The sequence below is a fragment of the Aquarana catesbeiana genome, linkage group LG01 (assembly GCF_042186555.1).
Source record: "Aquarana catesbeiana isolate 2022-GZ linkage group LG01, ASM4218655v1, whole genome shotgun sequence".
Lineage (NCBI taxonomy): Eukaryota > Metazoa > Chordata > Amphibia > Anura > Ranidae > Aquarana > Aquarana catesbeiana.
Window position 1 is genome coordinate 942,168,242 of NC_133324.1, and position 144,179 is coordinate 942,312,420.

Below are 144,179 nucleotides of genomic sequence, written 5' to 3' on the forward strand. Positions count from 1 at the left end.
TAGTTCAGAACTCGGTGGCATACAACATGTACGATGGGACTATAAAGAGGGCAGTAGCCAATAACTTTTGTCTTGTAATTTATTCAGAGCATGTGTGGCACTTTGCCTGTTGGAATTGTCTACACACGATCGGAATTTAAACGATCGGATTTTGTTGTCGGAAAATTTTAGATCCTGCTCTCAAACTTTGTGTGTCGGAAATTCTGACAGAAAAAGTCCGATGGAGCCCACACACGATCGGATTTTCCAACAACAAGATCCGATCGCACATTTTCCATCGGAAAGTCCGACTGTGTGTACAGGGCATTAGGTTGAAGCTTCCAACAAACAAACAAGAGCTGTATACTTTCCTAGGGTTACTTAATTTTTACCATTCTTTTCTGCCTGACAAAGCCACTATTGCTGAACCCCTGCATCGTTTACTAGATAAAGATGTTCCATGGAAGTGGACTGACGTTCATTCTACAGCTTTCAATGCTACAATAAGCTGTTATCTTCTGACAGTGTACTTGATTTACAAAAAACACTCACTCTTATGCCGCGTACACACGACCAGACTTTCCAGTAGACTAGGTCCGACGGCCTTCCCGACGGACTTCCGATGGACTTTCCGAACAAACAGACCTGCCCACACATGATTGGACTTCCAGTAGAATAGGACCGACTGTCTTCCCGACGGACTTTCGGCGGACTTCCGACGGACTTTCTGAATTAACGGACTTGCCCACACGCGGACAAAAGTCCGTTCATTTTGAACCTGACTCAGGTACAACGGGACTTGAAAAGGAAGTCAATCTTGATGCTTTTATCGGCGAGATTGACACCTTGTGAGCCTTGTCGCGGGAGCCAGGCCCTTAGGTCTGGTATGGATTTTAAGGGGAACCCTTTACGCCAAAAAAACGGTGTGGGGGTTCCCCCAAAATCCATACCAGACCCTTATCCGAGCACGCAGCCCGGCCGGTCAGGAAAGGGGGTGGGGACGAGCAAGCGCCCCCCCTCCTGAAATGTACCAGGCCGCATGCCCTCAACATGGGGGGTGGGTGCTTTGGGGAAGGGGGCGCCCTGCGGCCACCTCACCCCAAAGCACCTTGTCCCCATGTTGATGAGGACAAGGGCCTTTTCCCGACAACCCTGGTCGTTGGTTGTCGGGGTCTGCCTGCGGGGGGCTTATCGGAATCCGGGAGCCCCCTTTAATAAGGGGGCCCCCAGATCCTGGCCCCCCACCCTATGTGAATTAGTATGGGGTACATCGTACCCCTACCCATTCACATCGTACCCCTACCCATTCACCTGGGGAAAAAAAGTGTCAATAAAAAAACACACTAGACAGGTTTTTAAAGAAATTAGTTAGGCAGCTCCGGTGGTCTTCCTCCAACTTTGGGGTTCTTCTTCCGACTTCAGGGGTCTCTTCCTACTTCTCTGCTCTCTCCAGCCTCTTCTCCCGCTCTCCGGCCTCTTCTCCCGGTGTTCGGTTCTTCTCCCGATCTCCAGCCTCTTCTCCCGGTGTCCGATTCTTCTCCTGCTCTCCGGTTCTTCTGCTGGGCTCCTCCGCTATCTTCTGCTCTTTTGCCGCTCTCTTGCTAGCGGTGGCCTGGTCTTCTCCGTCATCTTGTTCCCTCTTCTCTTCTTCCGATGTTGAGACGGCGCTCTCTCCCGCTGTAATGCCGTGTGAGCGGTGCGCACCGACTTATATAGGCATGGGGCGTGGTCACCGGGTGATGTCACCCGGTGACCCCGCCCCTTATGACGGCACAGTCCCAGCATGCCCCGGGACTGTGACATCATAAGGGGTGGGGTCAACGGGGTCAAGTCGGTCCGCACCGCTCACATGGCATTACAGCGGGAGAGAGCGTTGTGTCAGCATCGGAAGAAGAGAAGAGGGAACAAGACAACGGAGAAGACCGGGCCACAGCTAGCAAGAGAGAATAAGATAGCGGAGGGGCCCGGCAGAAGAACCAGAGAGAGGGAGAAGAACTGGACACCGGGAGAAGAGGCCAGAGAGCAGGAGAAGAACCGGACACCGGGAGAAGAAGCCAGAGAGCGGGAGAAGAGGCTGGAGAGAGCGGAGAAGTCGGAAGAGACCCCCAAAGTCGGAAGAAGACCCCCAGGGGCTGCCTAATAAATTACTTTAAAAACCTGTCTAGTGTGTTTTTTTTTATTGACACTTTTTTCCCCAGGTAAATGGGTAGGGGTACGATGTACCCCATACTCATTCACATAGGGTGGGGGGCCGGGATCTGGTGGCCCCCTTATTAAAGGGGGCTCCCGGATTCCGATAAGCCCCCCGCCCGCAGACCCCGACAACCAACGGCCAGGGTTGTCAGGAAGAGGCCCTTGTCCTCATCAACATGGAGACAGGGTGCTTTGGTGTGGGGGGTCCGCAGGGTGCCCCCCTTCCCCAAAGAACCTACTCCCCATGTTGAGGGCATGCAGCCTGGTACGGTTCAGGGGGGAGGTGCCCGCTCGTCCCCACCCCCTTTCCTGACTGGCCAGGCTGCATGTTCGGATAAGGTATGGATTTTGGGGGGACCCCCATGCCGTTTTTTCGGCGTAGGGGGGTTCCCCATGAAATCCATACCAGACCTAAGGGACAGGTCGCCTTTCACGCTCGCTGCAATAGTAAAATGTGTTTTTCCTATTGCAGCGAGCGCGAGATGTATCGCTCTGGAAACACTCTCGTGGGCAAGTGCTGTAGCTGGTCCGTCGGTCCAGCATACAGACGAGCGGATTTCCGATAGGGACTGGCTCTGGCAGAGTTCCGGTGGGAAGATTTGAAACATGTTTCAAATCTAAAGTCCATCTAACTTTCGACTGAAAATGTCCGTCGGAAGTCCGATGAAGCCCACACATGGTCGGATTGTCAGACAGATTCGTTCCGTCGGACCTTTTCTGTTGAAAAGTCTGACCTTGTGTATGTGGCAGTAGCTGGGATGCTTCTCCATATGGCATTTTAGCTGTATTGAGTCATGTTTTGGAAACTGGTGTTGAGGCTCCTATTGCATTCTTTTCAAGGACCTTGTCTATGACAGAGGAATTATGCCTAAATTGACAAGGAGGCTTTAGCTATTGTGTCTGGGGTAAAAAAGTTTCATGACTATTTGTATAGGCGTAGGTTTACCATTGTAACAGACCATAAGCCATAAGTTCAAACCATTTTTAGTGCACCAACATGAATTGTCTGCCTAAAAAGGTTGCATATCATGGAGAAACAGAGTGGTAATTCCAAAGGCAGGAAAAGCTAAAGTACTGCATGCTCTCCAGGAAGGACATCCTGGAATAGTCCGCATGAAAGCATTGGCCAGAAGTTATGTTTGGTGGCCTAAAATGGATGAAGTTATTGAGAAGTGGTGTCAGGATCACTTTTGTGTTGGACCTATGCCCAGTCTGATGGTCCTGTGCCAGATGTCCAGCTTGTTATTGAGGGTCTGGGGGGCCCTCTTTAGAGGGGGGTAATGTCAGGATAACTTTTGTGCTCCTGCTACTCATGCCAGCATCCGGGTGTGGGCTGTTGCATTCTCCCTGTTTGTGTCCACCTACAAGGTGATTGATATGGTCAGTCACCTGTTATAAGCAAACCGAACACTCTATCCCTTGCTTGTGATAGAGACAGTATGCCTGCATTGTTCCTGTTCAAGACTCCTGTTTGTCTGCCCTGCTTTGCTAGTCTGGATTTCCCTGTGTATGACCTGGATCGGATATTGGACTATTCCCTGAGCTCAGCCTGCCTTTTTACCTGGACTGTCATAGAACCACGTTATCTGTCTGCTAACTGCAAGTAGTCTGCCTGTTTGCTCTGTTTGCATCTGCCCTGACATGGTGGCCAGGCACTATAGCATTGTGTATAAATCCTGGTGGCAACCAAGAAATGGTAGGATTGTTTGCCTTAAGGGAAAGGGGGCTGCTATAGGTGAAGCACACAGTAGCTAGCTATAGTATCTGACCACCTGCATTGGGGTAGAAGTGACATTTGTGACAAGTGGGTACAGAAATGTGTACCATGTCAATCCACCCATCATGCTCCACCTAATGCCTCAGTACATCCCTGGGAAGTGACTAGATCACCTTGATTACGGTTGCATATAGATTTTGCGGAGCCTTTTCAAGGACAGATGGTTTTTTTTAGTTGTCGATTCCATCTCAAAATGGCTGAAAGTTGTATCAATTACAATCCCCACCTCAGCCACTGTAATAAGAATTTGAAGAAGGCTGTTTGCTACTTATGGGTTTCCAGAAACAATCGTGTCTGATAATGGAACGTAATCTACCTCCTCACGTTTCAAAAGCTTTATGGCAAGCAATCTTATTCGACATGTTACGATTGCACCATTTCACCCGTCATCAAATGGTCAAGCTGAACGAATGGTTCAGACCACCAAAGACTCATTGAAGAGAATTGTTCAAGGAGATTGGAATCAGAGACTTGCAAATTTCCTTCTGCAACAACATGTGACACCATGCTCAAGCACTGGTTGCAGCCCAGCAGAGCTCCTAATGAACCGTTGTCTAAAAAATTGATTTTTTTTTTTTTTTTTTTATGTGGACATCCCACATAGTTATTATTATGGTGCTCTGTGTCCCGTGATGTATGATAAAGAAAAATGGATTTTTAAAACAGCTTACCTGTAAAATCCTTTTCTTTGAGTACATCACGGGACACAGATCACCATAATAATGACTATGTGGGTTATACGCTTACCTTCAGGTGATTGGACACTGGCAACCAATAGTAAGACGGTTCCTCACATATAACCCCTCCTATACAGGAAGTGCCTCAGTTTTGTAGTAAGCAATGACGATCCCCAAAAAAAAAGAGGGGAGGGAACTCTGTGTCCCATGATGTACTCAAAGAAAAGTATTTTACAGGTAAGCTGTTTTAAAAATCCGTTTTTCTTTATCATACATCACGGGACACAGAGCACCATAATAATAACTATGTGGGATGTCCTAAAGCAATGCAACTGAGGGGGGGGAACACATTATCCCTAAGCCCGACGGGCCTAAGATTATAAAGCAGCCTGCAACACGCTGTGGCCAAAGACAGTCTCATTTTGAAATCTCACATCCACATGGTAAAACCTGGTGAACGTATGAGCTGAAGACCAAACGGCTGCTTTGCAAACCTGAGCCATAGACACCTTCTGGCGTACTGCCTATGATGCACTAACCCCTCTAGTGGAGTGTGCTCTCAAATCCCGGGGTGGAACCCTGCACTTTAATCCATACGCCTGGACAATAGTCTGGCGAATCCACCTGGATATAGATGAACTTGTTGCCGGCTGTCCTTTTTTGGGACCCTCAGGCAAGACAAAAAAAACAGTCAGTTTTCCGAAAAGGAGCTAACATTTCCAAGTAAACCTTTATCGCTCTCGCCACATCCAGTGAGTAAAGTGACTTTTCCTCCCTAGTTTTAGGGTTTGGAAAAAAGGAAGGTAAAATGTTATCCTGATTCAGATGAAATTTGGACACTACCTTCGGTAAAAAATCCGGACAAGGGCGCATGACCACCCTGTCCTGATGAAGAACCATAAAAGGTTCCTTGCAAGAAAGGGCAGCCAATTCTGACACCCTTCTAGCCGATGTTATAGCCACTAGGAAAACTAATTTCCTGGTCAATAGGACAAACGGAATATGCCTAATAGGTTCAAAGGGCTGACTCTGTAAGGCTGAAAGTACCATGGACATAAAGGCGGTTTAAACGGTGGCATCAGGTGCGTTACTCCTTTAACAAAGGTCCGCACCAAAGAATGGGATGCAATTGGCCTCTGGAAGAAAACAGATAAGGCCAAAATCTGTCCCTTAATTGTCCCTAAAGCGAGCTGCAAGTCTACTCCTGTTTGGAGAAAGGCGAGGACTCTTCCAATCGTATACTTATGAGGGTTCCACTTCCTTTTCTCACACCAAGAAATGTATGACTTCCATACTCTGTAATAGATAGCTCTAGAAACTGATTTTCTAGCATTTATCAAAGTGGACAAGACCGAACCCATAATACCACGGTCTTTTAATATTCTGGTCTCAATAGCCAGGCCATCAAATTCAGTGACCATAAAGAAGGGTGGAATATGGGCCCTTGAGACAACAGGTCTGGGCGACAAGGGAGAACCAATGGTTCCCCTACTGCCAATTTCACAATTTCTGAGTACCATGATCTCCTGGGCCACGCTGGGGCCGCTAAGATCATCGGCTTCCGTTCCTCCCGTATTCTGCATAGTAAGTGCCGCAGAATCTGGATTGGATGAAAGGCATAAATCAGAGAATACTGATCCCAAGGAACCACTAATGCGTCTATCCCGACAGCCAGCGGATCCTTGGTCCTGGATACAAACCTGCCCAGTTTGGTATTGAATCTGGATGCCAACAGATCCACATCTGGGGTCTCCCAGTATTGGCAGATCTGTAGAAACACCTCGGGATGCAGAGACCATTCCCCCTGGTAACAATTTCTGGCGACTCAGGAAGTCCGCCTGCCAATTGTCCACCCTCGGGATAAACACTGCCGACAGAAAAGGCACGTGTTTTTCTGCCCAGGATAGAATATGATCTACCTCTCCTTGGGCTGCCCGACTCCTGGTACCTCCCTCATGGTTGATATATGCCACAACTGTGGAGTTGTCAGACTGGACTCTGACAGGAAGCCCCTGCAACCTGGACGTCCAGAATCGCAGGGCCAGACGTGCTGCCCGAATCTCCAATAGGTTGATGGGCAGAGTCCTCTCTGTCTGGGACCATACTCCCTGAACAGATGCTTCCTCTAGGACTGCTCCCCAGCCAAGAAGACTGGCATCCGTGGTTACCACCTTCCAGGCTACAGGTGGGAAAGACTTCCCCCTTTTCAAGTTGCTGGTTCTTAACCACCAAGAGAGGTTCCATAGAACCTGTGGAGATAGAACCATAGGTTGATTCAGGGTTCAAACTGACTTGTCCCAGGCTTTTAGAATACTGTTCTGGAACACTCTGGAGTGGAACTGTGCATATGGCACTGCCCTGAAAGATGACACCATTTTGCCCAGTAATCTCATGCACAGCCGAACAGAAGGAGCTGGTTCTTTTATCACCTTCTGTACCAGTTCCACTATAGAGGTGACCCTTAGGGGAGGAAGGAACACCTTTTCTTGGATGGTGTCCAGGACTAGACCCAAATACATCAAGGCTTGTGTCGGGCAAAGAGTTGATTTGTCCAGATTTAGTACCCAACCTAGGTGTTGCAAGACGCTCACTGTAGTTGACACATTTAGAATTAGTGCAGGGCGAGAGCATTCCCTTAGCAGTAGATCGTCCAGATGTCCTATTATGGACACTCCTTGAAATCTTAGGGAATCCAACACTGGGGCTAGAACCTTTGTGAAGACCCTGGGGGCCGTGGTTAGACCGAAAGGTAACGCCACAAACTGGAAATGACTGCCCTCTACCGCAAAGCATAAAAACCTTTGATGTGGCCCGAAGATCGGTACATGAAGGTACGCATCCTTGATATCTATGGATGCTAAAAAGTCTCCCTTTCTCAGGGACCTTATGACCGAGCGAAACGACTCCATACGGAAGGAGAGGACGTCTACAAAGAAGTTCAGAGCCTTGAGGTCCAAAATGGGCCTTACTTCCCCATTTGGCTTCGGCACAGTAAACAGGTTTGAGTAAAACCCCTTGAATCTTTCTTCGTGCGGGACCTTTATGATTACACCTTGCATCAGCAGATGGTGTAAAGCTAAAAATAACTTCTTTTTCCTGGATCCACCGGGACCCTTGAATGTAGAAAACGGTTCGGGGGAACCTCCCGGAACTCTATTCTGTAACTGTTCTTTACAGTGGAAAAGACTCATCTGTCTTGAACCAGTTCCTCCCAGGCCTCCCCAAACAGCCGAAGCCCACCTGTGAAGGCAGGGGCGCCCCTTCACAAGGTAGACTTGGAACTGGGCTTGGGTGGCTTTTGGGCCCAGGGTTTTTTCTGACCCTGTGGTCTTTTAAACCCAGACGGCTGAGGCCGTCAATACCGCTTAGGAGAAGAGGCACCAGGCCCTGGGGGATTAGGAATTTTATAAGAGGGCTGCTTCCCCTTTTTTTCATAGGAAGCAAAGCGCTCTTACCTCCTGGGATCTTTTGGATGTATTTATCCAGATCATCACCAAACAGGCGCTCTCCATGAAAAAGAAAAGCAGCCAGTAACCTTTTACATGGCGTCTCAGCAGACCAGTTCTTTAGCCACAATACTCGGCGCATATGAACTGATAACAACGCAAAATGAGACATCTGTTGAATTGAGTCTTTTAAAGCGTTAACCGCAAAACATAAGGCATGAGGGATCTCTGATAGCTCTTCAGCAGATTCCCCCTGGCAAGGTATGCTCTTTACTACCTTCTTAAAGCGATCTTTTAGGGATTGACATATCCCAATAGCCGCAATAGCCGGTTGAACTGCTGCACTGGCAACTGAAAAGGAAGCCTTTAATAAGGACTCTAGCTTTTTATCAGCCGGATCCTTGAAAACCTGGGCGTTATCCACTGGACATGTTACATTTTTATTCACAGAAGATATGGCAGCGTCCACCAAGGGTGTGCTCCATTTCTTCCTAAACTTTTCCTCCATAGGGTATAACACTGAAAACCTTTTGGGAGGTAAGTATATCCGGTCAGGATGTTCCCAGTCCGCATAAGTTACCTGCTCCAATAATGGATGCAAGGGAAATGCTTGGGAAATTTGCTTATGTCGCAAAGATCCCAGGGTAGAACAAGAGAGTGCAGACTCCTGAACCGGAGGTAACTTAAACCCAATTCGTACCATCTCCATTAGAGATTGGATAAACATTCTTTGGGAATGGGAGGCTGACATAGGCTCTTCAGAGCCAGAATCCTCATCTGAGGAATCCTCAGCCTCCCCCAGGTCCTTTAAGGCCCATTCCTCCGGATCCTCTGCCCACTCTGGTTCCAAGTCACCTGGGCTCATCTGGCTATAGGAGTCCTGGGGCTCTAGTGACTCACCACTTGGCCCAGGCTCAGGGGAGGGAGATCTATTACGCTTCCTTCCCCCCTGTGTTACAGAAGCAATCATGCCAGTTATCTTGCCTTCCAGGCCTGCTAGGGCAGATGCCAAATCATCCTTAGTAACATAAGCCGAGGCAGGTGCATCAGTATTGGCTACTATGCCTGACAAGTGCAGTGGCTCAGCCAGGTCAGAAGCCGCAGGTCCTTCAGTAGAGACTGAGGCCGCATCAGCATGGGGTTGGTCTCCTGCTATTTGTGGAGGGACCTTTAGCCCTGGGCTTGCCTTGGTCCCTGTTGCTCGTTTTCTGGAAGACATTGCTTACATACGAGAACACCAAGGAGTACTCCCCACAACTACCCCAGACCTTAACCTGTCGCCGCTGTCCAAGACCGTCTGACTCACGTGCCCACATTCGTTCCGCGCACGCCAGGTGCTCCATGCTATATACACTAGCATGGAATCGTACACGCGCCTCGGCGGCCCCCGCCGCCGTACGGCTCATGTGCCGACCTGACGTACACGGCGCCGTGACGTGGACAGTGACGCGCGGCGCGCGTGCACGCTTGCCTGTAACTTTTTTTTTTAAAAAGCGCGCCAATCGGCCTCCCCGGACAACGGATCAAAGCCCACTGTGGCAGCTTAATAAAACAGGAGAATACATATATATATATATATATATATATACATATAATGAAGCCCCAATGGAGAGTACTCACCATCCCAAGCAGCAGGGCCTGTCTTGCCAGGCCCAATCTTCCCCCATCACGGCGGGTAGCGCCTCTAAGGACCTTCAGGGACCAGGTCCCCCATACATTGGGGTCCACACACCTGGACCTGTAAAGCACCGTTTGTGGTTTCCTTAGGCAAAGTTGACCAGGAATACCAACTTTAACAAGGGTCCAGCGCCTAAAAAGGACACATTACAAGCAATACCTCATTCTTGAACTGAGGTTCGGGTACCATCCACTTTAGCTTTAGTAAGCCATCCGAATGGATCCGATTATAATGTCCTCAGTGGGACATTTCTTTGAAGAAACTGAAGAGCTTCAACAGCCATGACCATCACCTTCAAGACACTGGCGAAAAAACTGAGGCACTTCCTGTATAGGAGGGGTTATATGGGAGGAACCGTCTTACTATTGGTTGCCAGTGTCCAATCACCTGAAGGTAAGCGTATAACCCACATAGTCATTATTAAGGTGCTCTGTGTCCCGTGATGTATGATAAAGAAAACATGTTTGGATCGTTTACACTCTGATCTGACATCAGAGTTACAAAAAAGCAAGAATTGCATTTTAAAAAGGATACTTATGTTTCTGTGATAGTGTTTGAGCCTGGCAGTGCTGTCTATGTCAAAAACTATGCTTCTGGGCCTCGTTGGATACCGGCAAAGGTGCTTGTGGCTACAGGACGAAGGCACGTTTCTCAGATCTGAGAAAGAAATGGTGAAATTGTACCTGCTGCTGGTTCTAGTGGTACTGGGATTCCAGTGATGCCATATCATGGTGAACCATTGGTTGATACAGGTGCTATTACTCCAGGAAATGTTGTTGCAGAGCCAATTTCTCTCAGTCCCTCTGACACAGCACAAGAAGAATTGCACCCAACTGAGAGTCCCAGGGAACTGTCTCAAACAGTGGTCCTTAGGCGTCCAAGGAGAAATATTCACCCTCCCAGTTATCTCAAAGACTTTGAGGTCTAGGGGGAAGGAGTGTTATGTATTAGTGTGCTATACTACTCTCCAGCCAATAGGGGGAAGCATTGTAAATATTATTCTAGTAGAGCTATGTATTTTAGAGCATCTTTGTGTAGCAATAATTCACGGTGGAGCTGCTGGTTTAAGCGGGCCTGTTACCTTCACTCTGCTTCCCTCTGTTTCACCGGCACCGGGTCTAGGGTTCCGTTGAGTTTACCTCTGGATGACACACGCACCAACACGGGAGTACGTTTTCAAAGCTTTATTAAACACTTGACTTAGGAAATAGCAGGAAAGAGGCGGAAAGGAAACTGCAGAAGAAACTCAAACATCTTCTTGTAGGGTTCTTTTGACAAATGTCCTGGTAGAATTCAGATATTGTATGGAATGCGCTCCCCTCATGGGACACACTCCTTGCTCACCTGGATAGGCCTCTCTCACTAGCCTAGCAGCCAGTACGCAGCACGAATCAAAGTCTCTGCCACAGACTTGCTTGGGAACAAACCCGTACGATCCTCTGCCACAGGATGTACCAGATTTTCTGTAATGAATGTCAGTCACAGTGCCTGAACCTTTAAGCCAACCCGGCAACACTATGCTGTATAGTTACTTTTGGATACGTCCTCCAACCGAGTCACCAGGCCCCTCTCTAGACCAGCATGCTGCGTGATCCCTCCAAGACGGGTCCTCCCCAGGATCTCCTCGGTTGTCCAGCTTCGTCACACAGGACCGACAGCTCAGGACCATTCCTCGGCTGCGGTGGTAGACCTCAGACAAGCCTCTGGACCCACCCCTGCGCCGCAGTATCGCGGGCCTCCGGAACGGAGGACCATGAGGTAGCTCCTTAATGCATACCTGTCAGCCAGGAGGGCCAGCAGGTGGCTGTAAAACGGACCCCAAAAAATGACATCTGTCCCATAAATACCCTCGCCCAGAATGCAGCTCGGAGGACCACCACCGAGTTGTCTCCGGGACAGAAGAGCATCCGTACGCTTCAACACGTTGCCTTTCCAACACTAACCAGTGACAACAGCGACACCCACTGGTCAGCACGGAAACACACACAACGTCAGCCAAGCTGGAACAGAGGCAAACTTAACCTTCCTAACGAACAAGTTACTAAATTTACCTAACATGCGGTAGATTGCAAATCTACCAGCGCTACATTTGGTTTCTGTATATCTGTGTTGGGTAAAGTAAAAGAGTATTGTGAATGCCTGTCCATATCGATAGTAAAAATAAATTTTAAAATACACAAAACACACCCACACTCAAGCCACACCCACATCTCTCTCTTCTCTTTCTCTCTAACTCCCTCTTTATCTCTCTACCTCTTTCTCCTTTTATCTCCCTCTTTCTATATCTCACACTCTCTCTCTTTTTCTCTCTCTTCTTGTCTGTACCTCTCTATTTCTATCTTCCCCTCACCTTTTTCTCTCTCCCTCTATCTCTCTATCTCATCCCTTTTTCTATCTCTCATATTCTTTTCCTCTTTTACTCTGTATCTCTTTCTCTAGTTCTGTCTCCCTCTCTCTCTCTGTTTCAGTAGAAGATGAGATGTAAATGAAGCCGGCAGTGACAGTAGTGGAGTTGTAGTGGCAAGGGAGATTAATGAGTAAACATTGGTATCTGATCCTGGTGGATACTGACAGTAGTGGCTACTGTAGAGTGCAGCGCCCAGCAGATGAGCCATGCTGTGTGACCCCAGGGGTTAGGCTAGGCCTTGGGGTTGTCCCTTAGCTCAGGCACAGCAGAGTCTTTCCCCTGCCACATAGCATAGTCCCAAATTAGGCAGAGAAAGAAAAGGGCTCCCTCCTCATCATTGGACCCCTCATCTGTGGAGGAGCTGAGCCAGGGGCGGACTGACCATTGAGCCACTCCGGCACTGCCCGAGGGCCCTGGGCCACTAGGGAGCCCCATCAGGGTTGCCAGCCTCAGTAAAACCAGGGACAGTATGTATAAATCTGTGCTTTTTTTACATCTGTCTGTGTATACTGTTTGTACATGTATGTGTATACTGTGTGATTGTATACTGTGTGTGTGTATACTGTGTGGCCGCATAATCTCTGATTGCCTGGGGGCCCCATAATCTTCTATTGCCCGGAGGCCCCATGAGTTATCAGTCCGCCCCTGAGCTGAGCTGTGAATCTCGAGTGTGTACACAGCCAGGGCTGTGTTTTGGCCTAGGCCGACTAGGCCTAGGCCTAGAGCGGCACTTTGTGGGGGGCAGCAAAAAAAGCCACCCCGCCACATGAGAGAAAGCCCCCCCACCGCCTTCCCAATTCCCGTCTCCTGCGGCCTCTTCCCACACACAGCCGGCTTGCTGTAGCGACGCAGCTGTGTATGGGCACCGATGTGTATGGGCATGCTTGGCAGAGGGTGGGGGGGCATGCAACTCATGCCCCCCACCCTCTGCCAAGCACGCCCATACACAGTGGTGCAGCTACAGCAAGGCGGCCGCGGGAGCCGGGAATTGGTAAGATGGGTGGGGGGGCTTTCTCTCATGAGGGGGGCGGCGTGTGACTCACGCCCCCATAAGCCTTATGCTCCACTTACCCACCTCGGCATTGCTTTCCTTGAATCTTCTCCTCGGCACCGGGGCTGGATCTGGCTGTGACGTCAGGAGCAGGAGGAGAGAGAGAGAGGAGTACGATGGAAACCCCCAGGACAGCAGGTAAAAGTATTGAATAAATTATATCAGTGTTATGGGCACAGTGGCGGCATTTGATGGGCACAGTGTTGGTATTTGATGGGCACAGTGGTGGCATTTGATGGAACAATGGCTATATTTGATGGGCACAGTGGCTGCGTTTGATGGCACAGTGGTTGCGTTTGATGGGCACAGTGGCTACAATAGATGGGGCACAGCGGCTGCGTTTCATGGGGCACAGTGGCTGCGTTTGATGGGGCACAGATCACCCCTGCGTCCCTGTCCATGGCTCACCCCTGCGTCCCTGTCCATGGCTCACCCCTGCGTCCCTGTCCACGGCTCACCCCTTCATCCCTGTCCACTGCTCACCTCTGCGTCCCTGTCCATGGCTCACCTCTGCGTCCCTGTCCACGGCTCACCTCTGCATCCTAGTCCACAGCTCACCTCTGCGTCCCAGTCCACAACTCTACTCTGCGTCCCAGTCCACAGCTCTACTATGCGTCCCAGTCCCAACTCAACTCTGCATCCCAGTCCACAGCTCAACTCTTCCTCCCTGTCCACGGCTGACTTCTGCATCCCTTTCTACAGGTCACCTTTGCATCCCCATTCACAGTTCACTTTCAACTCCCCTGTCCACAGCTCAGCTCTGGGTCCCTGTCCACAGCTGACTTCTGCATCCCTTTCCACAAGTCACCTTTGCATCCCCTGTCCACAGCTCATCTTGGCATTCCTGTCCATAGCTTACCTCTGTTTCCCTGTCCACAGCCCACATCTGTGTCCCAGTCTACAGTTCTACTCTGTGTCCTTGTCTGCAGCTCATCTCTGCAATCCTGTCCACAGCTCGCCTCTGCGTCCTAATCCACAGCTCACCTCTACGTCCCAGTACACGGTTCAACACTGCATCCCTGTCCACAGCTGACTTCTGCATCTCTTTCCATAGGTCACCTTTGCATCCCCTGTCCACAGCTCACTTTCATCTTCCCTGTCCACAGCTCACTCTGCGTCCCAGTCCACAGCTCAACTATGCGTCCCAGTCAACAGTTCAATTATGGGTCGCAGTCCACAGCTCACCCCTGCGTCCCAGTCCACAGCTCACCCCTGCGTCCCTGTCCACAGCTCACCTCTGCGTCCCAATCCACAGCTCACCTCTGCGTCCCAGTCCACAGCTCAACTCTGAATTCCTGTCCACAGTTCACCTCTACGTCCCAGTCTACAGTTCAACACTGCACCCCTGTCCACAGATGACTTCTGCATCTCTTTCCAAAGGTCTCCTTTGCATCCCCTGTGCACAGCTCACTTTCACCTTCCCTGTCCACAGCTCACCTCTGCATCCCAGTCCAAAGCTCAACTCTGCCTTCCAATCCACAGCTCAACTCTGCGTCCCATTCTACAGCTTAACTCTGCGTCCCAGTCCACAGCTCAACTCTGCGCCCCAGTCCACAGCTCAACTCTGCGTCTGTCACGTACCTTACAGCGGAGCCTGAAATAATGAGGGTGGTCTCTTGCACGGTTCCGGTCCAAGCACCCCTGGTGGTGGGTACAGGGAGTGCGAGGGCAACGAAAGGGTGCAGGTGCCTGCAGGCAGGAGGCTGGAACTTGGAGATACAGGAACCTCTGCTGAGGAGATGTGGAAACTGATCACCAACTTGTTCAGCGGGAGCCAGATCAGGATCAACTGCAGAATCAGGAACAGGCAGGAGTCGGCAACAGGCTGGCAGCGGGGTACCAAGTCAAAAGGCAAAACCGTAGTCAGAAACAGGCAGACGTTGGGAACAGACAGGCAGCAGGGTACAGAATCAGGAGGCAGAGCCGTAATCATAAGTTCAAGCCAAGGTCAGTATTGCAGGTAGAGGCAGGTTCAGCAGGCAGGGGAGATCCAAGAGAATGGTCAGAAGATAGCCGGGTTTTCAGGAACAAGGTAAATCAGGCAGAGTAACAACAGGAACACAGGAACAAGCTGAAGACAATCCAGCACTGATGCTAGGCAGACTCTCTGTTTATATAGGGTGCTGTGTGCCAGGATTTGCGTCCCTGTCCACAGCTCACCTCTTCATCCCAATCCACAGCTCAACTCTGTGTTCCAGTCCACAGGTCAACTGTGCGTCCCAGTCCACAACTCAACTCTGCGTCCCAGTCCACAGCTCACCTCTGCATCCCAGTCCACAGCTCACCTCTGCGTCCCAGTCCACAGCTCACCTCTGCGTCCCAGTCCACAGCTCACCTCTGCGTCCCAGTCCACAGCTCACCTCTGCGTCCCAGTCCACAGCTCACCTCTGCGTCCCAGTCCACAGCTCACCTCTGCGTCCCAGTCCACAGCTCAACTCTGCATCCCATTCCACAGCTCAACTCTGCGTATCAGTCCACAGCTCACTTTCACCGCCCCTGTTCATAGTCACCTTTTCATCCCTGTCCACAGCTCACCTCTGTGTCCCAGTCCACAGCTCAACTCTGCGTACTAGTACACAGCTCTCACTTTTGCAACCCCTCTTCCTTTACATCTATCACCTCTACACCTAGCTCTCACCCACCCATAACTGTCACCTCTGCACCTAGAATCATCCTAATACACAGCTGTCACTTTTGCACCCAGCCCCCGACCGTCTACAGTTTAGAGGCAGCTGAGACACCAAACATCATAAAATCATAACATTTTATTAATACAACTTTGTTAAAACAACAGGCATATAACACATCTGCCAAAGGTTAAAAAACAATGCGCATAAACAGTCATACGATCACAGTAATGATCCAATAAAGCACGATGCTTCCAAGCAATGAGTGATTTAGCAAATCCCTTGTATTCTGTGTATCGACACACTTCACTTTCGCTTCCTCGGGACACACAGCAAAAGAGCACAAGGTTCACTATGTAAATACAAGAACATAAATTACGAACATAGAAATACATCATGCACCTAATTTTTATTTTAAATATATATCTAACACAGCATTCACCTTGCCCAAAAATGCAGAACATATGATAGGAACAACACCTCAGGTGTGGTGCCGGGGCATCCAAAGGGGTCTTGCTCTTATCCTATGTTCTGCATTTGCTCTGCCTCTCTCACATAGCAGCAGTGTGCAAGGTAACATGGCCAACAGGTGGCATTGGCTCCCGGGGCACATGTTCTGGGTGCCGACACTTGCAGGTCCCCTACCCTGTATCTCAGCGGATCTCTGCAGTGAGGTTCATTGGCAAGATGAAGGAGCGTTAAGAGCACTTAGAACCGCACAACATCTTTAGCAACCTAAAGGGCGCCACTGAGATCCGGTGCAGTAAACAACGGAAAAAAAAAATTGTCTGAAAATATTGCAGAAAATCATGCAGTAATCTGTTGAGTCCAATTTACAAATGATACAGGAACTAAAAAAAGTTGTTATATTTAACACCATCCTTTTGGTGGCGGTAACCAGTGTGGTACCAGAAAGAGGGGCTGATTCAACCCACCGAGAGCCTAATTCAACCCACACAAGACCCACAGAAAGGGGCCTGATTCCACCCACAGAAAGGGGTGCAATACTACCCTCAGAGAGGGGTCTAATTCCACCCACAGAGGACCCACAGAAAGTTAAAACTATTCCACCAGCAGTGTACACAAAAAATCGTGGCATTATACATCCTGAGTATACAAGTATATATTTATTTTTATTAAATCAAAAAGGTATGACGTGCTGTGCAAATTAAATGCAAACATCGGCTGAAATTTAGCATCAAGAACTTAAAAAAAAAAAAAAAATATATATATATATATATATATATATATATATATATATATATATATATATATACATACACATATACACATACATACATACACAGTGGGGACGGAAAGTATTCAGACCCCCTTAAATTTTTCACTCTTTGTTATATTGCAGCCATTTGCTAAAATCATTTAAGTTAATTTTTTTTCCTCATTAATGGACACACAGCACCCCATATTGACAGAAAAACACAGAATTGTTGACAGTTTTGCAGATTTATTAAAAAAGAAAAACTGAAATATCACATGGTCCTAAGTATTCAGACCCTTTGCTGTGACACTCATATTTAATTCGGGTGCTGTCCATTTCTTCTGATCATCTGTCATGAACAGGTGTGACCAGATTGTGTGGACTGCAAAGAGGAAACCAAAACGCATGTAAGGTGAATAAGAATAATGTTTATTTAAGATAAGTGATATAAATAAGTAAACACCCCAAATACAAATAGTGCTCAACCAACCAACAGAAACCCACAGCCAACAGATAATATATACAGCCAAAGGGAAGTACCAAAATCAAACATGTTAGCCAGGCCAGGGTCATACACAGGGGATCAGAAACTGAAAAGGGCAGGATAGGAGAGGGGGATAATGGATGGGATCAGGCTTACATGGGAACTGGAACACAGGAGGGACAGGATCAGGATGGGATCGGGTACAGGTTCAGGTGCAGGTTCAGATACAGGATACAGGTAACAGGTACAGGTCAGGGCGCAAGGAAGTAGGATACCAAGGCAAACATGTGATGGCTTGCCGGGTATTTATGGGACTGCCAGTGATTGTCCTCATGTAACACCTAAGCACAGGGAGTGTTGTCTGCTCCATACTGCCAGGATCCATCCACTGGTGGACGTCAGTACTGCGGCCCAATGATGACATAACACCAGCAGGGAAAGACTCTCCTGACAGTTCCAAACTGCCAGGAAAACCTGCTGGTGGACCTCAGTACTGCACGCAAAATGATAGATCTTACCAGCGGATGGACCCTTTCCTGATAGTACCCCCCCTTAAAGGAGCGGCCTCCGGATGCTCAAACTAGTTTTAATTGTCCATAGTTTATGGCATTGAGCAGAACGGTGGAAGAGAGTACTTCAGGCTGGTCATCAGGCACATCTGGGCAGACAGCGGGCACATCTGGACAGACAGTGGGCACCTCCGGGCAGACAGCTGGGCAGCGGGCTCCCTACTGGCAAGCTGTGTAACAGGCACTGACTCAGAAAGCAGAGTAACGGGCATCGGTTTTACAGACGGGGGGCACCAATATTAAGACAACAGGCGGGAAGGCAGGCACCAAGACATCAGGCTGGAAGGCGGCCACCGAGACATCAGGCTGGAAGGCAGGCACAGAGACATCAGGTTGGAAGGCAGGCACCGAGACATCAGGTTGGAAGGCAGGCACCGAGACATCAGGCTGGAAGGCAGGCACCGAGACATCAGGCTGGAAGGCAGGCACCGAGAAATCAGGCTGAAAGGTAAGCTTCAAGACATCAGACTTGAAGGCAGGCACCACAACAGGCTGGAAGGCAGGCACCGAGACATCAGACTGGAAAGCGGGCACATCAGACAGGAAGGCGGGCACATCAGACTGGAAGGTGGGCACATCAGACTGGAAGGTGGGCACATCAGACTGGAAGGCAGGCACATCAGACTGGAAGGCGGGCACATCAGACTGGAAGGCGGGCACATCAAACTGGAAGGCAGGCACATCAAACTGGAAGGCAGGCACATAAGACTGGAAGGCAGGCACATCAGACTGGACAGCGGGCAACATATAGGGGAAACAGCAATACCAATTCTGTCGGCGGGAGAAATAGAGGAGATGGATAAAGAATTTTCTGTAGTTGAATTGCAAAATGCAATGGATTCACTAGTACCGGGCAAAAGCCCAGGTCCAGACAGTTTTACCCTGCGTTTCTATGGGGCACTTAAGGAATTGTCGATTCCTGATATGAATAGGACCTCCAATTCGGTTTCTGCCTCACGACCCTTTGCCCCACAAGGAATAGAAGCACATATCTTGGTCATTCCAAAGACAGATGTAGCAATGACCCCCGAAGGAGCTGCTGATATTTGATTGGGCCTGTACTCTGCTATTCCACCCCCAATAAATTGGCTCAACCCACTTGACACAGCTGTGGAACAGTTTTAATGTGAAACTAAATAATAAAAAACAATCCTACAATAACAATGTACCAATGGTGTACCTTTACCTGGGTATCCGTTTCTCCACCTGTAGGATAATGGATAACACTTCACACCAATGGATAACACTTCACACCAATTGCAATTAACCAGAATGTGATTCACAATTTGTTAACAATATAAAACTTCATTGGGTGACCCTTGCATGTGTGTCTCCAAGTGAGACTAGTGTTCAGAGTGACAAAGCATTGACACTGGGCACCTTCCCACTTCCAGCATGCTGTAACAAAACACAGTAACGCAGAATTATAAACAAAGCACAATATAGTTGCTAAGGAGCTCCCCCTGCTTTATGATGCAGTCCTTTGTCACTGTGACTGAACACAAGGCCTTGCAATAGAACTTGTAGTCTTTGATCTTCTGTCTTCTGCTAGCTATTATAATGCAGTAATTGTAATCCAAAGGTTTAATAAGCAAAGCAATCGTGTAGAATGGTGATTGAAACTGTTCTTGCTGTATAACACACTTGTAACTGCCTCTGATACTGATGTCTCTGAACAACACAGTATTGGCATCTCAATGAAGTGTAGACTGGAGACCTGCTTGAATTCAATCTATTTGAGTGAGGCCCCTCTGCGGAACTATAGGGTTAGCAATACTGCGGTATGAGTCTAAGTGTGTAAGGTGCGTTAAAGAACGTTGGGCAAGAGAGGCAAGAGACAATACATTGAAGACTTTAACACTGGTAGAATACGTCCAGAGGCGCCCCATTCCATCCTGTCTATAGGCTATAGATGCCGAGAAGGCATTCGACAGGGTGGGATGGTGTTTCTTTGAGGAGACCCTAAAGCAGTGGGGAATAGGTCCTCTACTTCTGGAGAAAATAAAGGCCTTGTATCATAACCCAACAGCTAGAATACGTACAAATGGAGCCCTATCGGATCCGGTGACAATATCAAATGGAACCCAACAGGGCTGTCCCCTATCCTCTTTGTTGTACGTATTAGTAATGGAACATCTGACCACAGCTAATAAAGGTCAGGAAATAGAATACAAAATGTCAGTATATGCAGACGACTTGCTATCGTATATAACTAATCCAGTAGTGACTATACCAAACCTTGTCCAAACCTTATCCAGGAATTTTACCGTTTTGGAATATTGAGTAATTTTAAAGTAAATTATGAGAAATAAGAAGCAGTGAATATTACATTATTGGCCCCATTTCCTTGGGCCACTGTTTGAGTACATTGGAAATGCCTACCTCGGAAACGTTCAGACTTTCGCAAATACGACACTTTCTCCACTCACTTTGTACTGACAAGGCGAACACTCCTAAGGCCATGATGTATGAGCTATGGTGTTCTTCGTCAGCCCCCCACAAAGGTGGGATATCCATTATCTATGCGTCCCTGGCAGATAGGATGGACACCCGGCATACGCTCGATCCTGGGAATCGGACCTGGACATTCAGTGGGATCCTGCTAAATGGTTCCAAGCCTTTAGCAGATCATCTAAAGGTATCTTAAATATGGCCTTGATTGAGGCTAATATTAAAGTCTTTACTAAATGGTACTATGTCCCAGCCAGGCTCTCCAGGATATTCCCAGACTCCTCTCCCCTCTGCTACAGAGGTTGCGGTCATCTGGTGGATATGCCCCCGCATACGGAGTTACTGGAATAAATTCTTTCATATTCTAAGGAGAGTATCTGGGACAGAGGTACCACAGGACCCCACATACATTCTACTGAATTGCAAAATACACAACACCCCTAAAAATACACAAGAACTTATCTTCTTTATGTGTTTGGGAGCCAAAGTTACTCTAGCGAAAGCCTGGAAAACTCCTTCGGTATCCATCTCGGCCACCAAACGGAAGATTTCTTGGATAATGTCACAGGAACAAATAGTGGCTAAACTGCGTGACACGGTCCCACGCTTTGAAGGGATTTGGGAACCTTGGGCTAGGTATGTCGGTGTCTCACTTTAGTTCAGCGAGACTACCACCTCTTTCCATATACCCCACCTCCCCCCCCCCGTCCTCATCTAGCTTCCTCTCTCCTCCTCATCTTTCTTCTCTCCTTTTTCTTTTTATTTTCTATCCTCATCTTCCTTCCGCTTGCTAACAGCTAATAACGGTTTTACCAGGCCAAAACATACACATTTGTTATCTTAGTTTGTCCTAAACTATTCATTTGGCGTCCCAGCCTGGGTGGCGGCCAGTTACTTTCAGGTATCTATCCTGGACAATGTGACTGTCGGCTCCGTCCGGGGGGTTGCTTCGCCTGGGTATCTTCTCGGCGTGAGCGCCTCCCCGGGGGAGCTGGCAGGAGATAGGGAGGCACCTCCTCTGGGAGGAACCCTGAAGCTCTCGCACTCCACAGTGTGCTCCCATTGGGGTGGAGTGATGATCTCGGGGGGCCTTCCTGGGAGGAGTTCCCAGATTAAAATTCTTCTCAGGTTGTCCGTCCTCCTTGTGGGAATTATCAATTTATTGATACATCAGTAAACATACCAGGAATTTTGTTCTACCTTGGTTACATCATCCGTATAAGTGATATGTTATCCCTTCAATGTATTTACCTCTTTTGGCTGCCTTAGTCATTGAGGAGTATTATATTGTATGTTTTGTTCATATTACATTTCCATTGCAAAATTTCAATAAAAACATTGAACGAGAATATTACATTATCAAATAAGACTTTAGACCTTCTCCAAAGAAATTTTTCTTTTAAATGGCAAAAGGTAGCCAATAAATATCTAGGAACACACATTTCTAGAGACTTAACTAAACTTCAAGAACTTAATTATCTTCCGATAATACAAAATATAATAAAGATGCTTCAAAAGTATGACAGAACATTTTTTTTTCCTGGATGGGAAGGATTAATATTGTAAAAATGGACATATTGCCAAAGGTGTTATATATATTTCAGACAATTCCAACATTCTTTTCAACAAATCTATTAGATCAATTGCGTAAAGCTGTAGGGAGATTCATATGGTCACATAAATCACCTCGAATTAGAAGAGATATACTTATTAGAGCAAAGAAAAATGGAGGCTTGGCTTTCCCAAGTTTTGCAATATATCTACGTTCTGTATTTATGTCCAGGATAGTGGATTAGTTCCATAACGCAAAATGTAAGCAATGGGTGAAATTGGAGGAAGATGCCACAGCCATGAAATTGAAATCATTATCATGGATAACCAGGGATTTCCGATCTCCTAAGAGAGAAATGCAATCTTTGGTATCCTCAACACTGAAAGTGAGAGAGAGGAGAGAGACCTGGTCTACCCAGATGGGGCCAATGACACCTTTATTTTGCAATCCTGAATTTCCACCAGCAATGGAAGCTTTGACCTTCTTAAAATGGCACACACACGAGGATGTGAGGGTGGTCCAGTCCTTGGCGGAGAACAGATTCCCTCCGTTGGATTCTTTAGGCCCAGAATGTAGGACCAATTGGATGCAATATCAACAACTTCAAACAAAGATTGAATATATGACAAAAAAAACTTTAATAGATAGACCATTAACAGAATTCAAGCAACTACTACTACAAGAGCAAAGACCAACTCTCGTCTTATCCATAATTAGGGATGAGCCGAACACCCCCCGGTTCGGTTCGCACCAGAACCCGCGAACGGACCGAAAGTTCGCACGAACGTTAGAACCCCATTGACGTCTATGGGACTCGAACGTTCGAAATCAAAAGTGCTCATTTTAAAGGCTAATTTGCATGGTATTGTCCTAAAAAGGGTTTGGGGACCCGGGTCCTACCCCAGGGGACATGTATCAATGCAAAAAAAACTTTTAAAAACCGGACGTTTTTTCGGGAGCAGTGATTTTAATGATGCTTAAAGTAAAAAAAAAAAAAGTGAAATATTCCTTTAAATATCGTACCTGGGGGGTGTCTATAGTATGCCTGTAAAGTGACGTGTGTTTCCCATGTTTAGAACAGTCCCTGCACCGAATGTCATTTTTAAAGGAAAAAATCTCATTCAAAACTGCTTGCGGGTTTAATGTCATGTCGGGTCATGGCAATATGGATGAAAATCAGTGAGACAAACGGCATGGGTACCCCCCAGTCCATTACCAGGCCCTTTGGGTCTTGTATGGATATTAAGGGGAACCCCGCACCCAAATTAAAATAAGGAAAGGTGTGGGGCCACCAGGCCCTATATACTCTGAACAGCAGTATACAGGCGGTGCAAACAAGACAGGGACTGTAGGTTTGTTGTTAAGTAGAATCTGTTTGTAATTTTGAACATTTTTAACGTGTTTAGCTCCAGCCAAAAAATCTTTTCTAAGCTTTTTGGAAAACATAGGGAAGGGTTATCACCCCTGTGACATTTGTTTTGCTGTCTTTCCTCCTCTTCAGAAGATTTCACCTCACTTTTTTGTCCCAATGAAAAATGTTTTTTGAAAATTTGGGTTTTTTTGTGGAACAAGGATTGGAAAGCATCAGTGGAAAGGAGAAATTGTTTTCCCATATTAACTCTTACAGGAGAGAATTTCCCTTCCTAGGGGTAGATTTCATCTCACTTCCTGTTGTCTCCTTCCGTTTGCAAGTAGGAGTCGTTTGTAAGTTAGATGTTTGAAAGTAGGGTCCTGCCCTATATACTCAGCAGAAATTTGGGCCTTAGGTGTTGCTGTGGCCACAACACTGTAAGCCCTCACAGGGCCCTGCTGTGAAATATTAGATCAAGAATTGTAATTACATGCCCCTGTTGAACAGGAGCTGAAAAATTAGGCCTTAGGCACTGGTGCTGGTGCCACAACACTGCAACCCCTCACAGACACTCTAGTTGGAACGCAGGAACGAGCCCTGCTGCAAAGTATTGCTTCAAAAATTGTAATTACACGCCCCTGTTAGACAGGGGCAGAAAAATTGGGCCTTAGGCACTGGTGCTGGTGCCACAACACTGCAGCCCCTCACAGACACTCTAGTTGGAACGCAGGAACGAGCCCTGCTGCAAAGTATTGCATCAAAAATTGTAATTACACGCCCCTGTTAGACAGGGGCAGAAAAATTGGGCCTTAGGCACTGGTGCTGGTGCCACAACACTGCAACCCCTCACAGACACTCTAGTTGGAACGCAGGAACGAGCCCTGCTGCAAAGTATTGCATCAAAAATTGTAATTACACGCCCCTGTTAGACAGGGGCAGAAAAATTGGGCCTTAGGCACTGGTGCTGGTGCCACAACACTGCAACCCCTCACAGACACTCTAGTTGGAATGCAGGAACGAGCCCTGCTGCAAAGTATTACATCAAAAATTGTAATTACACGCCCCTGTTAAACAGGGGCTGAAAAATTGTGCCTTAGGCACTGGTGGTGGCGCCCAGAACCAAAAATGTTCTTACAAGCTATCAGCGTGATGATTGAGGAGGAAGAGGATAATTACTCAGGGATAGTCACTCAGCATCAGCATAGGCAGTCTTTGAAGGGATCTGAGATTTCAAAAAAAATTATTCGGTTACATCAGCATCAGGTGCTTGGTAGCTGGTGGTGATCCAAGACTCATTCATTTTTATGAAGGTCAGCCGATCGACCGAGTCGGTGGACAGACGCACCCTGTGATCGGTTACCACGCCTCCAGCAGCACTGAATGTGCGTTCCGAAAGAACGCTGGATGCAGGACAGGCCAGTAGCTCAATTGCATACTGTGCAAGCTCTGGCCAGTGATCCATCCTCAAGACCCAGTAACCCAGAGGATTTTCGGTGGGAAAGGTGTCCAAGTCTGATCTTGCCCCTAGGTATTCCTGCACCATGTAAAACAGACGCTGGCGATGGTTGCTGGAACCGATCATACCTTGGGGCTGCGGACCAAAAAATTGTCTGAACGCATCGGTCAGACGGCCACCTTCTCCACCGCTCCTTCTTTGACTGACCGAAGCCTCAGCAACACGTTGTCCAGAAACAGGAGTTTGTAACCTCCCAGTCTCTGGGAACGCGTTGCACAGACCTTTCTGCAAGGCCTCCCGAAGATGTTTCATCCTCTGCTCCCTCTGCGATGGCAAGATAAGGTCCGCAACCTTACCCTTGTAACGTGGATCAAGGAGGGTTGCCAGCCAGTATTGGTCCTTCTCCTTGATACCACGAATACGAGGATCCTTACGCAGGCTTTGCAGGATCAGGGAGGCCATGCAGCGTAGGTTTGCTGAGGCATTCGGTCCGGAGTCCTCTGGGTCACTAAGAACGACATGGTCCGCAGCCACCTCCTCCCAGCCACGTACAAGTCCATGTGTTTCTTGGGACTGATCCCTTAAAGACTGCTGCTGATGCTGAGTGCCAGGCTCCACCTCCATACTGACACAATCTTCCTCCTCCTCCTCCTCCTCTTCCTCCTCGTCCTCTTCCTGTGTGATCGGCGGGCACGCAGGAACACTGTCTGGATAAAGGGGGCCTTGAGAGCTAAGGAAGTCCTCCTCTTCCTGCCTCTGTTCTGCCTCAAGTGCCCTGTCCATTATTCCACGCAGCGTGTGCTCCAACAGGTGGACAAGGGGGACAGTGTCACTGATGCATGCACTGTCACTGCTCACCATCCTCGTGGCCTCCTCGAATGGTGACAGGACAGTGCATGCATCCCTGATCATGCCCCACTGGCGTGGGGAAAAAAAACCAAGCTCCCCTGACCCTGTCCTGGTGCCATAGTCGCACAGGTACTCATTGATGGCCCTCTGCTGCGTGTGCAGCCGCTGCAGCATGGCCAACGTTGAGTTCCACCTGGTGGGCATGTCACAGATTAGGCGGTTCTTGGGCAGGTTAAACTCCTTTTGGAGGTCCGTCAGCCGAGCACTGGCATTATATGACCGGCGGAAATGCACACAGACTTTCCTGGCCTGCCTCAGGACATCCTGTAAGCCCGGGTACCTGCCCAAGAACCGCTGCACCACCAAGTTAAGGACGTGAGCCAAACAGGGCACATGGGTCATTTGTCCCTGTCGGAGGGCAGAGAGGAGGTTGGTGCCATTGTCGCAAACCACCATTCCTGCCTTAAGTTGGCGTGGCGTCAACCACCTCTGAACCTGCCCCTGCAGAGCTGACAGAACCTCTGCCCCAGTGTGGCTCCTGTCCCCCAAGCACACCAGCTCAAGCACCGTCAATGTGCTGCCCTTAGGCTGGCCCCTGGAGGGCATCCTGCCTCGTTGGTGATGTGCTGCCGCCTCCTCCTCCTCCTCCTCCTCCTCCTCCTCTCTCCTATCAGGCACCCACGTTGAGTCAGTGACCTCATCATCCCCTCCCTCCTCATCACTGGAGCAAACCTGGCAGTATGCTGCAGCAGGGGGAGCATGACTGCCACATTGCTGTCCTTCTTGGGCACCCCCTCTGTCCGTGCTCATGTTACTGCCTTCATCGAGCTCAGTATCGTCATCAGAGCCTTCCAAACGCTGGGCATCCTCCTGGAGCATGTACCCAACACTGTGGTCAAACAGTTCGAGGGAATCCTCATGAGGACATGGTGGAGCTAGGGAAGGAGTCACTGATGACATTGAGCTGAGGGAAGAGGCCGCTGCTTTGCCAGACAAAGCACCCTGGGCATGGGTGAGAGAGGATGAGGAGGATGAGGACGGCTTGGTCATCCACTCGACCAAGTCTTCCGCATGTTGCGGCTCAACACGGCCAGCTGCCGAAAAAAAGGCCAAGCGTGTCCCATGGCCACGTGCTGATGAGGATGCACCGTCTCCACGACCAGCACTAGACACAGAGCCTGCTTGCCCTCTCTTATTGGCTTGTGACTGTCTGCCTCTCCTTCTTGGCCTTCCAGACATACTAATGGCCTGTAGCTGCACTAAGCTGGGATAGAACACCTGTAATTTTCTTCAGGTAGCTTTATATACTGTAACCAGACAAGCCTGCCTGTCAGTAGGAAGATAACAGGAACGGATCTAGCTGAACACTGTGAGCAGGACGCACTGTACTAAATGTAAATAGTCTAGCTGCCTGACCGTGGTACTAATAGGATCAAATAGAACACCTGTAATTTTCTTCAGGTAGCTTTATATACTGTAACCAGACAAGCCTGCCTGTCAGTAGGAAGATAACAGGAACGGATCTAGCTGAACACTGTGAGCAGGACGCACTGCACTAAATGTAAATAGTCTAGAAGATAACAGGAACGGATCTAGCTGAACACTGTGAGCAGGACGCACTGCACTAAATGTAAATAGTCTAGAAGATAACAGGAACGGATCTAGCTGAACACTGTGAGCAGGACGCACTGCACTAAATGTAAATAGTCTAGAAGATAACAGGAACGGATCTAGCTGAACACTGTGAGCAGGACGCACTGCACTAAATGTAAATAGCAGGAACGGATCTAGCTGAACACTGTGAGCAGGACGCACTGCACTAAATGTAAATAGTCTAGAAGATAACAGGAACGGATCTAGCTGAACACTGTGAGCAGGACGCACTGCACTAAATGTAAATAGCAGGAACGGCTCTAGCTGAACACTGTGAGCAGGACGCACTGCACTAAATGTAAATAGCAGGAACGGATCTAGCTGAACACTGTGAGCAGGACGCACTGCACTAAATGTAAATAGCAGGAACGGATCTAGCTGAACACTGTGAGCAGGACGCACTGCACTAAATGTAAATAGCAGGAACGGATCTAGCTGAACACTGTGAGCAGGACGCACTGCACTGAATGTAAATAACAGGAACGGATCTAGCTGAACACTGTGAGCAGGACGCACTGCACTAAATGTAAATAGCAGGAACGGATCTAGCTGAACACTGTGAGCAGGACGCACTGCACTAAATGTAAATAGCAGGAACGGATCTAGCTGAACACTGTGAGCAGGACGCACTGCACTAAATGTAAATTGCAGGAACGGATCTAGCTGAACACTGTGAGCAGGACGCACTGCACTAAATGTAAATAGTCTAGAAGATAACAGGAACGGATCTAGCTGAACAATGTGAGCAGGACGCACTGCACTAAATGTAAATAGCAGGAACGGATCTAGCTGAACACTGTGAGCAGGACGCACTGCATTAAATGTAAATAGTCTAGATAGAAGATAACAGGAACGGATCTAGCTAAACTGAATACAGTGTATATATATATATGCAACACCTGGGATGCATATATATACACAATACACTGTAAGTGCAGCTAACTGACTGACTGTTCTGCCTAATCTATCTAACTCAAATCAAATGACACTGTGTCTCTCTCTCTCTCTCTCTCTCTCTCTCTCTCTATCTCTCAGCACACCGGAACACACACTACACAGGGCCGCCGTGCAGGCGGCCTTATATAGTGTGGGGTGTGTACTAAATCCCCTGAGCCATAATTGGCCAAAGCCACCCTGGCTTTGGCCAATTACAGCTCTCTCTACTGACGGCGCTGTGATTGGCCAAGCATGCGGGTCATAGTGCATGCTTGGCCAATCATCAGCCAGCAATGCACTGCGATGCCGCAGTGAATTATGGGCCGTGACGCGCCACGCGAATTTAGCGCGAACGGCCCATATCGTTCGCAATTCGGCGAACGGGCGAACAGCTGATGTTCGAGTCGAACATGGGTTCGACTCGAACACGAAGCTCATCCCTATCCATAATATATAAATATTCGCTCCCAAAAAATAAAGAGCAAGAGTCAACATATTTAACTAGGTGGTTAGAAGAGCTGGAGATGACCATCCCTAGACTAAAATGGGAAAGATTGTTTCTAATAACACATAAATTATCTTTATCAAGTAGACATTAGGAAAGGAATTATAAAATCTTAGCAAGTAGATATGCATAAAATTAATAAGGAAAATGAAAGAGGTATGTTGGAGATGTCAAAATGCAAGAGGTACAATGTCACACATATGGTACTGCCCGAGGGTTCTGTTATTTTGGTCAAAAATTTACAATATATATCAGAAAATTACAGGATTAATGCACAACCAGATGTGTTAGTCTCCGTATTGTCAGTAATTCCAGGCTCCATAAAATCTATAAAAAAATTATAATTTAAGACACATGCTAACAGCAGAACGCACAGTTATAGCTCGAAATTGGAGGAAGGCGGTAGATCCCACAATCGGGGAATGGGTGTGTGAGATGAGCTAGATGCAGTCCCTGGTGCTGATGATAATGACAGAAGAAGGTCTAAGGGAACAAACCTTAAAGATATGGCAACAATGGGAGGAGTTCAGAACCTCTGCAACTCTATCAAATTATATTTAGAGCAACAATACAGGGTCTTCCTGTTTCCCTTCCCCTCCCTGTTCCCTTTCCATTCTATCCCCCCCCCTCCCTTTTTCTTTGGGTTTTCTACCTTTTTTTGGGGGGGGGGGTAGTAGCGGGTAAGGTTTGTTTGAGTTAATGTTCGTCATTTATGAACAAGTTTGGATAAAAATAATTGTAGGACTTTGGATTGCTATATTAATTGGGAAAACAAAAGATGCAAGCATGGACCTATATAATGGATAGAGAATTACGAATCAATTGTATGGTTGTACTTATAATACATCCAAGTAATTATTATTTTTTTTTTTATTTGTGTACATGTTGTGTAAAATGAAAAATGTATAAAATAAAGATTGTGTATATAAAAAAAAAAAAAAAAAAAAAAAGGTTGAAAGCCCCACCTGGCCGAATGAGGCAGTTTATCCAAAGGATGGATTGAACCGCTTACAGGTTACAGAAAGTCCTGAATAAGAAAAAGGAGGAAGCTCAATGGGCATGGGCTGGACTGGCATGATTGATGCAGTGGCCGACTGGGCCGCATTGCCAGGCATAGCAACTGTCTGAATCACATCACCAGGTGTAGTGACTGTCTGAATTGCATCACCAATTTGATTTAAGTTAGATAGATTAGGCAGGACAGTCAGTCAGTTAGCTGCACTTACAGTGTATTGTGTATATATATGCATCCCAGGTGTTGTATGTATGTATGTGTGTATATATATATATATATATATATATATATATATATATATATATATACACACACACACACACACACTGTATTCAGTTTAGCTAGATCCGTTCCTGTTCTTAACTTCCTACTGACAGACAGGCAGGTGTTGTTACAGTATTTACAGCTACCTGAAGAAAATTGCTGGTGTTCTTCTGTTCCTATTAGTACCAAAGTCAGGCAGCTACAGTATTTACAGTGCACAGTGTTCAGCTAAAGCTACAAGTTAGTGTAGTGCGACCTCTGCACAGTGTTCAGCTAAAGCTACAAGTTTGTGTAGTGCGACCTCTGCACAGTGTTCAGCTAAAGTTACAAGTTAGTGTAGTGCGACCTCTGCACAGTGTTCAGCTAAAGCTACAAGTTAGTGTAGTGCAACCTCTACACAGTGTTCAGCTAAAGCTACAAGTTAGTGTAGTGCGACCTCTGCACAGTGTTCAGCTAAAGCTACAAGCTAGTGTAATGCGATCTCTGCACAGTGCTCAGCTAAAGCTACCTGTAGAAGATTGGTGATGTTCTCATACTAATAATACTACAGGCAGGCAGTTGATTTTGCTAGCTGCAGTATCAGTATATAGTGCAGCTACATCTCACTGCAGGCCATTAGTATGTCTGGAAGGCCAATAAGGAGAGGCACACAGTCACAAGCCAATAAAAGAGAGCAAACAGGCTCTGTGTCTAGAGGCAACAGTGCTGGTCGTGGACACGGTGCATCCTCATCAGCACGTGGCCGTGGGAAATGCTTGGCCTTTTTTTCGGCAGATGGCCATGTTGAGCACATGCAGAAGACTTGGTCGAGTGGATGACCAAGCCGTCCTCATCCTCCTCATCCTCTCTCACCCATGCTCAGGGTACTTTGTCTGGCAAAGCAGCTGCCAACCCGGCCTCTTCCCTTGGCTCAATGGAATCAGTCACTCCTTCCCTAGCCCCACCATGTCCTCCTGAGTAGTTGCCCGAACTGTTTGACCACAGTGTTGGGTACATGCTCCAGGAGGATGCCCAGCGGTTTGAAGGCTCCGATGATGGTACTCAGCTAGAGGAAGGCAGTAACGTGAGCCCAGACAGAGGCGGTGCCCAAGAAGGACAGCAATCTGGCAGTCATGTTGTCCCTGCTGCAGCATACTGCCAGGTTTGCTCCAGTGATGAGGAGGGAGGGGATGATGAGGTCACTGACTCCACGTGGGTGCCTGATAGGAGAGAGGAGGAGGAGGAGGCACATCACCAATGAGGCAGGATGCCCTCCAGGGGCCAGCTTAAGGGCAGCACACTGACTGCATCACACCGCAAAGCTCCGCATGTGCAGGGCACTGCTGTCTCTGCGCGTTATTCCAAAAGTTCTTTGGTGTGGGCCTTTTTTGAGACGAGAGCATCAGATCACACCGCTGCTATTTGCAACATATGTCTCAAGCGTATCTCGCATGGCCAAAACATCTCCCGCTTGGGCACCACATGTTTGACCAGACATATGTTGACCTGCCATGCAGTTTGTTGGCAAGCGTACCTAAAAGACCCACACCAAAGAACAAAGAGGACCTCTCCTTGCTCCTCATCAGCTGAGATCTCCAACCCACTATACCTTCAGTCCTCTCTGTGACCTACAATGAGAGGAATGAAGGTGTAAAATTAGGTGTGTCACAGCCAAGTACTTGTGGGCAATCTCCTATCGGTACACCGACGTCAGATTGTACCAGGCAATCGTCCCTGCCCCAGCTGCTGCACTGCTGAAAAAAGTTCACTCCCAGCCATCCACATGCCCAGCGGTTGAATGCTAGCTTGGCAAAATTGCTAGCACTTCAACTGCTACCTTTTCAGTTGGTAGACTCTGCCCCCTTCCGTGAGTTTGTGGAATGTGCGGCTCCTCAGTGGCAGGTACCCAAACGCCACTTTTTCTCACAGTGATTCCGGCTCTCTACCGGCATGTGGAAGGCAATGTCCATGCCTCGCTGGACAGGGCTGTCAGCGATAAGGTGCATATTACTGCTGACTCATGGTCCAGCAGGCATGGACGTTACCGAAGTTTCACTGCGCATTGGGTGACTCTGCTGGCACAGGGGAAGGATGCAGGACAAGGTGCAGTAGTGTTGGAGGTTGTTCCGCCACCACGTCTCCAAAATGCTACCACTGGTGATTCTGACACACCTCTCTCCTCCACCCCCTCCTCTTCTTCTTCCTCCATGGCCTCTTCCTGTGCTTTGTTCTCAGAACCAGCGGTGCTCCGTAGGCATTCATGGGGCTACGCAACTACGCAGGCCAAAAGATGCCATGCGGTGCTTAAGCTGGTGTGCTTGGGGGACAGGAGCCACACAGGGGCAGAGGTTCTGTCAGCTCTGCAGGGGCAGGTTCAGAGGTGGTTGATGTCACGCCAACTTAAGGCAGGAATGGTGGTTTGCGACAATGGCACCAACCTCCTCTCCGCCCTCCGACGAGGACAAATGACCCATGTGCCCTGTTTGGCTCATGTACTTAACTTGGTGGTGCAGCGGTTCTTGGGCAGGTACCCGGGCTTACAGGATGTCCTGAGCCAGGCCAGGAAAGTCTGTGTGCATTTCCGCCATATAATGCCAGTGCTCGGCTGGCTGACTCCAAATGGAATTTAGCCTGCCCAAGAACCGCCTAATCTGTGACATGCCCACCAGGTGGAACTCAACCTTGGCCATGGTGCAGCAGCTGCACACGCAGCAGAGGGCCATCAATGAGTACCTGTGCGACTATGGCACCAGGACAGGGTCAGGGGAGCTTGTTTTTTTTCCCCCACGCCAGTGGGCCATGATCAGGGATGCATGCACTGTCCTGTCACCATTTGAGGAGGCTACGAGGATGGTGAGCAGTGACAGTGCATGCATCAGTGACACTGTCCCCCTTGTCCACCTGTTGGAGCACACGCTGCGTGGAATAATGGACAGGGCACTTGATGCAGAACAGAGGCAGGAAGAGGAGGACTTCCTTACCTCTCAAGGCCCCCTTTATCCAGACAGTGTTCCTGCGTGCCCGCCGATCACACAGGAAGAGGATGAGGAAGAGGAGGATTGGGTCAGCATGGAGGTGGAGCCTGGCACTCAGCATCAGCAGTAGTCTTTAAGGGATCATTTACAGTCCCAAGAAACCCATGGACTTTTACATGGCTGGGAGGAGGTGGCTGCGGATCATGTCGTCCTTAGTGACCCAGAGGACTCCGGACCGAATGCCTCAGCAAACCTACGCTGCATGGCCTCCCTAATCCTGCAAAGCCTGCGGAAGGATCCTCGTATTCGTGGTATCAAGGAGAGGGATCAATACTGGCTGGCAACCCTCCTTGATCCATGATCCAGGTCTGTGCAACGCGTTCCCAGAGACTGGGAGGTTACAAACTCCTGTTCCTGGACAACGTGTTGCTGAGGCTTCAGTCAGTCAAAGAAGGAGCAGTGGAGAAGGTAGCCGTCTGACCGATGCGTTCAGACAACTTTTTAGTCCGCAGCCCCAAGGTATGATCGGTTCCAGCAATCATTGCCCGCGTCTGTTTTACATGGTGCAGGAATACCTAGGGGCAAGATCAGACTTGGACACCTTTCCCACCAAAAATCCTCTGGGTTACTGGGTCTTGAGGATGGATCACTGGCCAGAGCTTGCACAGTATGCAATTGAGCTACTGGCCTGTCCTGCATCCAGCGTTCTTCCGGAACACTCATTCAGTGCTGCTGGAGGTTTTGTAACCGATCACAAGGTGCGCCTGTCCACCAACTCGGTCGATCGACTGACCTTCATAAAAATTAATCAGTCTTGGATCACCACCAGCTACCAAGCGCCTGATGCTGATGTCAGATCCCTTCAAGACTGCCTATGCTGATGCTGAGTGACTATCCTCTTCCTCCTCAATGATCATGCTGATAGTTTGTAAGAATATTTTTGGTTCTGGGCGCCACCACCAGTGGCTAAGGCCCAATTTTTCAGCCCCTATTTAACAGGGGCGTGCAATTAAAATTTTTGATGCAATATTTTGCAAGGAGGGTTAGTTGCTGCACTCAACTAGAGTATTTTTGAGGGGTTGCAGTGTTGTGGCACCAGCACCAGTGCCTAAGGCCCAATTTTTTAACCCCCTGTTTAACAGGGGCATGTAATTACAATTTTTGATGCAATATTTTACAGGAGGGCTCATTCCTGCACTCCAACTAGAGTATCTGAGTATCTGTGAGGGGTTGCAGTGTTGTGGCACCAGTGCCTAAGGACCAATTTTTCTGCCCCTGTTCAACAGGGACATGTAATTACAATTCTTGATCTAATATCTCACAGCAGGGCCCGTTTCTGCGCCCACCAAGAGTAACTGTGAGGACTAACAGTGTTGTGGCACCAGCACCACCAAATGCCCAATTTTTATGCCCCTGTTCAACAGGTGCATGTAATTACAATTCTTGATCTAATATTTCACAGCAGGGCCTGTTCCAGCTCCCAAAAATAGTATCTGTGAGGACTTACAGTGTTGTGGCACTAGAACCACCACCACCAAAAGCCCAATTTTTCTGACCCTGTTCAACAGGGGCATGTAATTACAATTCTTGATTTAATATTTCACAGCAGAGCCCATTCCTGCGCCCACCAAGAGTAACTGTGAGGGCTTACGGTGTTGTGGCAACACCAACACCTAAGGCCGCAATTTCTGCAGAGTATATAGGGCAGGCCCCTACTTTCAAACATTCAACTTACAAACGACTGCTACTTGCAAACAGAAGGAGACAACAGGTGAGATTAAATCTACCCCTAGGAAGGGAAATTCTCTCGTGTAAGAGTTAATATGGGAAAAACGTGTCTCCTTTCCAGTGATGCTTTATCACCAATCCTTGTTTCACAAAAAACCCCAAATTGTCAAAAAACATTTGTCATTGGGACAGAAAGTGAGGTAAAATCTTCTGAAGAGGTGCACAGACAGCAAAACAAATGTCACAGGGGTGATAACCCTTCCCTATGTTTTCCAAAAAGCTTAAAAATAGATTTTTTTGGCTGGAACTACACTTTAAAAATGTACCAGTTCAAAATGACAAACAGATTCTACTTAACAACAAATCTACAGTCCCTGTCTTGTTCGCACACCCTGTATACTGCTGTTCAGAGGGCCTGGGGCCCCACACATTTCCTTTTTTTAATTTGGGTGCGGGGTTCCCCTTTTATACCCATACAAGACCCAAAGGGCCTGGTAATGAACTGGGGGGGGGGTAACCATGCCATTTGTCTCACTGATTTTCATCCATATTACTGGGACCGGACATTACATTAAAGCGGTAAGCAGTTTTAAATGACTTTTATTCCTTTAACCACTTCAGCCCCGGAAGGATTTACCCCCTTCCTGACCAGAGCATTTTTTACAATTTGGCACTGTGTCGCTTTAACTGCTAATTGCACAGTCATGCAATGCTGTACCCAAACGAAATTTGCGTCCTTTTCCTACCACAAATAGAGCTTTCTTTTGATGGTATTTGATCACCTCTGCCATTTTTATTTTTTGCGCTATAAACGGAAAAAGACCGAAAATTTTGAAAAAAAATTATATTTTCTACTTTTTGTTATAAAAAAAATCCAATACACTCAATTTTAGTCATACATTTAGGCCAAAATGTATTCGGCCACATGTCTTTGGTAAAAAAAATGTCAATAAGTGTATATTTATTGGTTTGCGCAAAAGTTATAGCGCCTACAAACTAGGGTACATTTTCTGGAATTTACACAGCCTTTAATTTATGACTGCCTATGTCATTTCTTGAGGTGCTAAAATGGCAGGGCAGTACAAACTCCCCCAAATGACCCCATTTTGGAAAGAAGACACCCCAAGGAAGTTGCTGAGAGGCATGTTGAGCCCATTGAATATTCATTTTTTTTGTCCCAAGTGATTGAATAATGATAAAAAAAAAGGGGGCGCATGCGCGGCAGCGTCCAAGATGGCCGCCGGCTGCTGACGCTCCGCTCCACCACAGCCCTTCTATAGCCTCAGCAGCTGACAGAGCCCCCCGTTCAGCAACACACTGACCCCATCCTGTGGGGGATACACCAGAGACCTTCCCGATGTCAGTGGGTCACGCTAGAAGGAACCTGACAGGCCTGATGACGGCAGCGGTGGGCCCGGTCAGCTATGCCAAGATGGCGGCCGCCCCATGAGGCCCTCACATAGCAGAGTCAGAGAAGGACTCCATCGCCGATCAGGACCTGACCCCAGCTCCATCTCCAGGTACTGTACACCATCTACAGCCCCAGATCGCATCGCCATCCTCCCTGTTATCCAGAATGAACTCAGGGCTCCCATCCACCCCCATGATGGATCCTCACACAGGATTACTGCTTTCTGTTAGTTAAGCACAGGAGGCAGCACCCATTCCCACAGACTTTCCCTTTATGATGGAAGCCTTTGCACACATGTTATCCAAAAGTTTGGCACAGAATGCAGCGCAGATAACGTCTTCTAGTCAGAGAAGGACTCCATTGCCGATCAGGACCTGACCCCAGCTCCATCTCCAGGTACTGTACACCATCTACAGCCCCAGATCGCATCGCCATCCTCCACGGAATCCCTGTTATCCAGAATGAACTCAGGGGTCCCATCCACCCCCATGATGGAGCCTCACACAGGATTACTGCTTTCTGTTAGTGAAGCACAGGAGGCAGCACCCATTCCCACAGACTTTCCCTTTATGATGGAAGCCTTTGCACACGTTATCCAAAAGTTTGGCACAGAATGCAGCGCAGATAACATCTTCTATCCATGCTGACCTGCAACAGATTGGAATGAGAATTGACGTTATTGAGAAAAAAGCCGATCAGGCAGGGGCTCGGATCAACCAAAACTCTGCAAGGCTACAAGAGGTTCAGGATCAGCTTGAAACCGCCTGGGCAAAAATAGACGACCTTGAAAATAGGTCCAGACGCTACAACTTCAGGGTCTGTGGGCTCCCAGAATCTGTGAAAGAGGTGCATACAGCTATCAAAACCCTTGTAAAAGACCTTATCCCTGGGATTGCAGAACACCGCCTTGAACTGGTGAACTGGACAGGGCTCACAGAGCTCTACAACCTCCCCGCTCTGATGGCCTACCTCGGGACATAATAGTGAAACCCCACTATTTCACCGTCAAGGAAGAGGTAATGAAGAAAGCCAGGTACGCAGACAACCTAACGCTGATGGGACATAAAATCCAGATCTTTGCGGATTTATCCCCTATACGGTGCAGAAAAGAAGGGCCCTAAAACCTCTACTTCAATTGTTGCTGGACAGGGAAATTGCTTATAGGTGGTCCTTCCCACTGAGACTGAACTTCTCTTTCAAAAATAGAAATTACACTTTCTCCACTTTTGCAGAAGGGGAACGTCTCCTACAGCAGCTGGGCCTGATCCCACTGGAGCCATCGTCCACGCAAGCAGGCAGAGGGACATCATCGTCTTCCACGAAAAGACCTCCACCAGCTAGCCCGCTGCAACCCTCCTGGCTGAAACAGAACACAAAACGATCTAAAGAAAATCTTCCTCCATGACTTCCATCCTCTGTCTACTGATCGGTGTACCGATCGGTGCTGTTCACACTTAGCTCTACGGAGCAGGGACTAGTCCCCCTTTTTCACGGATGTTTCAAACACAGACGGGTTTGATACCTTTTCTCCTTTTTATTATATTTGCCCACAAGTTTCTTTTTGTCACCGGCAATGTTTTTGACTTCAGGACTGTGTCTTTCCCCTTAGTCAGGGGGGACAGTCCCAGAGTAACGTTAATGTCCAGGACAGTTCTACATGGGTTACGCTGGGCTGAGATACCTTCTTTATCATACGGTCAACCGGCCATCAGGGCCGGGTGTCACGGAGGGATCTCTGGTTCTAGAAAAAGTTTCCTGTTAGACTTTGTTTTTTTGTAATTCTTATATTATTAGTGTATTAGTCTTACACTTGTTCCTTTTTACATTTTGTTTTTCTTATTTTTTTGGCTTTAAGACGCTCTGTCATATGTTCATCATAGACTAGAGGGTAGTCTTCAGTTAGCGATGTATGAGGTGTTGGGGCTGTAGTGAACTCAGTGCGCCTCCCTTAGGGACCAGGTTTTTTTTAGGAGAACCTGGTCTCTCCTTGGTGTCCCCTTTTTACAGTTCACCAGTCCACTTTTTGGTTGGGGTTGAGGTGGCTCACCACTTCTTCCTCTGGGGTCAGGTGGGGTCAGGGGACCCCATTGTGGTTGTTTTTTTTTTACGTTCTCTTTCAGCAAATGTTCATATATAATTCAGGTATGGCACACATGCTTCATGGTTTAACCTGCCTCTCCATCTTCATTCCTCTCTTCATCTCTTTCTCCCCCCCCTCCTATCTCCTCTCTCACATCTTACTACAGGCTCTCTCGGACCTCAGGAGGTATCCGGATATCAAATCCCAGGCTCGACCGAATTGACATCACACCGAATTGGGTCTTAGGGTGATCTCGCCCAGCGACTCAAAGGTAAGAAGTGGAATTTGGGGTTGCTTAACCCTCCCCTGGACCATGGCTAATACAAACAATTCTCCCTCACCCCTCAAAATTATCTCACACAACACACAGGGGATGAACTCTCCTATCAAGTGCAGAAAACTTTTTCAATCATACCACTCAATGCACTCAGACATCTTACTTTTACAAGAGACACATTTTCCAGCCACCTTTACTCCCAAATTTCTACACCAACACTACCCCCAATTCTTCTTGGCATCAGCTCAAAATAAAACCAAGGGAGTAGCAGTATGTTTCGCCAAACACATTAATCTGTCACAGCTGGAGGTTTTAATTGATCCGCTAGGCCGTTTCTTGGTGGTGTCAGGACATGTAGATGGCGACATTTTTACGTTTGTTTCTTACTATGCACCTAACAAGGGACAAAAAAACTTTCTTTCATTCTATGTTAAATACAATACATCCGCACCTAAAGGGGTCGGAGATTATGGGTGGAGACTCAAATACCGCCTTTGACTTTGCTTTGGACAAGTCGGCGACAGGGAAACCAAAACCAAAAAGGCTCTCTAAGCAAAGTACCAAAATTGCTAATCTGCTCCACGAGGAAGGGTTGATTGATGTGTGGAGGGAAACCAACCCACACAATAAAGACTATACCCATTTATCAGCCCCCCATAACTCATTTGCCAGGATAGACCACATCTTCACCAGGTCACATACCATCCCACTTATCTTAAGCTCGAAAATTATAGACTCGTCACTATCTGACCACTTGATGGTCACTGTGACGACCCGGAGACCGGGAGGACCTAGAGGACCTCCCCGTTGGCGCTTACAAGAATCCCTGCTAAATGATACGATACAGTGCTCAATTCTAGATGCATCCATTAAAGAATATTTCCGATTAAATCAAACGAGCGTTGTTTCCCCCTTAACGGTATGGGCAGCCCACAAATCAGTTATTAGGGTACATATCATCCAGATAACCTCGAAACTCAAAGCAGAACATAAAGCGGACATACGGAAACTAACGGCAGAATACCGTAAGGTAGCTCAGACACACAAGACTCACCCCACTCACGAGACGCTGAAAGACCTGGACAGATCTATAGCTCTCCTTAACCTTGCCCTGACGACCGCAGCTGAAAAATATTTAAGGTGGACAGGGGCTAAATTTTACTCCCAAACTGACAAGATGGGATCCAGACTGGCTGCAAAGCTCAGCCCTAAACAACGTTCCTTTGCTTTTCCCAAAATTAAGACCTCCTCCGGGGACTTAACCCAGAACCCAATTAAGATAATGGAAGAATTCTCCCTTTTCTACTCGAAGCTATACAATCCTAAACCCCCCCCCCAATCAGACAACGGACCGCTTCCTAGACAATATCCCATTACCTTCTCTAACGAAAGACCATAGGGAGCTCCTGGAGAGCCCTTTCACTACATCAGAGATACTAGACACAATTAATTCCCTGAAAAATGGCTCGGCCCCTGGTCCGGATGGCTTCTCTACAGGCTAATACAAGAAATTTGGTCCAAGTTTGGCCCCTCATATGGCCAAGTTTTTCAACTCTCTCAGGGATGGAGCCCTCCTGGGTTCTGATCTCAATTCTGCTTACATCTCAGTGATTCCAAAACCGGATAAAGACCCTAGCGAGTTAGGTAATTATAGACCTATTTCTCTTATAAACAATTATATTAAAATAATTATTGCAGGCTATATCCACGGGGATCAGATGGGCTTCATCCCTGGGAGACAGGGTCCGGACCAGATTTGCAGAACAATAGATATTGTTTCTATACTTAAATCAAGGTGGGACGGGAGCTCCCCTCAAACAGGTTTCCTCCTTTCCATAGATTTACACAAGGCCTTTGATTCAGTAGAATGGTCCTACCTCACTACGATATTACAGAAATGGGACTTTGGCCCGTACTTCCTGAATCTGATTAAAGCCCTTTACTCGTCCCCTTCAGCCCAGGTTCGTCTCATGGGTAGATACTCAGAAACATTCAGGATAGGGAGGAGCACCAGACAGGGTTGCCCTCTCTCCCCTCTCCTCTTCTCGATTGCGATTGAAACATTAGCAGTGGCAGTTAGAACTAACCCAGACGTTAAGGGAGTACGGTGCGGAGGACAGGAGCACAAATGTGCACTCTATGAAGATGACCTCCTCTTATATGTGACTTCCCCCCTAACATCTACCCCCATCATTTACAAAATCTTACGCAATTTTAGTGTAGTGTCAGGCCTACAGGTAAACATGTCCAAATCAATAGCGCTAAACATAACAGTTCCCCCAGACCTACTAACTCAAATTTCCAACAACTTTGAATTTACTTGGGCCAGATCCGAAATCCCCTATCTAGGTATTAAAATCACCCCAGAAATAGATAGTCTCTTTAAAGCCAACTTCCCACCTATATTTCAAAGATGTAAGAGTGACCTGGAGAGATGGTCAAGATGTGGTCTATCCTGGCTGGGTAGGGTCAACGCTGTGAAAATGACCCTGCTCCCCCGGGTTTTGTATTTATGCCGTTCCCTACCAATCCCGATAAGGAAACAAGTCCTTAGCAAATTTCAATCGGAGATCACCCGATTTGTGTGGGGGCATAAGGGATATAGATGTCCTTCTAAGACTCTTTACCGGCTGAAATCTCAGGGGGGATTGGGTCTGCCCGATCTGTGGGAATATTACCAGATATCCCAAATATCGGTAGTCTTTTCAAAAAGACAGAAGCCGGAATGGCTTGCGATGGAGAGATGCGCCATTCCGAGGAACACCATTGACTATCTCCTCTTGTGTAATCCGAAACATAGGCCTGCCATTATGTCTCCTACCCTCTCCCATACAATGGCCCTGTGCTCTAGACTTCTTTCTCACCATAACCTGACCTCCCCAATGAAACCATCTGCCCACTTATTTCACAATGTCGACTTTTCACCTGGACTAGCTATCAAAGATTTCCAATGGTGGACTGACAAAGGCTTATACAGAATTGGTCACTTCCTCTCCACTAATGGTCTGATCAAATGATCCTATTGCAGGAAAAAACTATATTTGCCGGATTCCAAGGTATTCAGATTCTCACAAATCTCACACTTCCTTACTTTAATTTGGTCCCACCAAAAAGATCTTCCTTCGATAACCCCTTATGAAAACTGGTGTGTAAACACAGAGGTCCAGAGGGGGGGGTGATCTCCTTGATTTATTCTGCTCTAATGTCACTCACAGACAAACCAACCTACGCTCGAGCCTGGGAGGAAGAAATGGACATCTCTTGGCCCACACAGGCATGGTATACCTCTTTTAATAGAGCATATAATGGAATCCTAAATGTTTCGCTTATTGAGGCCAGTGTGAAGGTAATGATGCAATGGTACTATGTCCCCGCTAGATTAGCAATTATCTTCCCAGGGGCTTCCCCCCTATATTACAGGGGTTGCGAGTTGGAAGGCACAATGTTGCACACTTGGTGGTCCTGTCCACGCATTCGATCATTCTGGCAGAAAGTTTTTAGAACTGTCAGCAAAATCACAAAAGTCTCGATAGCTCCTGACCCACAAGTAGCTCTTCTAAACAGTAATATCGTAGCTCTTCCTAGACTTTCTCAGGCACTAGTCTACTTCATCCTTTTAGGAGCCAAAGTAACAGTAGCCAAAGCCTGGAAAAAACCTGGTGTATCCTATCTAGGGTTCAAGAGAAAAGTCTCTTGGATCATGGCCCAAGAACAAATTGTGGCAAAACTCAATGATAAAGTGGATAAATGTTACAGTATTTGGGAACCTTGGGCCATCTACTGCAACATTCCCCTAATTCCGGGAGTAGTGCAGTATACTGAGGGATCTGGTCCCCCCCCCTTTTCTTTCATGGGGCACTCTAGCCCCCCTCCTCACCTCCTCATTGTTGTGTGCCGGTAACTCAGGTAATGTGTCAGAAGCTTTGAGAACAATTCCCATTTGATCTGTGGGGTGGGAGATGCCTTGACCTCACTATGGGCAAGATCTTCACACACATCTTGTCGTGTGGGGGGCTGAAGGCTCTCCTCAGCCCCACCGGTTGGTGGGTCCAGGCTCCAATGGAGTGGCGGGTCGGGTGATCTCTTGTGAGCGCCACACACTTCCACAGTAAGCACCCAAAGGGGTGGGGTGCGTGGGGTCCTGAGGGGTGCTCGATCGAACCCGGCCTTGACATTATATTTTTTAAACAAGTTTTGTTGTTTCTTGGACTCTTATCTCTACCCTACTCTACTCTACTGGTACTCAGATATCATTTCAAAAAAGCTTATAACATAAGTTAAACCATTATATAATCTTCTTATTGTGCTCATGTGACTTGTTTTTTATTTTTCTAAGGATGTAGCTTCGATGTGCCATCCTGTCATTGTCTTTTGATACTATGTATTAATGTCAAAAAGTTCAATAAAACTTTTTGAAATCGGAAAAAAAAAAAAAAATTTACAAAAAGTTGTCACTAAATGATATATTGCTCACACAGGCCATGGGCATATGTGGAATTGCACCCCAAAATACATTCAGCTGCTTTTCCTGAGTATGTGGATACCACATGTGTGGGACTTTTTGGGAGCCTAGCCACGTAGGGGGCCCGAAAACCAATCACTGCCTTCAGGATTTCTAAGGGCGTAAATTTTTGATTTCACTCCTCACTACCTATCACAGTTTTGAAGGCCATAAAATGCCCAGATGGCACAAAACCCCCCCAAATGACCCCATTTTGGAAAGTAGACACCCCAAGCTATTTGCTGAGAGGCATGTTGAGTCCATGGAATATTTTATATTTTGACACAAGTTGCGGGAAAGTAACAATTTTTTTTTTTTGCACAAAGTTATCACTAAATGATATATTGCTCAAACTGGCCGTGGGCATATTTGGAATTGCACCCCAAAATACATTTAGCTGCTTCTCCTGAGTATGGGGATACCACATGTGTGGGACTTTTTGGGAGCCTAGCCGCGTACGGGGCCCTGAAAACCAATCACCGCCTTCAGGATTTCTAAGGGCGTATATTTTTGATTTCACTCTTCACTGCCTATCACAGTTTCTGGGGCCATGGAATGCCCAGATGGCACACACCCCCCCAAATGACCCCATTTTGGAAAGTAGACACCCCAAGCTATTTGCTGACAGGCATGGTGAGTATTTTGCAGCTCTCATTTGTTTTTGAAAATGAAGAAAGACAAGAAAAATATTTTTTTTTCTTTTTTCAATTTTCAAAACTTTGTGACAAAAAGTGAGGTCTGCAAAATACTCACTATACCTCTCAGCAAATAGATTGGGGTGTCTACTTTCCAAAATAGGGTCATTTGGGGGGGGTTTTGTGCCACCTGGGCATTCCATGGCCTCCAAAACTGTGATAGGCAGTGAAGAGTGAAATCAAAAATTTACGCCCTTAGAAAGCCCGAAGGTGGTGCTTGGATTTTGGGGTCCCGTACGCGGCTAGGCTCCCAAAAAGTCTCACACATGTGGTATCCCCATACTCAGGAGAAGCAACAGAATGTATTTTGGGGTGTAATGTCACATATTCCCATGGCATGTTTGAGCAATATATCATTTAGTGACAACTTTGTGCAAAAAAAAAAAAAAGAAAAAAAATGTGTCTTTTTCCCGCAACTTGTGTCACAATATAAAATATTATATGGACTCGACATGCCTCTCAGCAAATAGCTTGGGGTGTCTACTTTCCAAAATGGGGTCATTTGGGGGGGTTTCAATTGTCCTGGCATTTTATGCACAACATTTAGAAGCTTATGTCACACATCACCCACTCTTCTAACCACTTGAAGACAAAGCCCTTTCTGACACTTTTTGTTTACATGAAAAAATTATTTTTTTTTGCAAGAAAATTACTTTGAACCCCCAAACATTATATATTTTTTTAAAGCAAATGCCCTACAGATTAAAATGGTGGGTGTTTCATTTTTTTTTTCACACAGTATTTGCGCAGCGATTTTTCAAACGCATTTTTTTGGGAAAAAACACACTTTTTTCAATTTTAATGCACTAAAACACACTATATTGCCCAAATGTTTGGTGAAATAAAAAAGATGATCTTAGGCCGAGTACATGGATACCAAACATGACATGCTTTAAAATTGCGCACAAACGTGCAGTGGTGACAAACTAAATACAGTTTTAAAAGCCTTTAAAAGCCTTTACAGGTTACCACTTTAGATTTACAGAGGAGGTCTACAGCTAAAATTACTGCCCTCGATCTGACCCTCACGGTGATACCTCACATGCATGGTGCAATTGTTGTTTACATTTGACGCCAGACCGACGCTTGCGCTCGACTTTGCGCGAGAGCAGGGGGGGGACAAGGGTGCTTTTTTTTTTTTTTTTTTTAATCATTTTTATTGTTATCTCAGGGAATGTAAATATCCCCTATGATAGCAATAGGTAGTGACAGGTACTCTTTTTTGAAAAAATTGGGGTCTATTAGACCCTAGATCTCTCCTCTGCCCTCAAAGCATCTGACCACACTAAGATCGGTCTGATAAAATGCTTTCCCAATTTCCCAATGGTGCTGTTTACATCCGGCGAAATCTAAGTCAAAAAAAGCTCATAGCTTCCGGTTTCTTAGGCCATAGAGATGTTTGGAGCCACTCTGGTCTCTGATCAGCTCTATGGTCAGCTGGCTGAATCACCAGCTGCATTCTCAGGTTCCCTGTTGGGACAGGAGAGCCAGAGAAAAACATGGAAGATGGTGGGGGGGCATTCCCTCCCACTGCTTGTAAAAGCAGTCTAGAGGCTAATTAGCCATTAGGATTGCTTTTACATGAAAGCCGACCGCTGGCTGAAAAGAATGATACCAAGATGATACCTAAACCTGCAGGCATCATTCTGGTATAACCACTTAAAGTCCAGCAACATACCAGTACGTTGCTGGTCCTTCTTGGGCATATATTGTAATCTTTTTTTTTTTTTCATGCAGCCTGTGGGCTGAACGAAAAAAAGAGATCGGTGGGGATGCCCACCATTAGAATACCTTCCTTCATCCACCCACTTCTAATGATGGGCATACAGGCACTGTTTATATATGCCGAAGCATGGGGGCATCCTCCTGCAAAAGGTAGGAGCAAATCGCTCCTCCGCCCCTGCTGCCCCCATGCTTCGGCATATATCACCTCCGCTGGAGTCACAGCTTTATATATCGTGGGAGCAAACGCTGTTGCTGTCAAGATAAATAAATCCGCGCTGCAGCTGAATGGCGTACCTGAAGACAAAAAAAAATGGTTAACAGTAAAACACAGTAAACGGTAAAGTATAAAAAATTGCATACCTGAAAAGCAAACATGATAAAACATAATAACAATAAAACATTGCAGAATAGAATACAGTAAAAAAGAGCAGAACAATAGAGAGAGAATAGAGAGAACAATAAAACGACAATGATTTTTTTTTATTTTATATATATATATATATATATATATATATATATATATTTTTAGACTTCTTTTTGTAACTGTAACTCTTGTAACTGTAACCGGTTCAAGATTCGGGTCTCTCAAAATGCGATGGCATCTTGGGAGACCCTGTGAAAGTGCGCCTAGTCTGTGCAATGCTGTACACTAATACTCAACTAGTGTATGGTAGCGTTCAAAACATTCACCAATGCAGGAGGGAAAATAATAGCGGGTGTCACGCCTATATCCGCGCTTGCTGCAGACACGACATCTTTTTTGGGGGTGTTCGTATGGTAGGGGTACTCAGGAGGACATAAAGAAAATGCCTCTCATGCAGCCGACTGCATTTGGTTGGGGATGTGAATGGGGGAAGTACGGATGCTGCAGAAGTGGTGGGTTCCCAATTAGGATTGGCGAATGCAGCAGGAAGGGCATTATGGGCATGACGGGCCTGTGTTTGCCTTTTCTTGGTGGCAGCGGGACACTACTTGTGCTTGCCACCTCACCAGCTTGAACTGCACTTATGGGACTCGCCACGTCACCAAGTGTTACTGCAGTGCTGGTTTGACTACGACCGGGGTGTACTAGGCCGCTGGTGCTTGCCAGTTCACCAAAACGCTACCAAAAAAACTGTTAGCGATCGCAGGGATCAGGCCTGACTCTGCGAACGCTGCAGTTATGCGTTTTAGTGTTTTGTAATTGATAGTGATCGATCGATACTGCACTTGGGTGGGCTGGGCTGGGCCGGGCGGAGGGGCAAAACGCAGGTGCTAGCAGGTATCTGGGCTGATCCCGCTAACACTGCATTTTTGGGAACCCTAAACTGCTGGGGACACTAAGATAAAGTAAACTCCGCGCCAATAGTGTCAATAGTGTATAGATAGAAAAATTGATGAGAATAAATGTGCTCCGTGCAATAATCACACCAGAAAATACGCCCGTGAGTGATTAATTACTAAAAAATCATATATACCAAGCTGCTCCCCTGATTTGAACAAAAAGGTCAAATAAGGATAATAATATAAACTAGGGGGCGCTATATCCTAAAACACTTTGTGATTGATTGAATTACTAGACATTCGAAAGGCTAAACAAAAACCACAAACTCAAACACCAAAAACCTAAAATGCAATATGATTGCTGTGCAATTGCAAAAAAATATAATATTGTGTAGGATTAACATTCACAATAGAAAGTGAAAACCTTATTGCAAAGGTAATGTTGACTATGGTGATAATTAATTAACCCAAACCAGTGACATATTAATGAAAAAAACACAAATACGAATGCAAAAATATAAATGATAATAAGTCTCTTCATAGACGTAATCAATTCTTGCTGTTAATGGAAAGATTCCGCCACCAAAGAGGAAGAAATACCCCTTGAAGTAATAGATATGCTGGGGACACTAGTATAGATCTGATCGGATCAGATATTGATCCATTCAGATACTATACCACTAAGAGAGGTGTATGGTGCGTGCGTGGGTGTTAGCGCTACTGGCGCTAACCTGACGCTGCCTGGGGCGACGCAGACCTTATCTGACCCTAAAACCTAAGTCTCCCTAAATTCCATACCAGGCCCTTCAGGTCTGGTATGGGTTTTAAGGGGAACCCTGCCCCAAAATTGAAAAAAAAATGGCGTGGGGTCCCCCCAAAAATCCATACCAGACCCTTATCTGGGCACGCAACCTGGCAGACCGCAGGAAAAGAGGGGGGGACGAGAGAACCCCCCCCCTCCTGAACTGTACCAGGCCACATGCCCTCAACATTGGGAGGGTGCTTTGGGGTAGCAAAAAAAAACTGTCAAAAATGTTAAATATGACAAGAGACAATTCCTTTATTTAAATGCTTCTTCTTTCTTCTATCTTCTATCTTCCGTCGGTTTCTTCCTCCATCTTCTTCTGGTTCTTCTGGTTCTTCCTCCGGTGTTCTCGTCCATCATTCTTCCCTTCTTCTCCTCGGGCCGCTCCGCATACATGATGGAATGATGGGAGGCTCCCGCTGTGTAATGCTTCTCCTCTTCTGATGGTTCTTAAACAACGGGGCGGGGCCACCCAGTGACCCCGCCCCCCTCTGACACACGGGGACTTGACGGGGACTTCCCTGTGGCATTCCCTGTGACGTCAGAAGGGGCGGGGATACATAACAGGTGACCCCGCCCCCTCTGACATTAAGGGGAATGCCACAGGGAAATCCCCGTCAAGACCCTCCCCCCCGTTATTTAAGAACCGTTAGAAGAGGAGAAGTGTCACACAGTGGGAGCCTCCCATCATGCAATCATGTATGCAGAGCGGCCCGAAGAGAAGAAAGGAAGAAGACGCCGCGGAGGAAGATTCTGGACGAGAACACTGGAGAAAGAACCAGAAGAACCAGAAGAAGAAGATGGAGGAAGAAACCGAAGGAAGATAGAAGAAAGAAGAAGCATTTAAATAAAGGAATTGTCAAAAACTGTCTCTTGTCATTTTTAACATTTTTGACAGTTTTTTTTGTGAAATGGTAGGGGTACTTTTGTACCCCCTTACCATTTCACACAGGGGGGAGGGCCGAGATCTGGGGTCCCCTTGATAAAGGGGGCTTCCAGATTCTGATAATCCCCCCGCCCGCAGACCCCCACAACCACCGGGCAAGGGTTGTGGGGATGAGGCCCTTGTCCCCATCAACATGGGGACAAGGTGTTTTGGGGGGCTACCCCAAAGCACCCTCCCAATGTTGAGGGCATGTGGCCTGGTATGGTTCAGGAGGGGGGGCTCTCTCGTCCCCCCTCTTTTCCTGCGGCCTGCCAGGTTGCGTGCTCGATAAGGGTCTGGTATGGATTTTTGGGGGGACCCCACGTCATTTTTTTTAAAAATTTGGCGCGGGGTTCCCCTTAAAATCCATACCAGACTTGAAGGGTCTGGTATAGATTTTGAGGGGGACCCCACGCCATTTTTTAAAAAAAATTTGGCCGGGGTTCCCCTTAATACCAGACCTGAAGGGTCTGGTATGGAATTTAGGGGGACCCCCCAACGTCATTTTTTTTTTTTAATTTTGGTTCGGGGTTTCCCTGTGGGGAATTCCCATGCCATTTTTATCAATGAACTTTTATGTGTATTGTCGGACCGGCAATTCATTAATAGTAGTTTTAAATGACTTTTTTCCTTTGAAATGTCATTTTGCTGTCAGACTGTTCTAAACACGGGAAACATGCGCCCCTTTATAGGCATACTATAGACAACCCCCAGGTACGAAATTTAAAGGAATATTACACTTTTATTGTTTCACTTTAAGCATTATTAAAATCACTGCTCCCAAAAAAAAGGCCGTTTTTAAAACTTTTTTTTGCATTGAACCATGTCCCCTGGGGCAGGACCCAGGTCCCCAAACACTTTTTAAGGACAATAACTTGCATATAAGCCTTTAAAATTAGCATTTTTGATTATTCATGTTCGTGTCCCATAGACTTTAACGGTGTTTGCATGTTCAAACACATTTTTTGCCTGTTCGCAAGTTCTGGTGGGAACCGAACAGGGGGTTGTTCGGCTCATCCCTACTAGCTACTGTGTGCTTAACCTATAGAAGCCCACTTTCCCTTAAGACAAGCAGGCCTACCGGTACTTGGTTGCCCCCATGACTTATACACAATGCTATAGTGCCTGGCCACCATGCCAAGGCAGATGCGAACTGAGCAAAGCAAACAGATACTTGCAGTTTAGCAGACAGATAGCGTGGAACTATAACAGTCCAGGTAAAAAGCAGGCTGAGTTCAGGGAATAGTCCAATATCTGATCCAATAACAGTCCAGGTAAAAGGCAGGTAGAGTTCAGGAAAAAGTCCAATATCCGATCAGGGTCATACACAAGGAAATCCAGACTAGCAAAGCAGGGCAGACAAATGGGAGGCTTGAACAGGAACAATGCAGGTATACTGTCTCTGTCACAAGCAAGGGATAGAGTGTTCTGTTTGCTTATAACAGGTGACTGACCATATCAATCAACTTGCAGGTGGACACAAACAGGGAGAATGCAACAGAGAACACTCGGATGCTGGAATGGGGGAGAAGCAGCACAAAAAGGATCCTGACACAGAATTTATCCAAAAAATCTCAAATTTTGCTCCCAGTGCACTACATTGTGGCCTCATCATACAGACTGGCTCCCCAAGCCGTTGCTTACAAAATAAAGAAAGCTTGCAGGGAAAAATTTTTTTGGGGCTTTATAAATGCAATTAATGCTGCAGCAGATTCTATACACTGTACAGATGTGCCACTTTACAGGTAGACTAAGGGGGGCCCCAGGCATTACATTGAAATTCATTTTTTTCATTTTTATGCTTTTACTGCAAGCATCAATAAATCACTGCTCATTTAAAAATGATGTCTTTTACAAACTTTTTTTCTTTGATACAGTGCCTTGAAAAAGTATTCACACCCCTTGAAATTTTCCACATTTTGTTATGTTACAATCAAAAACGTAAATGTATTTTATTGGGATTGTGTGTGATAGATCAACACAAAGTGGCACACATGTGTGAAGTGGAAGGAAAATGATAAATGGTTTTCAATTTTTTTTTTACAAATAAATATGCTAAAAGTGTGGTGTGCATTTATATTTAGCCTCCCTGAGACAATACTTTGTAGAACCACCTTTCGCTACAATTACAGCTGCAAGTCTTTTTGGGGATGTCTCTACCAGCTTTGCACATCTAGAGAGAGACATTTTTGCCCATTCTTCTTTGCAAATTAGCTCAAGCTCTGTCAGATTTGGAGAACGTCTGTGAACAGCAATTTTCAAGTCTTGCCACAGATTCTCAATTGGATTTAGGTCTGGACTTTGACTGGGCCATTCTAACACATGAATATGCTTTGATCGAAACCATTCCATTGTAGCTCTGGTTGTATGTTTAGGGTCCTTGTCCTGCTGGAAGGTGAACCTCCGACCCAGTCTCAAGTCTTTTGCAGACTCTAACAAGTTTTCTTCTAAGATTGCCCTGTGCTTGGTTCCATACATCTTCCCATCAACTCTGACCAGCTTTCCTGTCCCTGCTAAAGAAAAGCATCCCCACAACATGATGCTGCCACCACCATGTTTCACGGTGGGGAAGGTGTGTTCAGGGTGATGTGCAGTGTTAGTTTTCTGCCACACATAGTGTTTTGCTTTTAGGCCAAATAGTTAACTTTTGGTCTCATCTGACCAGAGCACCTTCTTCCACATGTTCTCTGTGTCCCCCACATGGCTTCTCGCTAACTGCAAACGGGACTTCTTATGACTTTCTTTCCATAAAGGTCAGATTTGTGGAGTGCACGACTAATAGTTGTCCTGTGGACAGATTCTCCCACCTGAGCTCCAGAGTTGCCATGGGCCTCTTGGCTGCTTCTCTGATTAATGCTCTCCCTGCACAGGCTGTCAGTTTAGGTGGATGGCCATGTCTTGGTAGGTTTGCAGTTGTGTCAAACTCTTTCCATTTTTGAATGATGGATTGAACATTGCTCCGTGAGATGTTCAAAGCTTGGGATATTTTTTTATAACCTAACCCTGCTTTAAACTTCCCTGACCTGTCTGGTGTGTTCCTTGGTCTTCATCATGCTGTTTGTTCACTAAGGTTCTCTAACACACCTCTGAGGGCTTCACAGAATAGCTGTATTTATACTTAGATTAAAATACACACAGGTGGACTCTATTTACATATTAGGTGACTTCTAAAGGCAATTGGTTCCACTACATTTTAGTTAGGGGTATCAGAGTAAAGGGGGCTGAATACAAATGCACGCCACATTTTTCACATTTATTTGTAAAACATTTTGAAAACTATTAATCATTTTCCTTCCACTTCACAGTTATATGCCACTTTGAGTTGGACTGTCACATAAAATCCCAATAAAATACATTTACGTTTTTGGTTGTAACATGAAAAAATTTGGAAAATTTCAAGAGGTATGAATACTTTTTCAAGGCACTGTACATGTCCCCCAGGGCACTACCCAGACCCCCATAACCATTGTATACCAAATTACTTGCATGTAAGCCTTCAAAATGGTCACTTTTGATTTTTCACTTTCAGGTCCCATAGACTTCAATGGGGTTCACAATGTTGGAAAGCTCTGGTGCAAACCAAACAGGGGGTCGTTCAGCTAATCCCTACTTTTTACTACAACTGGTGCATCTCTGCAAAGAAACCAATCAGCTTCCAGGTTTTATTGAAAAAACTTTTATTGAACAAGCTGAAGTTAGACGCTGATTGGCTACCAGATTCTGAGTGTACCCCTTTTTTGTAAATCTATCCCTATGGCTTCTCTCAGTCCACCCTTTTAGAGTAAAGGGCTATCCAGTCCCTCCATCCCATTAGGCTGGGTTCACACTGGTCCGACAAACGCTCCGACATTGGGAGCTCATGTCGCATGACGTGTGAAATTTAATGTTTCCCTATGGGAGCCGTCCTAACTGGTCCGACACAAGTCGTTCCGACTTTAGAAATGCTCCCTGTACTACTTTGGTCCGACTTTGATCCTACTTCAGCCTATTGACTATCATTGAAGTCGGATCAAAGTCGGATTGCCGTCTTGCATGATCCGACTTCGGCACGCGACTTGTGCTCAGATGTTCTTGAGGGGGAACTCCGCGCCAAATTTTAAATAAAAAACCGGCATGGGTTCCCCCTCCAAGAGCATACCAGGCCCTTGGGTCTGGTATGGACCTTGAGGGGAACCCCCTACGCCGATAAAAACGGCGTGGGGGTCCCCCCCAATCCATACCAGACCCTTATCCGAGCACGCAGCCCGGCCGGACAGGAATGGGGGTGGGGACGAGCGAGCGCCCCCCCCCTCCTGAACCGTACCAGGCCGCATGCCCTCAACATGGGGGGTTGGTGCTTTGGGGGAGGGGGCGCGCTGCGGCCCCCCACCCCAAAGCACCTTGTCCCCATGTTGATGAGGACAAGGGCCTCTTCCCGACAACCCTGGCCGGGTGATGACCACCCCCCCTAAAACGTCACAGTCCCAGCATGCCCAGGTACTGTGACGGCATAAGGGGGCGGGGTCACCGCCTATATAAGTCAGAGCAGAGCGCACAGAGAGCATTCCAGCCGGGGAGAGCGTCGTGTCAACATCGGAAGAAGAGATGAAGAGAAGAAGAGGCGAGACAGCGGCGACAAGACAGCGGCAGCAGACCGGGCCCCTCGCTGGCAATAGAGCTGGAAGAAGATAGCGGCGGGGCCCGGGAGAAGAGGCGGAACACCGGGAGAAGTCGGAAGAAGATACCGGAGCTGCCCAATAAATTAATTTTGAAACCTGTGTACTGTGGTTTTTTTTTATTGACACTTCCCTAGGTGAATGGGTAGGGGTACCATGTACCCCATACTCATTCACATAGGGTGGGGGGCCGGGATCTGGGGGCCCCCTTATTAAAGGGGGCTCCTGGATTCCGATAAGCCCTCCGCCCGCAGACCCCGACAACCAACGGCCAGGGTTGTCGGGAAGAGGCCCTTGTCCTCATCAACATGGGGACAAGGTGCTTTGGGGGGGGGGCCGCAGCGCGCCCCCTCCCCCAAAGCACCAACCCCCCATGTTGAGGGCATGCGGCCTGGTACGGTTCAGGAGGGGGGGGGGGCGCTCGCTCGTCCCCACCCCCATTCCTGTCCGGCCGGGCTGCGTGCTCGGATAAGGGTCTGGTATGGATTGGGGGGGACCCCCACGCCGTTTTTATCGGCGTAGGGGGTTCCCCTCAAGGTCCATACCAGACCCAAGGGCCTGGTATGCTCTTGGAGGGGGAACCCATGCCGGTTTTTTATTTAAAATTTGGCGCGGAGTTCCCCCTAAAGATTCATACCAAACACAGTGCCGGGCATTGGCGGGGATCCAAGTCGGATCCCCGTTCATTGAAAGTCGGACACATGCCGGCTTCATGTCGCAGGGCAAAGTCGGATCCAAAGTAGGACGGCTGTCGTGTCGCACCAGTGTAAACCCAGCCTTATTGGCTCATGTGAGCCTGCTGGCCAAGGTTAAAGAGCGCACGGGGCTTTATGAGTGGGAGCCAAAATTCACTTATTGTGAATTTGACCAAAATGCACATGACTGTGTGGAATTTGCTGAAAAGTCATAGAAAATTCATCATCAGGCAAATTCTAATTCCATGTCTACCATGGGGTTTTTAAATCCAATATATGTAAATGATAGAAATAAATAAAGTTTTTAACCAGTTCACTACCACCCTATAGCAGATGTTCTGCTACAGGGAGGCTGTTATGTTCAGAAACACATACAGTATCTCAAAAAGTGAGTAGACCCCTCACATTTTGTAAATATTTTATTCTATGTTTTCTATGTTTTCATGTGACAACACTGAAGAAATGACACTTTGCTACAATTTCGGACACTTTGCTACAATTTCGGACACTTTGCTACAATTTGCTACACATTCGGAAATCAATCCATCAGAAAATAACAACCAACCTCACTCAACCAAACCAAAAAGAGGATATCGACACGAACATCACTCAACCACCGAATTTCTTTTTGTCCCCAATCACCACAGACACGACTAAAAACATCATCAGGAGCCTTCGAGACAGCACATCACCGAACGACATCATCCCCACTAAACTGTTTAAAGAATGTTCCGACATCTTGGCCCCTACCCTAACACATCTCATAAATCAATCATTCAAAGAAGGGACTGTGCCAACCTCCCTCAAGCAAGGCATCGTCAAACCCCTGCTAAAGAAACCCAATCTCGACCCTAAGGACCCTAACTGCCGCAGACCAATAACTAGCCTCAACGCCATCTCCAAGATTATAGAGAAAGCAGTAGTACAGCAGCTACAACACCACCTGGACACACACCAACTCCTGGACCCTCTGCAATTGGGCTTCCGCCCAGGCCATGGCACAGAAACAGCACTTCTCAAAATATGGGACGACGCCCTTGAAGCAGCAGACGATGGAGAACAGAGTCTCCTGGTACTGTTAGACCTGAGCGCAGCATTCCATACAGTGGACCACAATACTTTACTTGTCCGCCTCGCTGAAGTTGCAGGAGCTACAGATTCTGCTCTAAAATGGTTTACATCCTTCTTAGAGAATCGCTCCCAGACAGTGAAACTAGGAACATTCACCTCGGAAACCCGGGCAGTCTCCTGTGGAGTCCCTCAAGGCTCACCCTTGTCACCAGTACTATTCAACATATACATCCGCCCACTTCTCAATATCATCAGGAAAACTGATCTCTGCTTCCACTCATACGCTGACGACACCCAACTCTACCTTCGCATCAACGGACAAAAAGACCTTCATCAGCAATTACAGAAATGCCTACTTTAATAGATGACTGGATGACCACTAGCTCCCTCAAACTCAACGGATCAAAAACAGAACTTCTTCTCCTACAAGCTAACAAAAATTCCAAAATAAAGAGTCCGTGGAAACCTCCCACCATCCTCGGACAGACCATCTCTCCAAGCACCAAAGCCAAGAGTCTCGGAGTCATTTTTGACTCAGGAATGACAATGGATGCACAAATAGGATCAGGGGTGAGGGGATCCCACCATCTCCGCCGCCAGCTACGTAGATTTATCCCCTTCATCCCAGAAGAGGACAAAGCGGCAGTTGTGGGAACAATCATCAATTCCCGACTCGACTACGCAAATTCGCTCTACATAGGACTACCCCAATATCAGCTTGCGCGCTTACAACTCATCCAAAACACGACGGCAAGACTGTTAACAGGAAAAAAACCCTGGGAATCCATCTCCCCATCCCTAAGGAGCCTACACAGGCTAACCGTGAAGAATCGGATCCCTCTGCCTCACCCACAAATGCATACAAGGAAACGTTCCACCATATCTCTGTGAGAAAATAAAACACTACACACCGAATTGCAGTCTTTGATCAGCTAACCAAAACCTCCTTATCATTCCCAAATACCGCTACAAAGCAAAGGGAGAACGAAGATTCGCAGTCTAAGGACCTCGACTATGGAATGCTCTTCCAACCAACATCTGCATGGAAGAAAACCACCAGGCCTTCAGGAAAAAACTAAAGGCCTTCCTTTTCTAAGAAGCTGACAACAGCGCCTTGAGGCGATTCAGTTCGCATTTGCAGCGCTTTACAAATCATTCATTCATTCACTCATTCATTCACAATGTAAAGTAGTGATTGTACAGCTTTTATAACAGTTATCACAGTGTAAATTTGCTGTACCCTCAAAATAACTCAACAGGCAGCCATTAATGTCTAAGACGCTGGCAACGAAAGTGAATACACCCATAAGTTAAAATGTCCAAATTGGGCCCATTTAGCCATTTTCCCTCCCCGGAGCCATGTGACTCATTATTGTTACAAGGTCTCAGGTGTGAATGGGGAGCAGGCGTGTTAAATTTGTTGTTATCGTTCTTAGTCTCCCATACTGGTCACTGGAAGTTCAACATGGCACCTCATGGCAAAAATTTTTTGCTCTACATAAAGATGGCCTAGGCTATAAGAAGATTGCCAAGACCCTGAAACTGAGCTTCAGCACAGTGGCCAAGACCATACAGCGGTTTAACAGGACAGGTTCCATTCAGAACAGGCCTCACCATAGTCAACCAAAGAAGTTGAGTGCACATGCTCAGCGTCATATCCAGAGGTTGTCTTTGGGAAATAGAGTATGAGTGTTTCCAGCATTGCTGCAGAGGTTGAAGGGGTGGGGGGTCAGCCTGTCAGTGCTCAGACCATTCCCCGCACACTGCATCAAATTGGTCTGCATGGCTGTCATCCCAGAAGGAAGCCTCTTGTAAAGATGATGCACAAGAAAGCCCACAAACAGTTTGCTGAAGACAAGCAGACAAAGGACGTGGATTACTGGAACCATGTCCTGTGTTCTGATGAGACCAAGATAAACGTATTTGATTCAGATGAGTCAAGCGTGTGTGGCGGCAACCAGGCGAGGAGTACAAAGACAAGTGTGTCTTGCCTACAGTCAAGCATGGCGGTGGGAGTGTCATTATCTGGGGCTGCATGAGTGTTGCCGGCACTGGGGAGCTACAGTTCATTGAGGGAACCATGAATGCCAACATGCACTGTGTTATACTGAAGAAGAGCATGATCCTCTCCATTCGTAGACTGGACCGCAGGGCAGTAATCCATGATACATGATAACAACCCCAAACACTCCTCCAAGACGACCACTGCCTTGCTAAAGAAGCTGAGGGTAATCTGTGGGGCATCCTCAAATGGAAGGTGGAGGAGTGCAAGGTCTCTAACATCTACCAGCTCCGTGGTGTCACCATGGAGGAGTGGAAGAGGATTCCAGTTGCAACCTGTGAAGCTCTGGTGAACTCCATGCCCAAGAGGGTTAAGGCAGTGCTGGAAAACCACCCAAAATATTGACACTTTGGGCCCAATTTGGACATTTTCACTTAGGGGTGTACTCACTTTTGTTGCCAGTGGTTTAGACATTAATGGCTGTGTGTTGAGTTATTTTGAGGAGGCAACAAATTGACACTGTTATACAAGCTGTACACTCACTACTTTACATTGTAGCAAAGTGTAATTTCTTCATTGTTGTCACATGAAAAGATATAATAAAATATTTACAAAAATGTGACAGGTGTACTCACTGTATTTATGTGATCTGCACTTCCACATAGGGAACACTTGCACATGCTGCTGGCGCACTGATTCTGCTGTGATTAGTCACAGCAGATCCCAATCAGCGGGTGCCAGCCAATGGATGTCCGCCGACATCCTTTGATCAGTGAGGAGAGACACAGGACGGAGCTCTATATATGTAAACAATGCAGAGCTCTGTTATGTCTGCAGGGAAGTGGTGGATTTTGTTTCCCTGCAAAGCAGAGAAAAAAATCCAGCACATCCCTTAATAAAAACACCACACTGTGTACACATACACGCTGGCTAGATACACATTTAACCCTTTAATCGCCCTAGATATTTAACCCCTTTCCAGCCATTGTCGTTAGTACAGTGACAGTGTATATTTTTATCACTGCATTAGTGTCACTGGTTCCCAAAAAGTGTCAAATATGTCATATTGTCCATCACAATATTTCAGTCCTGCTATAAGTCACTGATCACCACCATTACAAGTATAAAAAAAAGTATTAATTATACAACAGTTTGTAGAAGCTATAACTTTTGCCCAAACCAATCAATATACGCTTATTGGGATTTATTTTTACCAAAAATATGTTGCAGAAAACATATTGGCCTAAATTCATGAAGAAAATTTTTTTTTTTTTAATTGGATATGTTTTAGAGGAGAAAGTAAAAAATATTGGCGTTTTTTTTTTTTTTTGCAAAAATTTTGGCCTTTTTTGTTTATAGTGCAAAAAATAAAAAAACTAGTGGTGATCAAATATCACCAAAAAAAAACTCTATTTGTGGGGAAAAAATGACAAATTTCATTTATGGACAGCATTGTATGACCACGCAATTAAAGTAACACAGTGCTGTATAGCAAAAAATGGTCTGGTCATGAAGAGTGGTAAATCTTCCGGAGGTCAAATGGTTAATATAACTAATAAATATTAAATAAGTATAAACAATTATATGTCTAGACTTTAGTCAGATTTGTCAATTCATTTTACCTTTTAGAAATATTTCCGAATATTGTCCACAAACATTGAAAATAATGACTGTTTTTCTGTTTTGAAGATCAGTTATGGAGCTACGGACTATTCTCTAACAAATAGGCTTCTCTATCCTCATGTATTCCGGACAGTTCAGAATGACCATGTTCATTATATGGCTGTTATTAAGTTGTTGAAACATTTTAGCTGGACGTGGGTTGCAATATTTGCATCACAAGATGATGCTGGAGACAAAGATAAGGAGATATTAATAAAGTACATGAAAAGTAATGGTATTTGTGTTGAATATTCAGTTTCATTTTGGTCTACTTTGAATGATAACATTAATGTAGAACAAATTATAGATAATGTACATGTTGTTATTAAAAACTCCAGTGCTAAAGTAATTGTATTATGTGGATCTTTTATCAGTAACCTTTTATTTCTTCATTTTTTCATTGATAATAATGCCATTGATGATAAAACATTTATTGTTCCTCCTCTGAGATCTCTCAGCTCTACAAGATATAATCCACACGAATTATTTAATGGTAGCTTGGTTCTGGATTTATACCCTTTATTCATTCCAAATAAAGAACATTTTTTTGATAGAATTGACAAGACTTATACCTTATATAATTCATCAGATTCCATCTATTTTTTATCAATTGCAAAGTGTATGTCTGAAAACAAAGAAAATAGAAACAATACCATATTATGTCTACTTACCTATTATGGGTCTCTGGAAGAAGAAATGTATCCAAATTTATTTAATATTCTGGATCAAGGACACTCTCCACGAATTTATTATGCGGTAGAAGCTATGGCCAAAGCACTGCATGATATCAATCTGTTCTATAAAGAAAAATTGTATAATAAGCATCCTCATTATTACAGACATAAGGTACAGTATACAGCCTTTTCAAGAACTTTCAGTAAATTAAAAATATATACTTTTCTGGTATTGGTGATCATTTGACATGTAGCCTAAAAATTGATACAATAAAATACTAAATATCCAAATCCCCGCCCTTCTCTAAAAAAATATAGTTTGGCCTGATGGACAAACACAACCAATTGACCCTTTAATCAGGGGTGGTGTCAGGTTGGTGCATCCCCAAAATTTCCCCTATCACCCCCATAGCACCCCAATAGCAGCCATCTTGGGTGCCTTGGGAAGAGATTCACAGTTTAGAGTCCGGGTCTCCTTCTTGTCATGATGACTGCAGGGAGACCCGGCTGCTGATACTATCAGCACTGTCAGCCCCCCTATGTACACACAGCAGGGTTTCTCCTATCTTTCAGAACATTAGTCAGATACAAGACGATGTAATTCTAGTGCCTCGGCCAGCATAGGGAGGAATCTATGGAGTCATTTACTAAGTCATAACCAATCATCATCCGTCCATGCTGCAACCTCTCCCTCTTCCCTGCCACCAGATTTTGACTTCAGGCAGTTCCAGAGCGAGAGGAAGAAGCTACAGAGCAGCTACAGAGCCGCACCCATTTACTTGACTGGGTTGTGTTTGGTGGGCGCTAGCACCTGACAAAAGCAACAGGATGTATAATTCCTGCTGTGAAGCAAAGCATCATGACTGCAGCCACCCACCCCCAGCCACTGCCTATACAAAGGGGTAGCAGGTGGGGTGGTAAAAACCCTGCTTAACTGCATGGTTTTACCACCCTCTAACCAGTAGTTTGAATGAGCCCTAACATTGTGGCGTTTCACTATAAATCTCACTAAAGCAAAAAATGAGCTTTCCTTCTAACCATGCCCTCCCTCCTGTTACTGTGAAGTTTAATTTTCTAACCTGATAAAAATATACACCACCAATCAATGTAAGGGCTCATTTACATTTGCAATATGGCAGCTACACAAACAGGGATTTTACTGCCACCCTCCGACCAACACCACCCTGCAACCATGTGTAATGCATACAGTGCAGTACTGAAGGCTTTTAAGGGTTAAAAGAGAATTGTGGTTTAAAAAAAAAAACATTTATACTTACCTATGTGGTGATGTGGTGGTCATATCCTGCAGCTGTCCTCCACCACCTCTCACATGACTGCTGATCGCTCAGTTCTTGGTCTTCAGTGAGCAGAGTGATGACTGTCAGTCACCGACTCTCTGCTATTCCCTCCAGTGCTCACTGGAGTGTTGGGCTGTGGAGGGGGTGGAAGCGGCTGGCTCAGTCTGTTAGTGGCACGATGAAAGTCTGAACCAGCTGCTGATTAGGCATCTAGGCAGATCCTAACCATATTGTTGGGATCTGTCCAGAGCATGGACGGGCTCTTTGGTGTCAGCTGACATCAGCATTTAGCATGCTGTCTGCTGAATCTGAGTCACAGGAGTGCAGAACAAAGTGCAGTCCTCTGACCCACGTGAGAAATATGGCCGAAATAACTTTGGCCATACTTCTTCTTTAACCTCCCTAGCAGTAATCCCGAGTGTGGCTCGGGGTGAATTTTCATTACCAAAAGCGGTAAACCCGAGCCACACTCAGGATTGCATCGCAGGATCCAGACAAGTTACTTACCTTGTCCCCAGGATCCTGCAATGTCCCCCCCCCGCTGTGTGTGCGGGCTGTGTCCTCCGCTCAATCTATCACTGTGCCGGTCTCTGTTCCCTGTGAGTGTCGCAACGCATGGGGTGGAGCCCGGCGCCATATTCAGAAAGTGAAAAAAGCATAATACATACACTACACTGTAATCTTACAGGTTACATTACTGTATCAAATCATTTCACATCCCTTTTGTCCATAATGCTTTGTCCAGTGTCCTGCATTCAGTTTTATAATATTAATATATATATATATATATATATATATATATATATATATATATATATATATATATATATATATATATATATATATACTATATACTCCATGGCATCCAAAAAGTGTCCCTCTACATCACAAGCGGTTTTAGACCAGCTAGAAAACAGCGATAGTAAATAGAATCACTTGCAGAATTGAGCTATAGTAATTTGTGGGGAAATTCGTCATCAGACACTGAAAATAACAACAGCGACAATTCTGCAACTGAGCAAATTTGTGTGTTTTTGATTTGATTACATTATTGAATACATTGTATTATTATTATATTATTATTTGTTATAATTATTTATAGTTATTTATTATATTATAATTTATGTTTCAAATGTTATCATACCCGGGATGTCTACTAGACTCTTGTTTGGACAGATTTAAGTGAGTTATTCCTAAGAATTACAGGCCTACAATATAAAACGCCAAATTTCCATGCAAAACAATGTACCGCTTTGAGACACAAAAATCTGACATAATTATACCACCAGGGAGGTTAAAACAGGCAGTGAGGAGGCAGCATATCACCTCTCAGTCACCTGTCAAGTGTCTATGAAAAGCAATCCTCCAAGAATAGCTTTTCCCAGGAATGACATTGGCAGCTAAAAATGTAAACAAGTCCCAACAGAGCAATTTTCACTCACCGCCAATATAACTGGGCATTACACTAGCCAGAATGTCACTGGGGGCATTGTTGCTCAATGACATTACCTAGATCAGTATTTCTCAACACCAGTCCTCAAGGCGCCCCAACAGGTCATGTTTTCAGGCTTTCCATTTTTTGCACAGGTGATTTTATTAGTTTCACTGCCTTAGTAATTACCACAGCTGTTTCATCTGAGGAAAATCCTGAAAACATGACCTGTTGGTGCACCTTGAGGACCGGAGATGAGAAACACTGACCTAGATGATCAGTGGAAATTAGACACGTGCTATTTGTTCTGGTCCGAATACAAATTCGGACAAATTTTCGGTTATTCAGAGATTGGGATGTATCCCAATTTCTGAATGAAATAGTAACAAAAAATAACAAATGAAATAAGTTAAAATTTGTTTATTCTTGTTCGAATGAATTGCACATTTTCAGAATGATTAGAATTCGGATTGGTTGAAAAATGATTGACCGATTAGAATTCTGTGTGAAGAATAGCTGGTTGTTAAGCAGCGGGCCGGGAAGCCGGGCGTCGTGTCCTTCACAACCATTGACTCATCAGCTGCATAGATGTGAACCTAGGGTAAAGATTAGATTCACTGGTCAGGAAAGTGCATCTTGCAAGATGAGCAATTAATGACTGGACCCTCTGATCTAAAGGCCGATATCAGATTGGACGCAAACCACAAAATTCTATCCCTCTAAAAAAGCAGCTCCAGATGATATCCTTCCTGTCCTGCAAAGACTCACCTGGTCACTGGAAATTATATTTTTCTTCTGGCTTTAATGACTCGAAGCATCATTTAGCTCATTTACCGTGAGCTCAGGGTGGCAAGGCATCCCTGCCCTTGACTGAAAGGAGAATGCAGATGAGTTCAGCACCAAGTCTTCACATGACACTCCTCTCTGCGGAATTTAGGTTTAATCCAAGTGGAGGGTGGGACCAGAGGGGGATATCAGGAGTGAGTTGGACTTTAAATATACATTTTTATTTGACAAATTTCTATTCCTTATTTAACACACTTTTCTATTTCTATTTTCATGTTGAAGTTGTATCACTATTTAAAAGAAATGAAATATGCGTTTGGCTTAAATGAGCCAGCACCTTTTTTTAATGAATACGGAGAATTTGTTAATCACTACAAAATAACAAATTTGATATATAAGGATAATATCACTGTGATTTATAATGATGTGGGAAATTTTACATCCTGGGCTCCAGAAGATCAGCAATTTCAAATTAATACTGAAGCCATAACATGGAAGCTCGGCAGTGAGGTAGGCTGTATTTGGTCAATGATGTCACCACTATCGCTGCCTCTTCCCTTATATAACTGATGGCAGCTCAGCCAGGTCATTGCATATCATTTGGTGGTGGACATTGTGACTGATTTACAACAAGGGACATTTTTGGGGTTTTTTTATTTTGTTTTTATTAAGAACTTGTCAAATGTCTGGGTGTTTCTAAGTTACATTTTTTTTTGTAAATGAGTAGGGGTACTAGGTACCCCATACTCATTCACATGGGGGGCAGTATCTGGACACCCCCTAAATTTTAAATGTGGCTTCCAGATTCCGATAAACCTCCTACCTGCAGACTCCCACAACCACTAGGCAAGACAAGTGAAGAGGCCCTTGTCTTTATCAACATGGAGACAAGGTTCTTTGTCTGAGGGGTTCCCTCTAGCAAGGTACTTTCCTCATGTCCCACCCTCCTTTTTCCTAGCCAGCCAGGCTAAATGCTCAGGTTAAGGGTGTGGAATGAATTTTTAGTGGGACCTTACATGATATTTTTAAAACCTGTACCAGACAAAAAGAGTTTCATATGTATGGGGGAGGGTGGGTTACTACACTTTTTTCATTCTTGCTGTAGAAAAAAAAACTGTGTAAATTGGCAAATTACATTCAGTGCAACCCCATGTTTTTTTTTTTTTTTTACACCCCCCCTTTTATCTACTAGACAAGAAAATGGGTATTTTTAATTTGACAGATCTGTCTCTCATTGATTTTTATGGGGTTTGGATTTGGCATCCAAACTCTTTTCGGCTGGGTTCACACTATTGCTGCATGCGGCTCACAGCAGGGGTCCGGTGCGTCCCCATTCACCGTTTCAGGTCCAATTTCAGCCTGAATTTTTGGGCTGAATTCAGACCTGAAATGAACCAAAAGATGCACCGGACCCCTGTGCAAATTTGCATCGAAGCCGCAGCGAAGATATGTGAACCAGCTCCATAGAGAGCCGGGCACAATCTCCTACCATGCAAATTATATGCAGGGAAACCGCATGCAATTCGCATAGGTGTGAACCCAGCCTTAAGGATCACAGAACCCCTGCCTAACAGAACCCAGAGCAGTTTAGCTCATCACTACTTCTTATGAACCAAAGCAATGTTACTATTTCTTCTGTGGGCCTGTTTATTCAGTGATAACTTTGCATTATTTCAGAGAACAAAATAATACATGAATTGGGATGATTTACTAAAACTGGAGAATGCAAAATCTGGTGCAGTTGTACATGGTAGCCAATCAGCTTCTAACTTCAGCTTGTTCAATTAAGCTTTGACAAAAAAACAAAAACAAACTGGAAGCTGATTGGTTTCTATGCACAGTTGCACCAGATTTTGCACTCTCCAGTTTTAACCCCTTGCCAACCACTGCACAATGATGTATGTACAATGTAGGCACAATGGCACGGCTGGGCAAATGGGCATAACCATACATCCCTCCGTTGATGCCAGGCAGCAGGCCAGCGCATGCCGGCGGAGGGTGCGCATGTCGCAGGAGTGCACCCGTGGGTCCCGCGGACTCAATGTCTGACAGTGGCCCGCGATCACGGGGAGGAGAGGCAGAACAGAGAAATGCCTATGTAAACAAGGCATTTCCCTGTTCGTCTAGTGACATGACAGAGATCTTCTGTTCCCAGCCATCGGGAACAGTGATCTCTGTCATGTTCTACTGAGCCCATCCCCCTACAGTTAGATCACACCTAGGGAACACACAGTTAACCCCTTGATTGCCCCCTAGTGTTAACCCCTTCCCTGCCAGTGACATTCATACAGTAATCAGTGGCTATTTTTAGCTCTGCTGACCATAGAACTGATCAGAGACCAGAATGGCTCCAATCATCTCTATGGCCTAAGAAACCGGAAGCTACAAGCATTTCATGACTTAGATTTCGCCGGATGTAAACAGCGCCATTGGGAAATTGGGAAAGCATTTTATCACACTGAACTTGGTGTGGTCAGATGCTTTGAGGGCAGACGAGAGATCCAGAGTCTGATAGACCCCATTTTTTTCAAAAAAGAGTACCTGTCACTACCTAATGCTATCATAGGGGATATTTACATTCCCTGACATAACAATAAAAATGATAAAAAAAAAAGAAAGGAACAGTTTAAAAATAAGATAAAAAAGCAAAAAAAACAATTAATAAAAAAAAAAAAAAAAGCACCCCTGCCCCCCCCCGGTATCACCATGAAGGTCAGATCAAGGGCAGTAATTTTAGCAGTAGACCTTCTCTGTAAATCTAAAGTGGTAACCTGTAAAGGCTTTTAAAGGCTTTTAAAAATGTATGTAGTTTGTCGCCACTGCACGTTTGTGCGCAATTTTAAAGCATGTCATGTTTGGTATCCATGTACTCAGCCTAAGATCATCTTTTTTATTTCGTTAAACATTTGGGCAATATAGTGTGTTTTAGTGCATTAAAATTTAAAAAAGTGTGTTTTTTCCCCTAAAAATGCATTAAAAAAATTGCTGCGCAAATACTGTGTGAAAAAAAAAATGAAACACCCACCATTTAAATCTGTAGGGCCTTTGCTTTAAAAATATATATAATGTTTGGGGGTTCAAAGTAATTTTCTTGCAAAAAGAAAATATTTTTTCATGTAAACAAATTGTGTCAGAAAGGGTCTTCAAGTTGTTAGAAGAGTGGGTGATGTGTGACATAAGCTTCTAAATGTTGTGCATAAAATGCCAGGACAGTTCAAACCCCCCCAAATGACCCCATTTTGGAAAGTAGACACCCCAAGCTATTTGCTGAGAGGCATGTCGAGTCCATGGAATATTTTATATTGTGACACAAGACAAATATATATTTTTTTGCACAAAGTTGTCACTGAATGATATATTGCTCAAACATGCCATGGGCATATGTGAAATTACACCCCAAAATACATTCTGTTGCTTCTCCTGAGTACGGGGATACCACATGTGTGAGACTTTTTGGGAGCCTAGCCGCATACGGGACCCCAAAAACCAATCACCGCCTTCAAGGTTTCTAAGGGTGTAAATTTTTGATTTCACTCCTCACTGCCTATCACAGTTTCGGAGGCCATGGAATGCCCAGATGGCACAAACCCACGCCCAAATGACCCCATTTTGGAAAGTAGACACCCCAAGCTATTTGCTGAGAGGTATGGTGAGTAATTTACAGACCTCGCTTTTTGTCATAAAGTTTTGAAAACTGAAAAAAGAAAAAAAAAATTTCTTTTCTTTCTTCGTTTTCAAAAACAAATGAGAGCTGCAAAATACTCACCATGCCTCTCAGCAAATAGCTTGGGGTGTCTACTTTCCAAAATGGAGTCATTTGGGGGGGTTTGTGCCATCTTGGCATTTTATGGCCTTCGAAACTGTGATAGGTAGTGAGGAGTGAAATCAAAAATTTACGCCCTTAGAAATCCTGAAGGCGGTGATTGGTTTTCGGGGCCTCGTACGCAGCTAGGCTCCCAAAAGTCCCACACATGTGGTATCCCCATACTCAGGAGAAGCAGCAGAATGTATTTTGGCATATAATTCCACATATGTCCATGTCATGTTTGAGCAATATATCATTTAGTGACAACTTTGTGCAAAAAAAGTTTGTAATTTTCCCGCAACTTGTGGCAAAATATAAAATATTCCATGGACTCAATATGCCCCTCAACAAATAGCTTGGGGTGTCTACTTTCCAAAATGGGGTCATTTGGGGGGGGGGGCTTGAACTGTCCTGGCATTTTATGGCCTTCAAAACTGTGATAGGTAGTAAGGAGTGAAATCAAAAATTTACGCCCTTAGAAATCCTGACGGCGGTGCTTGGTTTTCGGGGCCCCGTACGCAGCTAGACTCCCAAAAAGTCCCACACATGTGGTATCCCCATACTCAGGAGAAGCAGCTAAATGTATTTTGGGGTGCAATTCCACATATGCCGATGGCCTGTGTGAGCAATATGTCATTTAGTGACAACTTTCTGTAATTTTTTTTTTGTCATTATTCAATCACTTGGGACAAAAAAAAATTAATATTCAATGGGCTCAACATGCCTTTCAGCAATTTCCTTGGGGTGTCTACTTTCCAAAATGGGGTCATTTGGGGGGGGGGGGTTGTACTGCCCTGCCATTTTAGCACCTCAAGAAATGAGATAGGCAGTCATAAACTAAAAGCTGTGTAAATTCCAGAAAATGTACCCTAGTTTGTAGACGCTATAACTTTTGCGCAAACCAATAAATATACGCTTAGTGACATTTTTTTTACCAAAGACATGTGGCTGAATACATTTTGGACTAAATGTATGACTAAAATTGAGTTTGTTGGATTTTTTATAACAAAAAGTAGAAAAAATTGTTTTTATTCAAAATTTTTGGTCTTTTTCCATTAATTGCGCAAAAAATAAAAACCGCAAAGGTGATCAAATACCATTAAAAGAAAGCTCTATTTGTGGGAACAAAAGGACGCAAATTTAGTTTGGGTACAGCATTGCACGACCGCGCAATTAGCAGTTAAAGTGACGCAGTGCCAAATTGTAAAAAGTGCTCTGGTCAGGAAGGGGGTAAACCCTTCCTGGGCTGAAGTGGTTAATTAGTTTACGGCCAACGCCCTTTGTATAAAAATCCACGGGAAAGTCTGTACAAAGTCCGATCGTGTGTATGAGGCTTAACTTATTCCTTTTGTTAAGATACAAAAATTACAGTTCTGGTACAAATGAAATGTAGGATTTTTTTTTTTTTTTATTTGACTAATTTTTAATGTAACACAAAAAAAGCTTAACACAAAAAAAAAAAAAAACAAGCAGACATTGAAAAAGTTTATTAGTGAATTAAAAAGTAGAAATTAGAAAACCATCAGAAAATAATAGAAGGCTAATAGGGGATGGAGGGGATGTATTTTAGGGCTGGTAAGGGTTAACTAGGGGTCAAAAAGTGGTAAAAAGGAACACTTTTTTATTGAAAAAAAGAAAAACACATCAAAATTAAACAAACATAATACAAAGAAACAATAATATTGCATTGTATTTCTGAATTACACTTCTCCATTTTTGACAACAGACACTGCAGCAGCTGTTGTTGTGTTATTAAGCAAGTCTGGGCTGTCATTGTAATTGCTGGTTAGAGCAGCAGAAAGCTACTTAAGTGAAGTTATTTTTTTCATGTATCATGCCAGATGGTTAATGCATACAGTGCACTCCTGGTTAGAGATCTAAAAAAAGTATGAATGATACTACTTTTATGTTTCCTGTTCCAACATGGTGTACTTCACCACTATATGTTACCAAGAATGCACTTTATGGCTTTTGAACTGTGGCCAGGCGGCAAAGAATTCTTGGGGATGTCATAACACTCTATGTGGTGTTACAGAACAGTACAATTTTCACAGGCAAACTTAGCGACAGCATACACTGGCAGCGCTGACAAGCTTACATAGCTAAGTTAAAAAAAAAAAAAATCTATGGTAGTTTTAGCAGCACGACATTTTTCGTAAAGCTGTAATAGGCCCTGCTATTACTGGCAGATAGAAATTGGCCAGTAGTTCACTGAGGTTGTCCTTGTTCCTACTGATTAGGTGTTTGCCCTCTCTGTGACTCTCTGCTACTCTGCTTGCTTGGCTTGCCCAGTGGCGTGGGGCTCACTCACCAGGGAAGGTTCAGATTCCACGGGTAGCGCTGTGTGTGGTGGCAGTGACAGTACAGTCTCTGCTCCTTGTCTTCCCGCAGTCTCTTTGGTCTGTTTACTGGATGTAGAGAAAGGGTAGGCTCTCTGTCATAGTTCCTCTGGGGGCAATCAAGTGGAGCAATCTCAGAGATTCCTCCACATGATTATCTCAACAGAGAGAGATTGCTCCATAATGATTGCCTCAATCAATATACGGGGGGGGGGGCATGACCGGAAAGCGAACAGGATTGCTGCTTAGAACAGGAGCTAGCTCTTCACACCAGCCGCTAGTACAAGCATCAGCCAGCTTCCAGCTATCTCTCACTGCATCCCCCAGCCTGTGGATATCACTTGCAGCACCCGGGAGGTCATGTCCCTAAAAGGAAGGAGGATTGGCTCCCCCACAAACTGACGGCCTACATGTAAAAGCCGACCGCAAGGCGAAGCCAAGATGGCTCTGCGGCCGGTCCTCTGCATAAATCATCCACGGCACTCCTCCCCACACAATCCATGCAGTCGGCACCCTCTGTTGTGAACCAGGAAGCCTCCCTGAGTACTGGAATGGAGCCTCCACCTTCTCCTTCAGGTACCCCAGTATCTAGCAGCCCTGCTAAGGTAAAAATGCTCCTGGATGTCACTGCAGCCAGCTATGAGGTAAGCCATATCACCTTATTAACTCCTACATTGCCAATGCAAAATTCTATGCCTGACTCCATAGCTGCCTTCCCTACTATCGGACAACCAGTGATGGACACTACATTAAAGGATATGCTAATGTCCTTAAAAAGCTCACTACAAGCTGATATGCTTTCTCTCATGCAAAGATTTGGCCACAGCATAGATGTACTGGAGACTAGGGTCACCCATATTGCAGCTAACATAGCAGAGATTACTAACACTGTGAACGACATTATTGACACTCAAGAAGACCAGGCTCAGGGCACTAAATGGTTAAAAGATAAAATTGCAGATATCAAGGATAGTTCCAGATGCAATAACATCAAAATACCGGGATTGGTGCAAAACTCTGACCTATCCTCCTACGCACGTGGTCTAATCAAAACCATACTACCTGAAACAAAAAATTTTGAGCTGATCATCGACCGCATCCACAGACTGCCAAAATCTACATTTCTCTCTGCCACAGTCCTTTGGATTCACTTCTTTCACGTCAAAAAGCAATGCAAAAAATGAGAGCACTAGGCACCCTACCTGACCCATATGGCCAACTGCAAATATTTGCGGACTTATCCCAGCATACCCTGAGCCGCCACAGACAGCTCAACAACATCACCAAGACGCTGCATAACAACCAGATCCAGTACCAGTGGATAGCACCAGCCAAAATCTGCATCACCTATAATGGATCAAAGCACACAGTGTCCTCGTTTAAAAATGGAATGAGCCTCCTGCAGGAATGGGGCATTATTCCTGATACATCTGATAAAACCCCCATGGATCAGAGTACCATCAGGAACCTGCAAGCTCATCCTTTACCACAAAGAGCCAAAAAACCCGCTAAATAACTAGCAAGAGCAAGATCACCCACACAAAGCGGTCCGGCATGATGCTCGCCCACAATCGGTCTTGCAAACTTTTTGTCCCCACTCTTACATTCCTTGGCACCGGTTGTGCCTACCCACAGGAAGTAATTTCTAGGCAGTGCCCTAGAGTTGTGTTATCTTTTTCTTTTCATTCTTTTACTCAGCAAGTTAACTTCAGAGACTACTCAAGGTTGCCTAGTGTTACCCTTTGATGACTTGCATCTAAGAGAACACCCACTGCTCAAACATGAACCCCCCCCATCTTGGCATAACATTGATCTGAGATATGCCCTCTGATCAAGGAACAAGAACAACAAACCACAAACCTTCCTCTTCAGATACGTTATCACTACTACTGCTACATGACCATCATGATTCTATCAATTAATGTAAACGGTCTTAATCACCCTGCAAAGAGATCGTCTCTCTGGAAGCTAGCATAGTGTTCAAGAAACGCACTTCTGCGAGTCCAATCCTCCATCATGTAGGAACAGAGAAATTGATACCATCATTACAGCCAATGCCCCACATAAAAATAAAGGCACTTTGATAGCCTTTACTCTACACCCTTTCAACTGCAAAGGATCCGGATGGACGCTACCTTATAGTAGTAGAAACCATCAACAACTCACCATACACTATCATCTCAGTTTACGCACCCAATGTCCACCAGCTGAGATTTATCCGCAAATTACACAAGAAAGTTCTTGCTGTTCAACAAGGTGCTGTTGTATGGTGTGGCGACTTATATCACCTCAGACCCTCACATTGACACTGCATCTATTCCTAAATGAGGCAAACCAGGTTTAAACCCACTGATATCTAACCTGTGGCTATACGATGTATGGAGATGCCAGTATGCAAAGAAAAGGATTATATATATTCTTTCACCTCGCCACAACACATATTCCCGCATTGATCTCTTTCGTTTGGACCAGTGGACTTTGCAAAAAGTTTCATCCTCATCTATACTTCCTGCTACTTGGTTGGACCATTCCCCAATATGTATTACTATAGAGGATAACCCTAAAACATCACCAACCTTCCTTTGGAAGATAAACACGAGCATTCTTCAGTCTAAGCTATTCTCAGAGTGAAAAATAAGAAAAAAATACCATGCTAACCTAATAAAAACAATAATAAATAAAAAGCTGCAGCTAAAATTTGTGAGATACACACAAAACAATGAGTACAAATGGAAAAGAAAAAGCTGTGCAAATATACTATAATTTAACAGTGAGTGAATACCCATGGTGAATGAAAAACAATCTCGGTACCATTGAAAAATAAATATATATAATCCTCAATAAGTGATTAAACAATCTAGTGATAAGAGTCCAGTGATATCAGTGAAGGTAATTTAAACTCCTTGATATAAAGACACCACCCTCTGATGTGATCCACCACCACATAAAATGCACGCCTGTATAATTGGTAATGACCGGACATCAATCCAGCAGCAGCAACTCTCTGTGGTTACACCGAAGGCTAGCCGGGAGACCTCAAATCAACGAGTATACAGGGCAAGGCATCTATTAGAAACCCAAGAAAATGGAGAGAAGCTCAGCACAGTGTGAATAAGTATATTAAAAAATTATTAAAAATAAAGGTTGCACTTACCAAGGACTGAAGTTAAAAACATCCATAGAAAAATTGCCGGCCGGCTTGCAGGCACCCGTCCGCATACAAGGTACACCGCGATGATGTCAGCACGTCAACATCCCGACATTGTTCCCCAAACAATGTCATTTTTGAGACGAAACGTACTTCGGGAGGTTGACGTGTTGACATCATCACGGTGTACCTTGTATGCGGACGGGTGTTTGCAAGCCAGCCGGAAAGTTTTCTATGTATGTTTATAACTTCAGTTCCGTGTAAGTGCAACCTTTATTTTTAATAAACTTTTAACATACTGATTCACTCTATGGTGAGCTTCTCTCCATTTTCTTGGGTTTCTGATCGATACCTTGTGCTGTATACCCATTGATTTGAGGTCTCCTGGCTAGCCTTTGGTGTAACCACAGACAGTTGCTGCTGTTGGATTGATGTCCGGACATTGACCAATTATACAGGCTTGCCAAAGCTTGGCCTCCGGTAAGCGTGCATTTTATGTGGTGGTGGATCACATCAGAGGGTGCTGTCTTTATATCAAGGCGTTTAAATTACCTTCACTGATATCACTGGACTCTTATCACTAGATTGTTTAAGCTATTCCCAGACTCCCTACACAAAGCATTTCTATCAAACATTCTATCAGAAATTTTAGCACTCTATTCATGTCCCTCAGTCCAGGTATATTGTTCCTCTATGTTATCTACACCCTTTAGCCTCTCAAATGGGACAAGACAGGGGTGCCCTCTCTCACCCCTAATATTTAATTCAATGAAGGAACCACTAGCGGAAAAAGTTAGATCTATGCAGCACATTACAGGGCTAACAATTGGATCACAAGAACACAAGATAAATCTGTTTGCTGATGATGTAATTCTCATTCTGTCCAACCCCACATCTTCCCTGGCTTCAGTAAGAGATACTCTTGAAACTTTTGGCCAAATGTCTTAATATAAGGTTAATGGTTCTAAATCGCTTATACTTCCCTTGGGAATTTCACCTGAACGGCAGTCTTTTTTTAAGTAAGCAATATCCATACACATGGGCTGAAAACTATATATCCTACTTAGGGATCAACTTAACCAAACAAGTATCATCCCTATTCCGAGCTAACTATGTCTCCTTCCTTAACAATCTCCCTAAGGACCTTGGAAATCTGTCAAAATATAACTTTATATGGTCAGGCAGACTTGCGGCTTTTAAGATGGTTAAACTACCACAAATTCTCTACATTTTTAGATCCCTCTCTATCCCTGTACCAGCGTCTTTCATTGCATCCTTACAAAGCATACTTGGTAAATTTACCTGGGAAATGTTCAAAGCCAGCATCTCCCGCTCCAACCTAATAAAACACAGATTAGTGGGGGTGCAGGATACATAAATCTAAGAGACTATTATTATGCAGAAAAATATATGGTTTGGGGGATCGGTTACAAACTCTGAAAGCTGTAAGGGAAAAATAAAAAAGCAATGGAAAAATTGCAAAAATGGTCCGGCCAGCTGAGGTATTATTATTATTATTTTTATCATTACACAGGATTTATATAGCGCCAGCAGTTTGTGCAGTGCTTTACAACATGAAGGCAGACAGTACCAGTACAGTTACAATACAATTCAATACAGGAGGAATCAGAGGACCCTGCTCATTAGAGCTTACAATCTAGAAGGAAGGGGCAAGTGATACAAAAGGTAATAACTGTGGGGGATGAGCTGATGGAGAAAAGGAAAATACAGTTGTTAGGTGTGGGCAGGATAGGCTTTTTTCAAGAGGAGGTTTGAAGGACCCCGTACTCCTGATGAGTATGTCCGCCGTATAAGCTTCCCTTGCCCAGTACCAGCATGATCCAAGATCCCTTAGCCCACCCAGTCACTTGTCGAGACACCAGTGTAGGGTGAATAAAAGCATAAGACTTTTAGTGAAGAACAGACACAAGTATATATCTCTGGAGACAACCCCCCTCCTTTTTGGCAAAGAGACACAGGGTGGGGTAAACGTTACATCCAATCACATGAGGCACAGGTACATTCAAACATTTCAGCATATCTTATAAACAATAACTGAGCTCACAGACCACTTGTTTCATGGAGAAACCTGTTAAAGGAGCTTCTCATCTCCTATGACTTGGGCATGTGTACTTGCACACAGTTCAAATGGGTACTTATAAGAAATAGCAGGGTTGAGACAGACCTGAAGGGAGTGGGCTGTCACAGGAGGGTTTTCAGGGATCGTCGAAAAAGCTAACAGAGTAGGGGATAATCAGACAGATTGGGGTACGGAGTTCCATACGATGGGAAAGGCTCTGAAAAAGTCCTGGAGGCGAGCATGGTGTCAGGGCTGGGCTCAGCCATTCCTTCTCTAAGCTGGCTGCTCAGCTGTCGGCTAATTGCCAGCCCCTGTCTCTCCACAGTGACTCACCTGTTGATGATATGCTGCTCGTCAGTCCTGCCTACTTAAGTCGTCCAGCCCAGATGATCTCTGCCTTTGCCTTGGTCACATCTCTAGAGATGATCTCCTGTGTTCCTGTTAAAGACTTTCTTGGCTGACAATCCTTCTGGCTTCAGATCCTGCTTGCTGTTCTACTACACTCATCTCTGGCTCCCTGATATTTTGGCTTGTGTGACTATCCGTTTCTGGTTCCTAAACTCTGGCTATGTTTTGACTACATTTACTCTGTTTACCTTTTTTATTATTATTAAGCAAGTGTGATTTAACTGTACTCCTGTCTCAGTTTGATTCATGGTTTCTGACAGTAGGCGAAGGCCATGAATTCAGAAGATGCAGTCAATCCACTTGTTGGTAATATTTTTTCCAGATTGGATCAGCAGGATCACCGCATAGATCAGTTTGCCATGGCGTTACAAATGCTCCTGAGTCGCATAGCTCACCTGGAATCTCCCACTGTGGCTGCTCCGGTACAACCTGTCTTGCAGGTCATCCCTGCTGCTGCTCCAGTCTCTGTGCAGGCACCCGCCTCAAGTATTACCTCTATAAGAGGTATGTCTGGTTCCGCTCCGCTTCCCCAGGCATTTGGGGGCAATCCAGTCCAATGCAGAGGGTTTCTCAACTAGATTGAGATATACATTGGGATGCTGCCCCAGGCGTTTCCCACGGACAGAAGCAAAGTAGGTTTCGTGATATCTTTGCTTTCTGAGAGAGCCTTGGCTTGGGCAAACCCTCTATGGGAGATGCAAAAACCTGTTGTCTTGAGTTACCCTGAGTTTGTGGCTTCTTTTAAAAGGGTATTTGACGTTCCCACACACACTCCACTTCTGCTGCCAAGTGCCTCATGTCCATCAAACAGAGTATGAGAACTGTTGCCGACTACGCCATTGAATTACATACTCTGGCAGCAGAGGTTGCTTGGAACAATGAGGCCCTCGTGGGTGCTTTTTTTCATGGTCTCTTGGATACCATCAAGGATGAGATAGCATCCCAAGATATACCCAGTAAGCTGGAGAAGTTGATCACGTTTGCCATCCTCATTGACTCCAGACTCAGATAAAGACTTCCTTTTAAGGAGCGCTTGCGGAAGCCTCCTGTACATTTGTCTCCGAACTTTGCAGTCCCACCCTTGCCTCCCTCATCTCCCATGCCTCCTGGTACCGAGTCGGTCTGTGAAGATGAACTCATGTACTTGGGCTTCACGCGTCTCTCTGCGGATGAGTGTACCCTTAGAAGGAGGGAGAGATTGTGCCTTTAATGTGGCCAGGCAGGTCACCTTTTGAAGTCTTGTCCTACCTGTCCAGGGTACGCCCGAACCTTGAGGTCCTGTCATGGACAGACCTTAGGTGGCGTTGTTTCATCCCCAGTTATCCAGAAGGATAAGCCCCTGGTTTCGGTTACCCTTTCTTGAGCTGAGTTGTTGTCACGTACCTGGTAGGTTTTGAGCCTGAAGTGCAGAGAAAGACCTCCCTTACAGCTCCCACTCACGTTCCCCTGGAATGGAGACAGAGGGCCAGGAGTGAAGAGAGGTATGGGCGCCTGGCAGGATCAACAGCCACTGGAAGTACAGGAGTGGTGGCACCCTCTGGAACCTGAAGCTGAAGAGAAGACTGAAGACTGAGACTGGAATGCAGGGAGGACCAGGAACCCAGCAGGTAAGTAAGCCAGACTGAAGAACTGGGCTGGAACCAGGAACAAGCAGCAGGTAGGAGCCTGGAACGCTGGACTGGAACCAGGAACAAACAGCAGGTAGTAGCCTGGAACGCTGGACTGGAACCAGGAACAAGGCAGCAGGTAGTAGACTGGAACACTGGACTGGAACCAGGAACAAGCAGCAGGTAGGAGCCTGGAACGCTGGACTGGAACCAGGAACAAGGCAGCAGGTAGTAGACTGGAACACTGGACTGGAACCAGGAACAAGCAGCAGGTAGGAGCCTGGAACGCTGGACTGGAACCAGGAACAAGCAGCAGGTAGTAGACTGGAAGGCTGGACTGGAACCAGGAACAAGGCAGCAGGTAGTAGACTGGAACGCTGGGCTGGAACCAGGAACAAGCAGCAGGTAGGAGCCTGGAACGCTGGACTGGAACCAGGAACAAGCAGCAGGTAGTAGACTGGAACCCTGGACTGGAACAAGCAGCAGGTAGTAGACTGGATACGGGTATTGCACAGCGGAATGGTCAACAAGCCGGTGGTCGGTATTGGTCGGACAGCAGAGGTACCAGGGATTACACAGAGGGATGGTCAGGCAAGCCAAGAGGGTCTGGTGCAGGCAGACAGCAGGATGGTCAAACAGGAAGCCGGGTCAAATAACAGAATACACAGATCAGATCAGGTTGAGGCACATGGAACGCTGTAGTGCAGACAGCGGGGATTGAGTGTGACAGACCGGTTTAAATAGCCCGCCTGACACAAGCGGGAGTGTGCGCGCGCACGTGCGTGACAGCACCTGTGAACGCGCGTGCATGCGCAGTGGGACCCGTGGCCATGTTCCCGTGCGCCTGGATCGCCGGTTACTGGCAGGATCTTCATGACATTGCCCCCCCCAAGGGGCAGCCTCCGGATGCCCCTTTGAAGAAATTTCTCTGAATGGGATCTTTTAAAAGATTGCAACAGATCTTCAGCATGAATATTATCCTCAGGTTCCCAAGAATTTTCTTCTGGGCCAAACCCCCTCCATTTTATCAGAAATTGATTTTGGTTACCTCTTTTCCTATGGTCCATGATAGCCTCCACCTCGAATTCCTCCTCCCCATCTACCAAAATTGGATCAGGAGGGTCCGTACTTCGGCATGGAAATGGGTTGGAAATAGAGGGTCTGAGCAGGGACACATGAAAAACTGGATGCACTTTTAGTGAATCCGGGAGTTCAAGTTCGTATGCAACTCCATTAATTCTCCGCTTGACAGAAAAAGGCCCAAGAAACTTGGGACCCATTTTCTTTGAAGGGCAAGCCATCCTGAGATTTACTGTAGACAACCATACCTGGTCCCCAGGTGTAAGTAACAGCTCACCTCGTCTTTTCTTATCGAAGGTTGCTTTATTATATTCCTGGGTCCTGGTCATGGTCTCCTGTAAAACTTGGTTGTTGGAAGCAAAGAAATCCATCTTCTCCTGGACTGCGGGTACTATACATTCTGGAAGAGAATTAGGTAAAAATGAAGGGTGGAAACCATAATTCGCAAAAAATGGAGTTTGTTTGATAGCAGAATGAATAGAAATGTTATAGGCGAATTCGGCCAATGGGAGAACAGAAATCCAATCATCTTGGGCAAAAGAAGAAAAACAGCGTAAATATTGTTCAAGGGTCTGGTTTGTTCTCTCTGTTTGCCCATTAGTCTGGGGATGATAAGCCGATGAAAATGAGAGCTCACTGTTCAAAGTTTTACACAGAGACCTCCAGAATCGGGAGGTAAACTGTACCCCCCGATCTGAAACGATATTAACTGGTACCCCATGGAGCCTGATGATTTCTTTAATGAATGCCTGTGCCGTTTCTGTAGCTGAAGGAGTGCCCTTCATTGGGACAAAGTGGGCCATCTTCGACAACCGGTCTACTATGACAAAAATTGAGGTGAAGCCCCCAGCCGGGGGTAATTCTACAATAAAGTCTATAGAAAGCATTTTCCAAGGCCTATCTGGGACAGGCAAGGGTTTTAGTAGTCCCCATGCCTTGGTTCTGTGCCCCTTGTTCCTGATACAGGTGGTACAGGACTCAACAAATTTTTTACAATCTTCGCGTAACTGAGGCCACCAGAAGGTACGCTGTACCAGATCAGTGGTCTTAGCCACGCCAAAATGCCCAGCCAATGCATGATCATGACAGAGTTCTAGTACTGCAACTCGTAGTGTTTCAGGTATAAAGATCCTATTCTCATGCCACAGTAACCCATCCTTAACTTGGAGTTCTGCCTTAATGGAAGATCACAATACTGCGGAAGCCTGCTTGATCTGGGAAAGCAGGTTTCCCTGAAGTAAAAGAAAATTCCCCGGGGACAGAATGGTGTCTGGAGGGGAAGTCTCTCCTGGATAGGGCATCAGGTTTGGTAACCCTGCGTAACCCAGGGGGCGTGTATTTTAGATCAGATAAAAGGGTGAGTGACAGCGAACACAGCCAATCCCATGAAGAAGTCTATCCATGACGAAACATGTCGGGGCGTGGCTGTGAGTTGTGACGTACATGCTGTCAGCCACACAGGAGGATAGGATTACGAGCGCACGGAGGGACGGAGGAATCCCGAGGGAGGGGTGAGAGCATACCCAGCAGCTGTACTCCTCGGGTCCGCTGTGACCATTGTTTATTGGTATATCCACAGAGTTGAGGCTTGCTGTTTACTACACGATTTGTGCCTTTTGATTTTACACTAATGTGAGTGCTATGTGTGAGGATTGCAGTGATTTTAATAAATTGTTGTTGCTGAATTACACTATTGGGGCATTTATTTTCTTTTATGTGGATCCATTGAAAACCATCGTTGTGAACCTCGTATACACTATTTACCCTGGAGTGTGGTAAAAAGAACGTGTTTTGCCTTGCATGAGAGTGCTGGCATTTTATTTCGGTGAGTGCATGTCTGGAGAGTGTGATTTACTAACACGGTGGTGAGGTGAAAGAAGCACGAAGTTACTCATCATTTGACACATATCACTGAGGAATCATCTGTGTGGGACATTTGATTTTCAATTTATCGTCACTATCCTCTGTCACTTGCAGCTGGTTTGGAGGCTGCTTTCATTCATGAACTGTAGATGAAGTTTCTAACTTTTGCAGCATGAATTGGAAAACTTGCACGTGTTCATTTTTCTAGTTGCTGTCACTTTTATATGTGTGTATTAATGTATATGGTCACACTATACATTTGTATGTTCATCTTTAATTTTATTTTATTTTTACAGGTTATATATATATATATATATATATATATATATATATATATATATACATTTCTGTGGGTCACTGGTATTTCAGTGTGTTACACTTAGGTGATTGATTCACCTAAAGAGGGTATCACCACTATTGTATTTAGGTGATTGACTCACGAATAGAGGTTATCACCACGATTGCATACTGCAAAGTACACTGTTTTACTTAGGTAACTCATTGATTATTAAGAGGTTGTCACCATTATTGTACACTGTAAGGTATACACGTTTTGTTTTTGAGCGCCTTCCATTTAGCCTAGGTGTCGGTTTACCATCTTTCTGGTCTATTAACCGATATGTAGGATTAAATATATTATTGATTTATTATGTTATACTTCTTGTACTCTGAGAACAGCGTCTTACTTTGAATGAATAAAAATATTGAACAAGGCCCTAACAAACTACAAAATAAACCAATATACCCCAAATTTAAAGAAAACCCCATAATAGTACCCCCTTAAACAAGAGTTCAAATATACCCCCAAAATAATCCCCAAAATACCAACTTCATGAAACAACCGCCCATTTATTTTTAGGGAAGCTTTACACCAAAATATGAAAAAGAATGTTCACTATAGATAGCACAGCAGCTAAAAGTGACTTTGGAGCACCCACAAAAGATAATTAAGAACAAAAAAGAAAAAACCTTTTATAAGGAAAACAAAACAAAAAGTAGTTGATGGCCCAAGAGCTAGCAATAAGAATTAAAGTACAATTTCCTAACTGACTCTAATCTCTCCCTTTGTAGTTTCAATAGAAATGAATGGTAAAACATTTATGTATAAAAATAAAAAACATTATAAATACTTTTTCCCCTGTTTTTGATTAATATTCACATACAGTACCTTCTGTTTCCAGCTGCATAGGGAGGTGAGAGTGGAGAAACATCAGTGCACTGGTCTTCCCAGTGAGTGGCTGTGCAAGGGGAGGCATGCGAGGACAAGTCTAGTCATTGAAGGAGTTCCTAGCACAGCTAGAGAACTGACCACTGTGTGTTCTCCTCCTTAGAGTGGTCGGTTTTTAATAAGAAAGCAGAGGGACTAGCAGGAACACCAGGGATTTCACATAAAGGAAGCAATACAAAGACAAAGAGAACTGGGCACTTTCTCATACAAGTACATGGTACAGCAGGCACATATCAGGTATATGAAGTGTTGAATTTATATATGCTATTGCTCTTAGTTTGTATAATGTAGCTTCATTGCACCTGATGGACCTCTACAAAATAATAATAATATCTGATTTTTAGGTTCCGGTATCTCGATGCTCAGATCCCTGTTTACCTGGCAGCAGAAAAATGTTTGGATCTTCAATTCATGAATGTTGCTATGAGTGTGTCCCATGTCCAGAAGGAGAGATCTCCAACATTTCTGGTAAAATTTGTATTTGTTAATAAGCTGCTTTTGGACTATGTAGAAGTTGTCATTATAGTTAAAGTGTACAGTGCTCATACATACAATACTGTGCTACAGTATTCATACCGCTTGACATTTTCCACATTTTGTCATGTTACAACCAAAAACGTAAATTTATTTTATTGGGATTTTATGTGATAGACCAACACAAAGTAACACATAATTGTGAAGTAGAAGGAAAATGATAAATGTTTTTCAATTTTTACAAATAAACATGTGAAAAGTGTGGTGTGCATTTATATTCAGCCCCCCCCCCCCCCGGAGTCAATACTTTGTAGAACCACCTTTTGCTGCAATTACAGCTGCAAGTCTTTTTGAGGATGTCTCTACCATCTTTGCACATCTAGAGAGTGACATTGTTGCCTATTCTTCTTTGCAAAATAGCTCAAGCTCTGTCAGATTATCTGTGAAAGGCAATTTTCAAGTCTTCGCAATTGGATTTAGGTCTGGACTGTGACTGGGCCATTCTAATACATGAATTTGCTTTGATCTAAACCATTCCATTGTAGCTTTGGCTGTATGTTTAGGGTCGTTGTCCTGCTGGAAGGTGAACCTCCGCCCCAGTCTCAAGTCTTTTGCAGACTCTAAAGCTACTTTCACACTGGAGCCATGGGGGGCGTTGGTGGTAAAGCACCGCTATTTTTAGTGGTGCTTTACCATAGTTTTTGCGGCCCTTTTCTGCCACTAGCGGGGCGCTTTTAACCCCTGCTAATGGCCGAAAAAGGGTTAAATGCACCCGCTTTGCTGGCACTTTGGAGGCGCTGCCCATTGATTTCAATGGGCATGGGTGTTGTAGGAGCCGTGTATACACCGCTCCTACAGCGCCTCAAAGATGCGGTTTGCAGGACTTTTTTTGGCATCCTGCCAGCGCACCAGTGTGAAAGCACTCGGTCTTTCACACTGGAGTGAAAGGAGAGGCTCTTTACAGGCGCTATGCAGGCGTTATTTTTAGCGCTATACCGCCTGTAAAGCACCTCAGTGTGAAAGCAGCCTAACAGGTTTTCTTCTAAAGCCCCATACACACGATAGGACTTTGTACAAACTTTCCCTTGGATTTTTGTACAAAGGGCGTTGGCCAGAAGTTTTGTCTTGCATACAGACGGCAGGACTTTTCCAGCCAACTTTCACCAAATCACGTGGTTTTTCAGCTCTTTACCACCACCCTTTGATCAACTTCTGTATTGTTGTCTGATACTGTGTCAATCTTTTAGTGGCGAGATTGACACCTTGCGAGCCGGGTTCACACTGGTGCGGGGATCCGACTTGGATCCCCGCCAATGCCAGGCACTGTGTTTGGTATGAATCTTGAGGGGGAACTCCACGCCAAATTTTAAATTAAAAAACGGCATGGGTTCCCCTCCAGGGGCACACCAGACCCTTAGATCTGGTGTGGATTTTAAGGGGAACCCCCTATGCTGAAAAAACAGCATGGGGGTCCCCCCAAAATCCATACCAGACCCTTATCCGAGCATGCAGCCCGGCCGGTCAGGAAAGGGGGTGGGGATGAGTGCGCGTCCCCCCTCCTGAGCCATACCAGGCCGCATGCCCTCAACATGGGGGGGTGGGTGCTTTTGGGGAGGGGGCGCCCTGCGGCCCCCCCACCCCAAAGCACCTTGTCCCCATGTTGATGAGGACAAGGGCCTCTTCCCGACAACCCTGGCCGTTGGTTGTCAAGGTCTGTGGGCGAGGGGCTTATCGAAATCCGGGAGCCCCCTTTAAAAAGGTGGCCCCCAGATCCTGGCACCCCACCCTTTGTGAATGAGTATGGGGTACATGGTACCCCTACCCATTCACCTAGGGAAAAAAGTGTCAAGAAAAAAACACAATACACGGTTTTTAAAGTAATTTATTAGGCAGCTCCGGGGGTCTTTTTCCAACTCCGGGGGTCTTCTTCCGACTCCGGGGGTCTTTTCCCGACTCCGGGGGTCTTCTTTCGACTTCGGGGGTCTCTCCGGCGTCTTCTCCCGGTGTCTGGATCTTCTACCGTCTCCTCCGCTATCTTCTGCTGCTCTTTTGCTAGAGGTGGCCCGGACATCTGGATCGTCTTCTTCCCTCTTCTCTTCCAGAGATGTTGACACAACGCTCTCTCTGACTGTAATGCTGTCTGTGCGCTCTGCTATGACTTATATAGGCGGTGACCCCACCCCCTATGACATCACAGTCCCGGGGCATGCTGGGATTGTGAGGTCATAAGGGGGCCTGGTCATAAGATGACATGACCACGCCCCCTTATGACCTCACAGTCCCAGCATGCCTCAGGACTGTGATGTCATGGGGGGCGGGGTCACCACCTATAAAAGTCATAGCAGAGCACACAGACAGCATTACAGCCGGAGAGAGCGTTGTGTCAACATCTCTGGAAGAGAAGAGGGAAGAAGACGATCCAGATGTCCGGGTTCCTCCACTAGTAAAAGACTGGCAAAAGAGCAGAAGATAGCGGAGGAGCCTGGCAGAAGGAAGAAGGCACCGGAGAAGAACCAGAGAGCACGGAGACGACTCCGGAGAGAGGGAGAAGAGTCCTGAGAGATCCCCGAATTTGGCAGAAGACCCCCAAAGTAGTAAGAAGACCCCTGGAGCTGCCTAATAAATTTCTTTTAAAACCTGTGTAGTGTGTTATTTTTATTGACACTTTTTCCCTAGGTGAATGGGTAGGGGTACCATGTACCCTGTACTCATTCACATTGGGTGGGGGGCTGGGATCTGGGGGCCCCCTTATTAAAGGGGGCTCCCGGATTCCGATAAGACCCTCACCCACAGACCCCGACAACCAACGGCCAGGGTTGTCGGGAAGAGGTCCTTGTCCTCATCAACATGGGGACAAGGTGCTCTGGGGTGGGGGGGCCGCAGGGCGCCCCCTCCCCCAAAGCACCCACCCCCCCATGTTGAGGGCATGCGGCCTGGTACGGCTCAGGAGGGGGGGCGCTTGCTCGTCCCCACCCCCTTTCCTGACCGGCCGGGCTGCGTGCTCGGATAAGGGTCTGGTATGGATTTTGGGGGGGACCCCTACACCGTTTTTTCGGCGTAGGGGGTTCCCCTTAAAATCCATACCAGACCTAAGGGCCTGACATGCCCCCAGAGGGGAATTCCCTCTCGCGTTCGCCGCAATAGGAAAATGTGTTTTTCCTATTGCAGCCAGCGCGAGATGTACAGTACCCTGTAGCCGAGAACCAGCGCAATGGGTTCGCGCTGGAAACATTCTCGCGGCCACGTACTGTAGTTTGTACAAAAGTCCAATGCTTTTGTGTACACACGATTGGACTTTGCTCCATTGGACTTTTGTTGCCAGAAAGTTTGTCCGTTCGCACAGCCAACAAAAGTCCGTTGGAAACAGAAAAAGTTTGTCCGATGGAGCATACACACGGTCGGATGTGCTCCAAAACAGCTAATTTGCATGTTTGTTGTCAAAAAGTCCGATCGTGTGTACGGGCCTTAAGATTGCCCTGTATTTGGCTCCATCCACCTTCCCATCAACTCTGACCAACTTCCCTGTCCCTGATGAAGAAAAGATTTCCCACAACATGATGCTGCCACCATAGGCGTGCGCACAGGGTGTGCCAGGTGTGCCTGGGCACACACTAATGCCCAGGCACATCCAACACACCCCAGGGCTTTTTTGCTGCCAAAATGTGTGAGAATTCTTTTTTTTCTAATTGACACTGCTGCAAGTAAGACTATTTGTCATGGATGTGTACAACTCCTGTGGGAACTGCAGCCACTGCCTGCGGGGTAATCAGTCAGTCAGCCGCATTTTCCGATGCTGACTCTGTAGTTCCGGCTACATTATCCCTGTCAGCTGAATATCACTCCGCTATCAGAGATGAAGCATGTGAACTTCAGAGAGCATCGGATAATTCCTGACTGCTTACTGCACAGCTGTGGCTGCAGTCCTCACAGGAGTTACCCACCATCCTATGCCCTGTGTTACCCACCATCCTATGCCCTGTGTTACCCACCATCCTTTGCCCTGTGTTACCCACCATCCTATGCCCTGTGTTACCCACCATCCTATGCCCTGTGTTACCCACCATCCTATGCCCTGTGTTGCCAGAAGACAGCTTGCCGAACTCCTCTCTGATGCAGCATTTGGATGAAAACTGTCTCTCTCCTCGGTTTCCTGTCTGGCTGAGTCAGGGCTTTCCAGCCTCCAGTACAAGTGGGAGAAGCAGGAAGAGATCATCACAGAGTGCACCCTCAATCACAGCTCTCCCTGGGGATGATGGAAGAGCTCAGAGGACAGATAGTCTTTGCAGGACAGGTTTACTGAAAGATAAAGTAACATTCTTGAACAGGTTAGGAATTCCTGGGACTTCTGAGGTGTTACATAAATATATTCCACATACACATTATATCCTGTTAAAATGATTTTTTTTTAATAACATATAATGTGTGTTTATATGGAATACATCTATGTAGCACCTCAGAAGTCCCAGGAATTCCTAACCTATCAAAAACTCTTATTATAATAATACAGCCCAACTCCAGGACAGTAAAAAAGTCCATCCTCGCAGTGTGTGGGGGGAGGGGGTAACCTCATTCACTTACCTAATTCTAATTTCTCTTCCTTCACCCCAAAGCCATGACATCGTCACATACCATAGAGGGACATTAACCTTGTATGGTATGATGGGGAGGCTGAAGTGTGACCACAGCCAGTAACTTAAGACCCCTTTCACACTGGGGTATTTTTCAGGCGTTTTAGTGCTAAAAATAGTGCCTGTAAAGTGCCTGAAAACTGCCTCCTCAGTGTGAAAGCCTGAGTGCTCTCACACGGGGGCAGTGTGCTTGCTGGACGTTAGGAAAGGTGCCACAAGCAGCATCTTTGGGGTGGTGTGGTAGCGCTGTATACACCGCTTCTAAACCACCTGTAGCGCTGGTAGATTTTTAATCTACTGCTGATAGGTAAATCTAGTGGGTTACTTGTTAGGTGAAGTTAGGTTTGCCTCTGTTCCAGCTTGGCTGAGTTGCGTGTGATTCCACACTGCGCCGGTGGGTGTCGTTGTCCCCATGGGCCGGTGTTGGAAAGGCAACGTGTTGGAGCGTATGAGTGCTCCTCTGTCCCGGAGACAAATCAGTGGAGGTGGTCCTCCAAGTTGCATTCTGAGAGAGGGTATTTATGGGACAGACGCCATGTTCAGGGGTTCATTTTCAGCCACCTGCTGGCCCTCCTGGCCAACAGGTATGCAATAGGAATACCACCTCATGGTCCTCCGTTCTGGAGGCCCACGTTGCTGCGGCGTGTGGGTGGGCCCAGATGCCTGTCTGGGGCCTACCACAGTGGCAGAGGAATGGTCCTGAGCTGTCTATCCTGAGTGAAGAAGCTGGACAACTGAGGAGATCCCAGGGAGGACCCATCATGGAAGTATCATGCAGAGTGCTATTCTGGAGAGGGGCCTGGTGACTCAGTTGGAGAACGTATCCTGAAGTGATCTTACTGCATAGTACTGCCGGGTTGGCTTAAAGGTTCAAGTGCTGTGTCTGGTACTCATCCTAAACCATTACATTCTGTGGCAGAGGATCGTACGGGTTTTATTCCAAACAAGTCTGTGGCAGAGACATTTGTTCATGCTGCATACTGGCTGCTAGACAAGTGAGAGAGGCCTATCCAGGCGGGCAAAGATTGAATCCCACAAGGTGAGTGCATTTAACTACAAGTGTTCAATTCCTACCAATGTACTAAAGAATACTAAAGAAAGGTATTTGAGCTTCCCTGCAACTTTCCTTCTGCCTCTTTCCTGCTACTTCCTTTATTACTTGTTCATTAAAGCATTGGAAAACATACTCAAGTGTTTGGTGCCTACATCGTTCAGAGGTAAACTCCACAGGACCCTAGACCCGGAGCCGGTGAAACAGAGGTGGCGGGAGTGAAGGTAACAGCAGCTTTAAACCAGCAGCTCCACCGAGAGTTAGTGCTATGCATCCAATGCCCATTGGTATGAATTGGCAGCGCTGGCTTTCTTCAGCCGCTAGCGGGAGTAAAGTGTTAAAAGCGCAAACCTCTATGCATTTATTATTTTTTAATAAAAAGATGAACAAAGGCTCTTGAGTCAGGCAGGCACATAAATGGGTGGTTTTATGTACATGTATGTGAGTGTTTGTGTGTGTGTGTATATACAGTATATATATATATATATATATATATATATATATATATATATATATATATATATTACACACGCATGTGTGTTTGAGTTTTGGGGTGCACGCCCTAATGCAATAGGCTGCACACGCCTATGGCTGCCACCATTATGTTTCATGGTGCATATGGTGTGTTCAGGGTGATGTGCAGTGTTAGTTTTCTGCCACACATAGCGTTTTGCTTTTAGGCCAAAAAGTTCAATTTTGGTCTCATTTGACCAGAGCACCTTCTTCCACATGTTTGCTGTGTCCCCCATAAACTGCAAACGGGACTTTTTATGGCTTTCTTTCAACAATGGCTTTCTTCTTGCCAATCTTCCATAAAGGCCAGATTTGTGGAGTGCACGTCTAATAGTTTTCCTGTGGACAGATTCTCCCACCTGAACTGTGGATCTCTGCAGCTCCTCCAGAGTTACCATGGGCCTCTTGGCTGCTTCTCTGATTAATGCTCTCCCTGCACAGGCTGCCAGTTTAGGTGGATGGCCATGTCTTGGTAGGTTTGCAGTTGTTCAAAGCTTGGGATATTTTTTTATAACCTAACCCTGCTTTAAACTTCTCCACAACTTTATCCCGGACCTGTCTGGTGTGTTCCTTGGCCTTCATGATGCTGTTTGTTCACTAAGGTTATCTAACAAACCTCTGAGGGCTTAACAGAACAGCTGTATTTATACTGAGATTAAATTACACACAGGTGGACTCTATTTAATAATTAGGTGACTTCTGAAGGCAATTGGTTCCACTAGATCTTAGTTAGGGGTATCAAAGGGGGTAAAGGGGGCTGAATACAACTGTACCCCACACTTTTCACATATTTATTTGTAAAAAAAAAATTGAAAACCATTTATCATTTTCTTTCCACTTCACAATTATGTGCCACTTTGTGTTGGTCTATCACATAAAATCCCAATAAAACACATTTACGTTTTTAGTCGTAACGAAATGTGGACAATTTCAAGGGGTATGAATACTTTTTCAAGGCACTGTATATTTGGAAAAAAAATATGCATTAGATCTCTGCAATGTATGCACTTCCTTGTGTTTTATCTCTTTAACCACTAGCCAACCAGCCCCCATCGTTATGCAGCAGCAGGCTGGCTCTCCTGCGCAAATCGCCTTAGCTGTACAGCGTCTCGTGCAGGCATGCACTCACCACCGGCGGCAGGTGCTCTAGGGGACCCGCAATCCCCTAGTACAGAGGCAGAACAGGGGTCTACCAGTGTAAACAAGCAGATCCCCGTTCTGACAGGGGACATGTCAGAGATCTACTGTTCCCAGTGATCGGGAGCAGTGATCTCTGTCATGTCCCTGCCAGCCCATCCCCCCTACAGTTAGAACACACCCAGGGAACAAACGTAACCCCTTGATTGCCCCCTACTTTTTTTAGTTAGTTAGTTAGTCAGGTTGAAAAAAGACACAAGTCCATCCAGTTCAACCATAAAAAAAAAAATCGTACAATCCAATATACCTAATTCTATACCCACAGTTGATCCAGACTGAGGAAGGCAAACAAAACCCAGCAGAGTATGCTCCAATTTGCTACAGCAGGGGAAAAAATTCCTTCCTGATCCCCCAAGAGGCAATCGGATCTTCCCTGGTCAACTTTACCTATAAATGTCAGTACCCAGTTATATTATGTACATTTAGGAAAGTATCCAGGCCTTTCTTAAAGCAATCTACTGAGCTGGCCAGAACCACCTCTGGAGGGAGTCTATTCCACATTTTCACAGCTCTTACTGTGAAGAAACCTTTTCGTATTTGGAGATGAAATCTCTTTTCCTCTAGGCATAAAGAGTGCCCCCTTGTCCTCTGTGTTGACCGTAAAGTGAATAACTCAACACCAAGTTCACTATATGGACCCCTTATATATTTGAACATGTTGATCATATCCCCCTATATTCTCCTCTTCTCAAGAGTGAATAAATTCAGTTCCTCTAATCTTTCCTCATAGCTGATCTCCTCCATGCCTCTTATCAGTTTGGTTGCCCTTCTCTGCACTTTCTCCAGTTCCCCGATATCCTTTTTGAGAACTGGTGCCCAAAACTAAACTGCATATTCCAGATGAGGTCTTACTAATGATTTGAACAGGGGCAAAATGATATCTCTCTCTCTGGAGTCCATACCTCTCTTAATACAAGAAAGGACTTTGCTCGCTTTGGAAACCGCAGCTTGGCATTGCATGCTATTATTGAGCTTATGATCTACCAAAACCCCCAGATCCTTCTCCACTACGGATTCCCCCAATCGTACTCCCCATAGTATGAATGATGCATGCATATTCCTAGCCCCCAAGTGCATAACTTTACATTTCTCAACATTAAACCTCATCTGCCACATAGACGCCCAATTAGACAGAGCATTGAGGTCAGCTTGTAAATTGGAGACATCCTGTAAGGACGTTATTTCACTGCATAGTTTGGTGTCATCTGCAAAGACAGAAATGTTACTTTTGATCCCAGACCCAATATCATTTATAAAGATATTAAAGAGTAAGGGTCCCAGCACTGAACCTTGAGGTACACCACTGATAACCCTAGACCATTCAGAGTAAGAATCATTAACCACTACTCTCTGAATCTGGTCTTTTAGCCAGTTTTCTATCCATTTACAAACTGATATTTCCAAGCCTGTAGACTTTACTTTACACATGAGCCGTGTGTGCGGAACTGTATCGAACGCTTTTGCAAAATCCAAGTATACCACGTCTACAGCCACCCCTCTGTCCAAGGTTTTACTTACCTCTTCATAAAAAGAAATCAGGTTTGTCTGACAACTTCTGTCTTTCATGAATCCATGCTGTCTGTTGCTTAAAATGTTTTTTTTCCAGCAAGAACTCATCTATGTGGTCTTTTATTAAATGCTCCAGTATCGTCCCGACTATAGAAGTTAAACTAACAGGTCTATAGTTACTTGGTAAAGACTTTGATCCCTTTTTAAATATAGGCACCAAGTTTGCCCTGCACCAATCAAGTGGTACTATTCCCGTCATTAATAAGTCCCTAAAAATTAGATACAATGGCTTTGAAATTACAGAGCTCAATTCTTTTAGGATGCCATCAGGTCCAGGTGCTTTATCCACCTTTATTCTGTCTAAATATTTCTGGACCATATCACTTTTGAGCCATTGTGGATCATTTGGGGCTGTGTCATTACCACCCCCCTTATGGACATGAGCTCCCCCATGCTCTTTTGTATACACAGAGCTGAAGAAAGTATTTAATAAATTAACATTCTCCTTGTCCCCAGTCACCCACTCTAGATTATTTTGTAAAGGGCCTACATGCTCAGACCTGACCTTTTTACTATTAATATATTTGAAGAATGTTTTGGGGTTTGTCCTACTATCTTTTGCAATCTGTCGTTCATTTTGAATTTTTGCATCCTTGATTTCCTTTTTACATATTCTGTTAAATTCTTTGTAACATTTAAACGACACTAGTGTTCCTTAATTTTTATATTTTTTAAAAGCTCTTTTCCTATTGTTTATAACTTTTTTAACTTTGACCGTGAGCCACATAGGTTTTATTTTTAGCCTTTTAAACTTATTGCCCATGGGAATATACTTTGCAGTGAGGTCCCAAACGGTCTTTTTGAAGAATTTCCATTTCTGTTCAGAGTGCATAGCCAGGAATATTAATAGCCCAGTCCTGTGAGGATTGAAACCAAGCAATACCATAGCTCTCCTCATGCACCAGAGCTTCCAACTCACCTATTTTGCTTGGCAAACTTCTGGCATTGGTGAATAAACACTTTAATGCATTATTACATTTTGCTCTGGTGTTTTTCATATCATTTTTAGTAGTACAAATGGCACTATAGTTTCCAATGGCTGTTTGCAACATGGGAACTTTCTTGTCACCTGCCATAACCCTCCCCCCATCTATCCCCATTCCACCCTCCATTAATGTCTGACTCCTAACTGACCTGTCTTCCCGATGTAATTCTAGTTCACCCTCCCCCCTCAATCCTAGTTTAAATACTCCTCCAGCCTTCCTATAAACCTCTCCCCCAGCACAGCAGACCCCCTCCATTCAAGTGCAAACCGTCTTTAGCATATAGGTTGCACCCCAATGAAAAGTCAGCCCAGTGCCCTAGAAATCCAAATCCCTCCTCCCTACACCAGGTCTTTAGCCATGCATTCAGCTCTCTAATCACCCCCTGCCTTTCCCGTGTTGCACGTAGCACAGGCAAGAGAATATCACCTTGGAGGTCCTTCCCTTCAACTTGCAGCCTAGTTCTTTAAATTGATTCTTAAGGAGACTCCAGTTTCCATGTATACTTTCATTGGTTCCAATGTGGACCAAGACAGCTGGGTCATGCCCAGCCCCTCCCAGTAAATTATCCACCCGGTCCACCACATGCCGAACCCTAGCACCAGGGACACAGCAAACCATTCGGTTGAGGCGATCCTGGCGACAAATTATCAATCCTTCTGATTATAGAATCCCCTATTACCACCAACTGTCTAGGCCTACCTGCACTCCCCTCACCACCTCTACTAGATGGGCTACTCTCCCGGCTGTTAGGGGTAGCAGTGACATCTAGGGCTGCCACCTCTGTGTTTGCCACTTCCACATCTTCACCCAACTTGGCAAATTTGTTTTGATGCACAAACACAGGACTGGCCTTCATATTCTGTGAGCCCCTTCCACTCCCTCTAACTACATTTACCCATCTTCCTATCTGATAATCCTGAATTGCCCCTCCGCCCTCCACATCAACCCTACTGACCACTGCTCAGCGAGCAAAGGACCCCCTTCAAGGTTGTCCTTTCTGCCCAGTGTTCCAACTTGCTCCTCCAGATCTCTAAAGCTAGCTTCGAGAAGGGCAACCTGCTCACATCTGTCACAGTGGTATCCATCCTGGAGCTGTTGCACCAATTTTGAATACATGTGGCACACTGTGCACTGAGCAAAACCTTCAACCTTGCTAGCACTCATTTCCCAGTTACAAAACAATTACTTAAGGGAAGTTTAGGATGTTACTTACAGATTATAAGACTCCTGTTTTAACTCCTGTTTTCAACTCCTTGTTATTAACTCTCCACTTTAGGTCAAAATTCCACTTGTGTTCACAAAATCCACATGCAAGCCACCATCAGCTGGGAGCAAGCTACTGTTAACCCCTTCCCTGCCAGTGTCATTTTTACATTGATCAGTGCATTTTAATAGTGTCATTTGGGGTCACATTTGTGCCCCGCAATGTCGCAGTCCCACTAAAAATGGCAGATCGCCACCATTACCAGTAAAAACAATTAAAAAAAAGTCCGTAAATCTATCCCAAGTTTTGTGCAAACCAATCAATACACGCCTATTGACATTTTTTTTTACCAAAAATATGTAGAAGGATATATATTGGCCTAAACTGATGAATAAATGTCTTTTTTTATATATTTTTGGGGGGATATGTATTATAGCAAAAAGAAAAAAAAAATGTTGCTCTTTCTTTGTTTATAGCGCAAAAAAAAAAAAAAAAAAACGGCAGAGGTGATCAAATACCACCAAAAGAAAGCTCTAATTGTGGGAAAAAAAGGACACCAATTTTGCTTGGGTACAGCGTAGCACAACCACGCAATTGTCAGTTAAACCGACGCAGTGCTGTATCGCAAAAAATGGCCTGGTCATTAAGGGGGCAAATCCTTCCGGGGCTGAAGTTGTTAAAGCGGAGTTCCACACAAAACTGGAACTTCTGCTTTAAGGACTCATAACCCCCTGACATGCCACATTTGGCATGTCATTATTCTTTAGGGGGGGGTGGAGTGGGTACCTAGTTTTGACAGGTACCCAGCTCCCACTTACGCCTAGGCGATTCAAGTGGAAATCCTCCTCTCCCCCTCCTTCCCTGCAATCTTCCGGGACACGTCACAGGTCTCAGAAAATTGTCCAGCCATTGAGAAGGTGCAGTGCGCACCTGGCTGTGAAGCTACAAGCTGTCACAGCCAGGTGCCCACACTTGTGATGCTGGCGCCGGAGAGAACCAAGGGAGAGAACCAAGGGTTGGGGCGGCCGCATTGCTGGGTCGTGGGAGAGGTTACAGTGTGTTTATTAAAAGTCAGCAGCCACACTTTTTGTAGCTGCTGACTTTTAATAAACACAGAACTGAGTGGAACTCTGCTTTAAAGAACCTGCAAGTACAGAAAGAATTCCAAGTATGGATATTTTTACATACAGTAGTTAGGACCACGTCAGTTCGGACCAATGTAATATTGTATATATCATACCTGGTTGGTCCCTGTGGAAGCTGGAAATCACTGTAGTAGACACCACTAATCCAATAATCTCCACTAGCTTCTAGGTCCCATGCTGAGCAGCTGCCCTGCAACATACTGAACACAGAGTTCACCTGCTCAGCAAAGGTGTCATTCAGAAATTGTATGGATGAGACAGAGATCATGATGTTGCTGCCCCACCGCTCAACCTCACTCAGTCAGAGAACACATTGCATTCATTGAGAAGATGCAAAGCTATCTTTGAATGGTGCCTGTCCTGAGTGGGAGACCTCCTGCACAGGGACATCTTTAATATTGATTGGACCCTAGGCAAAAATTTTCTTGCCCCCCTCCATGCAGTTTCCCTCTCCACCTGCTCTGAGACATACAATAAATAGCAGCTAGACTCAAAATCTGTTTACTGAATCAGATCAGGCAGCGATTGTGATTGGTTGCCAGAGGTTACAGTGTATCATTACCACTCACTGACTGGTTGCTAGAGGTCACAGCACACATTACGGCTCACTGATTAGTTGCTAGAGGTTACAGCTCATGGTTTCTGCTGGTTGATTGGTTGCTAGAGATTACTGTACATCAATACTGCTCACTGATTGGTTACTAGAGGTTACTCCACATCACTACTGCTTACTGAATGGTTGCTAGAGGTTACAGCACATCATCTCCTCACTGCCTGCACACCATGGACTGGGAAGGTGAAGGACCCATTAATAGACAGAAAAATCCTAGGGATCCTAGGACTCCTGGGATCAGTGGCAGTGCTGGGGGGAGGGGAGGGTGTGGTCAATGGCAATGCTGATTTTTTTTTTACGGACTACCAATATAAAGAGGAATTTCAACACTGGCCACCAAAGTAATAGGGGTTTACACTGACCACTAATGTAATAGAAGCATTCACAGTAACCACCAATCTAAGGAGGGATTTACACTGACCACCAATGTAAGAGGAACATTCACACTGGCCACTAGTGTGAATGAAAGGATTCTACACCAAGCACCAATGTAATGAGAAGGTTTACACTGACCACCAATGTAACTGAGACATTTAGCCTGCGTTCACATTTGTGTGTGTTGGGAACGCATGCAGAATCGCTTTCCTGACACCACAGAATCGCGCTGCCCTTTAGCAGATACACAGCAGTGCCATTAATTGTTAATTACACCCTGCTGCATCTGCTGACATGTGCCTTGGCACCGTGTAATTTTGAAAAAGGGTTTGGGACTTTCTTCCACATTTGTAGTACATAGAGCAGCCCATTGAAATGAATGTGACCACGTGACCTACATCTTTATCCACCCTGTTAGTACACCTTTGCATCCTAAAACCCCTGTTAACCACTTGCTTACTAGGCACTTAAACCCCCCTCCTATCCAGATCAATTTTCAGCTTTCAATGCTCTCACACTTTGAATGACAATTACTCAGTCATGCAACACTGTATGATTTTTTGTCCTTTTTTTCATACAAATAGAGCTTTATTTTGGTGGTATTTGATCACCTCTGGGTTTTTAATTTTTTGCGCTATAAATGAAAAAAGACCGAAAATTTTGAAAAAAAACTAATTTTTCTTAATTTCTGTGATAAAATTTTGCAAATTAGTAATTTTTCTTCATAAATTTTGGCCACAATTTATACTGCTACATATCTTTGGTAAAAATATATATTAGTATATATATATATATATATATATATATATATATATATATAATAGTGAGTTATTTGAAGTTGTATTTTTTCCCACAATTCTTTGCAAAATTGAGATTTTTTTTCCCCACAAAATTGTTATTATTTCTCTCACATGGCATGTGTATACCACAAATGACACCCCAAAATACATTCTGCTACTTCTCCTGAGTATTACGATACCACATGTGTGGGACTTTTTCACGGCCTGGCCACATACAGAGGCCCAACATGCATGGAGCACCATCAGGTGTTCTAGGAGCATAAATTACACATCACATTTCTCAACCACCTATTACATTTTTGAAGGCCCTGGAGCACCAGGACAATGGAAACACCCACAAAATGACCCCATTTTGGAAAGCTAATAGCCCACCGTATAATCTGTGAGGCATAATTAGTCTTTTGAATTGTTTATTTTTTTCCAGAAGTTTTTGAAAATGTGTAAAAAAAATGAAAACACATTTTTTTTTTTACACAAAGTTGTCCGTTTATAAGATATTTTCAACACATAGCATTTAGATAGCAAAAATGGCACCCCAAAATACATTCTGCTACATCTCCTGAGTATTACGATACCACATGTGTGTGACTTTTTCACTGCCTGGCCACATACAGAGGCCCAACATGCAGGGAGCACAATCAGGTGTTCTAGGAGCATAAATTACACATCACATTTCTCAACCACCTATTACACTTTTGAAGGCCCTGGAGCACCAGGACAATGGAAACACCCACAAAATGACCCCATTTTGGAAAGCTTACACCCCAACGTATAATCTATGAGGCATAATGAGTCTTTTTAACAGTTCATTTTTTTCCAGAAGTTTTTTAAAAATGTGGAAAAAAAATGAAAACGCATTTTTTTTACACGAAGTTGTCCGTTTATAAGATATTTCCAACACATAGCATTTGGATAGCAAAAATGACACCCCAAAATACATTCTGCTACTCCTCCTGAGTATGGCGATACCACATGTGTGAGACTTCTACACAGCCTGGCCACATACAGAGATCCAACATGCAAGGAACACCGTCAGGTGTTCCAGGGACACATAGCATGCACATACCAAGAATTACACCCCAAAATACATTATGCTGAGCAAAGCGTAAACAAAAGATTACCTGTGGTTGTAATAGCACAGTTGTACACAGGAGGATATCACTGGTCCAGGCAGCAGGCAGGGACTTGGTCAGCAGCAGCGAACACAATTGTCCAGGCAGCAGGCAGGGTTACTGTCTATATAAAGTCCAGGGTCAGTGCAGGCAGAGATATTGTCAGCAGTGCCAAAAATATTGGTCCTGGTAGTAGGCAGGTCCATGTGGTGTGGTCAGTGTGACAGGCAGAGGCATGACGGCTGTAAGTCCTACAGGCAGAAGTAGGGCCTCGTTCAGGACAGAATGGGGACAGGGGTAGAGGCTTCTCCCACCCAAATCTCTTTGAAGCCTCCGAGTCTCCAGACCCTAATCTAGGATTAAGAAAACAAAAAAAATAGTTTCCTTCATCCAGAAAAACAATTCTGGAGCCCCTCACATATGTGAGACCCCTATGTTACATAGTTACATAGTTACATAGTAGGTGAGGTTGAAAAAAGACACAAGTCCATCAAGTCCAACCTATGTGTGTGATTATGTGTCAGTATTACATTACAAATCCCTGTATATTGCGGTCATTCAGGTGATTATCTAATAGTTTCTTGAAGCTATCAATGCTCCCCGCTGAGACCACCGCCTGTGGAAGGGAATTCCACATCCTTGCCGCTCTTACAGTAAAGAACCCTCTACGTAGTTTAAGGTTAAACCTCTTTTCTTCTAATTGTAATGAGTGGCCACGAGTCTTATTAAACTCTCTTCTGTGAAAAAGTTTTATCCCTATTGTGGGGTCACCAGTACAGTATTTGTAAATTGAAATCATATCCCCTCTCAAGCGTCTCTTCTCCAGAGAGAATAAGTTCAGTGCTCGCAACCTTTCCTCATAACTAAGATCCTCCAGACCCTTTATTAGCTTTGTTGCCCTTCTTTGTACTCGCTCCATTTCCAGTACGTCCCTCCTGAGGACTGGTGCCCAGAACTGGACAGCATACTCCAGGTGCGGGCGGACCAGAGTCTTGTAGAGCGGGAGAATTATCGTTTTATCTCTGCAGTTGATCCCCCTTTTAATGCATGCCAATATTCTGTTTGCTTTATTAGCAGCAGCTTGGCATTGCAAGCCATTGCTGAGCCTATCATTCACTAGGACCCCCAGGTCCTTTTCCATCCTAGATTCCCCCAGAGGTTCTCCCCCCAGTGTATAGATTGCATTCATATTTTTGCCACCCAAATGCATTATTTTACATTTTTCTACATTGAACCTCATTTGCCATGTAGTCGCCCACCCCATTAATTTGTTCAGGTCTTTTTGCAAGATTTCCACATCCTGCGGAGAAGTTATTGCCCTGCTTAGCTTAGTATCGTCTGCAAATACAGAGATTGAACTGTTTATCCCATCCTCCAGGTCGTTTATGAACAAATTAAATAGGATTGGTCCCAGCACAGAACCCTGGGGAACCCCACTACCCACCCCTGACCATTCTGAGTACTCCCCATTTATCACCACCCTCTGAACACGCCCTTGTAGCCAGTTTTCAATCCATGTACTCACCCTATGGTCCATGCCAACGCACCTTATTTTGTACAGTAAACGTTTATGGGGAACTGTGTCAAATGCTTTTGCAAAATCCAGATACACCACGTCTACGGGCCTTCCTTTATCTAGATGGCAACTCACCTCCTCATAGAAGGTTAATAGATTGGTTTGGCAAGAACGATTCTTCATGAATCCATGCTGATTACTGAATCCCACTAATCCAGTAGCAGGGTACAAGATCAGTCCAAGAGGCAGGCAAATATCATGGTCAAACAGTCCAAGGTCAGTTCCAGATCAGGCAGATATATGTACAGAATCGTTAGGCAGAAGCATGGTCGAATAACAGTCCAGGGTCAGTTCCAGATCAGGCAGATGTATGTACAGAATCGTTAGGCAGAAGCATGGTCGAATAACAGTCCAGGGTGAGTTCCAGATCAGGCAGAGGTATGTACAGAATCGTTAGGCAGAAGCATGGTCATATAACAAGCCAGGGTCAGTTACAGAGCAGGCAGTGGCATAAGGGGTGTGAGGGTAAATTGCAGGAACGGAGGCTTGCGTTTACCATACTTCACTAATAATTTACTGAAGTATGGTAACGGCGAAAACATTCACCTAAGCAGAGGCCTGGTTCAGAAGGACATTGTGCACAATAAAAAGATGTGTCTCTTCTGAATCCTGCTCTGGTACACACCTTACATTTTTTTTGCCGTCGTTGGCCTGTTGGTTTGGGAGGGATTTTATCGGGAAAGTGGCGCTCGGAGAGTCGACTTAGAACATCTGATCAGATATTTTCTGGTGGGCCGTTCGGGAATGTAAGGGCAGTGAAAACTTCCTCCTGGTAGCCAAGGAAGCGTTTGGGGTTTTGGGTGGAGTTACCATAAATTACATATGAATTGTAGATGGCCAAATGAAAAAAATAAATTGCGACTTTTTTATACCAATGGTATGTACGTCTTGTGGCAAGGTACGGTTCCAGCATCTGGTCATTCAAGTCGACTCCCCCCATAAACAAATTATAATCATAGATGCATTTAGGTTTTTGTATGGGGCCATTTCTTCTGGGGATTTCCATGAAGGTATCATTGTGGATTGAAGACAACATGTAGACATCTCTTTTGTCCCTCCACTTCACTGCCAAAATCTCATTTTTTCGTAGACTTTCCGTTTCTCCTTTCCTCAATTTCTTATTGACCAGACTTTAAGGAAAGCCCTTCCAGTTCTTTTTTATGGTACCACATGCAGGCGTCTTCTTCCGGTGTAGGTTGTGGAACAGGAGCAGAGATGTGTAGAAGTTGTCTACATACAGGTGGTAGCCTTTCTCCAGTAGGGGGTATATGAGGTCCCAAACAATTTTCCCGCTTGATCCCAAGTAGTCTGGGCAATTAGGGGGTTGCAGCTGGGTGTCCTTCCCTTCGTACACTTTGAAGGCATACATGTAACCTGTGACTCGGTCACATAATTTGTATACCTTCATCCCATAGCGGGCCCTTTTACTGGGAATATATTGTTTTATTTTAAGCCTGCCACTAAACTTAACAAGGGACTCATCCACACATATGTTTTGGTCCGGGGTAAACAGCTGGGGGAATACTGCAGAAAAATAATTTAAAAGTGGCCGAATTTTGAAAAGCCTGTCATAGTTTGGGTCATTTCGGGGAGGGCATTGGGTATTGTTGTTGAAATGAAGAAACCTCATTATCATGAGGTATCTGTTTCTGGGCATTACCTTGGAGAATACTGGCATGTGGTGGAGGGGGTGGGTTGACCAATAGGACATCAAAGTGTTTTTTTTTGTGAGTCCCATATTAAATGTGAGCCCTAAAAAAAACCTTCAACCCTCCGTGTCCACCTGGACTCCTGGCTGGAGTATGGGGTGGCAATGTTACCTTTAGCATTAGTATGATGAACTACAGTAAATCTAGGTTATGAATATGCATACTTCACTCTGCCAACCAGTAGGAGTTTCATGGCCACTGACGCATGCTGGGAAAGTGTATATATATATATACAGTATATGGATGTCAAGTGATCAGGGTCCTCCCATCCAGACCTTGGTCTGGTGTGGATGTGTGAGAAGCAGTTGCATTGGGTAGGCCTGAAGCCTAATGCCGCGTACACATGAGCAGACTTTACGGCAGACTTGGTCCGGCGTACTAGATTTCGTCGGACAATTCGATCGTGTGTGGGCTCCAGCGGACTTTGTTTGCTCCAAAGTTGGACGGACTAATGCCGCGTACACATGGTCGGACTTTCCGGCATATTTGGTCCGGCGGACCAGAGTCCGCCGAACAATCCGACCGTGTGTAGGCTCCGGTGGACTTTTCCGGTGGACTTTTTCCCAAAAGCCCGCCGGACCTAGATTTTAAACATGTTTTAAATCTTTCCGTCGGACTCAGTTTCTGGCAGAAAGTCCACTCGTCCGTGTGCTGGTCCGACGAAAAGTCGTTCGTCTGTATGCTTGTCCAACGGACCAGATACGACGCAAGGGCAGGGTATTGCATTTCGCGCTCGCTGCAATAGGAAAAACAAATTTTCCTATTGCGGCGAGCGTGGGGCATACCAGGTCCTTAGGTCTGGTATGGATTATAAAGGGAAACCCCTACGCCGAAAAAATGGCGTGGGGTCCCCCCTAAAATCCATACCAGATCCCGATCCGAGCACGCAGCCCGGCCGGTCAGGAAAGGGGGTGGGGATGAGCAAGCGCCCCCCTCCTGAACCGTACCAGGCCGCATGCCCTCAACATGGGGGGGTGGGTTCTTTGGGGGAGCGGGCGCCCCCCCACCCCAAAGCACCTTGTCATCATGTTGATGAGGACAAGGGCCTCTTCCTGACAACCCTGGCCGTTGGTTGTCAGGATCTGCGGGCGGGGGGGCTTGTCGGAATCTGGGAGCCCCCTATAATAAGAGGGCCCTCAGATCCCAGCCCCCCACCCTATGTGAATGAGTATGGGGTACATGGTACCCCTACCCACTCACCTAGGAAAAAGTGTCAATAATAAAACACACTACACAGGTTTTTAAAATAATTTATTAAACAGCTCCGGGGGTCATCTTCCAGCTTCGGGGGTCCCTCTGGTTCCTCTTCTCCCGGCGTCCCGTTGGTTCTTCTCCGCTCTCTCCGGCCTCTTCTCCGGGTGTTCCAGTTCTTCGGCCGGCTCCTCCGCTGTCTTCAGGCCGCTCTCTTGCCAGCGGAGGTCCGGACTTCTGGGCTTCTTGTCTTCTTCCCTCTTCTCTTCTCCAGATGTTGACACAACGCTCTCTCCGGCTGGACTGCTCTCTGAGGGCTCCGTTGTGACTTATATAGGCGGAGACCCCGCCGTCCCTGGGCATGCTGGGAATGTGAAGTTTTAGGGGGCGTGGTCACCGGGTGATGTTGACTACGCCCCCTAAAACGTCACAGTCCCAGCATGCCAACGGCCAGGGTTGTCGGGTAGAGGCCCTTGTCCTCATCAACATGGGGACAAGGTGCTTTGGGGTGGGGGGGCACTCACCCCCCCATGTTGAGGGCATGCGACCTTACGGTTCAGGAGGGGGGGGCGCTCGCTCGTCCTCACCCCCTTTCCTGACCGGCCGGGCTGCGTGCTCAGATCGGGGTCTGGTATGGATTTTAGGGCAAACCCCACGCCGTTTTTTTTGGCGTAGGGGCTTCCCTTTATAACCCATACTAGACCTAAGGGCCTGGTATGACCCGCGACGGGGCTCGCAAGATGTCAATCTCGCCAATAAAAGTGGCAAGATTGACTTTCTTTTCTAGCACCGTCGTACCTGAGTCACGTTCGAAATGAACGGACTTGTCCATGTGTGGGCAAGTCCGTTCATTCTGAAAGTCCACCGTAACTCCGGCAAAAGTCCGTCGGAAAGACGGGCAGACTTAGCCCGACGGAAAGTCCGGTCGTGTGTGGGCAAGTCTGTCCGTTTTAAAGTCTGGCGCACCTGGCGGACAAAGTCTGTCAGAAAGTGTGCCGGACCAAGTATGCCAGAAAGTCCGATCGTGTGTACGCGGCATTAGATTTGAAACATGTTTTAAATCTATCCGACAGCCTCTTCTTTCTAGCGGACAAACCGGTCGTCTGTGTGCTAGTCCGACGAACTCAAACTGACGCATGCTCTGAAGCAATTACAAGACGGAAGCGCTCGGTCTGGTAAAACTAGCCTTCGTATTGAAGCTAGCACATTCCTCTTCTGTGATCTTTTAATACAGCGCTTTTTTTTATTTATAATGCGAGACGAATGAAGTTGTTTTTCTGCTTTATATTCACACAGAGTTCTCACAAACTACTTTCTTCATGATTTATCCTTATGCCATGACTAATATGATATTTTTAAAAATCCAGATCTCCATAAAAAAAGTATTAAATTAGATTTTGGACTCATCTTTATTTTTTTATTGATTTCAACACTTATCTATTTTACAATGTGTGCTAAATTATACCAACATTTTTTTTTTTTTTGTGGATTTTCTAGTTACCACAATAATCTTAATATTTTGTGTTGTTTTAATGAGCCTTAATGAGGTTGGTGTCCCTTGTTAATTAGACATAGGGGGGTGTATTTTCCAAAGGCAAATTCATTTTTCACTACAAGTGCAAATTCTACTTGGAATTGCACAGAAAGAGCATTTTGAAGTGCCTTCGCTGTGGATCCGAGGGGCACATGCAAGGAACCCCCCCCCCCCCCCCAAAAAAAAAACCCTTTTTATTGCACATGATTGTATGATAAAATCAGCAGAGCTTCCCCTCATTTCAGCTCTTCCCCTCAGATTTACAGCGACTGCACTTCCAACAAGTGCACTTGCTGTGCAATTTCTAAAGTGAACTTTTCACTAGTACTTTTCACTTGATTTTAGAAATGATTTAGCCTTTTGGCAAAAACACACATAGGGGTTGATTTACTAAAAGGGAAAAAGACTGTGCACTTTGCAAATTGCAGTTGCCCTCTGCAAGAGCAGTTGCTCCAGAGCTTAGTAAATGAGCAGAAGCTCTGCTGACTTCCATCATCCAATCATGTGCAAGCAAAAATGCTGTTTTTAGAATTTTCCTTACACAGGATTGGGTACTCTTTGCAAAGTCAAGCCTTACCTCATTTCCGAAGCTCTGGAGCAATTGCACTTGCAGAGGGCAACTGCCCTCTGCAAAGTGCACAGTCTATTTGCTTTTATTAAATCAACCCCATAGTCTTTTTGACCTGTACCTGCCTACTCCCAAGCAAAATGGTGTTTTTGAATCAAAACACATAGTCAATAATGTAAGGTAACATACAAATCCATTTATTTTGGTCTAAAAAAAAATTAGGAAGGCAACACTGGAGACACTTTTAGAATCTGTGAAGCCTTTCGTCCCCCAGGACACACATCAAGTTTTAGGACAAGAAAATTGGTATCTTGCGACTATAGGGAGCACAGGGAGCACAGTCAGACCAGACAGAAACCAGGCAATCACTTTCGACTCTTCCGTGGAGCCTTCCCTGCACGCTTCTCTGCAGCCTTCCCTCCACGCTTCTCTGCAACCTTTCTTGGAGGTTGGGCCTCTGGTGGTGTACTTGGGGCAGGAGGAGGAGGAGGAGGAGGAGGAAGAGGAGTGGCTTCATCTGCCAGATACGTGGTAGCAGTAAGCTCCCCTCTCAAGCCCTTCTGATATGCCTGAAAAATCAAAACCTCATAGAGGAGGCGTTGGCCCTTTTCCAACTCCAGCAATCTGCTGACTATATAGGTGCCATACGCCTCCTCTGCATTGGGTGGTGTACTCAGGATTTGGCTTGCTTCCTGTATGAGGGCTAGGGATTCCTGCTCAGTTTGTGTCATTCTCCTGGGCCTTTGGTGGAGAATGCGGAGGGGAGGCACCTGACACTCCGTGCGGCTTCTACTTGGCCCAGCCACAGCCTCCTCCTTTCTCCCACTGGTCAAGGCCTCCTCCTGGCTGAGGTCATCCTGTGTCAAAAAAAGGGACATAGTTGTAATTTTGTGTTACGCAATCATACACAAGTTTCAGCTCATGACAAATATAATTCTCAACAAATAGTAAAGGCTATCTATTTGACACCACCATTATTTCAGGTGATCAACAATATCTGAAGTACATAGGCGTGCACACAGGGTGTGCCAGGTGTGCCTGGGCACACCCTAATTGCCTTGTGTGGTGCATATTCCCCCCTGTTTAGACCACTGATATTTCACCCCCCCCAAAAAAAATGTTACACAAGCTAAACATTTTTGGGAAAAGAAAATTAACAAAATTACACTGTCCACTGCCCTACTGACACCATCAGTAGCTATACACATGCATATGTATTTGAGCTTTGGGGTGCACACCCTAATGCAAGAGGCTGTGCACACCTATGCAGAAGTATATTTTTGGCCACTACTGTCTAGTAATATGTCTACATATTAATATTTGTGATGAAGTCATTTTTTATGAAGCACTTAAAAATGTAACACGTTAACATCATTAAAAACATTTACACAATCACAAATTCCACAAAAAAGGATACCTGGCTGAAGCTGGGCGCATCAACTTCATCAATGATGAAAAGGCCCAGTTCTTCCTGGGACTCCTCAGCTGGGGTGGAGGTGGATGGAAGGCTGGAGGGAAGAGTGGAGGGAAGGCTGGAGGGAAGGGTGGGGGGAAGGGTGGAAAGTGATTTCCTGGCTTCTGTCTGGTCATCCAGGAATCACATTTTGTGGTAGTACCACAGCTTGGGTACATAAACTTGGTCGGCTGCTGCACCGGATCTGAGTGACTCCTGGATTTTATTGTGTTCCCGCTTGTACATGTTTCGCAAGATACCGATTTTCTTGTCCACAAACTTGAGGTCTGCCTGGGGGACTCGAGTCTTCACAAATTCTAAAAGTGTGCCCAGTGTTGCCTTCCTTACATCTCTATTGTAATATAGTGGGTGTTTGACCTCCCACAGGTTTTTCTTTTCCTGATATAGCTCAATAAATTGGGACAAAAAATCTGCCTCTTTAAAGAGATTCATTGTTTCTGAAAGATAAGACACAAGATCAAAACTAATGTCAGTCACAAATCACAGGATTATTTGTGTTTGGAATCTAGGGGACACATACATACACACACACTCACACACACACACACACACACACACACACACACCAAACACACACCCCCCCACCTTAATCTTACCTTGGTTTCTGACGCTCGCTACTTCCGCACGGACATATGTAGGCCATCGTAATAGCTTTATATACACTGCGCATGTGTCATGCTCCGCCTGCGTCACACGCCCCTGACGTTCTTTAGTACGATTTGTCCTTGCCCCTTCACTCTTCGTTGCGCAGTGGGAGTATATAGCTAAAGATGGCGGAGAGAATCAGTGGAAGTAGCGCGGAGGAAAGCCCGGAGCCACAACCATCCACATCCCGGAGGAGATATAAGGTCACCAACATGGCTTTTGAAGAGATGGTGGAGATGGTGTCCATATTGAGAAGGGAGGACTACGATGGCAAAAAAGGACCTTACACACGACCGAATATGCGTGAGGACAAAATAATGTCCTCAGATGTCACCGCTCTAGAAGCAAAATTTGCCACTAAACGGTCGAAAGAACAATTGAGGAAGCGGTGGTCTGACATCAAAAGTCGGGAGCCAGAACAATATTGGCGAATAAAGAAGCTGCTTAAAAAAAGTAAGTAATTGTTGTGTTTTCATATTGAGATACTTAACTTGCATGCTGATCCATATTTTTTTACTTTATACAGCATCGTTCGTAAAGACCGTTCTTTGTAAAATACATATGATACTTTAGAAAATGACGTTATTTTTTTGCCAAATACGAGGGTACAGGGTTGGACATACATTTATGTCTTGATAATTTTTCGTATTCCCACAATTTGTTGATGTGGTGTAGATGTGTTGGAAAATATAATGCTTCTTCAAAAATGATTCAGTGTAATGTAAGGACAGGACACAGCAGCTGTTTCCACATCTGGACTCACGAGCACTAGTATACTATGTGACCATAAATACATTTTTGAGGGGTAATACACATAGGAGATAATTGAGGTGTCTGCATCTGTGAAACTTGCCTGAAAATGTGCATTGTTTATAATTGTTGTTAAGAGGGAATGTTCATCCTGTCTTCTAAATTTTTGTGGACAAAAAAAGGCCATTGTCAACAACTCCTAACCAACGTTTCATATTATTTGATAATATCTAAAATATCACTGTGTTTTAACTATACCTTTTGTTGAATTATCATAGGGGAGAAAAGACTCAGACAACAGTCCAAGGATCCCAGGACCCCCCCCCAAGTCACCAGCCTGAGGCTGAAGATACCCCAAGCCCCAGCCCAAGACCACGCCCACCCGACGACCTGGAGGAAGGAGAGGTGGAGGAAGTGTGCGAGGTTTCAACCCCACCAAGTGAGTGACTGACACCCCAGCTTAAGGTAATGTATTTAGGCGTGCATATTTTAACCCTTGTTTTTATTCACTCATTTTAGGTGAGCTTCTGGTTGTGGAAGGCCAAGCGGCAGAGCCATTCAGCACAGACAGTGCCCAAAGACTGATTGGCCAGATAATGCTGTGGAATGGCCAAATTGATAAAATGCGTGACCAAATTCACAGCATGCAACTTCACCTGGACTCCATGCAACAGGAAATGAAGAACATGATTGATGTTTTGGGCAGAATATAATAACTTTTTTCCTTAAAACATCAATCATGTTCTTCATTTCCTTGTGAAGTTTGTTTCTTCTAGAAATTTGTTTGTAATTTGTTTTTGGATCCCAAAAATATTTTTAGGATGCACACGGTGTGTCATCATGTGCTATCTTCCATCATGGGTTATCAATGTACTTGTTTTGTGTTTGCAACCCCTTCATCCTCAAAATTATTTAGTGGTGATAGGAACAAAGGGATTTCACACACAAAACATGTACATTGCTCACCAATGATGGGAGATAGCACATGTTGACTTGACCCTTTTGTAATGCTCAATTTTGAGCATATTAAAAATTAACGATTTACAAGGGTGACATCACATGCACCGTTCTTAAAATGTTGAACATTGTAAGTTCTTTAATTTTTTGGTATGTTTTTCAAAACACTGTTGTGAATGTAAAGATTTTAAACAAGGTCTATTTTTGTAAAAATATGCCTTTAATAACGTTAAAACAAAATAAATATTTTTACCCAAAAAAAAATATTCTAAAAAATAATAAAAAAAGTTTTAAAAAATGCACCTTTCAATGTGCACACAGTAAAATGTTTTTACTACTACAATGTGTGTGGCTGATTATTTCTCAATAATATTTTTTTTTTTTTGTGTGGTTACAGTGACAAAGGGCCTGATTAACTAAAGGTAAATGCACTTGCCACTACTACAAGTGCACTAGGAGACAGACCAAACTAAATGCAAACAAGAATAAAAACAAGATATTTTTTAACAATTTTTTTTATTGTATTTTTTTGAAAAATTAAAACTCTTGCTGAATAGCAATGGCCCCCGACCATTAAAATAATTCACATATCGCTCACGCACTTGACGTGCGGATCTGGGGGGCCAAGCCAATACGGCCAATTTCTAGGCCTGTCATTGTTTGATCTTGTACCAGTCCGGCCTCAGGCCCAACAGAAGAAATACTGTATTTATCGGCGTATAACACGCACCGGCATATAACACGCACCCCAATTTAGGAGGGAATTTTAAGGAAAAAAAAACTTTTAGGAGGGAAGTTGAAGGGAAAAAAACTTACATTTAAATGCCCATCATTGCAGCCTTCTCAGTGCAGCCTTGCCCCAGTGCAGCCATGTCAGTGCAGTCATGTCAGTGCAGCCTTGTCAGTGCAGCCTTCCCCAGTGCAGCCTTCCCCAGTGCAGCCTTCCCCAGTGCAGCCTTGTCAGTGCAGCCTTCCCCAGTGCAGCCTTGTCAGTGCAGCCTTCCCCAGTGCAGCCTTGTCCCAGTGCAGCCTTCGATCCTCTATCCCTGCCATCCTGGGCTTCAAAATCGCCGACCGCGTTTTGAAAATGGCGCCGCCGGCGCCGAAATACACAGAGCCGGTCCTCGGCTCCTCCCGGCGGCTCTCGTTCACTTTCGGCTCCACTCGTAGTCCCGAGCGGAGCTATCTGAACCTAGCCGAGTAGGTTCGGATAGCTCCGCTCGGGACTATGAGTGGAGCCGAAAGTGAACGAGAGCCGCCGAGAAGAGCCGAGGACCAGCTCTGTGTATTTCGGTGCCGGCGGCGCCATTTTCAAATCGCTGTCAGCGATTTTGAAGATGTGACAGCTCGGGATCGCAGGGGATCGGCGTATAACACGCACCTGCGATTTTACCCTGATTTTAAGGGGAAAAAAGTGCGTGTTATATGGCGATAAATACGGTATATGTTGCAGAATGTCTACGTAAAAAGTTATGTAGGATGCAGCAAGCAAGTATGATGTAATTTAGTTTATAGCCCGCCAGCTTTATTGCTGAAAGGAACAAACGGAACCGGCTGGCCAGAATCCCAAAGGCATTCTCCACAACTCTTCTTGCTCTGGCCAGCCGGTAATTAAATACCCTCCTCTCAGGGGTGAGTGTCCTTTGGGGGAACGGCCTCATCAAGTGCTCACTGAGAGCAAACGCTTCATCAGCGATAAAAACTGAGGGGAGTCCATCAACATTCTGGTCATCAGGTGGCAATCCCAGGCCACCAGTCTGGAGACGCTGGCACAGCTCGGTCTGTGCAAAGACTCCTCCATCAGACATCCGGCCATTCTTCTCCACATCCACAAACAGAAAGTCCAAATGTGCCGAGACCACCGCCATCAAAACTACACTATGGAACCCCTTATAGTTGTAGAAATAAGACCCAGAATGCGGTGGTGGCACAATGCGGACATGCTTCCTGTCAATTGCCCCAACACAGTTGAGAAAGTCCCAACGGTCAGCGAACTGGGAGGCTACAGTCTGCCATTCCTGTGTACTGGAAGGAAACTGTGGAGTGAAAAAAAAATCAAACATTAAGATAAGGACTTTTAAACATAACTTGGATATCAGATTACACAACAACATTAGTGAACAACAGCAGTCAAACATTATTAATATGTGTGTGTGTAATTTAAATTGTAAAAAAACATAAGGCCCACTTATAAGATTAATCACCCCCTGTGATGGCCCATTGATCCACCTGACTGTTTTAAACATTTGAGGGGTGGGGGAGGTGTTCTAATTAGGTTAACAAACACACCTGACTGTTTTAAACATTTGTGGGGTGGGGGAGGGGTTCTAATTAGGTTAACAAACACACCTGACTGTTTTAAACATTTGTGGGATGGGGGGGGGTTCTCATTAGGGTCCAAAACACACCTGACTGTTTTAAACATTTGTGGGGTGGGGGAGGGTCAAACAAGACAATGGAGAAGACAATATACATTGTTCAAGGGACTATAGGCTAGAGATATAAATGGACCCAGGATTGCATGGTGGGGAGGTTATTGAAGGTAAATATGCATGTAGGGCAATAAATAATTAATATCCAAAAACAGGCATGTATGAAGATAAAGGGGACATTCACAGCATATTGAAAGCATGGCAATTAGGTAAGGAGGACATTTATACAATAAATTAGCAAACATTTAATACATATCATGTAATGTTAAAGTAGAAAACTTACCTTCATATAGTCCTTCTGCAGGACCTGGATGATGGCAGAACAGGTCTCTGGGATTATTATCCCCAGAGCCTGGGGGGAGATGCCTGTCGAGAACTTCAAGTCCTGAAGACTTCTCCCAGTCGCCAAGTAACGTAACGTGGCAACTAGCCTCTGCTCCGCACTGATGGCTTGCCTCATGCAGGTATCCTGCCTGTTGATATAGGAGGTCAGCATAGCCAGCAGACGCTCAAAAACGGGGTCCGTCATCCGGAGATAATTCCTGAAATCCTCAGGATTATTCTCACGGATCTCACAGAGCAAAGGCATGTGCGAGAATTGGTCACGCTGGCGCAACCAATTCTTCATCCATGAACTCCTCCTCGCCCTGTTCATGGACTAGACTCGGGTCAAAGTATTAACCCCAACACCAAGTCCCCACGCAGCACGAACTTGAGAACGAGTACGTCCACGTGACATGGCTTCAAAACGGTCGGCTGGTCAAACAAACAAACTTATAACAAACGCACTGAAGAACAGCAAGGCCTATGAAGAACGACCTGAAAATCAGGAACGAGCGGACCAGAACGGCTTGCAAGGCAGGTTACGAACTGACCAACATGCACTGAAAAGCAGATACAAACCTCACAAGCACAAACTGAACCGCAGAAAACGATCGAAATAAGCTGAAGTGTGAAAAGCGCGAATCGTCTCTAACCAAACTTCTACTAACACGAGATAAACACAAGATTAGCAGAAGGAGCCCAAAGGGTGCCGTAGTGAGGCTTGAACTTCCTTTTTATAGTCCTGTCGTACGTGCTGTACGTCACCGCGTTCCAAACCAGCGGACTTTTGCAGTGATTGTGTGTGGCCAAGTCCGTCCCTTTTTAAGTCCGGCGCAAGGAGCCGACAAAGTCCGGCGAAAAGTCCGTTGAGCAAAGTCTGCCGTAAAGTCCGCTCGTGTGTACGCGGCATAAGGCCTGGCCATCTGCTCTAGGCTCTGTAAGAGAGAGCCTGTTTGTTGCCTGGAGGCATGAGGAAAGGAATGGAGTTCAGAGATGTAGTACCAGAGATTACTTTTCCATGAGCTGGGGGCTGTGTAGAGTCTGGAAAAGTGTCAAGACAGACTCATCTAAAGAATCTCTGCATGGTGCTGTGGTTTTTTTTGGTTGCTATAGGAGACAGCTGTTGCTACGTAGGTACAGAACATTGAATGCACCCCCAAGGCCCTTGTTCTGTATTGCTGTCTACCTGTCTGTTTCTATCTTTACGAGTCTTCTGGTCTGTTTGCCTATTGTCCTAGGGTGTCCTGCGCCCTAATACTCTCTCCTTATGTATTGGCATAGTGAGCAAAAAACTCACTTTTGTTCAGCCTAAAAGTGACCGGCACCTATTTTCTGCAACCATCCATGCACACAATGCCTAGGAACCAGCACCCTGAGGTGAAATGTCAGCTAGAGTTGTGGGGAGAGTGCCCCACAATGCACTGCATGCTGCATAGTGCATTCTAATCTCTGATGCTCAATCAGGGCACAGTGAATAGCTGGTTGTTAAGGAGTGGGCTGCTGAATCCTTAACAACGGATGGGTCATCAGCTGCCAACGGGCTTCCTTGCTGACAGCTGAATGGAACAAAAAAACATTGCTGGCAATTGAAAAAAGTGAAAAAACTGTGTGGGTGTCCCTCCCAATCCATATCAGGCCCTTCGGGTCTGGTATAGATTTTAAGGGGAACCCCACGCCAAAATAAAAAAAAAGGCATGGGGTCTCCCGAAAATCTATACCAGACCCTTAACGTGCAGCCTGGCAGTCCAGGAAAGGGGGGATGAGCAAACCCTCCACCTCCTGAACTATACCAGACCACATGTCCTCAACATGAGGGGGTGCTTTGGGGCAGGGGGGCTCTATCCCCAAAGCACCTTGCCCCCATGTTGATGGAGACAAGGGCCTCTTCCCCAAAATCCTTGCCGGTGGTTGTGGGAGTGTGCAGGCAGGGGTCTTATCGGAATCTGGAAGCCCCTTTAATGACGGGGGCCCCAGATCCTGGCCCCCCACCAGGGGGGATGAGTATGGGGTTACAAAAATGTAAAAAAAATTATAAAAAAAATCATTCCCTGATCTAGATCCATCACCACATTGCCGGACCCAAAAAAGTTAAAAAAAAGTTCCGTCCATGAGGACGGCTAACCCCCAAATGCCTGCTCCACCATTTGACAGTTCCTAAATAAGTAAGGGGAGGGGGCCACCTGGTGATTTAACAGGATGACCCCTCCGCTTGTGACTTCACTGCCCTTGCATGGCCCCACCCCTTTAAACCTATTTAAGAACTGTCAAGCGGTGGAGCAGGCATCCAGCGGTCAGCTGTCCTTGCAGGTGGAACTTTTTTATTTCCTTGTTCACACATATATACATAATACATATATTAAATAAAATCCCAGTCTTTATCATCTTCTGCCCATGTTTCATACCAAACTTCCTGTGCATTTTTTCCCATTTTTATTTTCCACATATCTATAGAGCATCAACATCCTTTTTAGTATTTTACCACTTGTCATGAGCGGTCACTACATATAAAAGTCTAACTATATACAGAAGAAAACGCTTTTGGCATCTTGCTATCTAATGCCACGTACACACGACCGGTCTTTCCTTCTGACCGAAGTCTGACGGTTTTCCGGCGGAGTTCAGACAGACTTCTGCTGAAATGGACTTGCCTACACATGATCACACCAAAGCCCGTTTGTTTAGAACGTGATGACGTACAAAGGGACTAGAAAGAGGAAGTTCAATAGCCAGTAGCCAATTGCTGCCCTTGCGTCGTTCTTGGTTTGTCGGACTAGCATACTGACGAGTGGTTTTCCCGATAGGAACTGAGTCCATCGGAAAGATTTGAAACTTGTTCTATTTCTTGGTCCGTCGTAATTTTCGAAAAAAAAAGGTCCGATGAAGCCCACACACGATCGGAATGTCCGACAAAATGGTTCGGTCCGGCCTTTTCTGCCGGAAAGTCCGCTTGTGTGTACGCGGCATAACTGATCAGCAGACTTGGAAGGAAAGCAGTGCATACAGACAAGTCAAACAGTCCTATTTTTATGATACTTTGTAGCTATAGAACAAAGAAACAAGTAAAAACTCAAAACGTATGCAATCTATCCAGTCATGTACTGGCCATCGGGACTACCGAGAATTTCCCGGTGGGCCAATGGCTCAGTGGACCGATTTCAGTGACAGCCTGTCAAAGTAATGGCTGTGCGGCTTGCGCAACCATTAATTTGAGCACAGCTGTACTGCCTATAAGACAGACATCACTAAATGGTGGACCGCGGTCTGGCCCCAGTAGCCATTCTGCCAAAACCGCATCCCTCGCCAAGTAGTTTCCTGTGTGTCCTCTCCCCATCGCCGACTTGCCCGCCTGCCTGCCTCTGCTGATGCCACTATGTTCACAGCATGGCAGGCGTGGCAGGTCCGTCTCTTCCGTAATATTGCTACACTGACCCCTCCCCACACTGCCTGTCTTAGTCACACAAAACATGAAGCGTGGCCGCTCTGGACAAAGGGCGAGACTTTTTAAGTTAAGAAATGGGGGATTTTTTACACAGTATTGCTTTTTTATCTATAGCTGTGCTGGCTGCTAGTTTGTGTATTTTTTCCCAGCGCAGTATATTTTTCCCAATTTTAAGAAGTGGGGGATTGGTTGCTAGGCAGCAGGGCGGACCCAGCAATCAATCATCCACCTTTAACGTGAAAAGTCCTGCCCTTTGTCCAAAGCGGCCGTGCTTCATGTTTTGTGTGAATAAGATAGGGCTCTGTGGGGAGGGGGCAGTGCTGTGCTGTTATGTTATGAAAAGGACAGGGGGTTTGATATCGAGAGAGGACTGTGATGGGAGTCTGTGATTGGGGGGGGTTAGTCTGTGATGGGAGTCTGTGATTGGGGTGTCAGTCTGTGATGGGGTCAGTCTGTGATGGGGAGTCTGTCTATGATGGGGGGTCAGTCTGTGATGTGAGGGTCTGTGATTGGGGGGGTCAGTCTGTGATGGGGGTCTGTGATTGGGGATGTCAGTCTGTGATAGGGTCAGTCTGTGATGGGGAGTCTGTCTATGATGGGGGGTCAGTCTGTTATGAGGGTCTGTTATTGGGTGGGTCAGTCTGCGATGGGGGTCTGTGATTGGTGGGGTCAGTATGTAAATTGGGGGGTCAGTCTGTGATAGGGGTCTGTGATTTCTGGGAGTCAGTCTGTTATGGGGGGTCTGTGATGGGGATCTGTGATGGGTCAGGTCAGTCTGTGATGGGGGTCTGTAATGGGGGATCAGTCTGTGATGGGTCAGTCTGTAATGGGGGGGTCTGTGATTTGGGGGTCAGTCTGTGATGGTGGGGGTCTGTGATGGGTGTCTGTGATGGGTCAGGTCAGTCTGTGATGGTGTGGGTCTGTGATGAGAGGGTCAGTCTGTGATGGATCAGTCTGTAATGGGGGGTCAGTCTGTAATGGGGGGTCAGTCTGTGATGGTGGGGGTCTGTGATTTGGGGGTCTGTGATGGATCAAGTCAGTCTGTAATCGGGGTCTGTGATCGGGGTCTGTGATGGGGGGTCAGTCTGTGATGGGTCAGTCTGTAATGGGGGTCTGTGATGGGGGGTTGTGATGAGGCAGCCTGTAATATAAAATAGGGGGGAGATGTGATGTGAAGGGAGGGACAGAGGACACTGATGTAAAAGGGGGTCTGTGATTTCTGCACTAGCAAAACACAGGTCTCTGCAAGGGCAATAGAAAACAATTGTTTTCTATGTATCCTGTTCACACTGCAACAGCGCCCCTGAGTGCTGAGCAGTACGGTGTAAAATGCATATTGCTTCTATGCATTGCAACTGAGCTGCGGTGCATAAAAATGAATGAACTGTATTTTGACATTTCAATAAAGCTGAAGGAAAAAAAGCACAAAGTGTGATGTGTGTGAGCCTTAAAGGTGTGTGCATGTATGTGTGTATGTGTGTGTGTGTGTGGGGGGGGGCGCTGTGATGTGCATGGGAGGCTGCGATGTGGAGGATAACATGTGGAGTCAAAGCACCAATATGACGCTCGGATCTCCGCTGGAAGAAAATTTTTACAACCGGACCCCCATGAATTTTAATTCAGTACCCCTGATATAAATGTAGAACGGATAATGGCCAGTGAAGATGGGGGTTTGAGTGGCCGGCCGGGGGGAGACCTTTCATCTGCACTGCCAATCACCTCACTTCATAGTGCGCAACCCGGCTCAGTCTCAGCACCGCTGCATTGCTGAAAGGCAGCGAATGGCTGTGCAGCAATGCCGATTCCTGAAATTCCAGCCAATGAGGCTGTAGCAATGTTCCTGCATGATGTTATCCCTCCCACTTCAATTGTTCACTGGTTTTTGTGCGTGTTTACAAAATTAAAGTGGCCGGTCTGGATGAAGTCAAGGGCCAAATAAGTCAAGGGCCAAATTTGAAATACATTTCTACAATATAATTGAAGGACGGGGTTCGGGACTTTAAATAAGGAATGCATGAACGGACCCAGGGATAAAACAATGTAATACGAATGTGTTTATTAATATAAAACACTCAGCAGAGCGTGCATTTGAAAATACATACATAGTAGTAGGCATACATAATAGTAGACACGTATAACAAAGCATGATGCAGAAAACCATAAAACACAGTAAAGCGACTACTCAATCGCATTGCTATACAATCCTTTCACGAGTGAAAACATTAAAACCAGGGTGAGTCCTAGAGTAAAATCATGTTGCATCTGTATGTGACCGACGCGTTTCATGGCGTACCAGCCAATCTTCAGGGGCGGATGCATAATTGAGTAAAATCTCCAAAAGGACATAAACTCGTGAAAGGATTGTATAGCAATGCGATTGAGTAGTCGCTTTACTGTGTTTTATGGTTTTCTGCATAATGCTTTGTTATATGTGTCTACTATTATGTATGCCTACTACTATGTATGTATTTTCAAATGCATGCTCTGCTGGGTGTTTTATATTAATAAACACATCCGTATTACATTGTTTTATCCCTGGGTCCGTTCATGCATTCCTCATTTAAAGTCCCGAACCCCGTCCTTCAATTCAAGTAATAGGGATGGAGATTATGTTCTCATAAATCTCATTTAAAGTCCGCCACCCTTTTTCAATGTCTCGCCTTTAGGGATGGAGGATGCATGATGGCCCCAGGGTTATGTTGCGACTCTTTTTTCAAGTTGCTGCAATCCAATCAGCTGTGACTCATACCCCATGGTACTGTGTTCTTACGCATTAGGGCAATCCTTTTTCTTTATTTTTATTTTTTATTATATTTTTATTATTTATGTTTTATGCCACCCTTTACTTTATCTCATTTGATTTATTACAGCAAGTGCTGTGGTGTGTGCTGAGTGACCACGGGGCTGCTCTTTTCTGCATTTCCGGGAGCTGCGATGCTCTCAGGTGCCATCGCATCTCCTCCTGTGATCACTCAGTATTGGGTGCGGGGAGATGGGCGGGTTTTTCCTCAGCGCATCGGCGTCACGCATCCGCCCGACACACCAGACGCCTCCAGTGTCGGAATGTCGGGACGAGTCATGTGAATCTGGCTATCCAATGGGGGGCCTCGCCTGGCTTCAAGAGAGCCGCTCTGGCCACCTCTTGGTCCGGACGTGCCTCCCATATGATATGCCAGCGTGACACTAGTTGGGCTTACTGGACTAACACTGGGAACACTCACCCCAGCTATCCCTTGCAGTTTACTCCTACGCTTTCTGACACATCCCCACTGCTGGGTTGTATATCTCCTTGGGGCAATCCAGGTACACATACATTGTTTGTTCATGTTCCTATTGGGATTGGGGGTGTTTTGGTCCACTTCCAATCTATCTATTGGGTTATTTATGATTTCTATTACTTATTTAGATTGGAGCACCTGCAGTTTTCACCTATCAGGTGGACATCCACCCACCTGGAATTATGTACATGGTTGTTGTTTTCCACTGGCCCCACTTCAGCTCCCGGTGTGCAGACCATTCGGTGGCCCACGCGTTCCGACTCGCACGCACATTGTCACACTCTGCAACTTAGTAAGTTGTTTGGAGCTGGTTTATTTATTTTTCATCTCTATTTGTAGTTTCATTTAGCTATTGGGTGACATGACCATAATTATACGCTACATTTATGTCCTTTTGCAGATTTTACTCAATTATGCATCCGCCCCTGAAGATTGGCTGGTACGCCATGAAACGCGTCGGTCACATACAGATGCAACATGATTTTACTCTAGGACTCACCCTGGTTTTAATGTTTTCACTCGTGAAAGGATTGTATAGCAATGCGATTGAGTAGTGGCTTTACTGTGTTTTATGGTTTTCTGCATCATGCTTTGTTATATGTGTCTACTATTATGTATGCCTACTACTATATATGTATTTTCAGATGCACACTCTGCTGAGTGTTTTATATTAATAAACACATCCATATTACATTGTTTTATCCCTGGGTCCGTTCATGCATTCCTCATTTAAAGTCCCGAACCCCATCCTTCAATTCAAGTAATAGGGATGGAGATTATGTTCTCATAAATCTCATTTAAAGTCCCTCACCCTTTTTCAATGTCTCCCCTTTCTACAATATAAGGGCATTAGTATATTTTATTTTATTCTCGCACAATGCACTGATGAAAATCCAGCTGCTAGCTGTAAGGCAAGGATCATTTTTTAACTCAGAAACTTTGGCACAGATGCTCATTGTGTTTGTATTTTCCTTCCTGCAGACAGTGAAAACTGCATGAACTGTCCTGATGATGAATGGCCAAATGAGAAGAAGGATCGATGTGTTCCCAAATTGGTGGAATTTCTTTCCTACACTGATGATACAATTGTTCCAGTATTTTCATCTGTCTCCATCCTCTGTTGTCTTCTGACTGGTTTAATATTGGGGATATTTATACATTACCAGGACACCCCCATTGTTAAAGCTAATAACCGGAACCTGAGCTATCTTCTCCTGGTCTCCATCATGCTGAGCTTCCTCTGTGTCTTCTTGTTCCTCGGATGTCCAGTAGATGTAACCTGCATGCTGCGTGTGACCTCTTTTGGTGTCATCTTCTCAGTTGCTGTCTCTTCTCTACTTGCCAAAAGTATCATGGTGTGTATTGCTTTTAAAGCCACCAAACCTGGGAGTCCCTGGAGGAAATGGATGGGAGCCAAGCTGCCCAATTTTATCATTTGCATGTTTTCACTGCTTCAAGTAATAATCTGTGTTTCTTGGTTATCCATTTCTCCTCCATTCCAGGATAAAGACACTCACTCTTACCAGGGAAAGATCATCATTCAGTGTAATGAGGGTTCAGTTATCGGCTTCTACTCTGTCCTGGGATATATGGGGCTTCTGGCAGCTGCGAGTTTCATTATAGCTTTTTTAGCCAAAACATTGCCAGACCGTTTTAATGAGGCCAAGTACATCACCTTCAGCATGCTGGTGTTCTGCAGTGTCTGGATTGCCATGATCCCGGCTTATCTGAGCACTAAAGGGAAAGACATGGTGTCTGTGGAGATTTTTGCTATATTGGCATCAAGTGTTGTACTTCTTGGCTGTATATTTTTCCCAAAATGCTACATAATTCTGTTCAAGCCTGACCTGAATACAAAAACAGGTTTACTCGAAAATAAAGGATAATTATTATTTTTTTATGTATGATGACCCTTGGTAATAAAAATATTTTCTATAATATATAGAGCTAACATTATAGTTATATCTATATCATTGTATTTTACAAATGTATTAGGAAGAGAATGAATACTGTTAAAGTTTAGTTATTATTACTTACTCTCCCAATGGGCAGTTAGTAGAATTTTTTGCTTTCTTGAAGAGCTTTGGACACCACTGGTATCCAACACTGTGGATGTGTTGCAGACCTTATCCCCTCCTTGATGTAATGGCTCCTACCACTGGCCTACTACAGAACAAAGTAATCACTTAGCAGGGAGGAACCACTGTGATCAGAGGGCAGCATAGTTTCCAAATTATTCTAAAGTAGGACACCAGCGCCACCCATATCTTCAAAAGAGAGAAGATTTCACTCACTGCATTCCAGAACCTTCCATTAAACATATTCTTTTATAAACTGTTTGTAAAGTATTTTTGACAGGGTTGCTTCAAATATATTGCATGTAGATGGCTATATTAACAAGTACATTTTGCTTGGTGCATTGTAAAATATTTCTCTAATACTAATTAAACTTGATGAGAGCATGTTTAAAGTAAGTTCACATTATAATTGATATGTTTACTTCATTTTAAATAATATTTTCTTTATGGGATAAAAACACATTTTCTCCTTATATAAATTTCCTTAAAACCTGCTGCTATAAGGGAATATTCAGTTTCTCCATACAATCCAAGAGGGAAGTTTGTATATAACAATCTGGTACCAACACAAAAAAAATAGGTTCCAGGTATTCACTGTCAATTATAGACTTATTTTCAAGACAGCATATAACAGCAACATTCCATTAACAAAGGACCTCAACATATTTTGAACTAAATGTGCCCATTCATTAATAGAGATGAGCTTTGGGTTACATACGAGTTCGACCCAAACCCAGCCTGTTGGCTGTTCAGCAAATGGATAAACAAAATGGGCAGATTTGGCCAGATTGCCCACCTGTCCAAATCTCCAACTGATCAGGTCAGTAAGCAATCACTTAGAGGCAGAATCACTACCGCCACTAAATGACAAATCCAAGCAAGCTTGTAAAAATCTGTTTCATCATTAACCATATATGGACATAACCATATTAGGTCAATGACATCATCCAGGTTCCCTGGCACTGCACTTACATTCCAGCTGCACAGAGGAGCTGTCATTTGCAATGGGAGTAGGGGGGGGTAAATTCATTGTGAATTATGTAAATGTAGATCTACATCTCTGGACAACATGACTGTCATTGTGGGACATCATTTTTTAAAGGAAGGTTTTATATTAAAAGAAATAACCTGACACCATCCCTATTACAACGTGAGATCTAAGAGGTCTATGAGATCTAATCAGTCTGCACCTGTCTATGTATTGTATGATCATATCAGACATTTTTATGTCTTATATTGTTTTTAATGCTCTTTAACCACTTCCAGACCAGCCGCCGCGGTTTTACTGCGGCTGGTTGGCTCCCCTGGGCAAAACGAAGTTACCTTATGTCACTTTGCCTTTTGGCCACTAGAGGGACGCGCGCTCTGCTGGAGGCACGCCGCCGGAGCCGATGTGAGTGCCCGGTGGGCACCGTGATCGCTCATGACAGAGCGAGAACCGGGATCTGTGTGTGTGTAAACAGATCCTGGTTCTCCCAGGGGAGAGGAGACTTATCGTGTGTTCATACTGTTTATGAACACCGATCTGTCATCTCTCCTAGTCAGCCCCATCCCCCCACAGTTAGAACACACACCTAGGGAACACTGTTAACCCCTTGATTGCCCCCTAGTGTTAACCCCTTCACTGCCGGTGACATTTATACAGTAATCAGTGCATTTTTATAGCACTGATTGCTGTATAATTGTCACTGGTCCCAAAAATGTGTCAAAAGTGTCCAATGTGTCCGCCACAAAATCGTGGTCCCGATAAAAATCGCTGATTACCGCCATTACTAGAAAAATAAATAACAATAATAAAAATGCTAAAAATCTATCCCCTATTTTGTAGACGCTAGAACTTTTGCGCAAAGCAATCAATATACGCTTATCACAATTTTTTTTTACCAAAAATATGTAGAAGAATACATATCGGTCTAAACTGAGGATTTTTTTTTTTTTTTTTTTTAAATTGGGATATTTATTATAGCAAAAATACCACCAAAAGAAAGCTCTATCTGTGGGGAAAAAAAAGGATGCCAATTTTGTTTGGGTACAGCGTCGCATGACCGCGCAATTGTAAGTTAACCACCTCAATACAGGACATTTTCACCCCCTTCCTGCCCAGGCCATTTTTCAGTTTTCAGCGCTGTCACACTTTGAATGACAATTGCGCGGTTATGTTACACTGCACCCTAATGAAATTTTTATCATTTTTCCCCACAAATAGAGCTTTCTTTTGGTGGTATTTGATCACCTCTGTGGTTTTTATTTATTGCGCTATAAACAAAAGAAGAGGGACAATTTTGAAAAAACACAATATTTTTTACTTTTTGCTATAATAAATATCCATTTTTTTTTTTTAACAAATTTTTTCCTCAGTTTAGGCTGATATGTATTCTTCTACATATTTTTGGTAAAAAAAAAAAATTGCGATAAGCGTATATTGATTTGTTTGCGCAAAAGTTATAGCGTCTACAATATAGGGGATAGATTTATAGCATTTTTATTTATTTATTTATTTTTTAATAGTAATGGCGGCGATCTGCGATTTTTATTGTGACTGCGATATTGCAGTGGACATATCGAACACTTTTGACACATTTTTGGGACCATTCACATTTATACAGCGATCCGTGCTATAAAAATGCATTGATTACTGTGTAAATGTGACTGGCAGGGAAGGGGTTAACACTAGGGGGCAATCGAGGGGTTAATGTATGACCTAGGGAGGTGATTCTAACTGTGGTAGGAGGGGACTCACTAGGGGAGGAGACCGATCGGTGTCCCTATGTACAAGGGACACACCATCGGTCTCCTCCCATCTGACAGGACGTGGATCTGTGTGTCTACACACACAGATCCATGGTCCTGCTCTGTTATCCGGCAATCGCGGGTGCCCAGCGGACATTGAGGCCGCCGGGCACGCGCACCGGGTCCCGAGCGAAGCAGCGGGCATGCGCGCGCGCCGCCTAGTGGCTCGGGAGGGCGATCACGTCATATGACGTCCGCCCAGAACAAGAGATGCCTCGTCCCGCCGTCATATGACGGTGGGCGGTGGCTTAGTGGTTAAAGTAACGCAGTGCTCAATCGCAAAAAAATGGTCTGGTTATTGAGTAGCCAAATCTTCCGGGGCTGAAATTGTTAAATAAATTTATATATATTTTTTTCTACCCTTGTCGTGGTATCTTTGCACCTTTAAAATTCCAAACCCTATTACAACGTTATGAACAGAGGGGAAAAAGAAACCCCAAGTCTCCAACAAGGGAGCCTGGAGTAGAAGATGTTTGATTGTCACACAATACCCAAAATAGAAATGATGGTTAAAAAGAAACAATAAATGTTTATTATTATATATAAGAGAGAAGAGCCGGCAACTCCAAAGTCCTTGTTGCAAAAATGTATTGGCTACATATGAGCATTAAAAAGCAAACAGCTGACGCGTTTCGGCGTGAGCCTTAGTGATAGCAAGTTTACAATGAGATAATAAAAATATTTATAGGGAAACAGATACAAAACGTCACCCTCTTCTGAGGCACAAAGAGGGCTAATTGCCTCATTATCTCTCAGGAGTGTACCCTATGTATGAGAGTACTCCCAGGAGGGAGGGGAGAAGGGAAAGCACTGGGTCCTAAAGGAATAATGTTAATAGGTAGTGCAATCAGCATGATTACTTAACAAAACAAAAAAAATATTATTACAAAGTGTTTGATAAAACATTCAATACATGCACATATATAAGGGTAAACGATATAACATGAATTAGGTAAATTAGTACATGTCTGAGGAAAAATGTATGTGCAGAGATGTTTGAGCACAGTGAAAAACTATACCGATGAAAAAAAAAAAAAATCTTTATTATTACTTAAAATACAAATGTCCTTATTAAAAATTGATCTGTATTATAAATATATAGATATCCAAAATATTGAGCCTAATGGACCAACACATTTCGCATAAGTCCAGTGCTTCTTCAGGATCCACAAGATCTCTATATCAAAAATATGGGTGCAATATCTACAATGAAAAAACAATAATTACAAGATTGTAATTTTTTTTATATTTTTTTATATTACAATTTTACCTGAAAATTATACTATGGAGAGGTCCAAAGCCACAATTAGAAAAAAAAAACCTTTCCTTCGCCATATTTACAAATTACCTGATGAGAAATAGGAATAGACAATACACTCTTGGGGGGGGGGACAACATAGAAATAAACCAGACGTGTCATCTCACCTAAAAAGCACCAAATATACATCAGCCAGCCGGTGTAAAAAGGATTATCCAGGTTGTATATCAGCCAGAGAAACAAAGTATATTATTTTACAGATGTCTCACCCCTAGCCTCTTAAAGATGGATGTCCAAGGAAATCTACCACATGCCTCAGTATTAAATCAAAACAGGGACCCAAGTTTCCATATGATGAGTTGTAATATAAAGTGCTCCCTTAAGATCAAAGGTAGACACAAATGTTCACAAAGGACGTCATTCCATCAAGCATACAGAGACCCATCCACACTTGGTTTGATAACCTGAATCCCAAAGTATAATCTTCCACTCTACACAAAAATCAGGCCAACATAAGAAAAGCAAAATCAATTGCAGAACAGTATGCGTGGTAATCAAAGCTCTTTATAAAGAAAGGAAATGGAATGCCCAGCTGGGTCATGTGTCCCCCGTCCCCGCAGTAATCGGAGGCACTGAGTGGAACGCTCCTCCACACTCCAAACGTCCCACCCATGAACTTCCAAGAACCGCTTGATGCGCGGAAACTGGAAGTCGCACATCCGCCACAGATAGATGATGCACATGACGAAACAAACTGATCAAGAAGAGCGTGCATTAACTAAAAATAACCAAACTTCACAACAAACAGCAGGTTGGCGCCGACCACCAACCCCAAGTGCCAAACATGACATATAACTTCCTACAAAGAGCCACATAAGAGGTCTCAGAAGACAGAGGGATCCAAACCACAGCCCCTGGGGCGTGCACACGGGAATATCCATGACGCATAATGGATCACGGTAAATGGCCTCTGACAGCGGCCGTTTACCATGTGATCGCTCTGTCAAATGACAGAGTGATCACTTGTAAACAAACCGGCGTCATGTCCGGTTCCTCTCTCCCCTCTCTGTACTGATCAGTACAGTGTGAGCGGAGAGGGTAGAGATCGGTTGCAGCAGCGCTGTGGGCTGTGCGCTGCTCTGTGCCCATTGCAGCCTCATCCATCCATCCATACTCAGCCATCCCTCTGTCATACTCATCCATCCATCCATCCATGCTCAGCCATCCCTCTGTCATACTCATTCCTTCATCCGTGCTCAGCAATACTCATCCATCCATCCATGCTCAGCCATCCCTCTGTCATATTCATCCATCCATCTATGCTCATCCAGCCATACTTAGCAATACTCATCCATCCATTCTCAGCCATCCCTCTGTCATACTCATCCATCCATCCATCCATGCTCATCCATCCATACTCAGCAATACTCATCCATCCATGCTCAGCCATCCATACTCCGCAATACTCATTCATCCATCCATGCTCAGCCATCCCATCAATACTCAGCCATTCCCAGCAATACTCAGCAATACTCAGCCATACCCAGACATACTCAGCCATACCCAGCCAAACTCAGTCATACTCAGCCATAATCAGCCATACTCAGCCACACTGAGCCATACACAGCCATACCCAACTGTACCCAGCCATACTCAGCCATCCTATCCATACTCAGCCATACTCATCCATACGCAGCCATACTCATTCATGCTCAGTCATCCCATCCATACTCAGCCATACTCAGCCATCCACATTCATGGCTCAACCATGCTCAGCTATCCCCATCCATGGCTCATCCATCCCCATTCATGTTCATCCATGCCACATCAGTTCTCATCCATACCACTACAGCGCCTCGCAAAAGTGTAATTGGTAGTCAAATTAGATTTGAGAAATGTATGCCCCTAGAACACCTGATGCTGCTCCCTGCATGTTGGGCCTCTGTATGTGGCCAGACTGTAGAAAAGTCTCCCACATGTGGTATCACCATACTCAGGAGGAGTAGGAGAATGTATTTTGGGGTGTAATTTTTCGTATGTCCATGCTATGTGTTAGAAATATTGTATAAATGGACAACTTTGTGTAAAAAAAAAATGTGTTTTCATTTTTTTACACATTTTCCAAAAACTTGTAAAAAAAAAAAAAACATATTCAAAAGACTTGAAAACATCCGGTTCCGGCGCCGTATGTGAGGGAGAGGGAGATCGGTGGCTCCCCTCAGACCGCAGAGAAATCAGCATACTAAACCTCGAGGCAGCTCTCAATCCCCCGGAAAACCCTCACTCACCCTCCCAGCATTGCTGTGGATGGTACGGTACCTCACACATCTGTGACCTCTCTCGAGGGACACTTCTCCTTCTCCCTTAGGAGCTCCAGGGAAACCTAAGATGGCGACCACAGCATGTCTCTCATCTCCCTCAAAGAGCAAACACCATTCACAAAACCCAGGTAACCTTGGTGAAGGAGAGACTTCCTATGAGGACATGAAAGATAGTGGGATCGGAATCCAATTAGACACATAGCAAAAAGGAGGGGGCGCCCACAGAGGGCGTGTGGGACTTTAAATGAGGTTACATCTAAGATGTACCTCCATCCCACATTTGGGTACAGAGAAAGGACATTGGGACTTTAAATGAAGCGGTGGACTGGTTAGGGTAAAAAAAAAAAAAATTTTTTTTTTTTTTGCAATTGAACAAGTCATTTTGCATATGTGTATTGAGTAATAGATATCATAAATAAGGTAGCATGTACATAGCACATATCATAACCAAGTAGCATACATAAACAATAATGACACATAGCAATACATGATTAAAATCAAAACAAAATAGTGTATATGAACACAAGAGGCTGAGAAGCCCATAACAAATCATATCATGAGTAAAACATTGAAGTGTCATATGAAAGGTATGTCAGATAGGGATCCTATTAGCGCATATAGCTACATCCTTGATGCCCGACATGTTTCGTGTGAAAACACTTCCTCAGGGGCGGATGCTAAAGGGTATCTGAAACAATAGAATATAGACTAATCAGATGATTAACTTAATACAACCAGAAGAGACAAAGCGGGTACTATACTATACTATTACTATAACTCCAGGAAGTACTGGGCACTATGGCAAATAATAGAGCCCATTTTAGCCAAATGGAAACAAAACGGCGAATTTGCGCATGAAAATCAGTGATATAAGCGGGGAACAAATGTTTGTAAATTCTAAATTGCCGCTAATTAGCGCTTCCGCGTATATACAAATGCCAATTCTTATCAAGTTGTTATATAGCACTGTACTGTAGCCATGATCCATGTATGTGAAAGAAACATTTTTATCAGAGATGTGCTCTAGTTCTTGTGCATCTATTGATTTATATTGCAATTAGTATTCCTAGTTTTTTTTTTTTTCCTTCTTTTGCTAAGAAATGCAGTTCTGAATGATTATTACATAGTAATGTCTGCTATTCTGTAAAGTTACATGTATTAATCATTTAGGTTACCTATTTGTTGTATGTTGTTTTTTTCATGTTTTTGATTTATTATTTATTAATTTAGTTGACTATAAAGCAGTAATTATTTATGTTCATTCTTTAATAATACTACACTATTATGCAGGTCTTGTACTTAGCACAATGGCTTAGTGGTCTGCTTGGATATCTCCACACCACTCATGGTATGAGTTCAAACAACAGCCAACCTACCATCCACCAGCTGTGTTTGTTTTTTCAGTGCACAAGTGAATTAAAATAAACAAACAAATAAATGTAAACTGCCCTTTAGCTAGTGTGTGGTGTTTGGAATGTCACATCATATTATAATTGAATACTTACATACCATTGCATGCATTTAAAGAGTTAATACAATAAAAACTTTCACATTAAAGTGCATTGGCTACTTGGCAATCACTTATTTTCAGTAAATATACATATACATATATTTGTGTTGCTTTGGCTAATTGGTTAACTGGCATTCTCCTTTTCCCACCAATGCAATATTTTAGGATTTTTCTGTGGGATTTGAACCCATGAGGCTTTCAATACCTGAATGTTTGAAGGTAGAGGTGCTAACTGCTAGCCTATTGGGCCGAGCACAATTATACATACAAAATACTTTTACTAGTGTTTGATGTGTTATATACTATACAATAAAGTTTATCAAATGTAAACTGCTTGTTAGCTAGTGTGTGGTGTTTGGAGATTTACACCATAATATTAGTGAATACTTACATACCATTGCAAGCATTTGAAGAGTTAATACAATAATATCAACCACATTAAAGTGTATTGGCTACTTGGCATTCACTGTATGCTGCTTTGGCCAACTGGCTAACAGTAATTCTCCTTTTCTCCACCAATAGTAATCTTTTAGGATTCTTCTGTGGGATTTGAACCCATGAGTCTTTCAATGCCTGAATTTTTGAAGGTAGATGTGCTAACTGCTAGCCTATTGGGCTGAGCACAATTATATATACAAAATACTTTTACTAGTGTTTGATGGTTTATATACCATACAATAAAGTTTATCAAATGTAAACTGCTTGTTAGCTAGTGTATGGTGTTTTGGAGATTCACACCATAATATTAGTGAAGACTTTTTTATTTTTATTTAAGGTACTTCTATAGTGCCGTCAATTTACGCAGTGCTTTACATATACATTATACACTCACATGAGCCCCTACCCTCAAGGAGCTTACAATCTAAGGTCCCTAACTCACATTCATATACTAGGGCCAATTTAGACAGAAGCCAATTAACCTACCAGCATGTCTTTGGAGTGTGGGAGGAAACCGGAGTACCCGGAGGAAACCCACGCAGGCACAGGGAGAACATGCAAACTCCAGGCAGGTAGTCTTGTGGTGTGGTTGGGAATACGAACCAGCGACCCTTTTTACTGCTAGGTAGGGATGCACCAGAACATGTGAACAGGAAAAAAGTTTGTTCGAGCACGCGAACACCGTTAAAGTCTATGGGGGTCATTTACTATAGCGCCAGGAAGTAATAAATTGGTATGTAGTGGTTAAGTACAGCGCTGCGCTAAAGAAAGTAAACAGCAGCCAACACACCTGTAGACTCAGGGTTAAACTAACATTAAAAGATTCAAAAAGTGTGGCGCTATAAACTCCATACATAAAAGAATAATTAAAATAAATCTGAAGAATGAACACTCTAAAATATTGAGTGATTATAAAGCAAACATTTCAGTGTGAACCAAAAAGTGCTTATGTGAAGGGAATGTGATTAGTAAACAAAACTTAAATGCATTAATTAAATCCAATAATAAGTGAAAAAAACATCACAAAATAATATTATATATAAAGTCCATGTCATAATAAGTGATAAAACTGTGATGATAGTGCATAAATGATGATGGACAGGTGTTTCCTGAGCATACGGAAGGGTTGTTTAGACCAAGCAACCTGGTAGGTGAATGGACCACGCGGAGACCAAACGTGCACAAAGGATTGGAATCAGTGCCAGAACCATCACCAGGAATCATAGAGGCTTACCAGAAATATTGGCCTGAAATAGCATATGCCAAAACAGGTCAAAAAGGCTTGATGACCGACAGGTCTGAATATAACAGCTGGTCAGATGTCGTCGTCACACAGAGAAGGGGGAAAAGAAATCAGCACGGCTTCCTCTTCACTGGGTACACCATAGGCCAATAGTATGTGTGGCATGTGAGGGAAAAACACTCACATAGCGTGATAACGTTTTTAAACTTGGATTTATTTAAAAAATGAATAAAAACAGACTCACATTTTTTGAAGAAGAAAACAGCATGTAAATCGTATAGCGGTAGTCATGAGAGGTCCACCCGACATGTTTCAACTAAACAGTCATCATCTGGGGTGTGGACCCCCTCATCCCACCGCTCTTTATATAAACAAATAATGACCCCCACTGGAAGTGTCTGAAACCTGAAGTGCTTCGGATAGCCATCACTTCCGGTTCAAAGGGGCATACATAACAAATATACTAGTAATTCCTACATAGCTAAAAGGGGCTGTATATATGGATACCCATAATGTATTTGAAGCCCCATTTATGATAAAAACTAGCTTAAACAGTTTGGCATTGGTCCGGTTGCTCAATCCGGAAACCAAGCCTCACTATCAATACCTAGTATATAGTGGGTGGGAGCACAGCGCCGCCGCAGCGCTCCACACCGAATGCCAAGCCTCGTTCGCGTGATGCGCGATGACGTCACGCGCAAACTGTAATAGCATGGTGGGTGGAAGGGCGGCGCCGCCGCCGCGCTCCACACCCCATACCAAGCCTCACTCTCACATTGCGCAATGACGTCATGCGCAAACCGCGATGGCAACGGCGATACGCTCAGGCTTCATCTGCCAAGCCTCCCTGCCAATCAGCTTACAGCCCCAGTTTGATGTTTGCTTTATAATCACTCAATATTTTAGAGTGTTCATTCTTCACATTTATTTTAATTATTCTTTATGTATGGCGTTTATAGCGCCACACTTTTTGAATCTTTTATAGCGCCAGGAAGAACTGGGCACTATGGCAAATAATAGCTCCCATTTTAGCCAAATAAAATTTCAACAGGCGAATGTGCGAATGAAAAATTTGCGCTATTAGTGAAAATCACATGTTGGTAAATTCTAAGCTGACGCTAATTAGCACTTCCGCGTATATGCAAATGGCAATTCCTACCAAGTTGTTATATAGTACTGCACTGTCCATGTATGTGAAAAACGGAAAATTTATATCAAATACTTACCGTAATTTTTCTTTCCTGATAGGCTCCATGGCAGCATACGTGTGGGTTGACCCCGCCTCCATAACTACCCAATAGGACCCCTCCCTATAAATTTCAGCTGTGGGCTCTCAGCCGTGTTTCGTAACTAGCCTACTCCAAGCATTGGGAGGGACTCCTGCTGCCATGGAGCCTATCAGGAAAGGAAAATTACGGTAAGTATTTGATATAAATTTTCCGTTTTCCTGACAGGCTCCATGGCAGCATACGTGTGGGAAATAACTTGCCAAACACACCCGGGTGGGCACAATGCTGAGCAAGAAAATACATTTATTTAACACTGTCCACTGACAGCACTTTCAAACCAAAATTAATGGATGACAAAGTGGCTGGTTCAACGCAATAGTGGGAAACAAACGTATTGATAGATGACCAAGAAGCCGCTCTACATATGACTTCGGGTGCGACATGAAGAGAAGCCGCCCACAAGGTTGAAATACTCCGAGTTGAGTGTGCAGTCACTGCCTCTGGAGGAGCCAAGCCCTTCGCTTTATAAGCCCTTTGAATGGTCTGTACTATCCAAGCAGAGATGGATCTGATTGAGACCCGTTTTCCTCTATTTTTTCCCTGTAGAAGAATGAAAAGAAAATCCGTCTGTCTAAACGATTTTGTAGCTTCCAAGTATTGACTCAAAGTATGTCCCACATCAAGGGGATGGACATCTTGACCTTCTGTTGTGCTAAAGGTAGGCAACACAATTTCCTGATTTTCGTGAAAAATAGATGTAACTTTAGGGTTTGAGCCCAACATGGGAATTAATACTGCTCTATCCGGAAAAAAGGTCAGGAAAGACTCTTTGGAACCTAAGTTCCTGATTTCAGACACTCTTTTGGCTGAAGTTACTGCCACCAGGAAGACGGTCTTGAGTGTGAGGTCATTAACTGATAGAGGATTTTCAGGATCTGTTCCAAGCGTGGAAAGAAAATCTAGAACAAGGGGAAGATCCCATTCAGGGAATCTTGGTTTCCTTTGAGGTCTTAGCCTGATAGCACCCTTGAAGAATTAGCGAACCAGGTCGTGGTTAGCCCATGAAATTCCTGTAAATGCCGAGATGGCTGATATTTGCATACAAAGGGAACTTACTGCTAGAGGCAAATCCAACCCTGTTTGCAGAAAGCTGAGGATATTCTGGACTTTTGGAGAACCACAAGGATTAGGTCTAGAGGCCATGTGCTCTGTGAACTTGGACCAGATACATTCATACACTCTATTAGTGCTCTTCCGTCTGGCATTCAGAAGCGTCAGGATGGCTTCTTCTGGACAACCTAAGGCTTCAAGCCTTCCCCTCTCAAAAACCAAACCCTGAGATGTAGATGAGCAGGGCATGGATGCAGGATAGAACCTTGGGACAGAAGATCCGCCCTGAGAGGCAGAGGGATTGACTCCCGATAACTGAGGAGAGTTAAGAGGGGAAACCATGGCCTGTTGGGCCAAAACGGTATCACTGCCATGACTTCCACTTCCTCTGTTCTGAGCCTGCGGAGAAACTGGAGTATCACAGGTACCGGAGGGAAGGCATACGCCTTGTTGAACCTCCACCGATCCGTGAGGGCATCTATCCCATATGCTTGGGGATCCCGGAACCTCGAGTAATACTTGGTGAGTTTGTAATTGCATGGGGATGCAAACAGGTCCACTTCTGGGGACACTCCCAGTGTCAGGAGCCACTTGAACACCTCTTTGTGCAGGGACCACTCGTTGTTGTCCATTTGAACACGGGACAGAAAGTCCGCCTGAACATTCTGGACCCCCGGAATGTAGACTGCCGAAATGTTGGACAGATTCTTCTGAGCCCAGTTCATGATTGGCTCCACCTCCCGTAGGAGGGACCAGCTGCGAGTCCCACCTTGTTTCCTTATATAGGCCACAGCGGTTGTATTGTCCAATCGGAGCATCACTGAGGAGTTCTTTATCAGATGGTAGAAGGATCTGAGCGCCTGAAAGGCCACTCGAAGTTCCAGAATGTTGGATACAGTCTTCTGAGATGGCGAGTTCCATCTGCCCTGAGCCACTTCTGACAGGCAATGAGCACCCCAGCCCCGATTGCTGGCATCTGAGGTCACTGTGACCCATGTGATGGGGAGAATCGAATGGCAATTGTGGAGATTTTTCCCTTGGAGCCACCAAAGAAGAGACTCTCTCATGGATGGAGTGAGGAGGATGCGCTGATTCTTGCTGGGAGAATCCCACTGTTGGAGAAACCCTTTCTGGAATGGGCGAGTGTGCCATTGAGCCCACTTCACCATGGGAATGGTGGCTGCCATTGTGCCAATCACCTTCAGACATTGAAGAGCGGATAGGTGAGATGAAGCAAGAGTTGAACGGATCCTGTCCCGGATCACCACAATCTTCTCCTCGGGTAGCGAGATGGTGCCTTCTAGTGTGTTGAAATGGGCACCTAGAAATATGAAAGACTGAGATGGAATCAGGTAACTTTTCTCCTTTAGAAGCTGACCCCTGTCCTGGGCTAGAAGGAGGAGGTCGTCTAGATAGTGGTGAAGGCGAACTCCTTTGACTCGGAGCAGAGCAACAACAGCCAGCAGAACCTTGGAAAACACCCGAGGTGATGTCGTGAGACCAAATGGAAGGCAGGTAAACTGTAAGTGTTGATCGCCTACAGCAAAGCGAAGAAACTTTTGGAAGTCTGCCACTGGGACTTGAAAGTAGGCGTCTTTCAAGTCTATGAACACCAACCAGTCTCCTAGATGAACCGATTGTTGAATCGTTAATAGTGACTCCATCTTGAATTTTTCCTTTCGGATAAACCGGTTGAGATGAGTCAGGTCTATAACAGGCCTCCATGTGCCGTTCTTCTTCTGCACCAGAAACAGAGGGGAATACATGCCTTCTCCTCGTTCGCCATCTGGAACAGGAATGGCTGCGTTTTGAGTTAATAAAGAGCTTATGTAAGCTAAAAGAACTTGTCTCTTCTCCCCTGAACTTGGAAGATTTGTTGGTATGAATCTAATGCTGGCCATACACTATACAGAAAATCGGCCGAACCCATTTTCGAAAAACGAACGTTCGACCGTGACCGCAAACGATCGTGCCATCATATAATGACCGATAAATTGTTCAGTGGACATGAATAAATAATTTTTTGTTCGTTTTTTACATATACCTAGTGCAGACAGTTCGGACGGGAAACACATTAACCTTGCAATTTATCGTACGTTCGGCAGAAATTTTCCAAACTTCCCGTTCGTTTTTTTCCCACAAAAACGTCACAAACGATTATCGATTTGTGCCCATTAACTTGCCGAAAAACGAACGAAGTGTCTATACGAACGATTTTTCGGCCGATTTTTCGTATAGTGTATGGCCAGCATTAGTCTGGGAGTGCTGTTGAAGACCCAGGTGTGGCCTGAGGACACTGTTTTGACCGTCCAGAAATCCCGAATTGAGGCCGCCCAAACATGTCTGAAGTGGAGCAGACGAGCCCCCACCTGACATGTTTGAGCAGGCCCAATTTCAAAAGGACTTAGTGGAGTCCTGGTTACTAGTAGAAGCCCCTTTTGTGGGCTTTTTAAAAGAGGACTGCCTGGATTTCCAGGATCTAGAAAATTCCCGACCAGGCCTATAACTACGTGCTTCCCTTGCACAGTCGGTGTTCTGCGATCTTGAAAAGGTGCGTTTTTGGTTCTGTAAACACCTGTCTTGAGGGAGGAACCCCGATTTACCACCCGTAGCCTGGGTAATGGCGCTATCAAGCTTGTTGCCGAAGAGGGATGAACCCTCAAATGCAATACGGCACCAAGCCTGCTTAGAGGCTGGATCCGCCAACCAGGGTCGCAGCCACAAGGCCCGATGGACGGTGACCGATGACAACATCACCAGCCACTAGGCGAATAATGTCAATAGAGACCTCCCCCAGAAAGGCAGAGGCAAGCCTGATTTCCTGAATAGGGGAGCTCTTAGCCACTTCTTCAGAGATACCTCTAAGAGAATCATTCACATTGTCTGACCATGCCTCTAAAGCTACTTTGTCTTTGGTCAGACCTAGAAGGGCTAAGGAAAGAAGGAAGACAGGAATAGAGAAAGAGAAAGGCACAAAGTCAGAATAATGCCCTACACTCCGCTCTCTTCCCCCCAGCAGGCAATAAAGAAAAATACTTTCAAATCCTACCTGCTGCGAGAGGACTGGCCACCAGGAGGCAGTGAAGAGTCCATGGCTGATGCTGGGAATCACTGCAGGTGAACACAGAGTACATCAGATATACCAGAAAGCAAAACAGCAAGCACAGACCCATCTGTACTGCACTTACCTGGGGAAGGCTCTGCAGGTGCTCAGGGAAGTCGCCGCTATGCCCACGATCATTCCCGAGCTCTGCAAGCCTCCCCAGGCTTTTAAAATTGGCGCTGCGTGATGTCACGGCCGCGCCAAGCCCACGGTCCTCATGCCCATGCGCGAAACCAGGCCTCGCTTTCATTCCGGGACTGCGCAGAACGCAGACGGAACCCGGAAGTAGAGGGAGCGGCGGCTGGAACACACAGGGAACCAGCCGCTGCATAGGCAATTTCACAAAGGGGACATAGAGAGAAAAACAAACAACAACAAATATACACACTGCTGCCATGAAGGCGATACATGCTCACCACCACCTACGATCGACTTGGCCGGAACGACCATACACACACCGGGCTTTTTGGCAGATAATGGACACCTGCATACTGCTAGGTGATCGGCCTGTGCGCGCTTTTCATTCCAAATGACTCCAGCTCTTTAGCGCTTACTCTGCAATACGCTCCATACCCTGCTAACAGTCAAGGCTTATTGGAGGGATGAGACATCACATCGGTCGGCCGATACGATTGCAGGACATCGTCTTCAGGTAGGAGAACCAACATAAGGCCCTACAGAGAAGGACAAAAAAGGAACACGGCTGAGCACCCACAGCTGAAATTTATAGGGAGGGGTCCTATTGGGTAGTTATGGAGGCGGGGTCAACCCACACATATGCTGCCATGGAGCCTGTCAGGAAAGAAACATTTTTATGTGAGATGTGCTCTACCTCGTGTGCATCTATTGATGTATGTTGCAATTAGTATTCCTAGTTTTTTCCTTCTTTTGCTAACTAATGCAGTTATGAATGATTATTACATAGTAATGTCTGCTATTCTGTAAAGTTACATGTATTAAACATTTAGGTTACCTATTTGTTGTACATTGTCTTTTATTTTTTAATTTAGGTGACTATAAAGCGGTAATTATTTATATTCATTCTTTATACATATTACACTATTATGCAGGTCTCATACTTAGCACAATGGCTTAGTAGTCTGCTCAGATGTCTCCACAGCACTCATGGTACAAGTTCAAATACCAGCCAACCTACCATCCCCCAGCTGTGTTTATTTTTTCAGTGCACAACAGAATTAAAATGAACAAACAAAAAAATGTAATCTGCCCATTAGTTAGTGTGTGGTGTTTGGAATTTCACACCATAATATTATTGAATACTTACATATCATTGCATGCATTTGAAGAGTTAATATAATAGAATCAGCCAAATTTAAAGTGCATTGGCTAATTGGCATTCACCTATTTTCAGCATATGCTGCTTTGGCTAATTGGCTAATAGTCATTTGCTTTTTTCACCAATTCAATCTTTTAGTATTTCTCTGTGGGATTTGAACCCATGAGTTCTTCAAGGTAGAAGTGCTGACTGCTAGCCTATTGAGTGTAGCACAGTCATACATAGAAAAAACAGAAAATACATAGAAAATACATTCACTAGTGTTTGATGTTTCTTCTCTCTGAGCTGTCTCTCCTGCTGCCAACATCTTCTCCCGCTGATGTGTTCTTCAGTGCAGCCGGTTACCCACTAATAAAAAAAAAGCCGCTCATCTTGTGGCAGTCTTCTGTGGCCATCTGATAATGTCACCCGGAGAGTCCGCTCCATGGCTATGTAAGAGACGCCATACAGCGGGTGACAACACAGCGGAGGAAGACCACCATGGAAGAAGAGCAGCTTTTTTTTATTAGCTGGTAACCAGCGGTGCGGAAGAACACAGCAGATGGAGAAGATGGCGTCGGCAGGAGAGACGGCTCTGGGAGAATACAGCTCGGGGAGAAGATGGAGGAGGGAGAGACAGCGTCTGGAAAAGATGGCTCAAGACAGCTCGGAGCTATTTTACAATAAAGGACTTGTCAAAAACCGGCTATTGATTTTTTTACATTTCACTGCTTTTTTTGGTGAATGGGTAGGGGTAAAATGTACCCCATACCTATTCACATAGGGGGCAGGATCTGGGAGCCCCCTTTTTAAAGGGGGCTTCCAGATTCTGATAAACCCCCTGCCTGCAACCGACAACCACCAACCAGGGTTGTCGGGAAGAGGCCCTTGTCCCCATCAACATGGGGAAAAGGTGCTTTGGGGCATGTGGCCTGGTAAGGTTCAGAAGGGGAGGGTGCTCACTCGTCCCCCCCTATCCTGACCTCCAGGCTGCATGCTCGGATAAGGGTCTGGTATGGATTTTGGGGGCCCCACATCAAATTTATTTTATATTTTGGTGTGGGGTTCCCCTTAAAGTCCATACCGAAGGGCCTGGTATGTACTGGGGGGACCCTACCACATTTTTTTCCTTGAATTTTGGAATTCCATACCATAATATTATTGAATAAGTACATACCATTGCATGCATTTGAAGAGTTAAAACATGGAATAAAGCAAGCTGATGTGCTTTGGCTAATTATGAGTACAATGCACACTTCCAGGAGGTGATGCTGTCAGTAGGATTTGAATTCATGGCTTGAACTTTTGGGGGCAGCAGGGTATACCGCTATGCTACAGAGCTGAGCACTTACCTATAGAGAAAATACATTTACTAATGTTTGATTCTATACAATAATGTTTTACATTTCAGGCATTAATATTATAGTAACAACCATGCTCATGCCGATGTGGCATTGGCTAATAGGCATGTGCCTCTTTTCAGCATATGCTGCTGAGTACAATGCAAGCTTTCAGTAGGTGATACCATCTGTGTGATTTTCAGCCATTTGAGCACAATTATATTGAGAACATATGTTTACTAGTGTTTGATGGTGGGACTACTTTATATTCTAAGTATAAAATAGTACTCAGCACAGTGACTTAGGCACCTTTCACACTTGTGCGACCTGAAAGTTGCGAGATTTTAATGCGACTGTGTAATCTTGAGGTCTATGGACACAGGAGTCGCAGGGAAAGTCACGCAACTTTCCCACGATTTTGCATCAGCAATTTTGCCGCAATTCCAGGGAATGCCTGTGTAAACTTGAGGTCTATGGACCTCAACTCGCATCAAAGTCAGACCAAAGTAGTACAGGGACCACGTTGAAGTCAGTGTTACTTGAAGTCGCACAGATATGAATGGTATACCTTGAAAATCATGGGGTATGACTTGTCATATGACTCTGATGTCCAAAGTTGCACAAGTGTGACTCAGCCCGATTTTGTCAGCGATTTCAGAAACATCAGTACACTTTCCTGCACATATGTCTAGTGAAATCACATAGGTCCCAACTGTTCTCCTTTAAGAAGGTGTCCTATGCCTACCTACTTTTGCTAATAGGTGTCCCTTATACCCATCTCAAAAAGTTGGGAGGTAAGAAATTGCCCCCTGAATTCGCCAAAAGTAGTGCAGGAACTACTTTTGGGAATCGTTGTGGCGTCGCACCAATTCGGACAGTTCAATTGCCATCAATAGGCGCCGATTTGGCCTACAATTTGACATGTCTATTCAGACCTATGTGAACATGGGTGAAGTTGCATAGATATTGGAGCTGCACGGTTCTGGCCAAAATGAGAATCACAATTTTTTTGCTTAGAATAAAAAGATCACGATTCTCGCGACATAAAATCTTTCACATTATCCCACAAGAAATTGGGCTAACTTTTTTTTTTTAATCATTAAAGTAATTTTTTCCAAAAAAAATTGCATTTGAAAGGCGCAAATACAGTGTGACAAAATATTGTAACAACCACCATTTTATTCTCTAGGGTCTCTACTAAAAAAAATATATAATGTTGGGGGGTTTTAAGTAATTTTCTAGCAAAAAAAAAAAAAAAAGATTTTAACCTGAAACCAACAAATGTCAGAAAAATGTTTAGTGTTTAAGTAGTTAAACTTTCCTCACTTACACAGTATTCTATTTAATTGACAAATTGTTACAAGGTTTCTAGTCAAGTTCACTGATAAAGAATGTTCTAATTCTTGGCAGACTTCCTGGTTTTTCGGCTGTGGCTTCAGAAGAGCAGAGAGATTTCTTTGCATAGCAAGAATCGTGAAACGCTTTTTTCAAGATCGTAAAGGGGAAAAAAAATCACAATGACGATTAATCGTGCAGCTCTAATAAATATGCATGGAAATCAAGGGGGACAACTTTTCATGTGACTCTGAGGTCCAAAGCTCCATGAAAAGTCACCCAAGTGTGAAAGTAACCTAATGCGATTAATTGATAACACCTTTGAATAAGGCCCCATTTGCACTTGTGCGACCTTAAAATTGCACAGCTTTGTCATGACTTGAAGCAATGTCTGTGTAATCTTGTGGTGTATGGACCTCAAATTGCATCAAAGTCAAACCAAGGTAGTGCAGGGATGAATTTGCTACACTTTCAGGATGCACAAGTGACAAAAGGGCCAAATTCAAAGGTGTTATCCTTGAATCTTATTCACACTGCTGCGACCTGAAAGTCACACTATTTTGCTGCCACTTTGCCGCTGCAACTTGGCCCCAACTTCTGGGAATGCCTGTGTAATATTGTACCCGATATACCTCAAGTCACATGAAAGTAGTACAGGGACTACTTTGAAGTTGGTGCGACTTAAAGTAGCACAGATATGAATGGTTATCATTGAGAATCATGGGGTACAACTTGTCATGCAACTCAGAGGTCCAAATTTGCTGGAAAATTCACCCAGCTGTGAAACAAGTCATATATATTTTAATAAAAGGAGCTCTCATTTATACTTGCATAGTCCTTAGTGATTTACATCAGCAGAACAAATGCAGGAAGTGATGTGTGCACATGGGACGGACGTAAATGTGTGGTGATGCCAAACAAATCAATGAACCCCACCCACACCAAATCTAACTATGACATCCACCCCGCATTGATTAAGTACAAGTACATATCCTACACTTACCCGGCCAATGAGCAGCACCTCCTCTCTGCTAAAGAGACCTCGCCATGTCCACCTAGATGGAGATCCTGATCAGCACAGGAACTTCTGGGTGCATACAATGACTAATTTCCAGGTCAGAAGGTGAAACCACGCTTTTGATTGCAGCTGCGAATATTTGATCTCAACCATGATTAGTATTTTTTTATTTTCAGATATGCAAATCTGTATTTCTACATATATTTGAAGGTAAACTTAAGGGAGTTTGATAAGAAATGGTGTCCCTGGGTTAGCAGCAGGTGAATTACAAAGGCAAAAGGCCCGGTTTGAGCCCTGGTTCACACTGACAGCGGGAGGAAAGCGTTCAGCTGAACTCCCACAATTTCATTCCTGCATGTCAGTTCCGACTGTGGGGGCAACATCAGAGACATCAGTGCAGGTGTCTGCACCAATATCAATACAAATCGCACCAATTAGAACAGTGCAATTGCCGCAGATTTGACATGTCAAATCACACCAATGTAAACCAGAGCTGACACATTCAAACACTGCCTATCCACCAGCTGAATTCATTACCTGCAATTCTCCACAGCTGTTAATGATAAAGGTGAAATCTTTATATATAACTTGCAGTTGTGCAGAAGCCTAGGTTTACATTGGAGCGATTGGTCATGCGATTTGAGAGATCAAATGGCATGACTATTGGCAATGGCACTGTTCCAATCGATGCAACATTTTTTGTGGCACCGCATCAATTTGCTAAAGTAGTTCCTGCACTACTTTTGCTGATTTCAGGTGCGACTTCAATAGACATTTGTATAAGAAGCCACCTGAAATCACGCTACTTCAAGTGAAGTAGCACAATTTCAAAGTAGCATGTGAACCAGGGCAAAGAGATTATTTTTTTGGTGCACAAATACATATTGAAATAAAATATAAAAGAGATATTGCACTTTCCCAAAACTACCACCCACAAAAACTAAAGAAAAAGAAAAGTAGAAGAAAAAAACCACACACACACACACACACACACACACACACACACACACACACACACACACACACACACCTTTTATTTTACCAGCAAAAAATAAATTTACATTTACTAGCTTCAAAAAAATTTGGACAGGATATATGGTGCTACATTTAGCAACGGAATTTTAAGGGCCCTGCTCATAGGAGCTTACAATCTAAAATTAGACGAAACCTTAGAGTGGACACAGCTTTAATTTCTGTGTATAACGGGCAACACATCACATTATTATCTGCAAGATTATAGAAACATACTTAACAGTCATTCTTACAAAGCATTCCAACATAATATTGCAAAAGACTTATTCAAAACACCCACCACCAGCCCACAATCCACACATACATACATTGGTGACCATGTTCTGCTGGAAGCTGCATTTCGGTGTACACGATTAAACAAGATCAAAAAGAGTAGGTCAGCAGATGCTTCCAAACGATGTTTGCATGATCAGACAGGAACAATACACACACAACATTGACAGCATGGCCACATAAACCCACTTTTGATTGAAAAAATGCACAAGAATTTCATGAAATCTCCCAATATCATTCCTACTCCATCACAACAAAAAACCTGACCTTCTCAGGCCAAACGAACCCCCCTACTGCAGGCCTTTATATAAGAGAGGTTGTATTGTTAGCACACTGACACACCCAATAGAAGTACACGCCCACCAGTATCTTTCAATCTATCTCTTCATGTATGTCTAAAGTGATTGCACCTGATGGGCAGGAACACATAATAATATTTACAACTGTGTTAGCCCTTGGCTATGTGCATCAAATCTCCAACTACAGGCCAAAGATCAAAGTCCATTTGCATCCACATAAACAAAGCAACAGTTTTCTAAGCATATGTACCTGTGCAGTGTAAACCCTAAAATTTGAAATGTCCAAGTCCCTGGGTATGATTAGTGCTAATAAACATTAACATCAGTCCCTGGCTGCAATGAGCTTCCAATATAAAGTCCAAAATTAACGTTCTTACATTAGAACCTATTTCGACAGGAGACAAATAAGTTGCCAGCATGTCTTTAGATTGTGGTGAGAAACCCATACAGGGAGAACATATAAACTTCAGCACAAGCATTAGCAAGTTGGGGAATTGAACCAACATCCCAGGTGCTGCTAGACAGAACTGCTACCCACTAAGTCAAAGGGCAGCCCCGAGCATGATCTCTACATCTCTGTGGTGTGAACCAGTCCTAAGTCCATAGCCATGCTCAGTATCACAAGCAATATACAGTATATTGGCGCAAGTATTGGGATGCCTGCCTTTAAACACACATGGACTGTAATGGCATCCCAGTATTAGTATTGGGTTCAAATCTCATTTGGCCCACCCTTTGCAGCTATAACAGCTTCAACTCTTCTTGTCCACAATGTTTAGGAGTGTGTCTATGGGAATGTTTGACCATTCTTCCAAGTGCATTTGTGAGGTCAGGCACTGATGTTGGACGAGAAGGCCTGACCTACAGTCTCCTCTCTAATTTATCCCCAAGGTGTTCTGTTGTGTTGAGGTCAGGACTCTGTGCAGGCCAGTCAAGTTCCTCCACCCCAAAATCACTCATCCATGTCTTTATGGACTTTGCTTTGTGCACTGGTCCAAATGATTTGGTGGAGGGGGATTATGGTGCGGGGTTGTTTTTCAGGGGTTGGGCTTGGCCTCTTAGTTTCAGATAAGGGAACTCTTAAGGCGTCACATACCAAGACATTTTGGACAATTTCATGCTCCCAACTTTGTGGGGGCAGTTTGGGGAAAGCCCCTTCCTGTTCCAACATGACTGCACACCAGTGCACAAAGCAAGGTCCATAAAGACATGGCTGAGCAAGTTTGGGGTGGAGAAACTTGACTGGCCTGCACAGAGTCCTGGCCTCAACCCGATAGAACACCCTTTGGCTGAATTAGAGTAGAGACTGCGAGCCAGGCCTTCTCATCCAACATCAGTGCCTGGCCTCACAAATGCACTTTCTGGAAGAATGATGAAACATTCCCATAGGCACACTAAACCTTGTGGACAGCCTTCCCAGAAGCTGTTCTAGCTGCAAAGGGTGGGACAAATCAAATTTTAACCCTACGGACTAAGGCTCGATTCACACCTATGCATGTTGCTTTTGGGCGTTTTTGGAGGTTTTTTTTTCATGCTTGCCACGTTTTTGAGCAGCGTTTTTGCGGCGTTTTTGCCGCAATTTGCGTTTTGCATTTTTTTTTTTACAGTTTTTTTTTACAGTCTAAAAAAAAATGTTAAAAAAATTAAAAAAAAAAAAAAAAAAACGGCAAAAACGCATCAAAAATGCTGCAAAAACGCTGCAAACACGGTGCACTTGCGTTTTTGATGCTTGTCCATTGAATTCTATTACATGCAAATCGCTGCATTTTGCATGAAAAAAAGTCCCTGACCCTTTCCAAAAATGCAGAGAAACAAAAAGGCATTGATGTGAACATGTTCCATAGGAACCCATGTTAAAAAATTCCCGTGCTTTTCTGCAAAATGCAAAATGCATCAAAAAACGCACTAGTGTGAATGGAGCCTAAGACTGGGCTGCCATTAAAGTTCATGTGTGTGTAAAGGCAGGCGTCCCAATACTTTTGGCTATATAGTGTATCTGGAAAAGAGTTACAACGGTGGTGGAACCCTCCTACATATAACTACTACATTTAGACATAATTATATGACCTGGGAGATGAGACAACTTCTTCACATGAAGTAACATGATTGGGATTTGAACCCAGACCCTCAGTGATACTAAGCAGAAGTTCTAACCTCTAAGCCACAAAGCTGCCACATGTGAGACTCTCCTACACATAACTACTACATTTAGACATAATTATATGACCTGGGAGATGAGACAACTTCTTCACATGAAGTAACATGATTGGGATTTGAACCCAGACCCTCAGTGATACTAAGCAGAAGTTCTAACCTCTAAGCCACAAAGCTGCCACATGTGAGACCCTCCTGCACATAACTACACATAACTACACATAAATACTGCATTTCTATGGACATACAGGTGATGGAATTACATTACTCAAGAGTTATTCTTCTTGATTTATTCTGTGATATTTGGTGTTTTTTTGTGGGTGAGAGTAGAATATTACCCTTAAATTTTTGGGAATTACATTTTGATTTCTGATGTTGGTACACATATCACATTTTTTGGGCTCAAATTATGAATATTTGGAAATAATAAAAAGCACAAAAAATTGTGATTCATTTTAAATTTCCATCAGCAGTGGTATTGTTTGTGGATTATAAAGACTCCTGTGTGAGTTTGGGGTAAAGATTGTTGTGAGATGGAGAGTAACAAGTGAAAGTGACAGAGAAAAATATATTTTACCAAAACATCCAAACATTCCACATTGTAGCATTCTTAAAATCAAAATATTTTAAGTAGAAGCAACAATGTTGCAAAGGAAAATTTATTTCACAGAAAGATACATTTCATCTCAACATTAAAAAGGTTTTTTGTGAAAGTTAGAATTGTTCCATTAGAATCAATGACTGAAACTTCATTTGGACTAAATTAGAGCAGATTTTAACTCCCAAAAAATGCTCTCTAATTAGCTCTCGTTTTGGTATCTACTATACCTCCAGGTAAAAAAGACACTTGAGTTAAAATGAGAGTTATTTTCAGGTCTGAGCATGCTCAGTTGTGTTGGCACCTAGTTGTCCAAAACGGGGAATTTTTCACTTTTCAGACTTTTAAAGATATTTCAGTGTAGAAATCACTTTTTCACACAGTTTAAAAACAGATAATCTTTAAATAATAAACCGCATATTTCAGTACCATTTAGGCAATTATAAGGGTTTGGGCGCTATTTAGTTTCAGGGAGCTATAGTAATTTTGACTTTGGGAGTATTTTCTCACCAGTGCTATAGTGAATACCTATTAGTGCGAATTCGCGCTAAATTGATGCGAATTAGCGCTAATTCGCGGCAATTTGCACGAATTAGCGCCGTAGCGCTATAGTAAATGACCCCCTATTTGTTTACATGAAAATTTTTTTTGTTTTGCAAGAAAATTACTTTGAACCCCCAAACATTATATATTTTTTTTAAAGCAAAGGCCCTACAGATTAAAATGGTGGGTGTTTCATTTTTTTCACACAGTATTTGCGCAACGATTTTCAAACGCATTTTTTGGGGAAAAAAATACACTTTCTTTAATTCTAATGCACTAAAACACACTATATTGCCCAAATGTTTGATGAAATAAAAAAGAGGATCCTAAGCCGAGTACATGGATACCAAACATGACATGCTTTAAAATTACGCACAAACGTACAGTGGCGACAAACTACATACATTTTTAAAAGCCTTTAAAAACTTTAGATTTACAGAGGAGGTCTACTGCTAAAATTACTGCCCTTGATCTGACCTTCGCGGTGATACCTCACATGCATGGTGCAATTGCTGTTTACATTTGACGCCAGACCAACTTGGTCACAGATCGCCATAAACGGCCAATCACAGCGGCCGTTTAGAGCATGATCGGAGCTTCCAATGAGAGATGATCTCATATGTAAACATATGAGATCATCTCTCATCGCTGCTCTCCCTCCTCACACAGAGACAGCATGTGAGGAAGGAGAGCGAACCGCTGCAGCGGTGAGTCAGAAAAAAAAAAAACTGAAAAAAAGTCAAGTCAGTGTCATCTGTCCCTACTGTCATCCCTCCCCACTGTCATCTGTCCCCAGTGCCATCCCTCCCCACTGTCATCTGTCCCAACTGCCATCCGTCCCCAGTGCCATCCGTCTAATGTGCCATCCGTCCCCAGTGCCATCCGCCCAATGTGCCATCCCTCCCCAGTGCCATCCTTCCCTAGTGCCATCCGTCCCCAGTGCCATCTGTCATCAGTGCCACATATTAGTGCCATCTGTCATCAGTGCCACCTGTCAGTGTCACGTGTCATCAGTGCCACATATCAGTGGCATCTGTCATCAGTGTCAAGGGTCATCAGTGTCACGTGTCATCAGTGCCGCGTATTAGTGCATCTGTCATCAGTGCCAGGTATTAGTGCCATCTGTCATCAGTGCCACGTATTAGTGCCATCTGTCATCAGTGCCACATGTCATCAGTGCCACGTATTAGTGCCATCTGTCATCAGTGCCATCTGTCATCAGTGCCACGTGTCATTAGTGCCACATATTAGTGCCATCTGTCATCAGTGTCACGTGTCATCAGTGCCACGTATTAGTGCCATCTCTCAGTGCCACGTATTAGTGCCAAATGTCATCAGTGCCACATATTAG